This window comes from Amblyomma maculatum, chromosome 1 (genome assembly GCF_055883805.1).
Source record: "Amblyomma maculatum isolate TAMU_Amacu chromosome 1, ASM5588380v1, whole genome shotgun sequence".
Lineage (NCBI taxonomy): Eukaryota > Metazoa > Arthropoda > Arachnida > Ixodida > Ixodidae > Amblyomma > Amblyomma maculatum.
Window position 1 is genome coordinate 90,276,400 of NC_139344.1, and position 144,179 is coordinate 90,420,578.

A 144,179-nucleotide genomic window follows, 5' to 3' on the forward strand; every position below is an offset into this window, starting at 1 on the left:
CTGAGCGTCATGCTAGCGCGGTTGCCACAGAGACCACCACCGCTAGTTATTGGTAGATAGAGATCGATAATGATAGTTAGTGGTAGTTAGTGATAGTGACAGTGATAATGACAAAGATGACTTACTATGACGTCACCACGTGATTGCTTCATCACACCCGGTCATGTCTAATAACAGGAACTGAGGCCATGATGACGTCACATCCTGTTATGACGTCACCAGGAGCTTCACGCGTATACGAAGCTGGCCCCGCCGGGAGTCCGATCCAGGCGCTCGTGCGGCGCCTTTTATTTGGCGCTTCTTCAAAAGCCGCACCACACAGCATACAGAAGCAGACGCAGTACAGCGCAGGCATCAGCGGCGTTCCAAATTGGTTTACAGGAAAGAAAAGACACAACATTTGTCAAAATTCTCCTCGGACGCCCACGGCCGGTCTCGAGAGAGAGAGCGCACGCGCTCTCTCCCCCGAGACCGGCCGTGCCTAGCCGTAAAGAAAAGGAGGAAGGTGGAAGTGGAAAAAGAGAGAAAGAGGTGCCGGTAGTGGAGAGCTTTGGACCCCTCGTAATAAGTGGCTTTCGCCTCATCGCAGTTTAGTGGTCCAAAGTGCCCCCTAGAATTTTTTTTTATACTTTATATGAAACGCCATTTTCTAGAATTGTCGTCGGAACGATACAGTTTATAATGTTATTTTCACCTTCTGTTATTAGAAAAGTAGTTTTTTTTTTTTTTTTATTGTGTGAAAGACGTATCAGCTTTGCTCAGGGACTCAGACTCTTCGTCAAGCCTCTATATATAGGTTTTTTTTGCCGCACTCTTGAGTCCTGACAACTCTGCGATGTTAAATGAAGGAGCCTTATAATTTCAAGGAAGCTACGCACTTCGTTACGACGTGGCATGTAAGCAAACTGGATGTGCTAGGAGGTTGTGTTTAATTTCTGCGAACGTGCGCGACAGGTACAAAACATATGTGGCGCGTAGTGCAATACCGAAACTGAATGGACAACTCCACTGTGTAAAACATCTACTTTTTAGACTAACTCCACGCGTGAATAGCGATTATGTAGGCATTTGGTGTAGCATTTTTTTTTGTTTTTATATGAGAGCGCGGATATTCTGATTATAGGAATAAGAGCGATGTTTCATGCTGTTGCTGAAAATCTCCTGAATTGGATCCCAAATTCCCTATTTCAGGTCATTTTTCTCTGTACCGTTTGAAAACTCCGCCAACTTGGAAAAAAAAAAAAAAAAAAAAGCGGAGCAATTTCGGCTCGTAAATTTACCCGTGACTGTAAAAATAATTTTTTTTCGCCAAGTTTTACATCTCAAATTCTTTGAAAAGAAAAAATAAATACGGAACGGATCATCACTGGAAAGTATATTTTACCGATGTGGGCCCGTACTTCACTGACGCCTTTCCACATTTTTAAAAATACGATTTTTGACTTGGAAAACGAGTTTTGTGCAGCTCCGAAGACTTCCATTTAAACTCGGATGTCGTGCACGAGCCTTGCTGCGTGCACAAAAGTACTGCTGCTTTTCGCCTTCCTTGATTCTTGACTGCAGCGCGGCGAGGGTTCATGGTACCTGCGAAGCAATGGCTTGGCATAGTGGCTCGATCTTAATCCCGTCCCACAAGACAGTAGCGCGCAGCTTATGGGTGCGGCATCATTATGAGAATATGTGAATAGGCGCGTCTTCAGCGCTGCACCAAATTTCTACCCTTCAGACAGGTTTGGCCGTCGGGGTGAAGGAGCTTTTGCTGTGCCGAGGCGCTGGCTTTCAGAGCTTTGCGAAATTATTCATCATGCCATCGTCATCAGCCGGACTACACCCAATACAGGGCAAATGACTCCTCCATATCCCTTCAAATGTTCCGATTCTGTGCCAGCAACATCCAATCAACCCCCGCAAGCTCCCTAACCTCCTCCGCCTAACTTTCTGCCGCTTCTGCTACTCTTACCTTCCCCTGGAATCCAATTTGTTACTCTTTGCGACCATCGGTTGTCTTGCCTTCGCATCACATGCCCTGCCCATTTGTTATTCTCAATTTCGGCTAAAACGTCAGTTAGTCGCGTTTGTCCTCTAACCTGCTCTGCGCGCTTCCTTTCTGTTAAAGTCACACCGATTATTTTCCATTTCATTGCTCCATAGCATATTATAGTATGGTAGAAACTTAAACAGCGCCCGAACACTTATGAGTTATTGCCCTGTCCCTCAGATTTGGCTACAAAACTATCGGTGCCGATTGAACATCACGTAATGCAACGCCTCTGTTATTAAAGACTACAATGTGTTCTATGGGTAGCAAAGTAAAAACTTTTTAATTGGTGATGCCGAGAACAAGATGCGGATGCAAAGTCACATACCCCACTTCTCCTATGTCTACTATGTATGCATTGTATGCCTGCTCCTGCCTAAAGCCTGACACTCAGGCTGGCAGTATGTTTTTAAATAAAATAAATAAAATAAAATAAATAAGCAATGCGTGACAGAGTTGATACATTGTTTAATATGTACACGCACCAAATTGCCGAAAAAAAATTAAATAGACTTGGAACTGCATGCCCAACATGTACATATTGTAGAAAAAGCACATTGCTATTTCACACTGCCTATCATCATTCTTGCACAAATCTAAATTTAAATAACGTGCATTCCACGAAAGCGATTCTAGTTAGTTGAATTCTCATCGATATGGTCGTCTGATAGCCTCAGATAAAAATCACTCATCCCAATTTAACTGCATTGCATCTACACTTCTCAACTGCTTCTACTCAAGCGGTAATCGAGATGCTCTGAGATTTACCCCAGGCCAGATATGTTTCCGCTCTTAGACATTTGTATGGCTATTAACGGAAAAATAATTGATATTCGACTTGCCAGAGAGGCAATAAAACCGACCGAGGACAAATTCGCACTAATCTGTTTAATTGATATTCGACTTGCCAGAGAGGCAATAAAACCGACCGAGGACAAATTCGCACTAATCTGTTTAGTAATCAGAGGCCTCGCCTCAAATGCTAAGCACGTGAACTAACTTGTATTTAAAAGGGAGAGCAAAATTTACCCTAAACGTCACTAACTTTCGTTTTGTAGGGGCGCCTCATGGGAGGGATTTGTCCTCCGTGACGATAGAGGCCGCTGCAAAATGTTTTGGCTCGTGGACGACAGATGGCGAGAGCATCGGGCTTTTGGTTTGCTGGTTTCTGTCGGCGGGCCACGCGTCCGACGCTTCGGCTATCCGGTCAGTTGGCTCAGGAGGGCCGCAGTCTGCAGCAACCGTGCGGTGTGCCTGGAATGCGCCCGTGAACTGTAGTGGTAGTGCTTCGGAATGCAGCCTTGACTGAGCAGTGTCGACTGTCAGCGGCTTTTGTAAGGCGCTTCTGGACTATATTCCGGCTCTTTCCGTCGGGGTGTCCTTGAAAAGTGAGTGGCGTTATTTTTTCAAGCAACGTTTTGCCATGCGTGCACCAAGTTTGTCACTTAGCTTTTGTAGGGAGTGTTAGTGTGGTTGTTATGTAAGTTTAAAAGTTTCAGGCAGTTAAGGTCTACGTATGTGTCGGGAAAGATGGTGCGATCGTTTGCTACTGCAATCCTCGACGTTGCCAGAATCCTCCGATGTTATCGTACATTTCTTATGCATGGCGCTGGAAACGGGTGCCAGGATAAAATCGAGCCGGGCTACGCGCGTGGCAATCTTGGCATTCTCAAGCCATGTAGTTGCTCAGCTCACAACAGGTTTATTACGGCACATGGCTTATAACTATCGCAGTTATTCGAATGGCATTCATAGGATGCTAGCGAAAGTACGAACGTGTGATGTGTTTTGGAGTTGAATGTTTGCCGTGTCAGAGCAGAAACGCTTTCGTGGGTCAGCATTTCTTATCTGAAACGGCCACTGACACAGTGCGCCCGATTCAGAGAAATCTACCTTAACGCCCGTCAGTATTTGTCTTCCGTATTATTGTAGCTCAGTGGTTAAGTGGGTTAAGGCCCTCGACTGCTGGTCCAGAGGATGCGGATTCGACCCCGGTCGCGGCGGCCGCGATTCGATGGATGCGAAGTGCGATATCAGTGCACATCGAAGAACGTTGAATCCTATAAACCCAAACCTACTTGTTGTCATAGTCGGCCCACTTTTTAAAATGTGTTGTCTGAACGATAAGATACACTAGCAAACCCTGTCCAGATTTGCCTTGTCTTGCTTTTGTCACAGTCAAGTGCGCTTGAGTGCACGTGCAGCAGTGGACTGGGGATATGGAGAGCAACCTCGTGTTACTGAAGTCCTGTTGCGAGCACTGCGTTCATGTTGGCCGTACTGTCATTGCAGGTTCTTGTATGAGGCGCACCGCACTGCCCACTGCGAGCCAGCACTCCCGCACGTAAGTTGATTTGCGCCTTGCTGTATATTTGGTGACCCTCAGGAAGACATTTCGGGCTGTTGCCTGCACCACTTGAGACAGCATCCCGCTGCGTTGTTGTGCCTTGTGCGATCATCAGGACAAGCGCGGTAATCCTTGCTGCGATCGGAGCACAACTGCAAACCCCGTCCTTCGCGAAGGCTCCGCATGTGCCTTGGAGGGAGCTGAAAGGCTCCCACGTATAATATCGCAAGCGTGAACACCCCCGCGCTTCTGGTCCTCAAAGCTAGGGATTTTGGAAGCACCTGGGCGTGCTCACGCTTGTTTTGCACTTTGGGTCCAGCATGTGCAATTCACTAGCAATGTTAGGGGTGCGATTGCCGTCGCCTGGAGCCATGTCTTCGTTGTGGCTTCTCGTTCGCCGTGCGCGCTCGATCGAACCTAGCCGTATGCTCTGCCCACTTGCTGCTCTCTGCGCGTTTTAATAAGCTTATTTGCGCGCTGGAGGTAGATGCCTACGCCCGTGTGCTGCGGCGGCCCCTACGCAGACACATTCCCACACCGTAGGATGAGCGTCTTCCAGCGCCGCTGTGAATCACGGCCTCGTGCTGCTGCAGCAGGCGCTGTCGCGGTGACGGGTCCTACGCAGGGTCACATCCAAATACAGGCGTGCTCGCCTTGGGCGTGGGTAACGTGAATGGTGCACCGAGGCGGCGCGGGGGCCGCGTGCTCCCGGACGCGCGGGAGAGGGCCGCCGAGTAGGCACGGAGAGCGAGATGAAACAATGACGAAAGCGCACACCGGCGCCGTTTCGGCGTTGTGGCCTTGAGCGGGTTTGCTGTTCGCGTTGATGGAGGGCTGCCGCCAAAGGAGCGGCCTTCTCTGACCGTGCTCCTCCGATTTCGTGCGAAGTCGTTGACGGGCGCCCACTTTGAGGGTTTGTTTAGTAGCTCGCTGGCTCTTCGCTTACCTGTGGGGACGGTTTTCCCTGAACGACGGTGGTACGCAGAGTAGGCGACGTTTGTTATTTTTCCCTCGTTTTTGTGTGGGTATTGCGCAGCGCTGCCCGCCACTAAAGGTTCATCTTTTCCGTAGAAGTTTCAGCCGCTTAGGGACTCCTTTCCATGCTGGCACGGGGCAGTGGCTGAATGCACGATGGCATTTTCATTTCATCGGTATGCAAATGGTTCACCAAGTTATTTTTCCGGCTATCGCTATTCTTAGATGGTTTACTCTAAGGATTACTTAACTACTAAACGCCTGAGCCAAGTACCTGTACGGTTCACAAGTGCTTTTGATTAAATCGCTAACCGCATGAGGCGAATTCGCGGCGACATTCCGCGCGACGGGCTGAGGGCCGCCAAAGCATTGCCGCTCGTCGCTGTCGCTCAGTTCCTGGGTTTGTAGAAAATTTCGCTTGTCGCCCGGAAGAAGTTCGCGAGGCAGCCAATCGCAGAAGGGTTTGGGGTGCTCAACTTCCGTTCTGGCTTTTTTTTTTTGCCTGTGAAGTTTGTTTTCCTTGTTTGGTTTGGGCGAAAAACCTGGTGCCTACACGCGATCACTTCGTCTGATCCGTGTATATATGAGTGCACCGAGACAATTCAGTGCAAGCTTTTAAGGGTAGTAAAAGAAAAAAAAAAGGTTAGTGTGGCTAGATATTGATAATTTCCGAAAGGAGCAGGAGAAAGCCACTGCTTGCAATGCAAGTCGGCATCGCAGTGTAGTATAGCGCACCGCTGCGCTGTGCCCCTTTAAAATGCAATGCGCGTTACAAGAAGTATCATCAGTGTTTTATCGTACTTCATGCCGTTTAGTGTTAGAAATGTGATATAGCGTGATTGCACTCCTCTTGACAGAATGACGAGGCGGCGGTAACAGAGTAACGCAGAAAACGCGCCTCTCTGTCGCTGAGCCTCGTCGCTCCGTGCGGTATACACCAGTGACAACGACTGGCGTCGCGCGACGGATCGCTAGGGGCTGCCGCTTCAAGGCTGAATCGCATGCACGCGAAAACTCACGCGAACGCGACGGCGGCACGCGTCGCGCGAAGCCTTCGCGCGAACAGAAATGCATGTGTCGCTTGGCTCGTCGCTCGGATCTGCCGAAATAGAAAATTTCGCTCGTTCGCCCGGAAGTAAAGCGGGAAACGCATGTGAGCGAAAAAGTGAGCGAAGCGACAAGGCGGCGCGGCGTAAGCGATCATGGTTCGCTCCGTCGCCTACTGGGGAAGACGCATGCACGCGACAGCGCGAACCGAGCGAAACGACAACGTTGTGTGGCTGGCATTTGGCTGGCTTAGTGGCTTAGTACACCGCAAAACTATTGCCAAATCTAACAAGAGTCATACCGATTGCAATAATTAACGTTATTTTGCGACAACATGGCAAAGTAAAATGTATTTACAGCAAACCGTACCGAATGTGTGTGAACTTGCACTGTAATCGGCACGAATAGTCACGTGACCCCTTGTTTCTATTGTTGTTTCGGTTGCGATTAGACGTTCTTTGAATCCTTGGCTATCCACCATTGTTCGTACAAAGCGAAATGTTTACGCGGTAATGCACAATCACAATGCAACACGACAAAATAAAGAAAGCATGCGAAATGAGCGGCAGTGACGTACGGTTACTTCCGGGCGAACGAGCGAAATTTTCTATTTCGGCAGATCCGAGCGACGAGCCAAGCGACACATGCATTTCTGTTCGCGCGAAGGCTTCGCGCGACGCGTGCCGCCGTCGCGTTCGCGTGAGTTTTCGCGTGCATGCGATTCAGCCTTAACTGTACGTCACTGCCGCTCATTTCGCATGCTTTCTTTATTTTGTCGTGTTGCATTGTGATTGTGCATTACCGCGTAAACATTTCGCTTTGTACGAACAATGGTGGATAGCCAAGGATTCAAAAAACGTCTAATCGCAACCGAAACAGTAGAAACAAGGGGTCACGTGACTATTCGTGCCGATTACAGTGCAAGTTCACACACATTCGATACGGTTTGCTGTAAATACATTTTACTTTGCCATGTTGTCGCAAAATAACGTCAATTCTTGCAATCGTTATGACTCTTGTTAGATTTGGCAATAGTATTGCGGTGTACTAAGCCAACCAAATGCCAGCGTTGTCGTCGTTTCGCTCGGTTCGCGCTGTCGCGTGCATGCGTCTTCCCCAGTAGGCGACGGAGCGAACCATGATCGCGTACGCCGCGCCGCCTTGTCGCTTCGCTCACTTTTTCGCTCACATGCGTTTCCCGCTTCATGCGGTTACCGCTTTATTGTCCAGTTCAGTTTAATTTCGGGTGAAGAAGCAATGACAGCACACAATTCTTCAGTTCGGCACCTACATAGCGTCCCCCTCCCTTAATGAAATAAAAGAAAGCAGGGCTTTATTTCCGTTCTGAATCTTTTCAGGAATGGTGGATGCTTGGTGCCTGGTACTCGTGCAAATTTTTATTGTCTTCATGCAATTCGCGGAATTTTACTCCCGAGTCATACAGGACCCCAGTAGGGTGGCCGGTCATTCCATAGCCGTCGGATCGATCTTCTCGCGGAATATCGCCGTACTGTTACGGAGCTGTTTAAGTTAACCTGCTGGCTCGTGTGGCCGCCCGTACGCTGACTTGAAGCCTGTTTTGTTGCATTGTCTACCCTTTACTTCTCCTTCCTGTATGGACGACAAAGGCTGCGTGCTTTTTGATTAACGAGCCGTCTGCTGCTAGAGTTTACAGTCTGCCGCCAGCGCACTGTAAACTTTTGCAACAGTACTTGCTGTAATAATGTTTCCTCCCACGAATCTCACGCTATAAGTTTTCTTTTTTTTTTTTTCTTCGACAAGGCAATAAGAGATTTTTTGCCATTTTGATAAATTGCAGCTTTGGAGGCGGGAGCCCCCGCACGCCACAGCTGCACCGATGGCTACAAAGGCCATGTTTGCAGTTTTATTATTATTATTATTATTATTATTATTATTATTATTATTATTATTATTATTATTATTATTATTATTATTATTATTATTAGATATCTAAAAGGAAGGAAAAGATGTTTGCTAGCCCCGTATCTGATATCTGAAGCACGTGAACTGGGGCGGCGGAATTAGAGATAGTGAGGAAGCGGTAGAGGAAATCAAAGAGGTGACCGACAGGGAGAAATGACAGGGTGGGTAAGAGAAATATATATACACTATGGCACGAATCGACGGCAGGCATTTCAACATCGACGTCTTTTATTGTTGCGTTCACTAGCCGCAACTGAACTGACACAGGGTGTTGCTGAGACTGCCGTCGGATATCCTGTCTGACGTACTGAGAGGGATGCCTGTGAGGTTGCTTTATAATTTGCTCATCTCACCTTAACTGAACACAGGATGTCGTTGAAACTGTCGTATAGGATATCCTTTTGTGGCGGACGAAAAACGTTTCCAAGACTCGCGAAATCGTCAGTGGTCTAAGACCATTTTAGTCTCTCATCTTGCGGTGCGTAGTTCCTTCGACCGAGCCTTTCTTAAGTCCGGATGTGCAGACTCCCGCAGATAATGAGGCTTCTTTCTGAGTGCTATGCTCATTGCAGCAGCGAAGCATGGGGTAACACACTCGCTTCTGGGAATTTCATTACCTTACTTAGAATTTTTATCTCGTAATGACGGCGGCTTTGCTCCTTTTGTTGTGCGACTTAGGCGCGCGGCCGGGAACAGCAAGGGCCATAACTTGTTTCCAGTTTGCTCATAACTAGTTTGTGAGAAGCGGGCTCGAATTTTCTGAGCCATTAACTTGCGTACAACCGCTCTGTTCGACGAACGTTCGCTGTGAAACGTACGTGTATGTTATTGTTATTTTTGTGTGTCATGTGTGTGGTATTTCCAAATGTAGTAAAAGTGTAGCAAGGGGAACGAATTCGCGTAATTGTGCAGTGGTCCGTGACCTAGAACGTTTCTATAAAGCAGCCGCGAAGAAAGCGTGTCAAAGGAAAGTATGTGCCGATGAGGCAAGTGGCTATCTCATCTTATGTATTTCGTTCAGCTTTCTTGCAAAATTATTAGAGCACTTTGATCAGTATAGGCCAAGTTAATCGCATTGGAATGTCTTGACTCCGTGGGTTGGCACTTGCGGCTTTTCGAATACCCGTAGTGTCCCTATGCTGCGGCTACCTTCGATCTGTTTCCAGTCCGCGTCGTGAGCTCTTGTGCCGAACGTTTTTGGAAAAATTCGGCCGGTTTAACGAATGGTTGGTCATTGTCCCCGCCTGTGAGTATATTTCTAACCGTGGACCCTTGTGAGTAGTGGTCGTAATCGTATAGTATTTACTGGCACCGGCGGCTCTTACAAAGTGAGGTCTCAAGAACTTCTGACATTATTCGTAACGCGTAAAAATATTTTTGTGCGGGAGATCGGAAAGGTTGCGCGGTTTTATTTAGTTGTTAACGTGCATTTGCTGTCGTTTGCATTTGCTTGCTATGCCTTGAGTGAAAATCAGTGCATTTGTTGGCGGACATGCCGTCCTGAAATTGAAAAGTCCTGCTCGAGTGGCTGTTTCTTCGAGGGCGCAGAAAGGGTGGATATTTGAGCGAGGCGTTTTCTGCTGTTAAGACCCCACAGGTTCTGCGAGCCGAAATACATATATTAATGGCACGAAGGCATAACAGAAAATCGTTGCGATATTTGTCGCTCGAATTCATTTCGTGACGCCTTGGTTGGCTAGATCCCAACGAATTTCATTGTTCATACGTTCTCCGTGCATTTTTTTTCTTCTTTTTTGTCTGTCACTTTCAACGAACCCCATCATTAGAGAATTTGAGTTCGTTGAAGCTTATTTGAACATAGGTTTTTCTTTATTTTTTTTTTTCAAGACTGCTTCCTTGGGCACCAAATACACCTTCCAGTTTTAGTCGGCTTTTAATGATGGTGTTTATATTTTTCCGGCAGCATAATAGTTATTTATTGCCGGGGAAACTGCTTTGAATAATTTTCCCGCCATTCGATTTAGGCTCGTCGCCGTCTCTACACGCCAAAAGGAAAAACAATGTCGACACTCGCAGTTTACTTGCGAAATCGGTCGGCAATGGCGACACCTTTTTTTTTTTCGCCTTGTCTTGCCTACGAAAGCTCTGTTTTGAGTCAGAGCAACGTCTTTGTCATTACATCATGGTAGTCCACTGATGCATACCAACTACGGTTTCTTCTCAGTGTCCTTCTAGTCGAAGTTTACGGTTATCCAAGCGGTGCCGAAGCCATACTTTTTTTTTTTATTGGGACTGAGGTCCTTGAGAGTCCTTGTGGGCACGGCTAACAGGGACGTGCGTGATACAGGCCACATTTCGAAGGTTGTAGATTGAAAAGGCTCGCGTATATGTCTGCTGTCGCTGAAATATCAAAATACCTCCACGCTGCACGGTTGCCGATACTATGGCAAGGGCAAGTCACGTCTTCGTTAAGCATGCAAGAGCGGTACTTGACCGATACGTCGCTGCAAATAAGTGTTGGCTAGTATTTTCACAGGCCTGACCAAGATGGGAAAATCCGAAACAGATTTAAAATGCAAAAAAAAAAAAATCATTTCATTCCAAAAGATGCATATATTGAACTAGAGGCTTGTTTTTCACCATAAGCTCAAAACTTTACTCCCGCTGAATGTAAAAAAAAAAAAAAAAAAAAGACAATTGAGCGCTTGTACGTATATCTTCACATGGAGACGCAAGCTGGAACTTGGTCGGGTATCACTGGCAGTCTTCAGTATCCTACAAGGTTTTAATTTGACCTTCAATAAAGCGTTTCTCTATCTTCCGCCCTCTTTAGTAGCCCCGATAAAGAACCCACGTTCTATCATTCATATTACCTTGGACTGGCTGTCAACTAATGCAGAGAGTAAATGCGTTCGTGCTCAGAGCTGACACTGCCGAGTTCGTCTGCTACCCACCTCGTGCGTAAGTCGCGGGCGCACGACAGTGAAGCGCACAATTATGGCTGAAGGTACTCCCTGTGGCACTCAACTAACATAGTAGACCGGTAGTCGCGTTCCCGACGGTAAATCTGCAACACCGTCACGCTTAGCGTGATTCAAAGGCCGCAACTGTTGTGTGGCACCGCTTAGCAATTAGTTCAAAACACGAATCGCATGTTTCGCATGTTCTCCCGTGCAACTATTCTAATATTGTGGATTCAAAAATATGCATAGCAACACTGCACCAACCTCGCCTGGAGTGCGAGTGACCTAAGCGAGCGGCGCTTTCTGCTTGCATTTTTGTACTGAGTGGGCTTCATCGGTGAAGGCGACGACGGGGTGGTCTCGTGGCGTGTTCGCGCCGTGTTTATGATTTCGCACATTTTCCTCCACTGCGCGCGCACGCGACCGGCGCCTCCGGGCACGCGTCGGTGACGGATGCCGGAAGGAGAGCGCCCATCGACGAGCAGCCCCTCCTGGCGCGAGGGGAGGGGCCGGTGGACACGTTCGCTAAAACCAGTTTTGGTGCGCCGTTTCCTGCGGGGGACGGATGCGTGCCACTGGTGCGTGAGTCGAGCCACATCTGCTGCCCAGGCGATGGATGCTCCTGGCGCCGCGCTGTGCTCCGCAATCGCGCCGTCGACTTCTCCGTGCGCTTGCCCAAGCGCGCTTATCACTTGGCATCGTGTTTTTAGCTCCCGTCCCGTTCTCCTGGTCACCATATTCCATTGTGGCTATTCGCTATTTGTTTGTTTGTTTTTTTTTTTCGTTTCGAATATCGTTGTCGACATGTTCTACTACTACGGTCAGCCGTGGTCCTGCAGAACCAATAGTGGTAGCTGCCTTGTTTTCCTGCACAGTCGACCCACGGGCCCCACTCAACCTTCATTTATTTGGCTTGGCCGCAGCTTCTGAAAAAGTTCCCATTGGCATAAGCACTGGATCACTTTTTTTTTTTTTTTTTGCTTTGCTTGGCCTGACTGGCGTCTTTTGTCCCCTTATCGCATTTCTACACGTGTCGTCCGGATGGGGCCGGAACGCCGCGTGCAGTCGTGTAATGACGGCCATCTCAGGTTGCATCTCGCCGTTGTGTTGATGGGCCGGACGAATAGAGGGGGCAGTGCAGCGGCCAGGCCAGCTGTGTCTAATGAAGTCCATTAGGAGCGCCAAAGGTTCGCGGGTGGCGCACATCCTCCATTCGTGGCCCTTGGCATCTCGTTCCCTGGCCGCTCCTCGAAGCAGTGGCCCCATGCTGCCCTGTCTTGGCACACGGCTTCGCGTAGAGACGGGGTCTCCATTCACACTTCACGCGTGGCGCGTGTCGTGACGCTGGGGCTATGTCGACCCGGCCTTCACTTGGTAGCGTGCAGAGACTCGGGGTTGAAGTAGGATTGAATCTTCGAAGTTGGTGAAATATGTACAAGCAGGTTTAATGGCACTTTGAGAAACTTATTTACAAGATTATTTACACGAAAAAGAAGGGGTACATCAGCAAAGTGGCAAGCGTTAAGAGTTCATAGCGAGAAGCGACTGGATGAGCCGTTTACCCAGGGCCCAGAGCGACATTTCGTGCTCTGCAGCGTCCTTAAAACCCCCCTATGTCCAGCCCCTCTCTGAAGATGTTGACCAACCAAATCCAGGGCACGCCCCTCAGGTATCGGCATCCAATCGAACACATCACTGCACTGATGGTCTGAAGCACTGACTGGTCCGGCATTCATTCGTTGGGCGTGATCACTTGTTGGCGGGAAAAGCTTGGGAACGGCGAGGAGAGGAGGTACATTTCTATTCTTCAGCAAAGAAACCACAGGCTGGTTCTGACAAGGGGTTTTACTTCTCAGAAACCCGAGTGCACGTGGCGCCGCATAGGGCTCCCAACATTGTCCCTTTTCGACAATTGCAAATCTTTCCTGCATTCCCGGGAAATCACTTAATGGCCGTATGAGTCATGCTCCTTTCTTGTCCTGCACGTCAGCGGACATGTCACTCTGTCGTCTCCTTTGGATAGGAGGCATTCATCACTGGAGGATAGCACTTCTCGACTGGAAGGGTGAACAAAAGAAAGAAAGCACTTCCTGCTATTTCCCGCAGGGGGACGTTTCTTTGTGTTTTTCCAGACGTTCTCTTGACAGGGTCAATTTGGCATTTGCAGGTTGTCCACAAAGCAAAACAGGCTTACAAAAACAGAATTCCTGGAAACAGGCTCACTTAGAGCCATTGGACCATCACCACATATTCACAATACTTTTCCATGCCCACAGGCGAACAATAGAGCGCGCAAATGCGGATGCACGGTCGTAACAGCCTCCTCCCCCGCCAGAAGAGTCACGGAGGGCAGCAGTCGCCGCTGCTGCATGAAGAGACGACTTAATGGCCTGCACGTGAACGCTTGAAGCTCGCTGTTGCTTGTCGCGTTGTCTTGATTGTTGTAGGCCAAATTGCTCGAGCTGTCTGAAACTCAACCACATGTCTAAACAAGCACTCGGCTCCCGTCTGAAGAGACCAGGTTAAAAGAAAACTGCCATTGTTGTTCGAGAAAAGCCCACTCTCAAGACGTTCAGGACCCACGTATGCCTAGAAAACCAAACGTGCTGCTTTACATAGTCACACATATACAAGCGCACGGAAAAAAAAAAAAAAAACCTGATTATCAATTTGGATACATGGTGAGGAACATCTCGGACCGCTTAGAAAGAGCGGCTAAGCGCGTCCGCATTCCCATTTAACTTCCCCTTTTTGTATCTTATTTCAAAATTGTACTGCTGTAAAATCAAGCTCCACCTAAGAAGGCGACTGTTCTTCGATGTCGCAGTTTGCAGCCAAGCCAGGGGACAATGGTCCGTCTCTACGGTGAATTTGGCCCCTCCAAGATAGCACTGCAATTTTTGAATGGCCCATACAATGCAAGCGCACTCTTTCTCTGACGCGCAATAAGCCCTCTCTCTAGAACTCAGTTTTCTGTTCAGGTAGAGCACCGGGTGCTCATTACCGTCGTCATCTCTCTGGCAGAGAACAGCACCTAGCCCTCGATCACTGGCATCACACTGGACCGTGAATTCTCGGTCATAGTCTGGAGCTCGCAATACCGGACGGCTAATCAGCACAGCCGGTATTGCGAGATGGGATGTCATAGGGCTTAGTGAGGTTAGGAGGCCGAATGAGGCATATACTGTACTGAAGGATGGGCATGTACTGTGTTATCGAGGTTTACCAGAGAGGCGACAACTAGGGGTAGGTTTCCTTGTCAATAAGTATATAGCGGGCAATATAGATGAATTCTATAGTATTAATGAGAGGGTTGCAGGCATCGTAATTAGGCTTAACAAGCGGTATAAACTGAAGGTTGTACAGGCCTATGCACCTACATGTAGTTATGATGACCAGGCAGTTGAAAGCTTCTATGAAGATGTAGAATCGGCAATGCGAAAAGTAAAGACGCAGTATACTGTACTAATGGGCGACTTCAATGCCAAGGTAGGAAAAAAAAAACAGGCAGGAGACAAGGCAGTAGGTGACTACGGCATTGGTTCTAGGAATAGCAGGGGGGAGTTACTAGTTGAGTTTGCAGAGCGCAATAACTTACGAATCATGAATACCTTCTTCAGCAAACGGAAGAACCGGAAATGGACATGGAAAAGTCCTAAAGGAGAGACTAAAAATGAAATCGACTTCATAATGTGTTCAACCCCCGCCATTGTGCAGGATGTAGAGGTAATCGGGAAAGTTCGATGTAGTGACCACAGGATGGTGAGGTCCCGAATTAGCCTAAATCTGAAGAAGGAACGCAATAGATTAGTAAGAAAGAAACCCATCAACGAATTAGCGGTGAGGGGGAGGGCAGAAGAGTTCAGGATCTCGCTAAAGAATAGGTATTCAGCTCTAACTGAGGATGGCGACATTACCCTAGAGGCAATGAACAATAATTTCAGAGATATCATTACTGAGTGCGCGGTAGAAGTAGGCGGTAGGATAGTTAGAGAGGATACCGGTAAGCTGTCTAAGGAGACGAAAGATTTGATTAAGAAACGCCAGAGTATGAAAGCTTCCAATCCAACAGACCAGATCGAATTGGCCGAGATATCAAAGCTAATCAATAAGCGCAAGGTGGCCGATATAAGGAAGTATAACATGGAGAAAATTGAGCATGCCGTAAAGAACGGGGGAAGCCTTAAAGCGGTAAAGAAGAAATTGGGCATAGGCAAAAACCAGATGTATGCGATAAGGGACAAGGCGGGCAACGTCATCACTAATATGGACAAGATAGTCAAAGTAGCCGAGGAGTTCTATACAGATCTCTACAGTAGCCAAAGTAGTCAGGACCGTAATGAGATTGGCGATAGGGAAAAACAGTCAGACGTTCCACCAGTGACGAAGGACGAGGTCAAGAAAGCACTAGAAACTATGAAAAGGGGGAAATCAGCTGGAGAGGATCAGATAACTACAGATTTGCTGAAGGACGGGGGGGATATCGTGCTAGAAAAACTGGCCACCCTGTATACGCAGTGCCTGGTGTCATCGACGGTACCGGAAGCATGGAAGAATGCAAACATTATCCTCATTCACAAGAAAGGGGACTCTAAGGACCTTAAAAATTACAGACCAATCAGCTTACTGTCTGTTACGTATAAGGTATTTACTAAGGTAATCGCTAATAGAATCAGGACAACCTTAGACTGCAATCAAGCAAAGGATCAAGCAGGGTTTCGGAAACGGTACTCTACTATCGATCATATCCATACCATCAATCAGGTGATAGAAAAATGCTCGGAATATAACCAGCCCTTATACATAGCATTCATTGATTACGAAAAAGCATTTGACTCAGTTGAGACCTCGGCGGTGATGCAGGCATTGCGAAATCAGGGGGTAGACGAGCCGTACGTGAAAGTGCTGGAAGATATATATAGTGGCTGCACAGCAACCATAGTTCTACATAAAGAAAGCAACAAAATTCCCATAAAGAAAGGTGTTAGGCAAGGAGACACAATCTCCCCAGTGCTATTCACAGCTTGTTTAGAGGAAGTATTCAGAGACTTGGAATGGGAGCAGTTAGGGATAAGGGTAGATGGAGAATACCTCAGTAATCTGCGATTTGCTGATGACATTGCCTTGCTAAGCAACTCGGGGGATGAACTGCAAATAATGATTGATGACCTAGACAGAAAAAGTAGAAAGGTAGGCTTGAAAATCAATATGCAGAAGACTAAGGTAATGTTCAACAGCCTCGGGAAGGAACAGCAGTTTACATTAGGTAGCGAAATACTGGAAATAGTAGGCGAATATGTCTACTTAGGACAGATAGTAACCGCAGATCCGGACCATGAAAAGGAGATATCAAGAAGAATAAGATTGGGATGGAGCGCATTTGGCAAGCACTCGCAGATTATGACTAGCAGCTTACCGGTATCGCTCAAGAGGAAAGTATACAACAGTTGCATCTTGCCTGTACTCACCTATGGGGCTGAAACGTGGAGGCTAACCAAGAGAGTTCTACTTAAGTTGAGGACAACCCAGAGGGCTATGGAACGAAAAATGGTAGGGGTAACATTAAGAGATAGAAAGCGTGCAGAGTGGGTCAGAGAAATAACTCAAGTTACCGACATTCTAGTGGAAATTAAGAAGAAGAAATGGACATGGGCAGGACATGTAGTGCGAAGAGAGGATAACCGATGGTCGCTTAGGGTAACAAACTGGATTCCAAGGGAAGGAAAGCGTAGCAGGGGGAGGCAGAAAGTTAGGTGGGCGGATGAGATTAAAAAGTTCGCAGGGGTCAAGTGGATGCAGCTAGCACAGAACCGGGTTAAGTGGAGAAATATGGGAGAGGCCTTCGCCCTGCAGTGGGTATAATCAGGCTGATGATGATGATGATGATGAATCAGCACAGCCTTCAGGTTTACGAAGGAGGCTTCCTTTTGTTCGTCCCAGACTACATTTGTCGGTTCTGTCTTGCGGAGAGCGTCGGTCAGAGGGCTAGCCAAAGCTGAATAGTTAGGGATGTAGTGATTGTAGTACCCAGTCAGACCCAGGAATGCTCGAATTTCCGTCTTCGTGCTCGGCCGCGGATAGTCTGCTACCGCAAAAATCTTAATCTCGCTGGGTTTCCTGAAACCCTGACCTACATTGTGACCCAAGTAGTCCATGGTCGCCCTTGCCAGGCAACATTTCTCGGCCTTTACGGTTAGTCCAGCTTGACGCAAAAGGCTCAGTACAGCTCTTAGATGTACCATATGGTCCGCCCATGAGTCGGAAAAAAACCGCAATGTCGTCTAAATAAGGCACCGCGAATGTTTCACACCCCTTTAAAACGCTATCCATGAGTCGGGAAAAACAAAATGGAGCATTTTTGAGCCCGAAACTCATCATTGTTGGCTGGTAGCTGCCCGTCGGAGTGACGAAAGCCGCGTATCTGCTGGCGCGTTCAGTGAGCGGTACTTGCCAGTAACCTCGAGTAAGGTCCAGCGTAGTCACATATGCCGCTCTACTGACCTGTTCTACTCTCTCCTCAATATTCGAAATGGGATACACTTGATCCCTGGTGAGAGAATTTAGCTTTCGGTAGTCTACCACAGGCCTAGGGTCTTTACCTGGAGCTTCTACTAAGCTCATAGGCGAAGCATAATCGCTTTCCGAAGGTTTTATTACTCCCAATTCCAGCATGCGAGTTACTTCCCTATCCAGAATTTCTCTTTGCCTTGGAGAGAATCGGTAGCACCTTGATCGCACTGGCACGTCTGAAGTCAGCTCAATATCGTGCTCAGTCAAATCAGTCCTGCCTGGCCTGTCCACGAAACAGGCCTCAAACTCTGTTATTATTTCGCCCAGATCGGACAGCTGGGATTTCTTTAGTTCTCCTCTCTGCTCTGTCTTTCTGAGAAGCTCCTGAGCGTTGCTTCCTTTTCCGCTGAGGCAAATCAAGTTCTCCCCCATCTCCTCGGGAAGGTTTAACGTTAGATTTACCACGGCTTCCCTCTGCACATAAGGCTTCATAAGATTGCAATGATAAATGCGCACTTCTTTACGCCTACCGGGGATTTTCACTGCGTAGTTAGTGTTAGAAAGCTCTGTAACGACTTTAGCAGGTCCTTCCCACTGTACTTCGAGCTTATTCTTGGGATCATTGGCTTGCTCCATAGCTAAGTCCTCTCGGGTTCCACTTAGAAGTCTCGTGAGATTGCTAGACACCGGCGGCAAGAGGTTACTCTCAAGAACGTCCTCATTCCGCGTCTCATCAAGCTCACTTTCAAGTTGACATATCTGAGATGCCTCGCTCTCAAAGTTTTCTGACCTGCTATCTTCCGCATTTACCACTGTTTTAACTGCCGTTTCCTCCGCTGTGGATTTTTCTGGAATGAGCAGTGTAGCTAGTTCTCGCGCCTTTGAACGTGTTAAGGCTTGCACAACTCTGTCTCCGAAAAGGATGCCCCTCTTTCGCAGCAGCATGTCCGATTTGTTGGAGAACAAATACGGATAGCACTTAGGAAGCTTTCCTGAAACGGCAGCCTCGGTTGTTAATTCGCCGAAAGGGCCCTCGATGACCACGTTCACGATTGGCAAGCACACACTCTGTTCCTCCACTACCTGGCGGATCCATGCACACTGTCCTGTATAGTCGGAAGGCGACACATACGCCGGATGGACAACATCCATCGTTGCGGCCGAATCGCGCAGTACCTTGCAAGGCTTCCCGTTGACTACTAGGTCATGCAGGTAGGGTTCCAAAAGCTGCATATTTTCATCGCAGTCACTGACATACGAGAAAACAATCTTTTCTTTCCGGCAGTTGACGGCAATGTGACCCTGCTCATTACACCTAAAGCATGTGAGCGGCTTCCTAGCCTCAAACTTTTTCTTTGTGTTCTGCGCGTTGGTCACTTCCCCACTTTTCTCACTGCCGTCCTTTCTAGGGCGTTTGCCTGAAGAAGCCTTCCTTTCTTCGTTTGCAAATCTAGCAAAGTGCCTTTTCTGACGGTTATTCACACTCAACTTGGGATTGCGGGGCCTATCCACTACTGGGTTGCTGAATTGTCGGCGCGAAGCGTACTCCTCAATGAGTTCGGCAGCTTCAGTTGCCGACTTAATGTCGCCTCTGTCCTGTAACCAATTTCTTTCTTTTTCTGGGAGGCAGTTATAAAACTGCTCCAAAAGAATTCGCTCGACTACAGCGTCCCTATCACTGTAGGAATCAGTGCTCTTTAGCCACTCGCCCAAATTGACTCTTAAATTGTATAGGAATTCAGGGTAACTCTCGTCCCTGGACTTAGTAGCGTTCCGAAAACGTTGTCTGAACGCCTCGGCGCTAAGCCTATACTTTCTCAGAAGGCAAGCTTTGACCTTCTCGTAGTTGTCCGCGTCCTCCTTGCTTAGCCGCGCGACAACCTCCGCTGCCTCGCAGGGCAGAACCGTCAATAATCTCTGAGACCAAGTGTCTCGCTGGAAGGACAGTTTTTCGCAAGTTCGCTCAAAGTTAGCCAGATACAGACCGATATCCCCTGATATCACATATGGCTGCATGTACTTTGACATCTTGAAATCTGCCTCCTTGTTGAGACGAGGTACCGCTAGCTGGGGACAATCGCCCGACCTCTTGCTCAACTCTAGTTCTAATTTCCGGAGCTCAATTTCTAGCTCCAGCTTTTTTGCTTCTCTTTCAATTTCACGCTCTTTCTGCTGTCTGAGCTGTTCCTTTTTTTGACCGATCAGGTTCCATGCTTCACTGAGCTCCTCATCATCGGTTCCCCACTTGTATCAATTCCCAATTCCTCACACAATAGCAACAGGTCCGGTTTCTGCAGCTTTTGTAGGTCCATGATCGCTCCGAGTGTCGGCTACTTCCAAAACAACTGTGCAAACTACCAAACCTAAAGGCGTTTCAACACTTTTTACCAGTTCTAAAATCTAACCCTGTTCTAGAACCTGGTCCACATCAGAAGAAAAGCCAAGCACTCACCCACACATGCGATCGATGTTCCGAGCTGCTCTCTTGTTGGCCGATTGTTGCGCCTGCTTGTTGCTTGAGATGCCACCTCCGATCACCAGATGTTGTGGCTTGTAGCTTCAGATCCACCTCCAATCACCAGATGTTGTGGCTTGTAGATTCAGATCCCACCGCTGGGCACCAGTCGTTGTGCTTGTAGATTCAGATCCCACCGCTGATCACCAGTTGTCGTGACGCTGGGGCTATGTCGACCCGGCCTTCACTTGGTAGCGTGCAGAGACTCGGGGTTGAAGTAGGATTGAATCTTCGAAGTTGGTGAAATATGTACAAGCAGGTTTAATGGCACTTTGAGAAACTTATTTACAAGATTATTTACACGAAAAAGAAGGGGTACATCAGCAAAGTGGCAAGCGTTAAGAGTTCATAGCGAGAAGCGACTGGATGAGCCGTTTACCCAGGGCCCAGAGCGACATTTCGTGCTCTGCAGCGTCCTTAAAACCCCCCTATGTCCAGCCCCTCTCTGAAGATGTTGACCAACCAAATCCAGGGCACGCCCCTCAGGTATCGGCATCCAATCGAACACATCACTGCACTGATGGTCTGAAGCACTGACTGGTCCGGCATTCATTCGTTGGGCGTGATCACTTGTTGGCGGGAAAAGCTTGGGAACGGCGAGGAGAGGAGGTACATTTCTATTCTTCAGCAAAGAAACCACAGGCTGGTTCTGACAAGGGGTTTTACTTCTCAGAAACCCGAGTGCACGTGGCGCCGCATAGGGCTCCCAACATTGTCCCTTTTCGACAATTGCAAATCTTTCCTGCATTCCCGGGAAATCACTTAATGGCCGTATGAGTCATGCTCCTTTCTTGTCCTGCACGTCAGCGGACATGTCACTCTGTCGTCTCCTTTGGATAGGAGGCATTCATCACTGGAGGATAGCACTTCTCGACTGGAAGGGTGAACAAAAGAAAGAAAGCACTTCCTGCTATTTCCCGCAGGGGGACGTTTCTTTGTGTTTTTCCAGACGTTCTCTTGACAGGGTCAATTTGGCATTTGCAGGTTGTCCACAAAGCAAAACAGGCTTACAAAAACAGAATTCCTGGAAACAGGCTCACTTAGAGCCATTGGACCATCACCACATATTCACAATACTTTTCCATGCCCACAGGCGAACAATAGAGCGCGCAAATGCGGATGCACGGTCGTAACACGCGCCTCGTGGACTCACCGCCGGCCGAAGGTGTCAGCGCTGGCGGCCGCCTGTCTTGTTCGCTCGCGAGGCATGACGGCACCGTTTGAAATTGAGTTTCTCTCTTCTACCGCTTCCCTCCTTTTTCTTTGTTGCGTGAAAGCCTATCTGTGGGACATTCGGCCTGCTCTCATTTGGAGCGAAGTTTACACACACCTCATTCACGCCGGTGCGTCGACCCTGATGCTGCACGACACGCACACTGGCTCAGATTTAGTTCTCTGACCCAAAGATTTGGTCTTACTCATCACCCTGTCGTCGCCGTGCTCAGATCTTTATTTTTATGGGCAGGAGCGGCGGCACTCACTGCACCGAAGCTTCGTCATAGTCCGCCCTTTGTCATGAGCCAGCCCCGCGCTCTGCATTTGCCGAGCACGCAAGCCATAGAAGAGATATTACCAATCTCTTTCTCTATGTGCAGTGTTTGGCCTGCGTCTCGCCGCTACGGCCGTGTCATTGCACATCTGCCGGCGTTCCAGTTCAAGACTAGCATACGATTACTGTGCTCCTGCACGCGTGGTATATTAGGACAATAAGGAGGCGTCGCCTGCAGCTCGCACGCTGCTTCTGGTTGCGCCCGCCGAGAATCTCGGAAAAGCTGCAGAGGTGACGCTACTTCTGCTTAGCCTCGCCAGCTCCTCGTTTCGGAAGCCGCGTGTTCCCCGCCGCTGACTAACCAGCACAACCAGCGTCGCGTCCTTGCCGTTAATAGGCTTCCTCATAATAACCGCACAGAATGAGTCTGAGCTGAATTCATATGCGCTGAGTTGATAAAATATTTTTTCCCCTCAGTACGTGTCACCGTCTGCTGCAAAAAAGAAAAACCCAGGAGTTGGAGTAATGCACCGCTGTGTAGCTGCTCTTATCAGCTTGTTTAGTACTCCGCAATCAACGCCGCTGCTGACAACGGTTCATTTAAAAAGAAATAAAGAAAGGGGGAGTCGCGTTAGGAATTGCTGACCTCGTAGAAACGCCGGCCCCCCAAAATTCTGCGCGCTCGATCTGTCAGCTATGCCATCTATATTCGGCATATGCCATGATTAGAGTCGGCGCACTGTAGGCGAAGTGATTCATTGCCTTCAGCGGCAGATGGTTGTCAGTAATGGTCAATGCACAGCAAACACAGATGGCTCGTTTCTGTCTTCTGCGGTGTAGTAAGCATATGTTGCCACGAGCAGATGCGTGTGCTGGGCCTGTTTTTTCTTAACTGACGTCTTTGCGTCGAGCGAAACGATGAATACAGCGCTAAGGGATGCGGAAACAGCAAAAAAAAAAAAAAAAAAAAAAAAGCTTTGTCAAACTGGAAGGCTCATACCTATAACTTATAAAACATTGTAGATTAAAATGGAATACTGACACGCTAAACAAACTTGCCAAGGAGGAAGAGGTAGCACAACAGGAACTCCAAACTAATACGTACCCGCACCTTAACCTTTTACATAATGTACGTTGGTATATCACGTGATGTGGGTATGTAAAAAACAGAGCAAAAAGCAGGAATTGGAGCTTATTAAACCCCTCACAATTAACCTCTGGCGGTAATGCTTGCCAGCTCATGTCTGGTGAACCAGAAATACTGGTGAAACAAGCGGTATACCTACTGGCAGCCGTCTCCAAAGGGGTGCTAGATTGAGGACTCCAACGACAATTTCTTGCTCAACAATAAATATTCATTCATTCATTCATTCATTCATTCATTCATTCATTCATTCATTCATTCATTCATTCATTCATTCATTCATTCATTCATTCATTCATTCATTCATTCATTCATTCATTCATTCGAAAGCTGCAGAACCTTGGGCGAGCTGGAGCTACGTTAATTGCGAAGATGGGTCACTCGAACAACGTGGTGCAATAAGAAATGAACTTTTCGGGACCCGTTGTTTGCACCCTTTGTCTCGTTGCCTGACGCTGGTCGCTTGAACGGCAAAGCGATACGTTTTTGTAGCACAAGCGTAAATTCAATGCCTGTTTGTTCTTGGCTACACTGAGCGTTCCTTCTCTCACTGTTCCTTTCTGCATGCACTATGGCGCCCAGAATGGCATGCAGCCACCGGTGGTGTCCGCATCGCGGTTCGCTCTCTTCTGAAATTGAAAGTGCCGTGTTGGAACCATTTTTTAGCTCGAGTAAGCGATGCAGGGACCACTACGACCCAATTTAGCCCGCAGTGCGTGCGCACGCATGTTTCACGTGGAGTTTCGTTCCTGTGGTGGTCGCCTGGGACGAGCCACATGAAAGGTGCTCGATTGTGCTCCCCTTACGTTTGGTATGTTCTACCCCCGCCGATGGAAAGGAGGAGGAAGGGTGACAATGGCGTGCACTTTGTTCAAGGCACTCGAGGCGCCGGGGGTGGTTTGTAAAGAATCTGGGCTGTCTCGAATGAGCAGCGCTACTGACGTTGTTAGTCTTGCTGTTTGTCAGCTCTCTCTCTCTCTGTTCGAGGTCAGGGAAGGCATAGGGGAAAGGCAATCACCTTTTGCTAAGACATGGTTGCTTGCAGCGCGCGCGTGCGTGTGTGTGTATGTGGGCGCATGGTATAAGCATATCGGCACCGATCATATTCAAAACTGATGTGTAATGCAGTTTCAGGGCCTTCACCCCCCCCCCCCCCCCTTTCGATTATGAAACGTCGTGGTATAATCCATAATTCCTTAACTGAACGAACGATTAATCGCATGCTTATCTGCGGGGATTCCGTCGTGTTGTATTTATAGGTGTGCTTGTAAAAAAAAAATGACTGGGTGGATTCTTGCATTGAGTTCTTGCGACTTTTACGGGGAAAATGAGAAATGTGGCCGAGGTAACACTATCTAAAGGTAACGTTGTAATTGCGCCGTTGCATTTGGAATGCGTCCTTGTAGACCGTCCGTCTGTTCACTTTCGTTGTGTCTGATTGGAATGTACGTTCCCCTTCCGGGCCTGCCTGGAAAGTTTTTTTCCTCAGTAGTGTGTAAATAAGTAAACAATAAATAAACGTCTGCCTCATCTTGGCCAGTTTTGCCCCTCACAGCCTGAATCGCTCTAGGACTTTCCAAGTTTCGTTGCACATGTACTGAGGAGGTTTATCAAGACATCATAAGTTCGAGTAACGACCGCAACGATGTCAGTTCCGCGGACGCGAGATGCGGACGAAATTCTTCTCCTCTGCGACTAGGATGCGGGACGAAAAATTAGCTGTGGTTTAGCTTGTGGTTAAACCAGCAGTTACGCGAGAACTATCTGCATGGCTACACTTAGGTTCAGCTTGAAATTGAGGACATGGGTTTTGCACATAGTAGTTTACTCTATGGTTTCAGCGTTATTTATTCCATAGCGGACACTTTTGACCACTGAAGTGTGATGAGGCGAAAGCCACTATCGTGCGGTGGTTCGAAGCCCTACACTACGGAACCTCTTTCTCTCTTTTTTTCAGTCCCACCCTCGCTATGACTCGGATAGCGTAAGCTACCAGCTAACATATAAATCCCCGCTTTAACCGAGCCGTGTGAACGTGCCTGCGTGGCCTAGGAATAACGTGAATTCAATGGTTTTGGCAGGCTGATTTTGTGGTATCACCCTCCCATATGAAAGGAGAGGCCCGAGTTGACAGCTCCTGCCAAACGTAATGTCAGGAAGCCTACGTCCAGTTAATGATAGGCCATGTCAGCTGGCAGCTACTTCCTCCCATGGCTACTTCTTTCTTCGCTCTTCGGACAGGCACGGTAAAATGGCGAGACTGTGGCCAATGTAGCTCTCGCTACAAAAACGGTCGCCGCTCGTGTGCAATGCGCGACCCCCCACAAAGCGTCTTCTCTGTTCCAGTCGCGGTCCGATGCATTGTCATCTGCCGTGCGGCGTCTGCATGGGAAGGTCACGTACTCTGCACGCCATTAAATTGTTCCCCCGAAATGAAGCTCCGTTTTCGAGACCTCGGTTTTTCTATCATCTTTCCTCATGACAACTCTTGCGTCAGATTTGCATGGAGTTGCTGCACTGTCAGGGTGGACGTAAGAAACTGGTCGAATGGAGCTCGCAGAATGAGTTTTTCTAAGCACGGTAATGTAAGCTTTTCAAGCCAGCTAAGAGGCCTGTCCAGTGGGGCTACCTTGCACACTATGGCCACTGTAGCGCTGCTTGGATTGTAACCGTTCACGTCGGCTGCCTCTTGAGCTTTAGGTAGTAGTAGAAAACCTTCATGTTCTGGCAAGTCGATCAGGCCTAACTAAAGGACACGATTTGGCGGGCTAGTTGGTTGCGATCCATTTGTATCAGCAGCGCGCACAATCAAATCAGCGCTCTGTCCTATCTACTTTTTTCCTGGCTGTTTGCGCGCTGCCAACCGAAATGGACGCAACTAAAGGCACGGGAGTTCAACGAGGAGGCAAGTGTACAGCGAGCTGCTGGTTTGTTAGGTTTCCTATACTTCGCCTCACAAGATATTTGCAGCACTGCGACAGGCAGGGGAGCCCTGGCCCATCAGGATCAGTGCCTCTCGCCCCTGCGCACTATAATAGATAATTGTGCTCTTACTGTCGCCCCCGCCAATTTGGGGGGCGAGAGGCGCGTAAGAGCACAATTGCCTATTATAGTGCGTGTGATTCTGATGGGACCCCTCTGCCTTTCACAGTGCTCGAAACATCTTGCGAGACGAAAATTACAGAGCACTGCAGAATCTGCATTGGAGTAATGCGAAAGTACGGATGCTGCTGCTGGTTGCTTCTAATTACTTAATTCACTTCTTGTTTACCCATTTCAGTCTTTGGTACTTTCAAATTGCGAGCCAATCCCTTCCTTGTTTACCCATTTTAGTCTTTGGTACTTTCCACTCGCGCGTCAATCCCTTCCTATACCACTTTTCGGCTCTACTTCTGGTTGCGTGACGTCACATCCTAGACGTCACATTAATTGACTGATTTAATTAACTATTTAGTATTTTGATACATCTTGACGTCACCCTAATTGACTTACTTAACTATTTTAGCATTTTATACATTCAAATGTGGCGCCAAGCTATTGGCTAATGAGACCATTTTCGCCTTTACTTTTACATTTTTGCTTCTAATTAATTACCTAATTAACTTATTTGCCTAATTATTTTTTCGGTCTCTACCACTTCTCAATTACAACTGCTGCGGACACGATTTTGCCGACGTGGTCTGAGGACAGAAATCTGTGAACATAGCGAAGTAATGCTTTCGCATTGAAAAAGAGTGGTTCAATCTTTGTTGCGCGAAGCCGAAAATGCTTCACCGGGATGAATTTGTCGACATCCGGTTTGCAGCATCTTTCGGTGGGCTTTCGCTTCGTGGGGCGCACTTTTAGGTGTTGCGGCTGCGTCCGCTGCTGATGTGGGCTGCACTGTCGTGCAAAACGTGCATCGTGGGCTGCGGCCGCTTTGCTCACGCGACGCGAGTGGGAATCAGGGCGTGGTTGACAATGCGCTCAACTATATTTTCTCAAGCCACGTCACGCGGCAGCAGGTTTCAGTTTTGTCGTCGCTGCCGCGCCAGTCGTACACAGCGAAGTGAGCTTGTAAATATTCTGACATATATGAAGTCGTAACATCGTTTTGCGTTTCTTCAAGCTCTTTCTGTGCGTCCGCGTTTGGCACATTATAGCCACCTTTCCGGTGCGAAAACTACCGCTACTATTGGCGGGCGTAGTTCTTGCTCTCAGAATTCGTCGATTTTGCCAGTGAGAAGCTGCAACAAAATTCCTGTCGTTGGTCGTTAGTAGAGAATGCAGATAAAAAAAAAAAAAATAAAACTAATTTGCGAACAAATGTATTTCGCAACCTGACATGTTGCATAGTGTACGAAATCTCGGGTCGTTCCGGTAGGCTGAGGCCCTTGTCGCGTGCGACCCGAAAACTCCTAATTAATCCGAATTATACCATCAGCGCTGCTACTTTATCACCGCTGAGTAATATCTGCGGAGTAATGACTGGAGTAATAACCCTATGACATCTTTTCACTCCAGTCTTGTGTATGTCGTCGTTATGCAGTACTTTGTTCACCGGCGTGTGCCATTGTAGTTGGCCTAAGGTGTTGACTCGCACACTCAATGGCTTTTTCTTTCTTTCTTTTTTTTTTTTTTCCCCTTTTGATACGTAGCGAAATGGGCCCGAGGCGATAGCATAAAAAAAAAAAAATCTGCCGACTGGGAAAGAAAAGCGGCCGCTGGTATTTCTCGTGGTGCACTGGAGGGTGTCCGATTATTCTATGGTACTGTGGCATTTCTTTTCTCCCCTTCGTCCGGTAGCTGGCTTGCTTTTCAGAGCGTGCATGCGGGCTACCCGCCTCTGCCGTGCCCCGAGACAGCGAGTGTGTCCTGAACGCCTGCCGCTCGCCTTCTACCGCTTGTTCTCGTTCCTTCTTACGTCTGCTTCGCACCCTAAGCCGGTCTGCTTTGTTTGGGGTTCTTTGGTGTTGATGCTCATTTCGAAGAATCTTCGAACTCTGTTGCTATTATACGACTGGCCAGGCGGCCTTTTCTTCGCAGACGTTGTCGGAAAGTGGGCCGTATACTGTGGACGCACACAAAATCGGCCTCAATTTTGTGTTGTCCAACTCATTTTTAGCACTTGCCAGTCTACGCGCCACCGGTATAGGCTCTCTGCTGCCGCGTATATTTCAGCGGCAGTCTTAACCATGGCGCGCTAGAATTCTAGTATAATATGCAGTCTTAACCGTTTGCTGCGTGGCACGCGGGGTCTACAATTATGCGAGCAACTGTTCAAATTTCTTTTTAGAAGTGTCCTGAGCGGTTTTCGCGAAGTCTGTGAAGCCGTCTGCATCTAAAATCCCTGCTGGGCAGAATTAACGGTATACGGCCATTTCCTGCTTATAAAATGAAGTACCGCTTTTCGAAAACAAGAGGGAAAGTTGGACGTTCCAAGTATTACGCCGCTCCTAGTAAGTGCCGGAACTTTTGCGTTCTCTCACGACGATGAATGCTTTACTAAAGGACACTGGGGGATTTTGATGAAAACTGAAACATGGAGCTGCAATTCTGTGAGCATGCATTCCTCAAATTGAGCAAAGTAGAGTTCTGGGCTAGTTGGTAATACATGATAAGTGGGAGGCTTAGCGCGGAACAGACAAGGACAGGAGAGGCACACAGGACGAGCGCTCGTCCTGTGTGCCTCTCCTGTCCTTGTCTGTTCCGCGCTAAGCCTCCCAGTGTGCCTCTCCTGTCCTTGTCTGTTCCGCGCTAAGCCTCCCACTTATCATTCCTCAAATTGTTGAGCCATTCTACTTTTATTTGTAAAATAGTGGTTTCAAATATGCGCGCATAAATGTTCTGACTTTTCTCAGCAGTGCGCCATAATTACATGTCTGTAACAGTTAACACCTGTTTGCTTGCTACTTCTCTACCTTGTGCGCAGCACACATTTAGCGTCGTCGAAATACATGGCAACGTTTACGTTTTCTTTCTCGGCGAAATATCAATTGCTAACTCTTTTTTTGTTTTGTGTGTGTGTGCTGTAAGCGCGTAGACTCGCATAAAACGGTCAGTGCACGTCCTGACCTCATCGCTCTGCTGGGGCTTTTCCATCTTACTGCGCTCAAAATGGGGCACATTTTATATTTACACGGCCCCAGGCCCGGAACAAGCCTTCGTCCTGGGATCGCGTGCGTCGTCGTCGTCTAGGGTGGGGGAAGAGGGACGCGTGGCTGGCTTGTTATGCGTCCGTCGGCCACCATGGCGGCCTAGCTGCGTCGCTTGTCTGTCTCCTCGCCGACAGTTGTGTCTGCGGTCGTCGCTGATCCGGGTCCGCGAGCTGTTGACCTCTCCGGGGGGCGCTCGCCTTCCTCGTCGAGGTGTCGGCGCTCCCCCGCTGTCACGCTCGGCCGCCAGCACGGCCCGGGGACGCCTTGGCGGCCCGGTGCCCGTCACGCTGCCTGAGGGGGGCGCCCACAAAAGGAACCGTGCGCGCGCCAGCGATCGCCGCCGCGCCTTTCATTTTCTCCGCACAGCTTCCCCATTTAAAGCACAGTGACCGCGGGTTTCTTTTCTTTGCCCGCGAGACGCATGGCCGGCGGCTCCGTGCCGCTATCTGCTAATCCTATCTGATGCTCGAGAGAGTTGGACCCAGCGTGAAAATGCCTTGGACGGTAAAAGGAACTATGCTCTGGAGTGGATTTGCAATTTCGGGCAGAGCTACAGAGAGAGAGAGAGAGGGGGGGGGGGTGCTCTTGAGTACCGCGCATTTTCCCGAGAATGTAAGCTCTTTTGTTCATGTCGTGTTCGGAGCTATCTAGCTCCACGTGCTCTAAGCGTCGCGTTGCTGCAAGGCGGAGCTGGTACGGCCGGCTTTGCATGCGTCGGAGAGTTTAGCACGCGGGCGTTCCGTTCGTCTCAGCGCAGTGCACACTGCAAACAAAACTGTGCGCATGGCCAGCGCAGCCCTTGAAGCGCGCCCGCATGCTCGGCTTGCTCCCCCCTCCAGGCAGCGGCCTCCGCTGGATGCATCTCCGGTCGTTGGGGGAGGCGCGCTGATGTGCGCGCTGCCGCTGAGTCGGCCATGCGTGCAGCGCCGACAATGGAAATGGCGAGCTCCTTGGGCGCCTTCTCCCATCTCCTTAGCCGGGGTCACGGTCACTGTCCCACCGCTAAATGGGGACATCTGCGCACCACGAGGCGGCGCCGTCAGCTCGATGGGGCCGCGGCCCAGCTGGTCTGAGGTTTGTCCGAGGATCGCCTCTTCCGAGAAGGGCGGCCCAACGCACACGCCATTTGGTTTCTCGCTGACCTGCTGTCGCTAGTTGGGGTCGGCTGTGGTGCCTGCTCAGTGGTCCTGTTCGCGCGGCGTCGACAGTCAGAGGGTTTGCATGAACCTGACAACGTCGGGGTGAGGTAGGTTGATCTAGCCCGGCCCGCTCCTCTCTGATCGGGCTCGAGCCCTGCCGCGGTGGATTGCTGTGCCCAAGGATGTGGGATCGAATCCCGACCGCGGTGACCGCTTTTCGTTGGAGGCGAAAAGCAAGGCGCCCGTGAGCTGTCCTCTGCCAGTGCACATGAAAGCACTCCAGGTGGTCGAAATTTCCGGAGCCCTCCTCTGCGGCTTTTCTCAAAGCTTGAGTCGTTGAGACGTGAATCCCATAAACCAAACAATCTGGTCGGACTGCTCTGCTGGAACCGGGAAGCAAAAACTTTGTGTGGGCGTTCCTCCTGCCCTTCCTCGACGGTCTGCGCGTTCTTTCCTCGCCCGACGGCGTTCTGGTACCGAGTAGGGTGCCTCGATGCCGGCGGCGTTGCGTGCAGGCATCGAGGTACACGCTATCGTCGCGCTCATGTAAACGAGGCTGGTGCCTGCGTAGCGCTCGGGAACTCGCGACTCATTTTCGCGCGACTCATTTACGCCGATATGCTGATATCTGTTCCCCTCGATACGCAAAGCTGGCGCCGCCTTTCTGCTTGTGCTTCTTCCTCTCCATTCTCGAGAGCGAGGGGTGGCAACTGAGGGGAAGGAAACTCGCATTGTTGAAGAACAGGCTGGTTTCACCTGCACCTCAAGTACGTACAGCCCCCACAGCTATGCACCAGGTGCTGAACCACGGGGAGAGAACTGTGCCCCTTCCGCTCTCGAGAAGGGCTGGTGCTGGATGGTGGCAGCCGCGTACCGAATCTGTGGCTCACGACAGGCCCTCCGGTCACATGCAAATGCCGAGGTAGTTTGGGCTTTTCCACCTTGCTTGCAGTTCCTTTCTGGTTCGTTGGTTCGCGAAAGCAATCGTCGCACTGCCTTGGAAGTCTTAGTGCTTCTCACCGGCAGTTACACGCGGAGACAATTGCTGCTGCAATCGTCGTCCCCTTGTTTCTGGACAATCTTCCGCGAAGTGAGACCTGCCGCACGGCGCGACGCTGTTGAAAGCTTGCCTTTCCCGTTTTCTTCTCCCCCGCCGCAGTCTTTATGCTGGACCCTCTGCGAATCATCAATTCAAATGGTACGTTCCGCGGCCACGATCGCGGGCGGCGCTTTGAGCTTCCTTTTTTTTTATATTCTTAGTTTCCTAACGAAGTGCTCACTGCAGCGTGAAGTTCGGAGCGCTGGGGAAAGCAACGGAGCTGTGTCGGCTTGGCGACACCGCACTTCCTGAACAAACGCCTCACCTGCATTTTTTTTTTACGACATCGTGTACTGAGCTCCACTGCTTGATAGTCGCTGCTGTGCTGACTATCAGATGCTGCGAAAACATTTCGAAGTTGTATAACTAACGATCAGGGAATTCGCAGAAGCGGCAGCGTATGCCGGCATTGCGCAAATGCGGAACCGGCTGCCTTCCACATCCGCCGACTACATTCCTGAAATGCGAGGCCTTCTGCGATATGGATATTGCGCGAGGCTGTCTCGCGCTGCGTCACGACGTCGAGCGGAACGATGCCGATCAAAGCGAACGCGATTGGCCGCCGAAGACGGCGTCGAAGCCGCCTGTTGCTAATGCAGGGGTGGCGAAATGGGTGTGCGTTTAGCGCTGCTAGTTAGGAGCCAACGCCTGCAGTAAGATACCGCGAAGAGAGCTATAGGTCGGCCAGTTAATTCGATGGTGGTCATGGAACTGCGGGAATTTTTCCGAGCCATCTAAATTCCCGCTCAGTGACGAGCGTAGTTTGTTTTCACGGGGCTGGAGATTTGACGGCAGCCAGCAGAACGTTGCTGCGCTGACCCGCGGCGTGGATGGACCCCGTTCCATCTCGCAGATGGGAAGGGGGCCACAGATCAACCTACTCTTCTCGAGGGTGGAGCTTGGAGAGGTAGGGTGCGTTTTGTCTTACGGGGGTACAAAAGCAAGGAATAAAGTTGCTTTCATCCCCGTTTTCGCACGCCTAGTGTGATGTTCAGCAACTTTGACAGAGCTTTCGCGGGGCCTACTGACTCCGAATGCGGGTGATCTTGCTTGCTTCGTTTTAGGAAAAAAAGAGCGTCTTGTCAATCAGGCAGCAGGCCACAAGTGTGTTCCTACAGCTGCCTGCGGAACGTTTCCGTCGAGGTTTCTTCCCTTGTCGTTCGTAAGCTTTTTATAGCCGGGCTTGAGAAGCCGGCCATAGCCTTCACAGCGGGATCGGCAGCGTCTATCGGAGAACGACCCGGCCTTCTTACAGGCATAGCGGAAGCGTGCTGGGAAGCGCCCCAGCGCCGGTGTACGTGGGAACAGGTTTTTATGCGCCGCGTGCTGTGGGAATTTCGCATGCTTTCGCAAGATGCACCTGACCGTCTCTCCTCCGGGCCCCTCGTTACGCGGCCACTGCAAGCTTTCTTTATCGGAAGCACTTTCTTCGGTCTGACAATGACGGAGTGCGTCCTCGTGTGCAAGTTTCATCCATGACGCTCCACCCGCGCGGGATTCTTCTTCATCATCCTCTTGCTTCCGAAATTCGCGGCCTGGTCTTGAGATGAGGCGGGGGTCTCGGAGGCCATGCACTGGGGAATTCCGTGTTAAACCGCTAGACGCTACCTCGTGCGCGCTTAGACTGCATGCACGCTCGTGGCATTTGCGCGTACCGCGTTACACTGCGTTGCTTATCTTAGCTCGCTCCCGCCTTTACGCGTTATGCGCCGGGGTTAACGACTGTTGTATTTACGTTCTACTTGATTGTAACCCGAATCTCCTAGCAAGTGACGCACCAGAAAGACCGCGTTTTGGATGAAGTGCTTTGACTTGCGGCGCGTTATGATCAAGGTTTTACCGAGACATATTCTAGCAATTCTGCTGCGCGACTTGACCGAGCATGTTGCCGCTTTTTGATATAATGCTTATCATCCACAAATGTGAACAATAAAAATGAAGGGACACTTAAGCTTCGTTGTTTGAGGGTATGACGCGACAGTGTTAATGGCCCCAAGTGGCACAAATTTCCCTTGCGGATCCACGCACTGCACTATTCGCTTAATCACTGGGCTTGGTATTATATATACTCCATACAAATGTGGGTCGAGCGTCCAGTAAGTGGCGTGGTTGCAAGCAGTTTTTCATCAATGACACGCGCATCAGTGTTCACGGCAAAGGTGGCCGCGACCGTACACAGCCTCTTGCGTTTAATGAGCAGTGGCTGAAGACTGACGCACTGAACATGTTTATCTGTAAGCGATCGGGGGGCTGACTTGATGGATGTTGTTTTGTTACGCCGGGGTCGGTCACCGTGTGCTTGGCGCTCGCGAGAAAATTATAGCGTGTCGGCGCGCTAGCGGCCCTTACTCTAGGTCTGTGCATGAGGCGTCGCGGAAGACCGTACCGGGCACCGCGTGTGCCATCTCTCGCGAGCCCGCTCCGACGAGGAACACAAACGCGGCCGTGATCAGCGCGCGTGGTTAACCGGTCCTAGGTCAGCGCGAGCACGTTTTTCGAGCTCCTTGCACGTGCAACAGCAGCAGCAGTTCCCCGATGCGGTGCACCGGTTGCCGCCGCTTCCGCGTGTTGCCGTGTTTGCCCTCGCGACTGAGTGGCGGCGAGCACGTGTGTGGGGTACAGCGAAGGCGTGCTGTGCGCCGGCCGGTCGAGTCGATCACCACTGGTGACGGACAGGCCTGCTTTTTGATGCCTGCCGTCGCGATGGGGCATCGTGGCAAGGTGAAGTTCGTGCCGGACGTCGGCCTCGTCGCTGTGAGCAAGGTCACGGGCGGCGCACCATCTGAAGCGAGCCCGCGGCTTTTTCGGAAGGGAGTATTACGTACGCGAAAATCTTGCTACAGCGTTCGTACTCTTTTCCTTGTCCTTTTTTTTTTTTTTAGAACGCATCTCCCGTTTCTGCGTTTCGCATCATCGTCGCCGTCGGCGTTGTCCCTCGTAACCAGCTCCGCAGCCGGGGCAGCGCGTGCTCATGCCGCCACCGTTCGCCGCTGCGTGTATACCCACCCCTCCAGTGGCGTAGCTAGAATTGTTTTTCGAGGGGGGCTGACCCGCTCAGCCTCCTCCGTATTGAGATACCTGTCGCCTCTCAACTGCGCCATAAATTCTGCAAGCCGGGATGCAAATATTGCGCGGACGAATAGTACAGTCCGGGGCTTTCGTTCGAGCGGGTATCCTGCGCATGTATTGTTGCAGACGAAAATCGTTTGTTTAATTTAGCAAATGCAGAACTGAAAATTCGTCATACCTAGTTTTCCAGCCATACAAATAACATTAGTTTGAATACGTAATTTTCCTAACGGACCCGCAGACAAAATGGTTGCCTGCACTCTCTCCAGTGTGCTCCAGTTTGATTATAATGCAGCATCTGCACTCTAACAAACTGAATTGTTACGAACAGACGAGTACTCTCAGCAGACCACTTAGACAGACTTTCCACCGGAACATACATAGCGGCTAAAAACACCCGAGATTCAGTGCGAGCAAGAGGCCCGAGATGTAGAAGACAGTGTGGCGTCAGAAGATCCAGTTTGGCCTGCTGAGGCTGCGCATGTGATGTCACGCTCCTGCCTTGTCTTTTTCTTCTTTTTCTCCACGCATCCCATCACTGCGTGCTCAGTCAGCTTATCTGATAGTATTGCTTGTCTCCTTTGTATAGCCCGATGAACAATTTTAGAAAACTAAACTTTGTTTTTTTTTTTTATTCCCGCCGAAATCTCTTTTCGAGCGTGAAAAAAACATACTGGAGACAAAATCCAGATTCCTTTCCGGCTGTAGTGGTTGTTTTGGTCTGCGGTGTATGACAGTACGAAAAAATTTCGTGGGGGGCTGAAGCCCCATAAGCCTTCCCCCCGCCACTGCACCCCTCCCTCCGTGGCGGCGACAGCGCGTGTTCTCCGATTGCTGCGTGCGCTCCTACCGCCACTGTTCTCCGCTGCGTGTACCCCCCCCCCCTTCTCTTTTTGGGTAGCGGCGACAGTGTTCTCCGGTTGTCGAAGCACCGGCTCGGCATCAGCGGATCATGGTGCTCCCGCAGGGGGCATTTGCTAAAGCAGCTGTTTGTGTGTACTGTGCTACACCACGGACTCCAAGCACCCACGCTTAGCCGTGCGTGGCATCGCCACGTCTGGGGAAAATTGGATCTTGGTGGTTGAGCCGACGCTGAGTGTTTGTTCCTTTAAGGCCCCGCGGCAGAGGTAACAAACCACTTTGGCCCACGCTTCCCATAAGCCGTGTTTACGTGAAGGCGACAGTAGCGCATCGTATCGCATTGCATTTAGTAGCGCCTCACGGTAATGCGATGCGACAGCGTTTACATGTAGCGCATCATCTCTAAGCGTGGTGGTGGCGGAACGCGGTGTCACCTATTGAGATTGAGAGGGGTAAGTCGACTTACCCCTCTAAAATCAGCCCTGCTTGGCGCATTAATGCGATGCGCTTTCCTAGCACATTACCCCTGTTTACATGAATGCGATGCGCTAGGAACCGGTTGCGATGCGATGCGCTAGCTGTCGCATTCATGTAAACACGGCTATAGACGGCACCTCCGGGATGACCCACCCGGTGGAAATCGGTAGTCGCCTTTTCTTGTCCTCCCCCTCATCTTTTACTTTCCTATTCTTGGCACTGTTCTTGGCACTCCCCCTTTCTTGTTTTTCCTTTTTTTTTTCTTGAGTTGCCCATATTCGGTTATAGTAGAGGTGTACAGCTGGTGTCGGCAGGGTTTCTTGCAAGTTCCTGTCTCGCCCCCTTGTTGGGCTCCACGATGGGTGCTGGCACAACTACCGAAAAAACAAACCCCTTCATGGCTTCCCAATCGTCAACAAGGGATCGCCCTCCCAACAAAAGAGGGCGGACCGATGTAACAGGCCAGTATTTTCAGAAGCCGAAATAAGTATTCCCAAAGTACTACATTGTCCGTAGCGAGAAACCAGAAAAACCGGCTAGAAAAATCTCACTATTCGCAGTGTCAAAGTGTCTCACAGGTAACCTAGGCCCAGGATACAAAGTAACCAAACTTGCAAACGGCGACCTCTTTTCTCTAAGTGCAAGCAAAGCAGCAGTACCTCAGCCTCAAAATCATTCTCTCTCTCGGTGATGGGGCCCATTTCCATCACTCCCTACCGCTCTCTGAACACCGTAAAAGGTGTTATATCAGAAATTGACTTCATAGCCCTAACTGAAGAAGAAATGGCAGAAGGTCTCGCGGACAAAAATGTCGTATAGGTGTCTACAGGATCAAAATCCGAAAAGACGACAAAGAGATTCCAACCAAGCTTCTAGTCTTGACCTTTAACACCAGCACGCTCCCAGAAGCAATCGAAGTGGGATATGTTAAACTAAATGTCCGACCATACATTTCAAACCCAAGAAGATGCTTTAAGTGCCGGAGGTACGGTCACGGATCGCAGATCTGCCGCGGCCGCATAACCTGTGCCAAATGTGTATCAAATGAACATCAACTCAACGCCACACTGTGCCAACTGTGAGGGTGCTCTAGATCCTGTCAAGTATGGAAAGACGAGAAAGAGATCATTTCGCTGAAAACAAAAGAAAACATTACCTACAAAGAAGCATGGAACAGATACAACCAGAAAAAGAGCACCTTCCAGTTCACAGCTAAACCAAATCTCGCCGATGTGGTGCGAAAGGGTGAAGCACCACATCAGCCTTCGGTATCTGCCCAGGCTACGCGAAGTGGGCCTGAGCTGGTACCATCCCCGTCCTCGGTGGAAGTGGCTCAGACTACTCCACCGCTTCCAAAACAGGCTACGCTTTTCTTAGGGTCGGCACGCCTCAAGGCCTCTGCCCACGAGGCAAGGTCTAAAAAAAAAAAAAAAAAAAACTGAACATGTGCCTATGACACGTTTGTTCAGTGCCTCCGATGAGGCGATGGACACAAATCAAGGCAGCTCTCTGCCGTCGTCGTCACAGGGACGGCGGAGCTCCTTGGATCGGTCCAGAAAAGACAGTCAAGCCTCCTGAAAACACTTAGTTTCTTTTTCATAAGATGGCCTTCGTAATCTATTGGAACTGCAGGGGACTTTTAAACAACTTGGAAGACATAAAATACATTTTAGACACATTCTCCCCTTTAGCTCTCTGCTTACAGGAAACGAATTTAGGCCCTAAACATACAAATGTCTTAAAGAAGTATACAACGTCTTCCGCAAACAAATAGGCTCTCGGGAGAAGTAGCAATCGTATTAAAGAGTGGTATAGCTGCACGTGAGCTAAAATTAAAAACAAAATTCGAAGCTGTACCAGTTACACTTCTAACATACAAAGCTATTACGGTGTGCTCGGTGCAGTTAGAAACACATCTAAAGCTAACCTTGCTCGAGTTGGAAGACTTTTTAAATCAATTGCCAGAACCCTACGTAATAGCTGGAGATTTTAATTCCCAGTTTTGGGGGAGTGAGAAAACTAACAAAAGAGGGTAGATTTTATCATCTCTAACAATGTTTGTTTGCTAAATTCAGGCAAACACTGTTCACCTAACACCGGAAAAATAAGATTTTTTTTACTTCACCTTCTATGTTTACAGATTTTAAGTGGGATGTTTTGGATATCCCTTACTGTAGTGACCATTTTCCTGCCGTCATCACTTTAGCATCCTCACTTTCCATCACCTAACACAAACCACGCCGTTGGAAAATGCATTTGGCCAACTGGACGGTATTTCGTGAAACTGCAACCCTTGAAAAAATATTCGTAGACAGCTTCGATGCAAATGAACTGAATGAAATGGTTACGACATGTATCATTACTGCTGCACACTTAGCTATATACCCCACTCCTCAGGTATAGTACGGGAAGATCTTAAATTTTGGTATACAAAAGAATGCAGAAATGCCAAAAAGAAGCAAAGTAAATCATGGGGAGTTTTTTGTAGGTACGCTACTTACGAAACCTCATAAATTTCAAAAAAGCAAGAGCCCATGCACGATATATTCGCTGCAATGCTGAATAATCATCTTGGCAAAATTATCTGACATCAATAAACACCTCCATCATATATATAAAAAAAAAAAAAACAAAGTGGGATGAAATGCATAAACTAAATAGCAGATATACTCGCCCTTCACAATCCCACTTCTAGCAAACCCGGGCATACAAACAAGCATAGAAGAACAGGCGAACATACTTGGGGAGCATTTTGCTGCTGTTTCTAGTTCTTCACATTACACACGGTCATTTTTGAAGCGCATAATTACAGCCGAAAAACAGATTTCCAACAAGCGGTAATGAAAATGAACCTTACACACGATGTAATTACACTTCAGGAAATATATATGGTAATATCAGCTGGCATACAAACGGCACCAGGGCCAGATGGAATACATTACGAAATGCTTGCCCACTTATCTGAACGGTCCGTAGAAACACTCCAGCGATTCTTTAAAAGGATATATGGATATCAGGCAAAATATCAGAAGCTTGGAAGGAAGCTGTAATTATACCGTTCTTAAAACCTGGAAAACCACCATCATCTTCCAGCAGCTACATTCCCATAGCGCTGACAAGTTGTCTGGCTAAATGCTTCGAAAGCGTTGTGAATATTAGGTTAATGTTTGTTCTCGAATCTCGCAGACTTCTTGACATAAATCAGTGCTGTTTCAAAAAGTGCTGCTCAACAACTGGTCATCTCGTCCGGTTTGAAAATAGTCAGAGAAGTCCTTATAAACAGAGAAGACTGTCTTGCCGACTTTTTTGATCTCGAGGAGGCCTATGACACTACATGGAGGTTCGGAATTCTACGTGACCTTGGAGACCTTGACATTCGTGGCACAATGTTGAAATGCATAGAGGACATTCTTTCTGGCCGTTCATTTCAAGTACGTACAGGACATCACCGATGAAAAGTTTTTTTTTATGTGGAAACTAACGAACCGTCCCTTGAAGACAGAAGAACCATGTCACATGCTCGTACATCCTAAAGATCCGTTCACTTCCAACACATCTCTGTTATCCTGAAGAATATTTTTCCTAATGGTATCTTCTGTTCCTCTGCCCCACCGTGGTGGCGCAGTGGTTAGAGTGCTCAACTGCTGTGTCCAAGGATGCGGGATCGAATCCTGGCCGCGGCGCCTGCTTTTCGTTGGAGGCGAAAAGAACCCCCGGCGGTCGAAATTTCTTGAGCCCGCCACTACGGCTTTACGGTTTGCCCGAAACAAATTCAGAGATGTTCAGAGTCGCCTATGCTAACCTCCAGAATTTTTTTCTCAACGTTCACTACAATTAATTAGTTATTAAAGACTAATTAGCTATTTTTAATTATTGGCTTGAGAGAAAGTGTCAATGCAAAAGTTGTAGATCTTCTCGAATAACGGATAGCCACGTTGTTTCCATCACGCTACGACTTACGCCGCCCTACTTATAGGCCTTCAAAAAATACTGTTACGTGACCAGTTATTTTAAATTATTCGCCAAGTGCGTACAACCAACTTCATCGTAGTGAACACGGCCCAGAAAAGCGGGTTTTGTAATCTCGTACGCGTCTCGAGGAGTGACGCCGCAGTCACGAGGAAGTTTTTTTTGTTTTATTACTCCAGGCGTCGTTTTCGGCTGGTAAAAATATTACTTCACGTAAACGCTAGTTTGATGGAAACAACTTAGCTGTTTTTCGAGATCTACAACTTTTGAATTGACACTTTTTCTCTGAATCTAATAATTAAATATAAGCTAATCTTTACTAATTAATCAACTGTAGTGAACGAAAAAAAAAAACCGTACCGAAGGTTAGCATAGGCGACTATTAATATCTCTGAATTTGTTTAACTGTGTTAGGGCGAACCGTATAATTTAAAACCTTGATCCATGTTAGTTGAGACACCCCGTGTTTGTATACATACATACATACATACATACATACATACATACATACATACATACATACATACATACATACATACATACATACATACATACATACATACATACATACATATATATATATATATATATATATATATATATATATATATATATATATATATATATATATATATAAGGCTTTTGTAAGTGAAATCCGTGGAAGGCTCACAATATATATATATATATATATATATATATATATATATATATATATATATATATATATATATATATATATAAGGCTTTTGTAAGTGAAATCCGTGGAAGGCTCACAATATATATATATATATATATATATATATATATATATATATATATATATATATATATATATATATTGTGAGCCTTCCACGGATTTTCTTTCATTTGTACATACCATGATCTTCTTCTTTCTTTTGTACATACATACCATCGTCATCGTCCCGCGGCGCCGGCTCCAGCACGCGCCTGGGTTCACCATCAGATTAAAACGCTGACACGGCATACCTTGCCTGCCGTCACGACTTGGCCTTCTTATATATATATATATATAGTGCATTGCTTTTGTAAGTGAACCTCGTGCGTTTTATTCTTTATTCAAGGAAGAACCAACTTAGAGACCTAGATTCCAGCCAGAAACAGAGAGGAACCGCTACTGGTTCCTTTTAGATGAGGCGCTTGAGGATAGCGCGCCCATTTTTTATTTTTACTTTTTGTATGTACAGGTGCCCACAAAGGTGTTGGGAGCTATAGAAAATCAGACCAAAGCTTAATTCCTTGCCATTACGAGCATGCAGCTATGACCTGTCGAGTAATTAGGGAGTAATTACTCACTGACATCCACCCAAGCGCAACCAAGCGGCTACAAAGTAAAACTAAACAGCTTCCTCAGAAACTTCGTAGGTACAGAAAAACTCGCGTAGTTACAGAAATATTCGTCCTGGTCCGGGAATCGAACCCGGGACCACCGCCTTTCAGGGGCAGTCGCTTTACCAACTGAGCTAACCAGGACGGTCAGCAGAACAGATGGTAGGGCGAGAGCGAATTGGTCAATAACTCGAAGTGGGAACGATGTTGATCGAATATTTAGCGAAAGCCCCCAAGGTGGAGTAGATTTGAATTACTCATTGACATCCACCCAAGCGCAGCCAAGCGGCTACAAAGGAAAGCTGTATAGCTTTCCTTTGTAGCCGTATGGCTGTGCTTGGGTGGATGTGAGTAATTACTCCCTTATTACAAATACATTTCACCTCGCGGGTTCCCCCTGAAATATTCGATCGACCTGTCGAGTGTATAACTCTGCACGTAAACTGTGTATACCCAACTCCTCAGTGTCAGGTTTAGCCTCCAGGCAGCGAGAAAAGTTTCGTTGAGAAATCTGTGGTTCTGTATCAAGCCGTGATAGCGCAGTACCTCCTGTTTTTCTGTTTTCTTAAAATATTGGGGGCACTCACCGATTTTCTATCAGCTCATTTACGGGGTTATCTATACTTCTAGCAAGGAGGGCGGGTTGTGAAGGTAGAGGAGAACCGGTAGTCATCGTTGTTAATAATAATAATAATAATAATAATAATAATAATAATAATAATAATAATAATAATAATAATAATAATAATAATAATAATAATGACACGAATTTAAGGGAGATTTTCGGAAAAACAAGAGTTGGGGGAAGGAGGTTTACGAAAATTACTGGGGGATAATACTCTTGCCGGAGGCTGATTTCGAGTCTATTAATGCAATTTTTACTTTGTTGAGATGTGTGGGAGTGAAATAAAACTGGTTTGCAAGCAGAGAGCCCGCCGTCTAGCCAGTGAGAGCATAGGAAAACCTACACTGGCCACGCAGTGAGTGTGGAATATAGTGGTATAATTTCGTTTCCTTGGGGGCGGGGCGAGCCCGCCACCAAAGAAACGAGAAGGGTAGAGGTGACAAGGGAACAAAACAGTAATGCAAAACATTGAGCAGAAATAAAAATGCTTGACTCTGCATTGGATGTAACGTCGAGCGAGACAAAAGAAAAGCAGAAGTGAGGAGGAATAAATTGCCAGTTGCATGGAAAGGGGGGGGGGGGGAGGGGGGTCATCTTCAGTAAGTTCGAATCGGTTAAAAACAATTAAAACAAGTGTTTCTGGTCCTTTTAGATTTATATTCTGAATGTGTTGTGTCGGTGGGTTGTAATGCAGAAATGTCGGTGTCGAAGACGAGTGTCTTCTACCTCACTGTCCGGGGTAAGGAGGATGATTGGAAAACATTCCACGCGCAAATCGGGGGTATGTGATTTGGCCGCTTCAGCGCACATAGCATTGTCTCCAAATTCACCCACGTAAGCGTCAACCATTCGCATCGTGCGTAGTTCATTAGCCATAGCTTTTTTTAATCCACTTGTCGGCCGCATTGAGCCTTGCTCTCATCATCTCCGTGGTCCCATTTGCGCCGTTCACATAGGAACCCATACAGGTGCGCTGCCGCGGCTGCTGGACCATTCGCGGCGTCGCCGAGGGCCTCGTTTGCCTGCGGTCGAATAGGGCCCGGGTGGTTCAAGGCTTTCATTCCAATTAGGGCGTCTCGATGCCTGCTTGCCTCCGCTCCGCTTGACGAGCTCCCTTTAAGCCGCGCATGTGACCCATGCGTGACGTGTTCCACTTTCGATGTCGTTATAGAGGATGCGTTCTGCGCGTTCCGTTCCCCCTTGTTACTCCGGGGCGCCTTCTTTTGTCGCGACACCTGCCTTGCAAAACGCGGCTATATATGGCTTGACTCTTCCACGGGGAGGTTCTGGCTATCAAAAGGCCCACGATGTTCTCTGGTTCCTTCCTTTATCACTTCCTATCCAGCACCCTCTATAACTAGGCTGTTCAAGGCTGCAACCTGTGCGGCACGTCATCCGGAAACTGCAGTCCGTATCCTGGCGTATCCGCTCGTCCATGCTTGTTTCGCTGAAGTTTGGACGTATTGACGGAGAAGAGCAGACGTAACGCAAACCCAGCGAAAAAGTAATGAAAATAACAAGCCGACATTGCTTCGCATTTTCCGGGTGCCCAAATGAGCTGAAGCACGTTTTGATAGAACTGTTAGACAAATCTATTTGCGTGCGACCTGGCGCGTCACACCTCAAGATTCTGGGAGAATTGTTTTCCTTTAGCGCCGTGATTACATAATTTATCGCAATAGTTACAAAGACAGTAATTGTTTTCTTTAAAACAATTGATACACTATCTGCCCAAATCATTGTTGCGTTGCTTGTGCTAATTAAGTTCTTCAAAACCCCCCAGCAAAGGGGTATTGCGTAAGGTGTGGGAAGTATTGGGAAATCATTATTACAATAGCGCATATTTTTTTTTACTTTCAGTGAAATTCGATCGCATCGTGTCATGTTTGCGTGTAGGTGCGTGCAGAAAGGTTCAACGCTTTTCTTGCTCGGTGACCAGGCAAGGTTTACCGCTTCGCTTTCTATCTCCACCGCTGACGGGATGGGGATAAGCCACTGATTCGCATAGCCGCGATAGCCCGAACCTTTCCGACTTTCGCCGACTGTCGAAGCTGCCCTTTCTATCAGGTCGTTTGTTCTTGCGCGCGTAAACAGACGCAAAGTCGAGGCATGCGTGCATCGTTATCTCGACTGCGGCGTGAGTGAAGTGCGAACGCCAGCGTAGGTACGCTCAAGTTTCCTTATTTTGACACGACATGCAGTTCTTTCTCCGCATGCACGGCGCCAGTTTTTTTTTTTTTCCTTTTTTGCACTAAGCGCGTCGTTTTCCCCCTGTCGACGACCCACACCCGCTGGGCTGCGTAAAGGCCCCAGAAAGGTGCCGTCCTTCGCCGGAATAAATCGTTTCGAAAGAGCGTTTGTGTCGAGGTTATCCTTCGTCGCGACACTCCGCCGACCGCGGATGGGTGGAACGCAGAGAAGAGGACGCGCGAATGATCCTGTGGGCGTTTTCCCACCGTTCGCTTCCGCCACTTCAGCGTACTTGCTTTCACCGCCGATGTCTCAAGAGAGTTCCATTCGGCAACATTCCTACGTCTCTGTTGTTTGCTGGAAGTACCTGCCTGTAGAACTCGTCATCTCGATCCCTTCAAGACGCAGGCCTCGCGGGTTGTGACAGGATCTTCGCCACGGACCTCGTCCGTGCCATTTTCTCAGAGCTTTTCGAGCGTGATCAGCAGCTTCCTTCTGCGTAAGTGGTTCCTCGTCTTGGCGGGACTGGAAGAGGGGAGATGCGGACTTTCACCGGCGACCCAGATATGAGTTAGCGCGCTATGCGTGTTCTCTACGGAGCGTGCGCCCTGGGACGTCACGTCCTGTGTGTTCCATGGCTTTGGCTAGGCCGCGTCAGGTGTGCCTCTTTCTATGGCTCTACTTCTTCCTTTTGGAAAGGGCCGTGACGTCAGCTGGCGAGATATTGCTACTACTTGTCCTTTCCTTGTCTACCGGGCGTTTCTTGCTGAGCTCCGCCCGCCGGGCTCGAATGATGAGCGCGAGGGGGACGCTATACGCTAGCTGGCTGCCGAGTGGACACTGGTCTTTTCGCCCTTGGATCCACGCGAGCGGCGCTCTTTCGGAACCAGTTTTCATCCTAATAGAGGCATTGAACGCAACGCACGACTGCAGAAACTCAATTGCTGGATACAGCAAAGGGTTTATTTGTTTCCTTTTCTCTGCCTATGCCGCTCTTTGTTGGAACGTTTCGTATTTTTCCCAGAGCGTACTCCTTGTGCGGATAAAAATCGGGTGAAGTTTTTCTGCGCTGCAATGAATTTGCAGTCGCCTCACGACAGCGGGGATTTCCGAGGCTCATTTCTGGCAAGGCAGCTGAACTGCCTTGCCTCTTCACCTCCCAGCCCGGATTGGGAGCGAACTTTTCGTCGTCCACATTTAGCAGGTTGTAGCCGTCGGTGTCTCTTCGAGCGGTTTCGGCTACCGTCTCTGCCGTGTCGTCGCCACGTTGCGTGGGTCGTTATTTTTGCCGCCCGTGAATCACTGTGACGTCATCGCTTGACTCACTGATCGGTCGGCGATTCTGGCAGTTGTCGCCCGCGCATTCGGAAGGAGCGCGGCTTATCTGCCGCCCGGAGGCGGGAAACGCGCTGCGTTACAAACAAGCGCAGGGCGAAGGCGCGCTCCTATGACGCCCATGGCGCTGGGGCAACCCATTGGCCGACGCCGACTTGTCCGGTTCTCGGGAGGGGGATCCCCGTATTGGGACGTCGCTCTGTTACTTCTTTCTTACGCCGGCTCTCGCTCTTCTCTCCCCCTCTTCTCTCCCACCCTTCTCGTGACGTTGTTGCTTCGCGTACGCCGGGGCACGTATCGCGTGTGTTTTGACGGCGCGCCGCCAATCGCTTCGAGCTCGATTCAAGAGCGAGCGGTCTGCTCGTGTGTGTGGTGGCGCAGGGCAGCGTGGAACAACGGCCGTGAAGCCTTCAGGCGTGCCAAGACCGCCGCTCATCGCACAAGTGCGCTGCGGTAGAACGTACGCGGCCCGTGTCTCGAGACTCGTGCTTAAGTGGCGAGTCGTTACCAGCCGTCGTCGAGTGCGCTGCCACCCTCAGGAATACGCATCTTCTTTGCCCACATCGAATTTCGGACCTCCACTGACGGTGAGATTTGAAAGCTCCCTCCTTAGCCCAGCTTTTCGCCAGTGGCAGCATTTGCGGCAGCGCTGGCCAGAATTCGAAATGCGAAACTAAGGAGTCGTGACGTAAACGACAATCGCTGTTTGCTGTTGTCTCTTGCGCTGCCGCTGTTTAGTGTCGCATTTTGCAGTCTTTCGGTGCCATCACAGTGGAAACCTTCAGACTGCTTCACTGGCTTTTACATCTGGTAATGCATGGCACGTCCATGTAGCGAGGCGGTTTACATTCCAATTAGCAGTCTAGCGTCTACATCAATAACTGGTAAGCTGCGCTGTTCGTCGCTAACTGCACACGTCGGTCGAGCCTTGCGCTTCATTCGGCTGCCATAAAAATTTACCTTTAAGATGGACACGTTGAAGCCAAATGCTAGGAAGAAGTTGTCGAGTGAAGTTTATGTCTCATTTCCTGCTGGCTATAACCCCGTCGTCGTGGTGGTGCAGTGGCTAGGGTGCTCGACTGTTGTATCCAAGAGTGCGGGATCGAATCTCGGCCGCGGCGGCCGCTTTTTGATGGAGGCGACAAGCAAGACGCCAGTGCGCGTTAAAGAACCCCAGGTGGGTCGAGATTTTCGGAGCCTCCAACCACGGCGTCTTTCATATATTTAGTTGATTTGGGACGGTATACGCCGCAAACCAAATCAATCCTTCGGGCTATATATTATAGGCTGCAGTAGAAAAAAAAAATAAAGTCTAACCTTTGTTTTTTGTGCATGTGCACCAGTTACAACTTCGTCGCGTTTTTTTTATTATTTTGTGTGTGTGTGTGCGTGCATGCGTGTGCTCGCACGCGCGTGAGTGTGTTATGAGTGAAACAACAAAAAAAGAAAGCAGTACAAGTCCCTTTTTGCTGACACGGGGCTTTCTTTCGTGCATGCTGGACATTATTGACTGCGCAGCATTGCCGGTTGCTAGGATAGCCGTGCGTCACTGTGCAATCGATATCTAGTATTATTAAGCAGCAGCAATGGAAAGGTACAAGGAGATCATAACCTTCTTGGGAGGCACGCAAGACGAGAGCTGACTTGTGTAGACTAGTTTGTCCGCATTAGCACCGCTCCTCTCTTCCTTCGCAGGCTCGGTGGTCGATGCAGTCGGTTCGGACAGAATGTTAAATAACTTGTTGGCTCCACCCACAGGGGCGCTTCATGGGCTACCCTTAGAGAAGGGCGCCTTGTCACAATCGACCAGGCTGTCCATCCTTTTATGCCATCGAGTGTACGGGGTCGGTGTTCTCCTGGGAAATGATGGTCGGTTAGCATAATTACCTCGTGTGAAATCACTGGTATACAGACAGTTCATTCCCAGTTGGCCTGTTGCCTACAACCGCGGAAAGTATGGGGCACTCACTAGGCGTGCGAAGGCCGGCCGGTCTGGGCAGCCGTTGCGGAGGCCATTGCTCCCACCGGCTGGTGGGATTGCGTGCATGCTCGCAATAGTAATGCTACTGGACGCAGTCAGGGCTTCGCGAGGGAACTTAACATAACCTTACAGACGGTGTTCCTTCTTTCTTTTTGTAACAGCCGCTTTCTTTCCCGGTGTATCTCTCCATCTGAGGCCGAAAACTGTAGGAGGGCGAATTAGAGTCGCTCGTAATGAGCATTGTTCTGCGAAAGAAGCCGACCGGCACACCACGAAACGTCGCAAAAACCGCAGCGATTGTGAAAGCCCGCTTCCTTTGTACGTGGGTTTTGGCATCTTCACCCCACTTTTGCGTGAAACCTAACCTTTATTCTTCGCTCTGGAAGAAAGCCAGAGCATACGTCAAATAGAGTCGCCAGAGGGGACACAGAGAGCACAAAGTGCGAGGAAGGAAGACGCACTCGCCTTGCCTGCTACTGTATCGCGTGTCTCCACGCGCTCCGTGCCGTGTGTACGTGGGCTTAACGAATGACGAACACGTACGCCGCAGCTTGCTGAAGACGGGTGCTCGCTCGCACGCGAAGGGAGCAAGCCCCCTGGCTTGGAGGGTAACGAGGAGTCACGCTGAAGTCGCACACTTTCAGGCCCACCTTGAGTGCCGCCCGAGTGGCGTGGGGTTGGCGGAGTGGGCGCGAGTGAGGCTGCGCTGGGAATCCCTCAAACGGGGTCGACGAGTTTACGTCCTTGTCGGCAAGCGCACGTCGTGTGCCGTTAGCCGGTGCTCTTTCTTTTGCATGCCGTTTACTTGTTTCGCATTTGTTAGTTGCAATGTGTTCGGGAGCGCCCCCCCCCCCCCCCCCTTTCCTCCTCCCCAGTTCGGCCGTGGTTTTGGGAAATCCGCCCCCGCCTCTCTCATCCTCGTCTCTATTCGCATCGGTTCTGTGCGAGCGATTTCTTCTGGCGAGTCTTCACCTCCGCCTACCAAGCCTAAGTTGGAGTTGTGGCTGGCATGTAGCGGCTGTCGAGACCTGTGTGATTTTGGAGACCTGACTAATTGCGCTGTCATTTCCAGTTTGTGAAGCTGTTTGTGAAGCTGTTGTGAAGCTATGAGAGACGCTATAGTGGAGGACTCCGTAAATTTCGACCACCTGGGGGTTCTTTAACGTGACATCGCACATCACACGGACGCCTCACTTTTCGCCTCCAACTAAAAGTGGTGTATGCGTGACGCAGAAGAGAAAACGAAATTTCAACCACAGTAATCATTAAAAGCGGGGGAAGCCTTAAAGCGGTAAAGAAGAAATTGGGCATAGCCAAAAACCAGATGTATTCGATAAGGGACAAGGCGGGCAACGTCATCACTAATATGGACAAGATAGTCAAAGTAGCCGAGGAGTTCTATGCAGATCTCTACAGTAGCCAAAGTAGTCAGGACCGTAATGAGATTGGCGATAGGGAAAAACAGTCAGACGTTCCACCAGTGACGAAGGACGAGGTCAAGGAAGCACTAGAAACTATGAAAAGGGGGAAATCAGCTGGAGAGGATCAGATAACTACAGATTTGCTGAAGGACGGGGGGGATATCGTGCTAGAAAAACTGGCCACCATGTATACGCAGTGCCTGGTGTCATCGACGGTACCGGAACCATGGAATAATGCAAACATTATTCTCATTCACAAGAAAGGGGACTCTAAGGACCTTAAAAATTACAGACCAATCAGCTTACTGTCTGTTACGTATAAGGTATTTACTAAGGTAATCGCTAATAGAATCAGGACAACCTTAGACTGCAATCAAGCAAAGGATCAAGCGGGGTTTCGGAAACGGTACTCTACTATCGATCATATCCATACCATCAATCAGGTGATAGAAAAATGCTCGGAATATAACCAGCCCTTATACATAGAATTCATTGATTACGAAAAAGCATTTGACTCAGTTGAAACCTCGGCGGTGATGCAGGCATTGCGAAATCAGGGGAGACGAGCCGTACGTGAAAGTGCTGGAAGATATATATATATAGTGGCTGCACAGCAACCATAGTTCTGCATAAAGAAAGGTGTTAGGCAAGGAGACACAATCTCCCCAGTACTCTTCACAGCTTGTTTAGAGGAAGTATTCAGAGACTTGGAATGGGAGCAGTTAGGGATAAGGGTAGATAGAGAGTACGTCAGTAATCTGCGATTTGCTGATGACATTGCCTTGCTAAGCAACTCGGGGGATGAACTGCAAATAATGATTGATGACCTAGACAGAAAAAGTAGAAAGGTAGGCTTGAAAATCAATATGCAGAAGACTAAGGTAATGTTCAACAGCCTCGGGAAGGAACAACAGTTTACATTAGGTAGCGAAATACTGGAAGTAGTAGGCGAATATGTCTACTTAGGACAGGTAGTAACCGCAGATCCGGACCATGAAAAGGAAATAAGAAGAATAAGATTGGGATGGAGCGCATTTGGCAAGCACTCGCAGATTATGACTAGCAGCTTACCGGTATCGCTCAAGAGGAAAGTATACAACAGTTGCATCTTGCCTGTACTCACCTATGGGGCTGAAACGTGGAGGCTAACCAAGAGAGTTCTACTTAAGTTGAGGACAACCCAGAGAGCTATGGAACGAAAAATGGTAGGGGTAACATGAAGAGATAGAAAGCGTGCAGAGTGGGTCAGAGAAATAACTCAAGTTACCGACATTCTAGTGGAAATTAAGAAGAAATGGACATGGCCAGGACATGTAGTGCGAAGAGAGGATAACCGATGGTCGCTGAGGGTAACAAACTGGATTCCAAGGGAAGGAAAGCGTAGCAGGGGGCGGCAGAAAGTTAGGTGGGCAGATGAGATTAAGAAGTTCGCAGGGGTCAAGTGGATGCAGCTAGCACAGAACCGGGTTAAGTGGAGAAATATGGGAGAGGCCTTCGCCCTGCAGTGGGTATAACCAGGCTGATGACGATGATGATGATGATGATGATGATGATGAATCATTAAAAAGAAGTTGCCAGTAGCAAAAAGCAGAAAAAGAAATTCGGTTTTCATGATAGAATTTGTGCAATTTTTCCAGTTAACCTGGTCGTACAACAGGAATTTCTGTAGTAACACCGAAAATTTCTGTTACATTAGAAAAAGACTCCAGTACAACAGGAAAGAACTGCAGAAAATTCAAACGTTTGCGACTGAACTACAGAATATTTTGCCGTATTGGTTTAGTATTTCTTTACGACTGGGTTGCGCCCAGAAGCGCGTTCTGTGGGCATGTTCATTGCAGAATTCAGCAGACTTTCTTACACGCTTCGTTAAATAGAGGAGTAAAATTTAGCGCAGTCTGAGCCCGCGGAGAGCTACGCATGTGCAGCTGGCCTCGAGGGTACACATTTGACGACATGGGCATCAGCACTTTCTGAATCTATCGGAGTTGAACCGCATCTGGTTAGCGGATATTGCTTAGTGAGGGTGCATACAATTTTTATTTTATTTCCACGCTATAATTCGCCCCCTATATCCGCATTCTTAAGTGCCTTGCCGCACCGCATCTATAGACAAGCGTCAGCCCGCAGCGACAGCAGTGACTTTCGTTTATTTGTTTATTTATACAGAATACCTACAGCGCCCCCACTGGGGCATTGTTGCAGGGGGAAAACCGCATAAAAACAAACAGACGGACAATAAAATAAATTTGACAGATGATGCAATGAGAGAAAGGGGAAAAAAAAAGGAAGAAACGTTGCAGAAAACTAAACATGCGCACGTCACACTAGAGAAAAAAGCAATTTCAAAATGCACCACTCCTTTGACGATACAATAAATGGGGCAAATGATGCAATGTACTAAGACAAAGAATGAGAAATAAAAAAGCAGAAATGAAAAGTGCATAAAAACAAGCACGCGCACCACATATGCGGAGGAAGTAACAAATAACAGAAGAAAATACACAAGGATAATAAATAATGCTACACTAATAGTCATGTAAATAATTATGTTAGCAGTAATAGCTGGGATCGTCCGCATGGTTGCTGTATACATTGTGTGTGGCGCACTTGCTTGCTTTCGAGTGTATTGACGGTATTCCGACAAATTGTGGTGCGGTTGCTTGCCTCGAGAGGCACAGTAAGGATAACCGCATCAGTTCCTTGCTATTGGATAGAGGGGAAAGCGATGGGCAGCGGCGTGCAACCACCTCGCCGAACTTCGCCGTTAAAACTCGATCAGTTAGTTTGCGGCTCTTAATCTTCATGATCAATTCGGTCGCGAGATGAATAGGGCGAGAAAAAAACGCTTGAGGCTCGATCACACGCTCTCGTGCTCTCAGCGTGAGATCTTTATACACGCGATATTCCATGTGCGTGTAATCGAAAGTCTAATGGAGTGGAGTCGCTGTCAGATTCCATTCATCGTAGTACAGTCCGAACGTCTGTTTATGCGGAAAAGAGAGACACCGTCGTATTAATCAAGTTCGAACTGTAAAATACTCTCGCGCTGTGTTGTGAACATCGTCGTCTTCAGGAAATTTCTTCTGCGCAGCTCCTTCTTTAACCTTGGTAAATGCGCCATACACATACGTCATCTGGGCGAGTGCGGTCGAGGTCCGTGAGCGTAGTGTCGGGCGAATCCACCTAGCGGCGTCGTAAAAAGAGGTGGCGTAGCGGAAGCCACTCCCGCTAAAGACAGAAACCGCAGCCATACCAGACATGCTGCCGAAGCCGTCGAACAATGGGAAGCCAGACTAGACCGTTGCCGAGAATTACCATGCGCGGAAGCGAGCCGAGACCGAAGCGGCAGCGGCCGATGATCTCGTGAAACTTAGTTCAAGGATAGCTGAATCTCTACAATTTTTTCCCCTCTATTTTCGATTTGATATTCAAGTGACTCAACATCGGTCATAAAAAGAGAATAAACTTCGCTAGAACCTGGACAGGATCACGCGGAGTTTTTTTCTCAGAATATGATAATAATTTTTCTTTGAATGTTGTTGAGCCTACGAATACACAAAATGTACCACACTAAACGCCACCTTGAAGCAGGGTGAGACCCATCGCGGGTGTGCAATGGTATAGGGCGCTCGACCACTGTGCCTAAGAGTGCGGGATAGAATCCCGGCCGCGGCGGCCGATTTTCGATGGAGGCGAAAAGCAAGGCGCGCGTATGCTGTGCGATGTCAGTATCGTGCGAAATTTCCGGAGCCCTCCACTACAGCGTCGCATAGCCTGAGTTGCTTTGGGACGACCCCATAAACCAAACCAACCAAGCAAGCATGGTGAGCAGGATATATAGGGCTTATCGCCCCAAAGTGACTTCTGCAACAATGGAATCAAAATAAGCAGAACCAGATCAAGCAGAATAAGACGCGCACTTGAACAAAAGCTGAAAATACGATGTTGTAGAACCAGCTCAGCACCGTGAGCTTAACCTTCGTTGGAAGCTTGTGTAAAAAGTCAATCCACGTAACTCACCTAAAGCCAAGAGAGCAAAATTAGAGCATTCGTAAGAACCTCCATGTATGTGTTACATGTGGAACGAGACCTCGACTGCTGTCTCGAAAGTCGTATTTCTGTTCGTTGATTTCTCTATACCTCTCGTTTTCTCAGTTTTCCCTTAAACAGCCAGCGTAGTCGCCCGCCGCAGTCGCCCTGTTGCTGCCAATTATAGGAGCGGAGAAGGAAGCAAATACAGCGCTCCCCATTGTAATTTTATCTGGGGAACAGGCTTCAAAAGTGCTGAACTGCTTTCCAGCCGCGAACAAGAATATTAGCACAAGCGACGTGCACGCTTTCAAATATTCATACGTACGGGTGTGTTTCTAAGGAAGCGTCGCTTGTCGCAGAATAGTCGTGCTGCGTTTTAAGCCTACACCCACGCGTTGCTGCTCACAGCAGGGCCATGTTTGCTGGCGGATATACTATACGCGAACATTTCTCCAGAGTTTCCAGTTTTACACGTTATAAAGAATCAATTTTAAAATTTAGAATCAGAATTGACAAGTGGCATTAGCAACGAACCTTTCGGTAGCTTATACAGTACACGAAATTCATAACGTGCTGTCTGCTGGCAAACAGTCATTACCAGGCCTCGGCGAAATGCACTGCAGTTCTGGCCCATCTGTCTCAACCTTCTGTAGAAGCACTATTAATACTTTTAAACAAGATGCCGGTTTTGGGAAAAGTACCTCGGGTGTGGAAAAAATGCGTTGTCATGCCGTTCCTGAAACCTGGGAAGTCACCAACAAAGACCAATAACTTTGACGAGCTGTCGTGCCAAATCTTTCAAAATCATTCTATTAGATCGATGTTCTCGAATCACGCTGAACTTATTCAAGCAATATGGTTTTAAGAAGGCATGTTCGACAACTGACCATCTTTTCCCTCACGAAAGTACATTCCGGGAAGCATTTATTCTCAGGCAGCATTCCTTCGCGGTCAGTGCGACTCGTCATCGGCGGCGACAAGTCCCAGTTGTCATCTGCATCGAGCGATGTGGCGATCGGCGGCGTAGCAAAACCGAGGAATGACTGGCAACGAAGGCCCCCTCGCAAGAGAGCGGCGACCGTGTGCGGACCCTCAACTTTCGGAATGGTCTCCTCGGGCGAAGTTCGTGTTACATGAAGGATCACGCCAATTGTTTTAAGGCGTTGCCATGATTTAGGTTTCTTTTTTTTTTTTTTGAAAAGCGATTCCTTTTTGTAGCACAAATTTGCCGCACCACTGTGTCCAGTAGGGATTTAATATGTGGTCGACATCACCGACTACGTGAAGACAGCCCGAGGGGTTTCGAGAGAAAAGTTCGAAAAGTCTCGTCCTCAAATGTGGCCATAGTGACGCAAGGTGTTATGAAATCCGCGCGTGTGCGAGTGCCGCGTCCTTCGCGTGGTCAAGGAGTCGTAAATTCAAAAGTACGAGCGGTCTGCTGGCGCCCACCCCTATAGTCATCCGCCTATACTCTATGCGGCCGCCATATCATTGCGCAAGCACGAGCAGTGTCCCAAGCAGGAGCCCGTCCCCTATACTTAAAGAGACACTGCAGCACGTTTCGCAAAACTCCGGCTTTCAGCACCAATCTACACTTTTTCATGCTAAGAACTCGAATATCAGATTGAAATTGGATAGAATAAAGCAGAAATACGCAGCCGGCGCTACGGGGCTCGCCGCCTGTCGTTCCACCACCTGTGATTGGCCAAGATGAGGAAAAGCTGCTAATGTGACTGCGGCGTTGCGCTGTGTACTGATAGCAGCTTTCCGCGGCGTTGTGAAAGTGATCGGGGCATGCTATTTCCACTCGAGTGACCATTGAAAATTCCACCGGATGTATCCGTACCAGGTGCGCCCACAATCGACGCAGCATCTCCGATGTAGAGAGCGCAGGCCAGCCGTCAGCGTGTACCAGCTTTGCATGAAAGCTTGCTGCGGTACAGAGTAGGGCATTTTGAAAAGCAGTTGATGTCATCATTAGCATAAACTACATGACCCCCCAGCGAAACATTGGCGCGCATGTCCTTGGGAACGAAGGGTGGCGAACAATGTACAAGCCGACTACTACCATCGCATGCCTCCTTCCCCGTCCGCTCCCTTGCTGCGGTTCGCTGTGGTAGCTCCCCCCCCCCCCCTTTTTTTTTTTTATTTTACTAATTTCTAACCAAAAATACTTTGTCCAGATGGTTCAACTCGAAGCCCTTTGGTTCGCAAGACGGTGCGGGCAACTCTTATTTCTATTCTTATTTCTTCAAGGCTCACTCTAACGTCTGCCCCGCCCGTGTTCTGAATAAGGCGTGGTGTACCGAATTCCATGCTCCGAGCGCCCGGCGTTGTACTTTGGAGAGACAAAGAATTCTTTGGAAAGGCTGAAACAGTACCAAGCTGCTACAGTGAGCGAAGAGCGGTTGCCGAGCTCTGCGATGCATGGGAGATTTAGTATAGCGTGATCCGTCACCGTGACCCTCTACTGCGCGCGGCCGGTGGCGACGTCCAGCATATGGCGCTAAAGGCGTCAAGGGGACCTGGGCATGCGCAGTGGAACACGCGGTGGCGGGTCACGATAACAGAGGCATGTGCCGTGTATTAAAGGATCTCGCAAAGCCGTCACAACCTGCGAAACAACAGTTGGGTCTTCTTAATCACTTGCTCGTTCGCAAAGTAATAATAATAATAATAATAATAATAATAATAATAATAATAATAATAATAATAATAATAATAATAATAATAATAATAATAATAATAGCTCAACAGCCCGTGCGGCCGATGAGCTGTGCGATGTTTATCATAGAAGCCGTAATATGTACCTTTGCGCAAGAAAACGAATGTCTATACGCAAGCACAACCATGCGCCGATGTTGCCTGTTCCATCGCGAGATTGCACTCCGTGAACTAATGCTTAACGCAGTGGTTCACATACAAATGAGGCGTGAACGGTCAGAAGTGCAAGCTCTTACCTCTCTTTTCCTCCTTTTAGTAAATGAAGTTCTTGGGAACTGTGACTGCCGTGAATCTTTTGTGAGAGAAAATCGAAGGGACCGCTCTTTAAGGAACAAACCCTGCACGTACTCAATAGGTTTCCTTTGGTCGGCTTGAATTTAGCTCTCCTCAGCAGCGTCCTATTGCGCTGCAAGTTTTCGGAATTGCGAGAAACGACGGAAGACATCTTCGCGGCCACAGGTGCTCGTGCACACATGCAGAGTAGTGTTGGATCGGGTGCACAAAACTAAGTTGACATGCTTTGTACGTCCGCAAAGCAGGTACGACGAGGAACACCGCACGCCGAAAGCCTTCACTTCAAGCTTGGGGTGACTTCACATCGGACGGCATGAGCGGGGTTTCTCTCTCGGCTCTCCTCTTCTGCAGCGATCGCGCGGGCCGGCGCAGGATATTTGAATACGCGTTTTCAGTGTGCGATTGCGCCGGTGTTTTATGCATTCATAATCGAAGAAATAACTTTACAGACGTAAGCAACAAATAATATACCTCAAAAACTCTAGAGTATTAGCACATTTGGAAACCGCCTCAGTGTCCCTTCAAAGCATCGATACCTTTTCTAAAGAACCGCCCCTTTCCGAGGTTCTCGCTCTCCCGGAACTTCGAGAACTCTTCAAAACACCGGTCGCGGAGAAACAAACCTAGAGTTGTTTATTCCAGAGGTTTAACTCACGCAGCCGCGTTAGTTCCTTGATCCCACCGTAACTCGTCCCTTCGAGAAAGCGTAGCCATAAAACCCTTCTTTCGGCTGGCGAGGTGTGCGCGAGACACTCGCCGAAAGTTGTGGCGACATCGATGGGCGTGCACACATATACATGCGGTCGGCTTGTCGAAAGCTCGTGGACGCGGCTTCTTCCCGCGACGGGCGCTTGTACGAACTGGTGGCGTAAACGCAAGGGTATGTTGCACATAGGCGCTGGCCGTCTTGCTTGCAGCACGCTGTTCGGCCTTCGCGTGCAACGTAGCTGCTTTGTGTGGCTGGCTGCGCTATCTCGCAGCTTCGTTGATGAAAACAACGGTTGCGAGGTTTTGATTTTTGCGGCAGCTTTCTGTGGCGTGGTGCAACGGCAGAGCAAACATTACATGTCAGCTGGTAGCGCACCGATAAACTGGCACGGTGTGTGCGCTCTTCCATTGGGCATGGGGCGCAGCTCACTCTCCTGGCCAAATTGCTCTCGCATGCGCGCCCCGGCCGAATGGTTTCCCTAACGATTCTATTGTCTATTCCGGACGTATTGCAGCCTTACGCTACGACGATTTCCCTCGCTTCTGCGCGCCTTTCACTTTCTTCCTCAACCGCCGCGGCAACGTCGCGGTGGGAACGCGGTCTTTTTTATCGCCCTTTGTTTCGACTGCCTCATTTTGCTTCTGCTTGCGGACACTATTAGGATGATCGAAACTTCCTCCCGCAGCAGGTACACGGCTCGTTTCTCTCCCATCCCTTTGTAACACACGGATGCACTCGAGCTGCAAATGAGGCTGGGCTAATCTTAACAGGGAAAAATAATTTTACTCTTTCTCCTCAAAAAAAGAAAAAAAAAAGGGGGGGGGGGGGGGGGCATTTGCGTGTGGCACTTCTACCTGACCACAAAGCGTGTCTGACGGAAGCACCCCGTTTCAACTTTTACCACCTAGGAATCTTTAACGTGCATCGATTTTCCGGCCGCTAAACCTCCGCGAGTAGGGTTGTCTCTCGTTTTACAAAGTGGCAGTGATGATCACTAAAAGCTTGAACATCATACATATTGATGGGCAGGGTAGTAAGTTCGTTGTGAGCAGTAGGCATACCATGTGGCTGTTCAAAAAAAAAAAAAGAAAAAGAAAAGAAAACGGCTCGAGGAAGTGCGCTTTCGTAGTTCCTGCAGATCTTGTTTTGCTACGTTCGACCACTCGACCGGCCACCATTTCGGCCGCCTCATGCGCACTATAGATGTAGCGATGTGTTGTTGCCTTTGTCGCGCCCTGCGTTGTCGTAAATGTGAGTCATAGCTCGACGTGCGTGATGCTTCCGTGGCGAACAAATTTGCTCGATTTTCCGCGAGCTCTATTTGCGGTCTAGGATCAATCTTGCTGCTTGTATTTGCATTGAGGAAGGGTTGGATGCTAGTCGAAGCCCGACCTCGCGCCTTGATAAAAGTAAAGAAATATATTAAAAGTTATTGCCATGTTCCTGACGCTGGAAGCAAGTGGGGTAGCTTAGGACTGTAGGCTAATGAATGTGTGCAAGATAGCAGAGGCCCAAATTAAGCAACTATTGATTAAGCGAGCAGCGAAGTGAACCTTTAAAGGTGGAGCGTAAGTGCCCTCTCCCCCATCCTCCAGTTTTGTTTACTGTAGAGTCGGTCGGTGTCGCCGTGTTTATTTCAGTTCTCCATGCGTCGTACACACCTTCAGTCGTGGCGGGGACACTGCACCTAGGAAACGCGTTTCCGAAGGGTAGAGCGGGAAGTCTGTAGGTGTGGTCGGCTTAATTACCTGGTACATTACGAACGGCATGAACGCGATCCCTTTGTGCACAGGGGGCAGTTGCAGTGGCACATTTACTTGTCGTCCTGCTTACAAAACGAACGTGAAATCATCTGCAGTGACTTGCTTTAATAGGGGCGGGCGCAAGAAACAGCGTCACGCGACAGCGCGTCCAGTTTTCGACCCATGGGATTCGTGCTCTGTAATGAAGTGGGAACGTATTACTTTATTGTTTTGATTGCGGCTGTGTGAACGAGGGCACTAATGATATTTTCAGCGCTTAAAACAGTCGCTTTCTAAAAAGTCACCGCCTAGCAGCAGTGGTCACCATGCTGTATCTTGCTGATAATATAAACAGTCATCGTATTCAGTCAAGTATTTAGTTTACACAATTCTTAATTCTCCCTTGTCCTGGTTGCGTTACCACAGGCGCCCAGTTTTGTTCCGGTATGTTTTGGCATTTCGCAACTATGCACTTTGCATTCTCATGTGGTTTCGTTACAAATTTTCCGCAGGCGAAGTTCATGCCTCAGCAAGCGCCTCACTATTGAATTCTGCGCTCCCTCTAGTCTATAGTTGTCGCAGATTTAGCGTTAGCATATTGCTACCTGTGTACAGTGGCGGCACTAGTCTGTATGCACGCAGCCGGCATTTTCTTTTGCTGCATGCAGGGAAAGTCCGCAGGGGCTGAAGGAAAACCGCGCCATTGTATGCATCGCTAGCCCCTGTCCTGTTCCCTGTCTCGGGAAGTGCTCTGCCATCGCGCCAGCCGTCGCCCAGAGACGCCACGCGACAGGCGTTCGTCGGCGCCGCTCTCCGCTTGAGTGCTCCGGGATGCTGCGTTGTTTCCGGGGGTTGTTTTTAGTGTACGGCCCGACGGCACTTCTGTTGATCTTGGCATCTGAGTGCATGTCCGTTCTTGAGTCTGGTTAAGAGCTAGCTCCCTCCGAAAGCACCTCGCCGCTCGCCGCCGAGTATTCCTCCGATGTCTTTGTGCTTGTACACGTTCCATGTTGTGTTTAGCTCACAAGGACGGTGTGTGTTTTCGTCTTTGCCTCGCGTGCCCTGTCGAACGACGATGAATGCAGACAGACAGGCGGCCTTCCGCCAGGCCAGCAGAGCGAGCGTTTCCAGTGTTGAAGGTTGCAGTCCCGCAGTAGCGCAGACAAACTTGTCTCGAACCCGCTGAGCAGCGTGGTCTCTCCTCTGTGCAAGAGCAAGCGCTGCGGCATCGAGCGCTTGCGTTCCGCCTCCTCTCGTGACGCTCTGGGCGCCCGCATGCAACGAGAGCGTGTTCCGGGGCGCTAACGGGACGGCGTCGCGACTCTTCGCTGTCCGATCGGGGACCCGAGGGTCGTCGATCGACGGACGGACACGGGTGAGCGCGTCAATGTGTCCGTGAGGTGACCTTATTACTGCGTCGACCGAAAGCGAAAGCTGCGGTATTTTTTCCTGTGGGGAAAACCGCCTTCATTCACGCCGGGTCACAGCCGGCACGTGCACGGCGTGAGTGTGCCGTTGCGCGCAGAGCCGATCTAGTTTCGCAACATGGCTGGAACGCGCTGAACTGTGAATGTTTGATTTTGTAGTTCCGCGGGTGAAAGATGAACCCTATTTGCCCGATGTGTTCTGCCGCTATTCTGGAAAGTGTATGCTGGGGGTGGTTGAGATGCAGCGCGAGTATTGAGGAGTAGCATGAAGACAGCGCAGATGAGACACTAAATATAGCAGCAGACTTGTGCGGCCCTTGACTTCTGCGATGTAGTAGGCTTAACGCGGGAGTGTTGTTACCAGTGCAAATACATTTGTTGTCGCCACTTGTGACGGCGGCCAGCCAGCAACAGAAGTACGTGAAACGGCTCACTGGCAATCGCGAGGTTTCGTGACGAGAACTGCAAAGTTTTTTTTGAAGGCATGCTGAGTAAATGTTTTTTTTTTTTTATTATTATTATCTGCTGCTGCGACGTCGTACTTTGTTTGTCCCCCTGTAGATGCCTCCGGAACGCTTCGTACTCGTGCACGTTCATGAATGGCCCTAGCTGTTTTGAGTATCGCGCTTGTGAAAACTTCAACGTGAAACGTAAAAGGGGAGTCAATTTCCGCAGTGCCATATATTCCGGGAAAGGGTGTTCCTAAAGATTGTCAACGGACCAAGCAGCAAGGAAATTGTGAAAACTGTGCGAATTATGCAAGGGCTGTATTGTCATGTGCAGTATGAGAGGGTACAAAATGTGAGCACCTAATTGATTACTCCATAATTATATGGAACAAGCAGTTTTTTTCTTTATTGTAGCTAGGCTTTTTCTGTGCTTGTAATACTAAAAAGCAGGTGTTACCATTTGTAGGAATACCGAGAAAATTCGCACTTTTATGCACGACGTTTGCTGAATGTTATTGCACACTTGCAGGCTATGCACACCAAGGGAAAGCAGCAGTACTAGTAAGACATCCACGACTCGCATTAACCCATTAACCCGTGGTTTGTATGTACGGATTTTCACGCGGTTGAAGACTATAAGCTAAGTTTGAGGAGGGCGAAGCTTATATGTCAGTGAACCTGGAGCACTTTTGTCCGGACATATTTCTCTTGAACCACGCAACTCGCCTCAGTCGGAAAGGGCTTCTGCCACGGTACATTGGTAGTGCACAGAAAAAAAAAAAAAAAAATGTACGAGGAGACCGGTGTCAAATGACAGCAGTCTTATCGCCAAGGGAGAGCGGGAGCTACGCTTGTCACGATTCAAACGTGAACGATGTCACTGCGTATGTGCATAAACTCACTCCGTCGACAGGGCCTCTCCGAACCCCCGAAGAATCCCGGAAGGTGTGCCAACACGAACTTGGAGCGCTTCACCGGCAAACATTTCGGTCACTCAGGCAAGAAAGACCTGACTAAGCGAAGGCGAGTGCGGTTGGTAGATATACTCATTACAGCTTTATTTCCAATATTCTGCATTCTGTTCCTGTTTGGCGTCATATATCCGTTCATGTCTTAAGGAAAAACAAGTCGCCCGCGGATAAGGCGTCGTGTGACGTCCCACAATCGCCCATTGCGGCCCGCGGCTGGCTCTCGGGGATGGTGAACGTAGCAGGCCGAAATCCGCTTATCGCCGGCTGCAAAGTTGGAGGTCTGATGGAGTGGCGTGCGATTAGACAAGCGCGTGACCTTTTCCGTACGCGGGCCAAGTTCCCAGGCGTGTACCTTACGGAGCTTGAGGGGGACGTCACGTGACGCATCATCCACGGCCCAATGGTCCGCCGTGTGAGTGCATGAAAACGGCATGCTGAAGCGCTAGAAATGGCGCACGGTTCGCCGTTTCCTTTTTTTTTTTTTCTTTTTTTTTTTTTTGCGATGAGGAGGATCGATGGCTAGTTCTTCGCGGCGAGGCGGAATCGCAATGCTACATAGCGCATTGCTTTTTGCATTGTAGCGATGGATCCCCTGTTCACCATTCCGCCAGCTGATGAAGCAGCCTGCAGCTGCCGAGGCGATGTGCGCAGTGATTCGGCCTCGCCTCTGCTATTCTTCGATGAATGCGAAGAAATGTTATTTTCAAAGGGGCTTTGAAGATTTGCTGGCCGCCGGCTTTGTATACATTTGTGCTTTTACTTGCACCTAATCACCCCAAGAACTCAGTGCGGGGTTTACATTGTGTTCGCAACACAGATCACCTGCAAATAGTGGATTGCCGCTTGACGCATCCTTCTCCAAAACAACGTCCGTTCCAGCCAGGACAAAAGTGGAGGAGTTCAGTGATGGGATGAAGACGACGGTGTTTGCTTACATTTTTACAAAGAGCAGGGTGTCCCTCTCGGTTGGACATTCACCAAAATCTCTAAAAGGCTGGGCCAGTCTAGCAGGGAGAGGCTTGACGATTTCACTCTCGCACACAGCAATACGCAATCACATACACATACACCTCGCGAATGTGGACACGCCTCTCTTTCTGGTTACAGTTTGTGGATGAAAAGGATGCCGCTAAGGTAGTCAGTGGTCGAAGCCAGTTGCCCTCACCTGTCCTTTACAGACGCGCGCAAGGGGGAGGGAGACCAGCCGGAATGCGTCCACTGTTCACAGATCTGGTCGCGATGAGTAGAAAATGTAAGCCCGCCCGCCGAAACAAGGGCTTAAAAAGCATCCAAGCTCAGCCGTCAAAGAGAAGCTTTTTGCCGACGGCCTCATGGGGACGAGACCGATTGCACCCAGATGCCACGAAGCTCCTGTCCGGGTGGTCTATTCTGGCAGGCTCGACAGAGGCGAGTCTGATCCAAGTGCTTCAACACGAAGGAAAGACGGGACGGCCGCTTCCGGCCGAGACTGGCTTGTCGTCTGTGGCCAAGTGGTCACACGCTCCTTAAAAATATGTATTTTTCGTCGTTTCGCAGTTTTTATAAACCCAGAACGGGTGGTTATCAGTTCAAAAGGTTTTCATCTGACTAGTTGCTGGCTACCTGTACATCCGTCTGCAGTAACATCTGTTTAGTTGGTGTGTAATATTCGCGGTAAACAGCTGTTTACTTGAATATCAGAAATACTGACTGAACTGGCACCTGTAATGATGCGATATTTGTAAGTTTTGGATCGCCAAACGCTGCTTTACGAGCTGTCGTCTTTTTAAAGCTGTAGATTTTACTTAGCACCTGCGAGCACGATATTGCATTATAGTAGTTAGTTATGTGACGTTTGTTGAAGATTTTTGCGGTTCCGGCTGACATACCACTATCTGTAGGACGGACGCAAAGACGGCCTGAGTGGCGGAAAACCAGTAGTTTCGCGGTCCGGGGGCAACATCAGTTGCTGACCCAGTTCCTAGAACTGGCCACCGTGCAGGGGTGCGTGCTGCGCGCACGTGGAAGGAAGAGTCACTGCATGCAGTGTGCTTCTGGGTAGAGGCAAACTGGCTGCTGGTCACGTATGCTCGACTGCTGCGCATTTCCTGTTCCACCAGCACGTCAGAACCGGCGTCTGCGCGGGCGACTCCGTCCGTTTGTTCCGCATGCGACACACATGGTTTGTGCTGCCCTTCAGGCATCTTCTGGTGACCTTCAATTTTCGGCTGAGCGTCCCACGCACTTGGTGGAAGTTGTCATCGCGGGCTGGAGGAAGCCCGTGCAAAAGGCCCCTGACAAAGGACGCCCGCCGTCGCCAAGCTCGGTAGAAGGCCCGAAGTCGCGACGGCGATTGACGTCACACTTCCGGTTCCCTTGTGAACCGCGCTGCGCGCGTGGCCACTTGCTGCCCGGCTGGCTAATTCTTTCAGCCTGTGTGTGTTGTGTGGCGCCGGCGTGGAGCGCGTGGCCCAAGTGGTTTGGCCCAGTGGCGGAGCGCGGGGAATTCTCGGCCGGCCCGTGTTTGTGCGGGGCCGTCTACATCCGGATGCTTTTCACGAACGCAGGACGCGGCCGCCGGTAGCGGCAGCGGGCGGAGAGGGCGGCTCTGCTCTTCTCCACTTGTTCCTGTTTGGCGGTGCTCTTGAAATTTTGCTTCCGCCGCGAGGCACGCACACACCTGTTCCGCACGCGAGGGGGCGAGTTGCAGTCGACGGCTGGAGGATAGCGCTCAGACAGGAGGGTAGCGCGCAGGCGTCACACAGCAATTATCCGCACGCCGATCCATGCCTGGTGGCCCTTGGAGGTGGCAACAGGCGAAGCAGCGGATAAGTTCAGTGACGCTTTTCGCGTAAGCACTGGGGAGTCGCGGTGCTTCCGCGGTTCCCCTCGGCGTAGTTCTCTTTGTCACGATCACGTTTACTCCTTTTTCACAGGAAACGTAACGTAGGCGCTGTCGCGTTACCACAAGTCGTTCGCAAAAACGATGACAATGCGTTGGGCCTTGACGCGTGATTCTTTGTACTTCGAGCAACAGAAAACATGCGGCATATCTGAGTGAGGGCAAAGGGGAGGGGGGACAAACGAGGACCAGCTACGGCGACTCGGCAGTTTCCGACACAGCCCATTTGGTTATCGGAGTCTGCCAGAGCAGCGACATTTCTTTCCCATGCGAGGTTCGTGCTGCGGTGCTAGTGGGAAGACGGTGCTCTCTCTACGGATCGGCGGTAGCGTGCAGCAGGAACAGCACGTGCGACCGCAGGCCAGGAACGCGACGGGAAACGTCGGGATTTCATTTTCCCAGCGCGCCGGCATTGTCCCCTTCTGCGCCAGTACGCAAGGGCTTGTGGCTGGCCGTCCTGTTCGTTCTGCATGCTCACTCCTCGCCAGCCGGTCTAATGGTCGATGCTGCGTCCTCTGCTGGGCCTTAATGCGCACCTCAGCATCGTTCATTTTTCCGAATCGACTCGCCAGGTAGGCACTATGGGCATTTTGCAACGCGCGCATGTCATTCTTTCCCGCTCCCCTATTACTCCACCGTCACAATTTTAACGAAGACTATAAGTCCAAATGTTAGTTTTGTGGCTAAAAAGCTCAGCCTCCCGGAAAAAAACAAAACAAAACAACAACTAGCATTTGTTCACGCTAAAAAGTTACTTCCATCTGCACAATACCTACTCGAGCGACCTCAATCTACTCTTTTCTTCCGGATCGAAAATAATAAGCTACTGATCGTCTTTCATCCTTGCTTACCGAATCTTAGGTGGAGTTTGCCATCTCTTTGCCGAGTGCTCCTTGCTCTGGTGCGCCACGCCGCTGGCCTACGGCCATGATGCTTGTTGGAGCGAATACTTTGCCTGATTATCTGTTACGCTTTCGATTTTTTATCTCATGGTTGTCAATAATATTTTTTGTTCTACTTTCGAGAGCTCTGCTTCGCGGAGGATCTTTCAAAAATTGCCCATTAGACCGCCGAAAGCTATCACGTTATTTTTTTCGCACCTATTTTCTATATTTTCTTCGAACAGAAACAGCCTGGAGACAAAGGATGTAACAAGTAGGCAGGACAGCGCCTCGTCCGCACTCGCGCTGAGTCCTTTGTCGTTGCGCTGTTTCTTTTGAAAGTATGTAATGTATGAACTAGCTCATGCTTACTCCCTACTGTTTTCATTACCGCTTGCGCGCATTTCTAATACAACCCGCAAGACCACCCTTTTTACAGATGCCGCTTTTACAGACCGGCGAATACCTGGCGGATCTCCCGCCCACGAGGTGGATGTTCAAATCACTGAGTCACCGCTGCGGTCTAAAAAGGGCCTGTAATGGGATTTACTTTACAGGGCGGATTTATATCCTTCGCGGATCAGCCATCCATATTTGATATTGAATACCGCGCGAAAGGGACAAAGGAACACAAAACAACGGGACTGGCGCCAATTATTCCTTCTTTGTCCTTTTCGAGCCGCATTCAGTATCAAACTTTGCTATGAACCAAAGTACTTCTACAGTTATCCACCAAAGGCGAAGCTACTGTGGCAACTTAAGCCTGTTGGCCTTGCGAGTTGTGCTATATGCCACATCACTGGACTGACGCAGGATAAGTAATCAGGGCACATAGCGAAGTTTAGTCGCTCGTGCTGGCTGGAAGCACTGATTGCGGTCTCTTGCAGGTGTTTTTTGTTTCTTTTTTGTTCAAAATATCGGGAACTTGTTTTTTTTTTTTTTTTTTTTTTTTTTTTTCAGTTGTGATCTGCGTTCTTTAGAGGGTAAAAAGAAATGTCGCACTGTTATCACGAGTAACGCTAGCGTTATTCGGATGAGAGATTATGCTATGTTAACTGAATTACTTTTGAATGGCTTTGAACCTTATTGCACAGCTTTCTGTCTGTTGTTTGTTATGCACATCATTCGATGCTGCGCACTGGATAAAACTTATCGTTGTGTGTCCTTGTTGCAGGGCGGACATGGGGTTGATAGTGCTCTTCCTTTTGGCGTTTGTGCCGTTGGCTGCGTCTCAAAGGTGAGTGTATCATGCCGGCTTATTTATTTTGGCTTTCACTGGAAGTAAATCAAAATGCTTGGTTGTTCCCAGTGAAACCCTCCAAGTCTATTGGCGTCCTTTTGTCCATTTCTCGAGGTAGCTTATTTATCATTCACGGCGATCTGTTTCTTGATTATGCGAACAACGAAATTATTGTGAGACAAGTTAATTTGTGCGAAATCGGCACCCTCTTGTGCATGCGTTCTGATCAGAAAACACGAGTTACTGTTTGTTCTCACCGACAGCTATATGCATACTCGATGCGTTAACGGCGTTGTTTAAGCTTTCTTTTTTTCTCCTAACCTAAACGAGGTCGCAGGTTCGATCCATACCCAGTAGTGGCATGAAAGGGAAGGGCATATACTATTGCGTTATATGTTTGGGCTCCCCTTATATAACCCCAAGTCACAAATTTGTCACGATCCTTCCCCTACATGGGTCACGGGTAAATGGAGGTGTACATTTTTCAAATCGACAGGTCTGTGATGATTTTTTTTTTTTTTGTAAGACCAGCAGTTTAATTAACCATAGCGTTCAACATGCAGCACTAGGTGTGTAAATCCTAAATCCATCCCAGCGTCGAAGTTGTCGAAGCGCGGTGTCCAGTTCCGTGAACCAGTTTTTATGATTGGGAATCCATTGTCGACTTCGATGTGAGGCGATACCGCGGGGAACCCCTTTGGTCAGTTGTAGGTATTACTGCATGGAATGTGACGCCGTTTCTGGTTTTCACCGCTGCTGCTGGTTTACTTTGAAATCTGGGCGTATTGCGTAGGCGCAATCGTTACAAAGTTCGGTACTGCGCCTGATTTTGAGCAAAGGCATAGCCGCTGAACCTTTAGCACTGCGAACCTTGAGGGAATGGGAAGGGCTTCAGACAAAGCAGCTTCTTCGTTCTTCTGCCTGATGATGTGTGTGTGTGTGTGTGTGTGTGTGTGTGTGTGTGTGTGTGTGTGTGTGTGTGTGTGTGTGTGTGTGTGTGTGTGTGTGTGTGTGTGTGTGTGTGTGTGTGTGTGTGTGTGTGTGTGTGTGTGTGTGTGTGTGTGTGTGTGTGTGTGTGTGTGTGTGTGTGTGTGTGTCCTGCAATACGTTGGGGCTGTTTGAGCAGGTAGATTGTACAGCAAAGCGGTCGTGTTGTCCGTGGTAAAGCATAGTGATTAGAAGATTAATTAACTAAAATTAACTAATGGCTTTTTATGGTACATTTTAAAGAGGAATATTTTATTGCAAAATTGAAGACGGTCAGTATTGAAGGTGAATGCAGCTTGCTAAATTTTCTGAATACTGAACGCCGAAAATGCGCGCTTGAAAGCTTGTTGAGACCTGCTTCGGTGACTCAGTAGTTCAGACACTCGGCTACTGAACCGAAGTATCCGGGTTCGAACCCGACCGCGGAGGCCGCGTTTCGATGGAGGCGAAACGCAAAGACGTCCGTGTGCTGTGCAATGCTAGTGCATATGTTAAATATTCCCAGATAGAAGAAATTACTCCGGAGCCTTCCACTATGGCTCTGGCACTTCTTTCTTCTTTCAGTCTCACGTTCCTCTCTTCTTTTACGGCTTAGTTCAGATGTCCAGTGGAAAGTGTGAAAAATACTGCGCCTTTCCCTTCCTGTAAATCAATTTGCATTTTTTTTTAGCTTTTGAGTGGGCTTTCACACATTGCACGTTGAAAAAAAAAAAATATATATATATATATATATATATATATATATATATATATATATATATATATATATGATATAATAGTCAGCATTCGTGTACTGCTCCAGAAGTCAGCTTGCACCTAAACCGTTTATCCTATCATTAGGGACGCGTGATTCTGACATTTCTGAAAATTCCTCCTGCCTGTCAAGTGTGCGAGACACAGTGACGTAAGACAGAGCGCACTTTCGTAGCGTGGAAAATGCACCGTATCTAGTGTAAAACTTCCTTGTCAAGATCTTTGCAAGTGCGACGAAGAGCCACCCATTGCCGTAAATACGGCGTGGCGCGATTGCGGAAGTTTTTTTTTTTTTTTTTTTTCTTTCTCCAAAGGTCAAATTGGGAGGGTGCGAACTGTAGTAGGTGGCTTTGAAGAAGCACGAACAAAATTAAGGGACACCTCCTCGCCAGCGAAGTTACGGACCGTGACCCGCTGCAGTGCTACGTGGGTTCCTAAGAAGTGACCCCGAATTGGAGGTAACAATGTGGGAGTGCGAAGGGCTTCGGACAGTGCGTGACGAGCATCGTCTTGCTGCTCTGACGTCGTGTGAGATGTACAGGGTGATCCAGTTCTAGCTATAACACGGCCACTGCTTTCAAAGCATCATTGCGTCCGACCCGACCATTCCATAAATATAGGCGGCAGGCCTTTCGAAGCATCACCTCCGAGTCCCACTGTGCATATATCGCTTTGCTTCGATAAGCGCCTGCATCCGACGCAATGCTGCTTTGAAAGCAGTGACCGCGAAGGAAACACCTAACTCCCCTTAGGATCTTCTCATGCGAAGCTTCCATATTTAGTCGCCCCAAGCCCTGCCCTATCTTCTTTACCCCCCGTTTCTATAGCCAACCCTCTTGAATAAATTCTTCGCTATCGCTTTCCATTAGGGCAGACAAGATGTCACTCGCATTATCTGTGTCGTGCAAACACTAGGAATAGAGGGCGTATGCTTCAGCGGCTCTGCTTACAGCGTCACCTCTGCTCTTACAGGCCACCCAGGGTGATTTCTCTCTGCAAACTAACGTTCCGTACGCTTAGTGCTTCGCGTTGCCGGGGTTATATCGGTGCCGATGCGGTAGACAAATTGGCTCGAACAAATTTTCCGGTTCAGTGCTGCGCGTTCGGCGCGTCGTTGAAGGAAAGAATAATCATCGATGAAACAGGCCGCCTTCTAACACCTTAGCATGCATGCGAGTCTCTGCGCCGTAGAAGCATTAGTTGATCAACGAAGGGTTGATTGCTCTGACGGAGGCGTGCTGCGGGCGCTTGACGTTTGTACCTTGTGGACCACGCGACTCCGTGAATCGGGAGCTGAGTTCAAGGTCGTTGGATAGAATCCCTGGCGTGCGGCTGCCTCAGTTCAGTGGAGGCGCAATGCACAAAGGTCCCTGTACTGTAAGATGTCAGAGCACATTGAAGGACGCCGTAAATTAATAACCCGTAAGCCCTCGTTAAGCCCTACTTGTCAGTACCAACCTACCATTACCATAATTTATCGTAGTGCAGTGCAATTAGATGTGCTGTTGCGCTAGGAGCTAACTACCCCGTTTGAACTGTAAAAGGGAGACTGCAGGACAAACTTAAGTTGGTACACGTACATACTGCCACATGCACCAACCACCACCAGCCGCTTTCGCAAATGAACTGCGCTGCGTAAACAGTTTCGTGGGGTGCAGGGGCGCAGGTCCCAGCGGCTAGGCCACCGTGGGCTTAGGCTGCACTGTCATTCATTTCAAATCGATGGTCACGTAGTCCTTGGTGTTGATCATTGAGTTGGGTGCGCACGTGTCGAGAATCGCTTGATCTCGCGCGAGGGAGTTATTTAAAATCCCCGTGCTTCTTTCCAGCGGTGCCGTGTACACGATCGTGGCCCCGCAGAAGCTGCGGCCCAACCTCAAGTACCACGTAAGCGCGTCCCTGAGCCAGGCACGGTCGCCCGTCGACCTGCAGGTCACCGTGTCTGGTCGCGCGGACAACGGAAACTTCAACACCATCACCAAGAATGCCCTGCTTCATGACCGTGCGTTCCTCGCCTCTTTATCGAGGCGCTTTTTCTTTTTTTTTTGCCTTCCCTTCTGGTTTTTTTCCGAGTTGTAGAGGTTTACCAGATGGCTTGTCGTAGATCGTAGAGGCTGCCGTGGCACTGCCTGCGAGAGGCCGTAATGGGCGGCGGTTGTGATCGTTATGAACTGTCCTCATATTCTGTGCTGTTCGGCCTAGTCGTGCGCTTCTCTTCCTCCTCACCTCTGAGGGCGTTATGTGCATGCTATTCTATTTTTTTTTTCCTTCTATGTACAATGCATCATGCATGTTGTTATTGTACTGTCATTTTATTTTTGTTTGTGGCAATGGTAGCCTATGCGATTTGTCGCCTAATTTAATATCGGTTATTCTTATCCATGCCTAGCCACCATCTTTGTTATTGACTGTTATGTACGTTGATCTGTGCTCACTCGTTGATTCACTTTTTTTTTTCTACTTTTCAGGCGACACAACGGTGTTAAGTTTCGAGGTAAGCTTTTCTTTAAGAAGCACTTTCCTGTTGGTTTGCCCGCGTAATCACACGCTAAAAGTTTTTATTATATGAATGAACATTTATCAAGATCAAGTAAGCACGTCGTGCTGCCATCGGCGCAGCCGGGCCACTTTCGGTTGTAGCCTTTTTTTTTTTTTTTTTCGTGTTTGGTTGGGGGGGGGGGGGGGGGGGCAGAAAAATTAATCCCACCACTGTTACGAGAAAGAATAAAAAAATCAACAACGAACAAATATGGTCAAAAATCGATTTAGGACACTTTTTGAACTCGGGAGGGTCGTATCGCTTGGCGTCACCCGTTATTCTTTACCTGTTTCTCTCCAAACTGACCACGGCCGCGAGAAATCGGGAGTCTGATGTGCGGAAGAGAAACAGCGGTTATTATCCGAAGGGGTGGAGAACAGTGGTTCTTGGCTTTTATTATTTTTTATAACACACCGTTCGCTTGCTACATTCGACGAAAGAAACGGCAATATAGGGTGACCTTGTACAATCACCTTCGATGCCATGGCCAGTTTAGACACCGTACGTGCACCGCGCACGCGCACTCCCAGCCGTATCGTGTCGCACGACGCGCATCGCGCTTATCGGGTGGAAAGTCTATATGGAAGCTCTTCACAGCAACTCGAAATCGGCGATAAATATGCTCGTGAGCCTCTCACCAGCCAGTCCTGATGATCAATGGGACTCCTTTTTTCTTTCAGATTGGTGACTGGGGCCCTGGGAAGTACAAAATCACCGCGCAGGGCTCTGGCGGTCTCAACTTCCGCAATGAAACTGACCTCACCTACGAACACAAGAGCTATTCTGTTTTCACGCAGACTGACAAAGCTGTCTACAAGCCTGGGCAGAAAGGTAAGCGCCGTGGTCTTTTTTCCGAGCGTTATGCGGACAGTTTGGAAACACAACTGTTTGTTTGTGGGACTTAACGTCCCAAAGCGACTCGGGCTATGAGAGACGCCGTAGTGGAGGACTCCGGAAATTTCGATCATCTAGGGTTCTTTAACGTGCACTGACAGAGAATCTATTTAAATCGGCTTAAAATCCTTGGAAACACAACTGTCGTCACTGTTGATCGTCTGGCCATAAAACATCAATTTAAGCGCTCTAGGTCTAATCTTGATTTATGATGAAACCGTGATAAAACTCGTGTGTATTTGATCATGCGACGCAGTGCAAAGCACGTGTTTTCTTTCTTTCTTCCTTTTCTTTTTCTCTCTCTCTCTCTCTCTTTTTTGCGTGCGCATCGGTGCAACCTGTGTGCTAATTGAGTGTGATGTGACTTTTCTATTGCAGTTCAGAGAGAAGCTTTGTTGAAATTTAATTTCGTAGAGATGTCAGAATTTTGCTAATATTTTGTTAAAATTTAGTACAACTTAGGATTTTTTTTTTTTTTTTCGCGCCTTACGAAACTGGCCTCACTTTCGCTTTCGAGCAATTGCTGTTCCGGGCGAACCGACGCACACTACACTATGAAGGGTATAGTTATGGTGGCTAGTATAGTGCGGTCACTCGGTGATGTAACCAATGTAACTCGTTCGTGCTCTTTGCAAACGCGCAAGTTGCGTTCTTCCGTCAGGCGCCGATATACTACACCTCGCCTCAGCCTCGCGCACGTCTCGAGCTTCGGAAACTATACGTCTATACGAGCGTGAGTACTGGCCGTGTTCTTCGTGCCAGGCCCTTTTGGATGGCAGCCAGAGGTTAAAGGGCGCGCGTTCCTACGTTCGTCAAAGCATCCGCGGAAGGCGCTCGGCGTCTTGCGCGAACGGCGAAGGCCGAAGCGCACCGCGCCCCCCAGCTTTGGCTGAACTCCAAAGGGGCTTGGCACGCTCATAAACCTGTTCGCGCTCAAGCTAGTCCAGTTCACGCGCGTTGAAAGTAAGGGATGTTATAATACGCCGCTGGTCGAAAAAAAGAAAGTGGGCGAAAAATAGGCCTCAAGGAAGAGTGATTCCACGCTCAGAAAATTTGAGGGGTGCTCTGACGCCGACCATCCTCCTCCCTACTCGCCCCTGGTGGTGTCATTTGAGTTCGTGATCAGAGGGCCATGCATTATCTCATCTGTACTCTGGAAATCTTTCCGTATTCGACGATACATCAATGAGCATGCTTCCAATAGCGCAAATCCCACAATGGCAGTCAGCCGCAAACAAGTATCGTAAAATCTCCCGTATAATACGCACCCGCAATAGTACGAAGTGTTACTTCGGGATAGTGAAAACGAAAAAAAAAAAAAAAAAGTTTTTTATCCGCGTGTAATGAGAGCGAGGAAAGATCAGCAAAAGTATTTATTTGCGCTAAGTTTCGCGGTCGCCCCACGGGGCGTATGCGCTTTGCGCTTTCGCGTACAACGCCACCCCGCACCAGGCATCGAATAGCGCCGCGAACCTGGTGCCGGGGGCTGGCTCTCTTCCCTTCCGCTAACATGCGCACCGAACAGCTGCTCACATTCGCCTCGACAATCGCAAAAGCTGCATGGTTCTCCGGTTGTTCTAAAACCAGTAGGCCGCTTCCAACTCGGACGCACGAGCAGCGCACGAGGTGCCGGCCATCATGCGCCGTTCTCGTGCATGTTCGCGTCCATCCAGGAAGTCATCTCAGATAGGGGGGTTAAATTTATGCGGATTGTTGCCGCAGTTCCAGGAGCAGGTCGCGTAACTAAGAATGAGTAGGGCTAAGCTGGCCTCTAAAAAACGCGCACTTTATAAGCCAGCACGCCACGGTCTGCAGAGGACTAGGACGTGCGAGCCACGCTGCGATGCCGGTGCCCGTATGCATGCCGCTAGAAGGGATTCGACTCCTCCCAACAGTGCGCTGCTCAATCGTCTGACGCCTGAGACGCATTGCATTGCAGCACATCCAACAGTGCAGCCATGGCCATAGCTCTAGCTTCACCACCGATGCTGGCATACAATAGCCTCATACACGCTCTCTCCCTCTTTCTCGCGCGCGCTCTTCGTTTCCGCACTCATCTCATGTTTCTTTCGCCTTGAGGAACTAAAGTCTACTTTGAACCCCCGTGCTTTTAACGCTGTAAAACGCTTAAAAAAAAAAAAAAAAAGAAAGGATGTGCGTTTTGTGGAATATCGAAAATCTCTTTACAGTGGACCCCGCGCGGGCACCCTTTTGAGAGACACTACTTTAGGACACAGTTAAGAGCAGTGCTGACGCTGTCTAGACAGAGCAGGGTGTGAGTCATTTCTGACTCAAGGGCAACCACACTTTTTGCTTGAGGTTGGTGTGTGCAAGGAGGATATGTGATGCTTCATGTGGTACTCATGCAGCTGTTCAAACATTCCTGCCCATCTTGCACTTAAGGCAATTGGATGAACTCCCATGCATATTACTGCAGCTCTGCCACTGGCAAAGTAGCACTTCAGGAGATTTCTCTGGACTGCCTCCATTACTGATCAAAATTTTTAGGTCTCAAGAATTCTTGTCACTGTAGTAAATCTGTAACTGTTATGCCTCTAATTTTCCCTGTGACCATGTGTAGTTGTGCCTTAGTACCATGACACTGTCCATGTCTTTTTCAGTTCTGTTTCGGGTTATTGTGGTGGACCCATATCTCTTGCCTACCGTGACTGGCGCCATGGATGTGTACATTGCTGTGAGTCAGTTTGTTTTATGTATTAGAACCTCTTCCAACACTATTGCTAATAATGCATTTGCTCTATTGGCAATTCTTTTAAACAAGGAACTTTCTTTTACAGTAAGATTAAGTGCCATGAACTAATTCGGGGGTTTGCACCTCTATAGCTTCATAATTACTTTGCCTGGTGGTTTTTAACAAGTTAAAGTACAAAAAGGTGATAAAATTTGTGCTTAGTCCTTCTAGATTAAATTTTTAATTGCCTTCTTTACTTTAGCCATTGTAAAATGTTTTGACTTCGTGGAATCAAATGGCCCATGGGTTTCAGTCAATTTTACCTCTGTATGTATATACCTCTGATAATTGCTGTTATGAAGGCGTGACTGTTCATGTTCATTTGCTTGTTTATGATCCTTGTTTTTAATGGTTTTTCTTCATAGCACTGTGAAAGACAAGCTATATGTATTGCTTCTTACATCTCATTCATGCACACAAATGCGCACCAATATTATCGGAAGACCCGGACCTAGGACTTCACCGCAGGGAATTGAGGAAGGCAGATGACGGCTGGAGTTATTCAGGAAAAAAGTAAACTTGAGGTTTATTTTGCATATTTGCAGACCATAAGAAAACTTGTGAGCATGTAAAAGGAGCAAGTCAGTACTTAATCATGGCTGGAAGCACAGGCAAGTCACATCAAAGCAGCCCCTGCTTGTTGCTTTAACCCCCTTTTAATGTTCCAGATCCCTATAGCTAGGAAATCCACTGCTCCTGGAACATAGAATGGGCAGTGAGCAGCTTCTTTGGCTCCGCCTAGTTGCTTTGGCTTCGCCCAACTGTCCCAGGAACACATCATACCCAAATACACACACACTTCCTCACCCTTGAACGGAGAAGAGTGCATGCCACTGCCTAAGAGCAAAGCTTTCCCTGCCATTTTCCAAGAAGCGGCAGTGTCACCGCTGGTTCCAGCTGTAAGCCGTAAATCTTGCTGCAATGGCACCGGCTAGACGATATGGTCACACAGTTCCCGAACACGGTCCCCACCGTGAAACTGGAGCCCTGGAGAACCACACCTTGGTTCAAGCCAATATGCCTTAATGATCACCTCGAGCGGCACGTGCAGCAGCTTCTTGGAATCCACGGCCACCTCCCTGAGAACAGTTAAGGAGACGATCTCCCACAGTGCAGTCACAATACGGCGGTGTGCTCGGGGTTGACCTCGGCGGGTCCACATTATCGGAGAAACCAGGGCCTGCTCTCCAGTTGTGCACCCTCTGAATGTGCAGATTTGCTGGAATGGTTTTTTGACGGATGGCTCAGCCATAACATATATGTACATGTATGTGCGTTACACCAGTGCACACATATATTTAACATGCATGCACATGTGCAAAGCAGGGGAGAATGACTAATGTACCTTAATAACCCAGACTGTTTTTGGTACTAAACAAAGGCATTGATAAGTGCATTACATTGTGGTTTTACAAGTTTTCTTTTCATATTTTATTCATTAACAAAGTGCTGTTAACCAACGAGAGCTTCATGCAATTGCCGCAGTTAAAATTATTTAATGACTTGTGTGGATTTCAGGATGCCAAGGGGAACAGAATCCACCAGTGGGATCGAGTGTTCACGCAGAGAGGTGGGTAAACTGCAATTTGTATGCATATGTTGCACATTTTAGGTGACCTGATGCCATCTGCTTTACTGTAACTCACTCACGATTGTTGGAGTGCTATTATAGCTCACTAAAATATTTACCATCATTCCTTGCCCAGGCATCTATTCCTCTGAGCTCCAACTTTCTGATCAACCGGTTCTTGGTGACTGGACAATCAATGTGGATGTGCTGGTAAGGTGACCTTGCATAATGAAGCTGTAGCTTTGCGGAACGACTTAAATTTTTTATATATTTTTATGTATGTGTCAAATGAGGAAAGTCTTTGTACTTGGGCATTAATTGTACTGAGGAAGTCTGTGACTGTGATCATTTGTTTTGAGTTTTTTTCCTTTTGTTTCCTTATTGCAAGAACGGCTCACAGCTAAGATCCAAGTTGGTCTAAAGTGGGGACAAATATTAATGCTTACCTCTTATCTCTAATTCTGTGAATCAGCGCCGTCTTAGTTGCCTGATCACAAGTGTCTGTTTTTCTTAAATTCAGCAGATAAGTCACAGTAAACTGCCAGATGTGCATGCTCGCTATGCAAGAAATTAGTGCTTGTGAGAAGTTTGAGAACCTTTATATGTATAAGATTGACATAAATTTTTCAGCCAGCATTCTATTGCATGTCGAGGGTCGAAATATCATTCTGCAAACCCTGTTAGTGTCATCACAAAGGCATTCGTGCCAACAGCTCTGATTTAGCATTTATTTTTTGGGGAAAATTGTACATCAGTTTTCGATATTGGAATTGGATAAAAAAATATAGACAGACCTGTAGCTAGAAAAATATGGTATCTGTTTACTAGTGTGCTGCATGAACTGTACTAGACATAGGTAGTAAGGTTTAATGCATAAGTTTTGAGTGAAGTTTATCTGACTTTCCGGTAAGTGTTATGCATTGGAAAGGACAGCGCTTCAATTTGAGCCTTACAGGGAAGCAAATTATATCTTGCAGTACTTTGACTATTAGTAGATAACTGTCGAAAAAATAAAAAAAGCTTAGGTACTTTGGAGCTGTATTAATGCTTATTTTGAATGACCGTCTAGCATTGTTTGTGTTAAAAATGCATCCGCAATCGAGCAGCAAAGTTTAGTTTTGTAGTGAAATGTACGTTAGTAAATGGAGAGTAGAAATGAGATCCAGATTTGCAACAAATTTGCTCTATGAAAACATTTGAGTTATTGAACGATTCCTATCCTCTGTGGTTTTGGGGAAATGAATAGTTTTAGGTAAAACTATTCATTTTTTGCATAGATGTGTGTTCTCAGACGTGTGTTAGTTTACATCCGTGCTGGTCATATTTTCAGGGTCAGAAGTTCAAGAAAAGTTTCACAGTTGCTGAATATGGTAAGTTTGCTCGCATAGGTTTTTTAAGTCCACAGGCTGAAAATTTGAGAAAGCACAAGCAGTCTAGCAGCATCTAATTGTTCTTTCATCCATTTCTTGTTAACTTTTGCAGTGCTGCCTACATTCGAGGTTAAGGTATCACTTCCTCCGTATGCTACATACAACAAGTCTGAAGTTGTTGCCACAGTTTCAGCTGCGTAAGTTGTTTCTGGAGTGTTTTTCAACATTGAGTAATTTTTTCCATTAACAGTGTGTTTGATACATTTCAAGCAGTGTGACATATTAGCTCTTACCTTTTCATAAACGTTTCCCCCTAGCTACACATATGGCAAGCCAGTGAAAGGTACTGTTACACTGACGGTCACTCCTCGCACTCGATACCACCAGTTGCACCCAAGGCCTTATGAGCAGTACCAGACAAAGACGACGGTGAGTAGCACACTTTGTTGAACCGCAGTGAATAATGCTGCTATGTAATACATATATGGCACTTCGCATAGACTGCTTCTCTTGGCAGCAGTATGCAGTACTTCTTGTGGTTTCGTTTGTCTTAGTTGCGTATTGCAAATTTAATATTATTTGGCAATACCCTTACCTGTCACGGTGACTCAATGGCTTTGGTGTTCAGTTGCTGACCACAAGGTGTGCTGTAGCCATACCTTAATAGAGGCAAATTACAAAATGCATGTGTGTTACGCGATGTAAGTGCACACTAAAGGATAAAGAGCTCCAAATAGGCACTTTAAAGTTATCAAGGGCCCTCCACTAAGGCATCTGTCATAGTCTCTGTGGTTGCTTTGAAATGTCAGACTTATTATTTACACTTTTGTTGATGCTTTAGTTTGGTAATATTCCCTTCAGTATGAACACAATTAGACCTTGTAAATATGTTCATTTCATCAGAAGCTCACCTCTAAAGAACCGCTAAATATAGGTGAATATGTATGATCATGTTAGCAAATTAAAGAATTAGGAATGAGAGAATTGCAAAAATTGTGAGAGTTTACTCCTCTCTTTCTAGAATATGTCTAGAAGAATACCAATACAGTATTTGCATTCAGCTCTTGCAGGTTTTAGTAATTCCTTCGGTAGGTACTATTATGATACATGCGAGAGCATTAGCCTTATGTGTGCTAAAAGCTGTTCTCGGCACTCATTCTTTTGAAAACTGTCTTGAATGTCGCTTGATAGACTACCTGCAGTTTGCCATTGCCCTTGCCTTGACAGCATTGCCTTGGCAGGAATGTTATCTGAGTGATGAAACCTTGTAAGCTCTTGGGGGACTGCACAAACATGCACTATTGGAACAAAGCATGTTGATCACTTTTTTTTTTTCATTGTGTCCTTGAGAAATTAGCATTGGTTCCTGAACTGTTCAGCTCATTGTGAGTTGGCTGTATTGGACGGCAACGTTATTTGTGCCTAAAAGATTAGAATATTTGGCATTGCTCGGCATTGCCATTTTTTTCTAAATAGATTTGCACCACTTATACAGTGTTGAAATCCTTGTCAGCTCCTGTACTCATCCCCCCGCCCTCTTGTTTTCTTTTTTTCATAATCCAGATTGATGGCAGTGTGGATATACCTGTGGCAATTGTACGAGACCTGTCACTTAAGACTGACTTCTTTCTGCGGGAGATTGAGTTCTTTGCCCTGGTAACTGAAGAGCTGACTGGCCGGAAGTACAATTCCACCAGTTATATCACAGTCCATGACAAGGAAATCAAAGTAGAGCTCGTGAAGACATCTGAGACATTCAAGCCAGGACTGAAGTACACTTGCTTTGTGAGTGAATGCCACTTGGAAATGAAATCAATCATTTTACACGTGATGTGCTCGCTGCCTTGCTCTTATATGTTGTCCATTCTTACGGTATAAAACGCTGCCAGCTAAAACCAAAATGTTGGCACCGTGATGTTGAAAGGGATGCTGAAGTAATTTTTTTTAGTTGCATTTTGATGTATTAAATCTGTAGTGGAGGCAGAGCTCTGCTCATTTTCATTGAGAAAGTTAAGTTGAAGTCGAGGGAGAAAGGTGCAGCATGGAGTGGTGGTCATTTGTATTTGCATTTGTTTCCACCGATATAGCACACGGGAGCAAAATCCTTGAATGAAAACTGAGCAGTGGCTTTAGGGCGTAAATCATATGGTCTAATCCAGCAAGCCATTTCAACTGCCTTTTAAAGTACAGCGTTATGTTAAAAAGTGTGTGACTATTTAAATGTGCAGATGTCTTGTCTATATTTCTTTTCATCTTTATATTTTGTCACTACATTCCTTGACAGTTGTGCACAAGCGTTTGAGATGCTTACGGTGCAATTTATTTGCCCAGCCTTTCTTCTCAGGCTTTGCACTTTTTCTGTCAGCACTGTTTTTGTGTTGGTCAGCCTGAATGATATATCTGATGGCAAATATTGCTGAGTAGAAGTAATTAAAAACTTCATTGTGGTGAAACAAAAACACTTTTGTATGTGTGTGTGTGTGTGTGTGTGTGTGTGTGTGTGTGTGTGCGCTTGCGTGCGTGCGCGCGTGTGCACACGCGCTGAGCTCACAGTGCCTCTGAAAAAACTTGTTGTGTCAATTAGCAGTGCAGGCAGGCCACTTTTTTTACAGCCCACTCTAGCATATATGTTCATCTGAAGGTCATCGGAGTCTTTAATCTTATGCACTCAGGCTATGCTGTACAATAGCATTATACTTGCGTTACCTTTTATATTTATTTTGTGGAGTGATTGAGAGTGAGAAAGTGTGCAGCCGAAAAAAAAATAGTGCTAGCTTTGCAAGCACTCTTTTCAGTTGCTATTTACTGTATCGGGCATAAATACAAAAATACTATAACTATATAACTGTAATTATAACTATAGCTATAACTAACCTCAGTGAATCATGCTTTCTTCTTGGTAGGTGTCTTTGTGCTAATGCATAACTGTACTGCACGTGCAGAGGAGCGTGCATGTACCCTCTATGGTGGTCATGAATCGAAGGTTTTGTTGTTTATAAATTGCTTACCCTATATTTTACCAGCCTTGAGTGTTATGTACCATGTTTTCTTTGTTTCATTTAGTGTGTTTAGACTTCTCATTGCTTTGCCCTACATTGGTTGTTCTATACATGGAAATGTTATAAAAAGAAAAAACAAGTTTTGCTTTTGCCGTTGCAGCTCAAGGTGGCATATCAGGACGACAGCCCTGTGAATGACGCAGTGAACCAGCTGACGCTGCACTTTGGCTTCAATTTCAACGAAGAGTTGTGGAAGAGCAGCCAGCACTGGGTGCCCCAGAATGGAGTCATTCGGCTGGAGTTCTACCCGCCCAATGAGAACAGCACGGTGATCTTGGGTCTTCGGGCTGAGTTCAGGGGCCAGACCTACTACCTGGATGGAATCTACCCAGCCAAGTCACCGAGTCGCAACTTCCTCCAAGCTTTCATGGTCACTGAGGAGCCCAAAGTTGGCGACATCATTGAGTTTGAGGTCAATGCCACAGAACCCTTAGACCACCTTGTCTATGAGGCGAGTATGCACGTTGCTTCATTGCGCTGCTTTATCATCGTTTGCATGACTGGCACATACTGAAACGCATAAGAGTTTAGTACAATGGTATGGTACTCACGTGTGCGGGTGGCATAAGCACTATTCTGGCCTTTCAAAAATGAAGGAACAAAGGAAGCTGAGAACTGCAGCCTACAGGTTCATATTGTCTGCGAGGGGTGCACACTTGTATTTTCTGCTGGCCTTATTAAAGTTAGGATGCATGTGCTTATGTTGACGAGCTGCGAAATATGTTAACTATGGTGTATTGATTGTTTCGATGATGTGTGCACAGTTAAAAGTAGATAGGCCCATCTCGTTTTAAAACTGAGATGCTGTGAATGCTGTGAATAAGCCTAATAGTCAAGTGAATACAGTAGAGTGGGGATATCAAGCTGTTGTACACTCTTTGTAGCCATTGTATTTATAATGTTTGCAAGCTTGCCACTCGCGTGTTTTCACCCAATTTCTTTCCCCTCTTTGGGCTTTTGTGGCAGGCAGTGAGGTTACTTTCTCTTCTGCAGGTCGTGGGCCGAGGAGACATAGTGTTTGCCCAAACTCTCGCTGTGTCTGGTGTACGAAGCTACCGATTCAGTTTCTCTGCCACTTTCCGCATGGCTCCAAAGGCGCGTGTACTGGTCTATTACGTTAGGAAAGATGGTGAAGTCGTGGCTGATGCTGTTAACTACGATGTCGGAGGAATTCTTCGCACACCAGTGAGTAATTTTCACTATGTTAAGAGTGCTTAAATGTGACATCGATATAAATGTTTGTTGTTTGCTGTTTGTGCTCTGAAATTGGAGCAATATATTCATCCGATAATATAATCCTGACTGAAACGCAACGGCAGTGCAGCAGTCAGTGTTTGTTGTTCATTGTCGTCATTGTCATCTTTTGTAGGTGCATGTCCAGACAAGCATAGCTGAAACAAAACCCGGTGGACAAGTGAACGTGTTGGTATCGACGAAACCCAATGCCTACATCGGGGTACTCGGTGTTGACCAGAGTGTGCTGCTTCTTAAGAAGGGCAATGACTTGAGCCAAGAACAGGTTACTATACCTTTTGGTAGCGTTTACATAACTTGTGTGACACTCATAAGACACGTGCAGGAAAAAGTGGGCTGGGAAACTGGCTGAAGTACTCTTGTGTTTGTAGGTTATAGAGGAGCTGGAGTCATTTGACAGTGGGAAGAAGGCAAAGCTCTGGCCTCCATGGTACAGACGGCGTAGGCGCTCTCTCTGGTGGCCAGGATCAACAACAGCTCACGACCTGTTCAAGGTGAAATCAGGCTTGGCTTGGTGCTGAGCACTTGCTATTTCACTGCACCCTAAACGCTCGTTGCATAACCAAATGCGCTAGTTATGCAAGAATTTTATCAAGAGATACTTTGTACTTTTTAGACATGCAAATAACAGGAGAGGTTGCATTTGCGTTCAGGCTGTTTTCTGTCAATGCACTGAAGTTTCTCTTGCCACCTAACTTAATAAATATTGTACATGAATGGGATCCATTGTCTGCTTGTACTGCCAGTAGCATGGACCAGCTGCAGGTTGCTGATCCTAAATGTGCTACGCAGGCCATCAGGCTCATCTCCAGCTTATCTTTCACTGAGGAAAGTTGTGTGTACATTGCTGTTTCCTTCTTTAGATGTTGCGTTCTTAAAATTTAAAGGCAGCTTAAAATTGCAGAAGAGCATCAGATACATTATCTAACAAGGAAGAAATTTATATAGGTTAGTTTATATCTGAACTGGTTTTTATGAAAAATTTTGCAATTTGTGCAGGATGCTGGCATGGCTGTCCTTACCAATGGCCTTGTGTACGAGTTTGATGATGCAAGTAAGTGAAATGCCTGCTGCGTGCATGTTTGGCTGAGTTTGTGAAAGTGCTTTGAAGTGACTTCTAGTCATGTTTATTTGGCTGTGCGCGCCCGTCATAATATGCAGCTGCATGCCTGGTACTATTCTAGGTAAAGCATTTTCTTAATGTGTTAGTGGTTTAACTTGTAGTTAGATGAAAGCATGGAAATCAGAATGCAGTCTTGCTAATTGAAACTTTCCTGATTTGGGTTTCCACTTACTTTTAAATGATGCTTTCATTCCATCATAGCATCAAGTATATTAAAAAATAACAGCTTCTCTTAATTGCAACTCTACAAACTTTATATAAATTTTTGGGCCTTTTCTGGTGCGAATTATAGAGGGTAAATTGTTCTTGGTATAACATCATCAATGAGCTTCACTTCATGGCTTTCTATCAGACGAATTGAAGTGGAAGTCAGGCATGCAATAACTCAACCAAGCTAGCATAATGTGACATGTAAATACTGTTCTATATATTGGCTACAACCTGAAGCCTGGTTCCATTCAGAAAAGTGGCATAGTGCTGTGTTGTGACGAGGCTAAACACTTCAATTTCTTTGTTCAACAGCTGTTGTGTTTAAATTTTTTCTTTATTTTGTTGTAGGCTCAATTCCCACATTTAAAATCATGGTAAGAATGTTAGGTTCTGGGCATGTATCATAAGATTGCCATATTTTTAATTTATGTCACAAAGTTATGTTTTGGACATATTTTCCATTTTATTATTGTATCAATGCCTGTTTATGTGAAAGCTTTTTAACCTTCTTCTGACCGAGTTAAGGGTACTGCAGTTAAAGTACTGTCGAACATCAAAGGGTGTTTGATGAAAACAGGAGCATAATAAGGAGTGTTGGAAAAACAGTTTTGTTCCTGGCCTTTCTTACTGGCCTATATGTTAACAGTACTAGTTAATGTACAGGGGCATAGCCAGGAGTGTGTTTCCTTGTAAGTCCCCCCCTCCCCCCCCCTCCCCCTTCTTTCCTTTCGACCTTTTCTTCACCATTTTTTTTTACCAGCAGCTTATAATACCTCTTGGGAAATATTTCTAGCTACGTTGCTGTTAATATATTTTAACTATTATAACATTCTTTATTACTAAAAGGAGCATTTTGTGCAGGAGGTGACCAGCTTATGATTCACTGGCAGATTTGCTGGTAATAGTGCTTCGTTCAAGAATGCACTTACTATGCAACTTTTCTCCCTGCTTGCTAGCAGTTGAAAGATGACATGTCACCTGTGATGATTTCACCTGTGAGGCTTGGGCTTCTCTTTTGATGGCTGCATTCACTGTGCTGTGAAAACTGGCTTCAAAAGATGAATCACTTTGCCTGTGGCTTTTTTTAACAAGGGAGAAAATGGGGTCTAGTTAATGTTTGTATCATGCATGCTTACTCAGCATTTTAAAAGGCCTTATTGAACACTCGCTTTGTTTAATGCATCAGCTCAAATGTTTTGCCTCTTTTGTGTATACACTAAAACCTTGTTACAAGAGACACTGAAGGGACCCGAAAAAGATGTCTCTTGTAACCAAGGTCTCTTGCAACCAAAAATTATTACCAGCTCGTATGTGCGGCAGTTTAGGCTCCCTTAGCTAAATTCTGCTTCATACCAGTGTCCTGTTTCATTCCAATATGTCAGGAACCGAGAAGGAATGCCTCCTCTTGACTGGAAAGTCAAAATGTCCCCGTTGTTTCAGCCACTGTCATCGCATTCCTGTGTGACTAAAACAACAGGAACATTTTGACTTCCCAGTCAAAAGGAGGCACTCCTTCTTGGTTCGTGACATATTGAAACCAAAAAAAGGACACTGATGTAGAACAGAATTGAGATAAAAAAAATCTAAACTGCTGCACATACAAGTTGGTATGAGTCAGCTGCATTGTTTGAGCATACCTGGGTAAATTGTCTCTTCTAAATAGTGAAGAAGTTACTTTAGGGACCTGCAAAAATTGCCCTTAGTAACAGAGTGTGTCTTGTAACCATGTCTCTTGTAACGAGATTTTTATTGCACTGCCTTTTAACTTGGGGATTATTGTTTGTTTCACCATGAGCACTTAAGCATTATCAAGGCTTTGTTTTTTTGCTCTGTGCATGAAGCTACAGCTAGCATTTTTATGCAATGAAATCTGGCCCATCAGCATTACATGTATTGAATAGGCGGCGATTAATTTGAACTGTCGTAATTCATACTTTTGGTTGTCTTTGCATTTGAATTATAGAGAGTCAACTGTGCACACCTTGCTTGAAAGGTTTTTGAAGATTATCTTAAGGTAATTTTGGGGTTTTGCTTTTGAGGGGAGCAGTAAATAGTATATACTATAAATGTGAAACTTGTGTCGTTTTTCTTATTGCTCGGCTTCAAGCGAATTCACTTAAAACTTTAGGATGAATGTGCACATTGTTCCAGCTGGTTCTTCTTGGGGGTGTGTTCCATCTCAAAACTGGGCTGCTATTAGTCACAATGCATATTTTTGAAGAGGACAAGCTGTCGGGCTAGTTGGTTTTGCATAGTTTTTTGCAGCGCGTAGCCAAATAACCCTGTGCGTCTTACCTGTTTTTACGTTTTTGTCCGTGTCCGGCTACGCGCTGCAAAAAACTATGCATGTTTTTAGTAGGGAAAATTTTATACCGGGCTTTTATTACAGCCTGAATACTTTCAGTACTCACTTTATTTATTAATGTTGCTGACCTTTCTAAATTTTTTCCTCCTTGCCATAATTGCCAACCCTCCAAAGTCTACTATCGTTCTGGATTTGGCGGTGAATTTGAGCTTGACGACTCAGCATACTCTGGGGGAGCGGCAGGTCGTAACGAGGGGAAGCAACGACTGCGACGCTTCTTTCCCGAGACTTGGCTGTGGAATAGCACCGTAACAGGGTAGGCTTTGGCTGCCAGCATGCTTGGTCCATTGATCCATCTCAAAGCCTCTCTCCAGCCATGCAGATTTCCCAAAAAATGTAGCTCTTTCAAAGCACCAGCCTGCATTCATAAAACTATGTTTACCCCCTTCAACTGTCTAGGTTTGTACGTTGAAATCGGACTTCTACCTACGCTAGAAATAAATGACCCTGATGTCAATGTCGTTTCTAGCTTGGCACATGTGATACTGCCCAAACAATATGATCTCTTTATAGGCTAATTTTAAATAGGCTGTGGTGAAGTAGGTGTCATAAAAATAGAAGCTCGTGCTTCTTTTTTGTTTTCGAAATTCTCAGGACCACCTTTATTCTTACCATAGGAAAACTAATATTGGCGAATACTCTGCATGGCTGGGGTGCAGCACTTTGTGCAAAATGAAGATAGCAGACTTGCAGAAGCTTTTGCTTTGAATTCTGCACTCTGTTCACATGACACTGCTTCTGCATTTACTTATGCCATAGTAGGGCATATGCCGTGCAGGCATTGAATACTTCTGACACCCTTGGTTACACATTTGCATATGTACCATTTTTGCTAAAAGTAGCCAGGCAAGGAGGCTTGCTTCTGAATTATATACTGGTGCCTTTATGGCACTCTTGAAGACCAGAGATCCTAGAAGGGTGTGTACCGTGGCTTTCATTATCGCACACCAATTTACAGTTTGAGTGCGATCTATGTTAGGCTACACAGTTAAGAAGCAAACCCTGGCGCTTGATTACTTGTTGCAAAAATGGTATCTTGCAGCATTTAACTTTTTTTCAACTGTTCACCTGCGTGCACTTTTTTTTTGCCCTGTTTTCTTCTTGCTCCTTTGACACAGCAGTTTAACAACTTTCTCTTAATCGCCAAGTGTAGGTCGTGGACAAAAGTTTGCAGGATGCGTGTTTCACGAAAAATAATTATTTCTGTGTGGTAGGGCAAGGCAGGGAAACTGAAAGTATTGAATCAAGATTGGACATGCATGCTCTGTTTTTAGTTAAACAGCTGACTGCTACTAGTGAAGCAGCTCAGAAATAAACATTTCTTGCAAGAATCTACACCCTGCAAACTTGTGTTCATCACTGCGCATGTATTAGCTGTTGCATTCTTTTATATTTTGCTTATGGCATTTTACTATTTATGTTTTGGGTATCATGAGAAATGAAAACAAAAAAAATGTGGCCTCTATTACAGTTTTTTAAAGCTTCTTGAATTCCATCTGGTAAAGATGGATAAAAGCAGAACTGAGTGAAAGCACGTGAAAATTTATTTATAAAGGTCAGATATAGCGCTCTTTAGTGACAAAACTGTGATGAGTATATCTGTACTGCTCCATGGGGTGCGTTCAATTTTTGTTGAGGAGACCGTGCCGTTCATAACATCAGTATAGATAACTTCAACGAGTACTGATTTGAGATGTAGAAAGAGAAGGGTGCGATTTCCAATAATTCAAATTCAAATGTGAAAAAAAAAAGCCGTATATTTGATGACTTGAACTATTGCTGCAAAGTATTATCGCACTGTTTATGGTTTGCACAACCACTTGCCACATGTTAGCTTAACTGAAGCACACACATTACTGTGTGGGCTTCAGTTAAGCCTGTAAATTAAAATTAAGTTAAGCCTGTAAATTAAAATTTGAGGTTGACATCAAGTCTGAATCACTGCTTCACAGCTTAGCTTTGCTACTACTTTCATCTTATGCTACTCGCTCACTTTCTCTGCTGTTTTACTTCCTCTCACTACAGCCTCCTGAATCTTTGCTTTTTTCTGAAGTTGCAGCTTTTGCAAACTCATCATGCTGCTTCCCTTGTAGGTACATTAGTGCACAATAATTGTGCCTGTAAAATACAAATGATAAACTGTATTTGAAGCCGCAATATAATTTGATCTGGCAGCTCTTGTAGCTTGTGGAATATGAAAACAATGATCATTCTTCACTTTTATTTACTGCCTGGCAGATGTAGATGAACAGTTCTTGTCGAAATAGTACCAGTTATGGCGTGGAGGATGGAAACGATGTCAAAGGAGAGACAGAGACAATTTTTTTTTTTTTTTTTAAACAGCACAAACCAAGCTGGAAAAACTGCACTGAATCAGGGATAAGCTAATAAATGCTTTAAGTAAGTGCTAGCTGTACACTTAAGGACACTACGAATAGTTGAGTATGCAGCATCTGGGGCTTAAAAAAAGGAGAGGGAAACGGTTATGGAAATGCACTGGGGCACGTGGTTTTTCTTTTATTTTTTTCTCTGGTGCTTACTGGGTTCCTGTTTTTTTCTTTCTTGTTCTCTTGCCTTTCCTCCCTGTTTCTATTTCTTTGTGCCTGCCATTGTCCGTCCTTTCATCTGCTACCTCTGGATGCTGCCGGCAGTCTATGCGAGGAAGCAAGTGATTCGTCTAGACACAGATGTCTTGACCAATCCGGTCCTTCCACCGGGCGGGCTCCCTGAAGCACCACCTCAGGTGCCTGGCCGCATTAGGCTGCGTCAGCAGTACCCCGAAACTTGGCTTTGGAGCAATGCCACTGCCAGGTATTCACAAACCTGGCTCTGCGCACCCGCAGTGGTGCCACGAGCTTTGTTTACACTGCTTACAACAGTTGCAGTGTTGGTGCCTGGCTTGGGCTAACTAGCACCTCTGTATATGTTTAGGAAGGAGATCTAAATTGACAGTGTGCCGAGGTCGATAATGTATCAGTTGGCAACCTTCAAGGCAGTGAATTAAAAGTAAAAAATAAAAAGAGGAGGTTCCAGTAGTATTTTTAAGTACCAATGTATGTGCTGAGGTAGATCTAAATTAAGTGGGCTGAGAAGGTAAGATGTCAGTTAGTGACCTTCCGGGTAGTGAATTAAAAGAAAAAAAAAGTTCCAGTAGTGTTACTAAACTCTCGGTTCTTATTGGTCAGGCAAACTAATTTCCTACGTGAGATATCATATGCACTTGGCACTCAGATTTGTAAAGCTGCTGTCTTCTGGTTTTGTAAAGTATTAACCTCTTGCGACAGCAGTCTCTATGGCTTGTAAGGCTAGGTCAAGTTTGGGTCCTAAATTTTTTTTTTTAACTTGATGCAGGACATGCTCTAGTTCGCTACTTCTGTTGTGGACAAGCTGAGGAAAGAAAGTGTGCCATACCTAATCTCATGCGCAAAGAGGTAGCGACCGCTCGAACTGACAAAACTGCGTGCCAGCATTTTCTGATGGGGTCGCAGCCATGTGCGGGATATTCATAGAGTGCCTCCTCTGATGTGCTTCCCTGCTTCTTTGAGCACTTCAGTTGGATGCGCCGTTTCATAGAAGAAAACAGTCATCGTACTGGTTCGCATGGTCTCTCCACTTTTGCGCACGAGTGTACATAGGTTTATTTACAGAATGGTATTGGCAGGAATGAAATGCGGTTTATGCCACTGTTTTTAATTTCCTTCTCACAGGATTGTACTTAAAAAGGCTGCCGTAATCTGTTTCATATTTTGCCTTGCATAATTTAAAGTCTCGCGGTGCAAGCAAACATTTAATTTGGAGAAATATTGTACTATTCCTGGTACTAGTATCTTGTTTACACAATCATTTGTTGCATGTTGTAACCAAGCTTTTAAAATTTGCAAGTGGTAACGGCCTGATCTTTATTTTCACTTCAGTCCTGATGGTAGGGCTGTTATTGCAAGCACAGTTCCAGACACCATTACATCTTGGGTGATCAGTGCGTTCGCGCTGGATTCTCTCACCGGTCTTGGAATTGCTCCCTCACAAGCAAAAGTAAGGCATTTTGCTGAACTTTCTTACTGTGGCATGTTGCCGAATTTGTTGTGCACACTTTATCAAGAGCATGTGAAACATTATGTAGCTATTTGGGATTGAGATGTTGCTTGCTAAACATACTTGAATACCATCCTGTTTCAGTCTTAATTTTTTTTTTGTCCACAATGCAGTCATCGGCAAACTAATGCAAATGAAGAAATTTCTTCGGAAATTCAGAAATGCAAACATAAACTAAAAATAGCATTGGCCCGATGGCAGTGCCCAATGGAATAGATACTTTCTTTGACAAAGGCTCTTTCTGTGACATAAATCAATTATTTGTAGTGTCACTCAGCTCTGCATTATGAATGTATTATGATTTGTAGTGTGATTGTATGATGATTGTCTTGTGATTGTTTTGTGCTGTGCGGTGACTGGTTTTTTCTGCCAGGTGACAGTCTTCCGGCCATTTTTTGTGACAGCTAGTCTGCCATATTCTGTTCTTCGCGGAGAGTCTGTGGCAATTCAATGTGTTGTTTTCAACTACAACAACAAACCAGTTGAGGTGAGCTTTCATGCATCGACTTCTACTGTGCATTATTATACCAGTAATTACATACAGTAATGTGTGTATCCAGCAAGGCGTACATTTACTTGTTACCTGTGCGTAGTATGTATTGCACTGCTTTCCTTAGGCTCCGACACCAATATATTTTTTTTCTTTTCATTCTCTAATGCACTTAGGCGGAAGTGACACTGGAGAATCGCCGTGGGGAGTTCATCTTTAGCTCTCTGTCAAATGATGTCACAGGAGAAGAAAACAAGGAGACACGCACGAAGAAAGTGACGGTAAGTCCCGTCGGTGTGCTGTTTTCTTTTTTTTTTTTTAATTATTTCGAACGCAACTGCAAGCACTGTGTAAAAAAAAAAAAGAACATTTTGCTGGCTCGGTCTGTCTTCATGCCAGTTTGAAAGCTTTTGTTATGCTTTTTCTCCAGGTGCATACACCGCAGTGCGTGCTGTTACTTATTGTAACCAGGTTTAAGTAACATTAAACCTCCACAATTTTTTTTTGTATTATGGTTCCTATTCTTCATAGTATAGTGTGGTTTGTTGATTTGTATACCATTGTACTGAGTATTGATGCGTTTCACATTTTTTCGTTGGCAGGTGCCAGCTCAAGATGGCATTCCTGTGTCGTTCCTTATCACACCTCTCAAGTTGGGTTACATCGACATACGTGTGTCGGCTACATCAAGTCTGGCTGGTGATGCCATACTCAAGAAGCTCCTTGTCAAGGTTTGTGGTGTGGTGTCACTCATAGTATTAATTTTGCAGGTAGAGGAAAGTTGTGTAATGAGGTAATTATAACCAAAATTATAAAAAGGGTTGGGGTGCCAGCTGCTTAGGTCTTTTAATGCACATGCTGAAGTAGATATTGTGTACCTTAGCATGCTTGAAGTCTTATTTATGATTACCTGCCTCTGTGTTGCGGAAAATTAACATTAGCTGTATAGGAAGCATACACAAGTAACTAAAATAACTGAAGTTGAAGACAGGATGACTCCTGCCTCATATCCAGAGTGTAGTTTTTAGTATTCTTCTTGTCTTAAAAGTATTGTTCTAAAACTGCCCTCTGGAGTAACTAATTCTTAATAAGCTACGCAAGTAACATTTTGGAGTTGGAATGGCAAAGAAAACACAAGGGAATAAAAAAAAATTTTAAAATCATGTACATTTATTTCAAAATTATTTTGGGAGTTTATTGGAAGGCATTTGGAAGGTACTCAAACATTTATGACTAGCAGCTTGCCGGCATCACTGAAGAGGAAAGTATACGAGAGTTACATCCTACCGGTACTGACCTATGGGGTTGAAACATGGAGGCTAACAAAAAGGGTTCTATTTATGTTGAGGACAACGCAGAGGGCCATGGAATGGAAAATGGTAGGTGTAACGTTGAGAGATAAGAAGCGCGCAGAGTGGGTCAGAGAAATAACTCAAGTTACTGACATTCTAGTCGAAATTAAGAAGAGGAAATGGGCATGGCCAGGTCATGTAGTTTGGAGAGAGGATAACTTATGGCCTTGTGAGAGTAACCAATTGGATTCCAAGGGAAGGTAAGCGTAGCAGGGGGTGGCAGAAAATTATGTGGGCAGATGAGATTAAGAAATTCGCGGGGGTCAAGTGGATGCAGCTAACATAGGACCGGATTAATTGGAGGAAAATGTGAGATGCCTTCGCCCTGCAGTGGGTAGTCAGGTTGATGATGAGGATTATACTGGTAAAAAATGTGCTGTTTAAAGAGATGGTTATGCTGGGTGGGCTAGTTTGTTAAACATATTTGTGGATCATGCTGCGGGGTTTCAGACTAAACAAGAAGAAATGTTGTACTGACTTACTGACTGGTACTGATCTACTAGACTGTTGGACCGTTGTACATCATTTCTTGCATTTCAAATGCATTTTAATGAAACTTCAGTACAACATTATGTGAGAACAGTTATTCACATAAGTTAGATGTACAGTCTTTGCCAGAATTAACCAAGCAACAGTGTGTTTATTACCTACGCAACAGAGCATTTGTGGCACACCTTAATAAATCTCTGCAAGGTAAGCATATGTGACCATTTTCCACAGGTCTCAGCTCCTTTTGGTGCCACAAGGGCTCCCATTATGTGCTTGAGAAGCAAACCCTCTTGCCTGCGTGTTACTACAAAAATTTAAATTGGGGGGACACTTCTGCCTTTAAGGGTAGACAGAATCTGCAGCTCCACTTGCAGATTCTTATTCGTATTCATTCTCTTTGCTGCACACATACTGATTAGTATAATACTTATATTCGTAACCTTCAACATTATATGCAAGACCGCCTGATAAAATATAAGACCCTGCTTTAACCAAGCTGCACAAATGTGCTTTCATGGCCTAGGCTTATATCCCATAACCCACCAAGCACCAATCAGTGTTCAGCCGTATGCGATTTTTCGCTCGCAGCTCTGACAAACCCAGACCTTCTGCAGAATGGGGCCTTCAATGCTATCACATTAATGCTGTACTTAAAAAGATCGTTTCACTGATATGTATCATTTATTTCCCACTTGATTGTTTGTTTTTCAAATGCAGCCCGAAGGCTCGAAGCAGTACTTCAACAAGGCCATCCTAATTGATAGAAGGAATCCATCAGCTCCTCCCACATTGGCCAACATCAGCATTCCTATTCCAAAGAATGCGGTTCCTGGATCGGAAAGGATCAGCATTTCTGCAATTGGCAAGTGCTTTTATTCATTAAGAGGTTCTTTTTTCATCTACTGAGAAGGAAGGGCTTGCCAGTGTGCTTCCTTGCTCAATACACACATATATCGGCAAGTGTGCATGCATGCGGTCATGCATGCACGCACACACACATGTGCACACTCACTGTCTCACTCACTCACTGTTTCAGTCACTGTTTCACTGACTCACTCACTGTCTCACTCACTTACTGCTTCATTCACTCACTGTTTCACTCACTGACTCATTGTTTCACTCACTGACTCACTCACTGTCTCACTCACTGTCTCACTCACTGTCTCACTCACTGACTCACTCACTGACTCACTCACTGACTCACTCACTGTCTCACTTACTGTCTCTCTCACTCACTGCTTCATTCACTCACTGTCTCACTCACTGACTCACTCACTGTCTCACTCACTGACTCACTTACTGTCTCACCTACTGTCTCACTCACTGACTCACTTACTGACTCACTTACTGACTCACTTACTGACTCACTTACTGTCTCACTTACTGACTCACTTACTGTCTCACTTACTGACTCACTTACTGACTCACTTACTGACTCACTGTTTCACTTACTGACTCACTGACTCACTCACTGTCTCACTCACTGTCTCACTCACTCACTGTCTCACTCACTCACTGTCTCACTCACTCACTGTTTCATTCACTCACTGTTTCATTCACTCACTGTTTCACTCTCTGACTCACTTACTGTCTCACTTACTGTCTCACTTACTGTCTCACTCACTGACTCACTTACTGACTCACTGTTTCACTCACTGTCTCACTGTCTCACTCACTGTCTCACTCACTGTCTCACTCACAGTCTCACTCACAGTCTCACTCACTGTATCACTGACTCACTGTCTCACTCACTGTTTCACTGACTCACTCACTGTCTCACTCATTCACTGTTTCACTCACTCACTGTTTCACTCACTCACTGTTTCACTCACTCACTGTTTCACTCACTGTCTCACTTACGGTCTCACTCACTGCCTCACTTACTCACTGTCTCACTCACGGTCTCACTCTCACAAAAAGACCAGACAAATTAGGCCTTGGTGCCATTTCTTGATAAATTATTTCTTAATGATGTTTTTTAACACGAACAAAAGTGGTGCATATCTTTTTTTTTTTTTTTTCATATCTTGACATCTAAGTTGAGTATGTTAAATTGGGTTTTTGTGCAGGTGACCTTCTTGGCCCCAGTGTGAACAATTTGGACCAACTACTAGTAATGCCACATGGCTGTGGAGAGCAAAATATGCTGGACTTTGTGCCTAATGTCGTTGTTCTGGACTACCTGAAACGAGCCAACCGGCTCACGCCATCTGTTCAGAACAAAGCTATACGGAACCTTGAAGATGGTGAGGATGCTGTATATAGACCTTATTCGCTAAATAGATCATATAAAGCAATGCATAGTTGTATTGCTTTTCCAGAAACATTTTTTGTGAATGCATGGGACACTCTTTGATAACTGTTAAAGTAAAACTGCTTTAGTAGGGCAGTCAGATGACTGTTATCTACCTGCATTCCGAGTCTGGCTGTTAATATACATACTGTGGAGCTCCACCGACCAAGCGCAGTTAATTGGACGGCTTTCAGTACACACAGTGAAGCCTAGTAACCCTTTTTTGCTCAAATTGTTCTAAAAAAAAAAAAAAAAAATCCAGGTTGTCAATTTATTTTACTGCTGCTTTTAAATGCACATAAAGGTGTACAGATGATAAAAAAGGCGGAAAAATTTTGGACTGTATGTTGGTTGCGGCGTCTTCTTTGCGGCGTGTATTTGTAAGTCCTGGACTGTGGCAGCACCTCCCTGTGAGCCATTATCTTCAGTAGGACACAAAGTTTCAAACGGAACAGTGACACCCGTTCTTATACGGCAGAAATCGTGGAAACCAGCAAAGGGCTTATAAGTGATGGGAATGAGGATATGTGGCCAAATCTTGTGCACCAGGATCGTCCCTCTGTAAGTGGTGCTTCCACTGGATGGAGTAGAAATGCTGACATCCCACAGTTTTATTATGAACTTGGGAATGATCTACATTCTGTCACTTGTTACTCTACTGGAAAAATTTTTTAGGCTGACTTATTAACAGCAAAGATATTGATGATCAAAAAGGATGCTCCTTCTCTGCCCCTCAAATCGGCACTTGCTGACATGCAAGGAGAAGCAAATAAAACACGTAGCGGCTGCACTTTCTCACCCGTTCATACCCTGTCCTGCCAGCGTCATTTGGACGTGCCCAATAAAAAGGATTGCCCAGATTGCCTGCTTTAAATCAGCAGGGCAGGTACTGCTTATGCCCATGCACAGCTTTTAAATTTGACTCTGATACTTGCAAAGATCATCTCGACAGATTTCTTGCATTAGCATATGACGATCAAAATTTTTTCAGAGTTCCTTTAATTATGTTGAACTGAGGGAGACCTTTCATTTTTGTTAAATAGAATGGCATAGATCATGTGTGCTGTGTTCCAAAACATATTACCATAGCCAGTGTGTAGCAAAGAACATTAATAAAATCAATTTTTACTAGAGTGAAAACTAAGGCTGCTGGTCTTTTATGGGAATATGAGAAGTGATTGCTCCCACATAGTGGCAATAATTTGTCCTCTCTCTCAATTTGTATCTTCATTGTAATTTTATCTACATACTTTCGTTGCTTGTATGCCTTTGTGTAGTAAATGGTTGCCCTACGTTTTGAGCTTGGCATTCAGGTGTACTCAGGCAGGCTGTGTGTGTTGAATAATTTTGTATAAAACAGGAAGGAACTTCAATTTCTGCAGTATTGATACATACTAGTACGTTCTATCTCGTTGATTCAACTCCCTGTCAATTCAGAAATTTGGATAATTCGAACTACGGGCACGCGCATATAAGTTTATGGCGTCAGACACTAGTTAATTCAGTCATGGGCAAGTTTGCAGTGGCTAATTTGGATGGGGGTCATGTCGAGGTGCAACCCGTGAAGCCAGCGATTGTCAAAACTGACCACCCCGAACATGAATTGCATGGAACAGTGATCCTCAGTGTGGAGCATCCTCAAAACGCAACGGGGTGGTTTGTGAAGAGATGCCCTTGTCAATGTGTCGCGCTGTGAAAAGGGCTGCAGAGGCATTTGCGATTTTGGAGCAATTTTTTGATGTTGCTGACAGTGTGCACAAAGCAAAACACTTCATGAAACTGCACAATGTCATTACAGCTTCATTTTCATCTCAAATGTTATGTTCCAGGTGTTCGTTAGATTGGGATGCAAATGGTTTTCAGCGGTCTTTTAGGGGCGTTCAGCTAGTCAAACTTTTGGGTAATTCGAACATTTCTCTCTTGCTTTGAAGGCCAAATTAACATGATTTCACTTAACATTTTGTTTAGTGGTAATTGTGGATTCTTTGCATTCAAATTTTAATTTATAATATTTGATATGATTTGTTTGTGTTGGCATGATGCTAGACATCTTTTTTATGTAAATTAAAGTATCTTTTTGGGTGCTTGGCTTTGATTGGTGACTGACGTATCTTTTTACGTCTCGCAGGGTATCAGCGAGAACTGACGTACAAGCGTGATGATAATTCATTCAGTGCTTTTGGCAACACTGACAAGAGTGGCAGCACATGGTTGACAGCATTTGTGCTCAAGAGCTTTGCCCAGGCTTCTCCGTACACTGTCATTGACCCCAAAGTACTCGAGAATGCTACTGCGTGGCTGGTGGCACGTCAGCAAAGTGACGGCTCGTTCAGCGAACCTGGAGAGATAATTTACAAGCCAATGCAGGTATATTCTTAAGGTTGCTTGGATTGGGTGTGTGGTTGGAGTTGGGAGAGTTACATGTGCAGTTTGATGTGTACGTATATTAGTTAAATGCTATATTGCTCGAACAATTCTGAACGGTGTTCACCATTCACTCCTTCCATTGCAGAGTGGTGCTGGAAGTGGGCCTGCTCTGACAGCTTATGTTTTGATTGCGCTTCTAGAAAACAAGGCAAGTTCTTTTTCACAACATATGCGTTGTTTCTCAGGACTGAGAAGCCCTTCCCATAAGATTTTTAACTTTGCTTTAAATTAAAGTTTATCATCTCTTCCTAGCCATATGTGCACTTTTAAGAGTTTGTAATAACCAGGAAGGTGTTGAACTAGAAATTGGTGGTAATGTGAAAAAGAAAAAAGGCATTATGCCTTCATGTAATATTAGTCCTGGCACATCGGTTGCAAATGTGATCTGCGTGACAAGACTTAAGGCATTCATATCATCTTTGCGATCTCAAATGCAGCAGCTCCATTGCAAGAACACTTTAGTCCGGTTACACCCCGATATCAGCAAGCGTTTTTCCTTTAATGGTCTTGTGACTTTTGTCTGTATATAGTCAGTTAAGAAAAAATACTTTCGCTTTGTGCAGGCGAGTTACTAATGTCATGCATTGTGCAGAAGTGTATCATTATGTATTGTCGAGGTTGGCAAATAGTTGATGAGATTATTGGTTGTACGAGCTTGCATGGTTGGGGAAAATTCATTTTTCAGACTTTTTTTTGCTTTTCCTGTGTAATGGGTGTAAATTCTAGAGGCAGTGCTCTTAAGCAGCAATAGTCTTATCTATTCTTTGAAATTTTTTTCATAATGCTATGAAAAAAATGTGGAAGCCATCAAGCTTTCCGAATTGTTTCCGTAAAACTCGAGAAAAATTTTAAGTGCCCTGTTCTAATGCATTGTCCATGTTTTTCTGTCGCCTTTCCAGGCCAAGCAGACTCATCCAGATGTAGTTCAAGCAGCAGAGGCTTACCTTCTCAAAGAGCTTCGAACAACCAATGATCCTTACGTGGTGTCCTTGGTGACATATGCTTTACATTTGTCTGGTCACAGTGCTCAGGATGGTGCCTTCCAGAAGCTTCTCTCACTTGCGACCCGAGAAGGTGAATTCACTGCGTGGGCTTTGGTACTAAGTATATTCACGATAATTCAAACTCTGATTATTTATACTTTCAATTAATTCAAGCAAATTTCAAAATTCCAGTTAGCCCGACAGTATTCCCAACAATGGGCATGCAGTACAGCATGATGGAATTGCAAAAATTATCGTGCCTACTAAGTTTTCACTGAACAGGAAACTACTATTGCTCATTTTTTTTTCATTGGTTGAATTTGCTGCTGTACGGAATGATTTATTGAACGTTTTTTGTAGCCATTCGATGGTTTGACGTTTGGAAGATTTGAATGGGGTTTCAAGTACCTTGAAGTCTCGGTTAGCATTGTTTTACTCTTTTCAGAAAGCAATGCATTATTGATAACTTTTCTCTGCCACATAACCAGTTGTAGATTGCTGGTGGAGTATACATTTCAACGCCTTTCACTCGTATATTTTATGATTCTGCTAATGCTTTTAGCTACATGCATACAGAGAAATAGTTTCGAAATATAGTTTATATGCATATATATCCATGAAGTAAGTCACATTTAGTGCTGGATTGTAAATAAGGTGCATTCTGGTCATTCAAGCTCTCATAACTGAAACAAAAATCTGTGTCCTTGAATTTTGAATTAATGAACGTCTTCTGTAATTTTTTTAAACTAAGGTTTGTATAATCAGATCTTGAAGCCTGAATGCTATAACCATTCTATTTATATAAGGTTTTTAAATTTATACAAACCTCTGCATATTTTCCCATCTCTGTGTACCGCTATGTTTACCTGTGCAGAATTGTGTTAATGCTTTCACCTTTCAACATATGTGCTGGCCTAATTTGCACAGATGACACTATCTATTGGAAGGATCCTGCCCTCGCTGTCAACACTAGTGATAAGCAGTCCGACTATTTCTTCAAGCCCAGCTTCAAAGATGTGGAGATGACTGCCTATGCCCTGCTTACCCTCACTGAAAGGGGTGACATTGGAAATGCTGTTCCTGTCATGCGGTGGCTCGTCTCCAAGCAGAATGAGAATGGTGGCTACAGTTCTACTCAGGTGAGTGCACTGGGCTCTTTTGATAACTTACTGTGTTTCCGAGACAAAGACATTAAAATCAGCATTTGAAGTTGCTGCCCCGCCAGTGTATGCATCCTCATTGTTGTCACTATGCAGCCACAAGGGTTGTAGCTATGCTATTTGCTTCTTATTGCTATCAGTGTAAAAATTATATAATGTGAATGAAGTAATGTAGTTAAATATATGATTTGTAGGTTTTAACGTCTCAAAGTGACTCGGGCTATGAGGGACACCGTAGTGGAGGGCTCCCGAAATTTCGATCACCTGGGGTTCTTTAACGTGCACTGCCATAGTGCAGTACACGGGTGCCTTGCTTTTTGCGTCTTTCGAAAAGTGGCCGCCTTGCCCAGGATCGAACCTGCTCCCTTAGGTTCAGCATTCGACCACCCTAACCAATGAGGCATCGTGACGTGGTACAATATTAAAGAAAATGTTTGACTTGTGCATTATACAGGGTGTTTCATCTAAGATTTTACCTATTTTTTAAAAATAGGAAAATTGAGTTTTATTGTCGATTCTTCTTTTAGCTGTTGTATTAAGAGTAGAGAAAAATCTGGAGCCTTAAAGGGCTCTAATTAGCTTATTAATTAACTAAGAATAACTAATTAACTTTTCATTATACAAGCTAGAAGCTACTTTCAAATTGCAACAGCGAGCTACCGGTGTGAGAATGCCAAATGGTATTTTAAACGACAAGAAACGTGCATTTCTTAAGGACTGCAGCACTGGCAATTCTGGCCACTTTCGACGCACGAAAACGGAACCTAGCAGACGAAGCGCGGATTTGTACGCGCCCACGAGTGACGCAGTCATGACGTCGCCGGGCGAATCAAGCCGTCTGAAGGCGGCTGCTGCCGCTCTTGAAATACTTGTCTGGCGCTGCGTCATCACAGCCAGTGGTGCGATATCTGTGCATGTACTGCTTTTCTTTTTATTTCACCCTCTGGGAGCCAAAGCTTGTAGTCAAGAGGGAGGGCTATTTGCCCCTACCATCAGCACTACGCCCGCACCATGACAAGCTTCGCCCGCAATGCGTTGGTGATATCTCAAGATCCTACCAGATCATGACGCAGCTCCAGGCGCGTGTTTCGCGGGCGGCAGTGGCCGCCTCCAGACGGCTGCTTTCTCTCGGTGACGTCACGGCTGCGTCACTCATGGGCGAGCATAAGTGCGCGCCTCGACTGCTAGGTTTCGTTTTCGTGCGTCGAAAGCGGCCAGAATTGCCAGCGCTGCAGTCCTTAAGAAATGCGCGTTTGTTGTCGTTTAAAATACTATTTGGCATTCTCACACCGGTAGCTCACTGTTGCAATTTGAAAGCAGCTCCTAGCTGGTACAAATAAAAAGTTAATTAGGTAATCTTAGTTAATTATTAAGCTAATTAGTACCATTTAAGGCTCCTGATTTTTCTCTACTCTTAATACAACAGCTAAAAGAAGAATCGACAATAAAACTTAATTTTCCTATTTTTAAAAAATAGGTAAAATCTTAGATGAAACACCCTGTATAACTGACAGCAGTTTGGTAAGCTTTGTGATGCCACTGCACGATGCTTCTATGGTTCTGACACAGTACAGCTTGGCCATAGTTGGTTAGCACTCAAGTAATAATTGCTTGTGCAGTCACAGATGTTGCATGGTAGATGCAACCACCAACTGATTTTACTGCTACTGATGCCCAACCTCCTTCATTGTGCACTGATGATGGTGACTGGGATCACTGCTGTAATGTCACGCTGTGCTAAATTGCTCATGGTAAAATGCATTTTATGGCATCCTGAAGTTGCTGAAAGTTCTGATCCTCGCATGTACCAGACCAGAGTTTAACTTTTAATTACACCAAACTTTTGTTTGTGTTTGTTCATGCATTATCAGACAGAAAGGCCTGTGTCGGAAGTTACGAAACATAGCAGAGCGTTTTCATTTGTGCTTGCTATGAAAGCAACGGGGTTACATTATTTCTTACTCCTCCTGTAAAACAACCTTAAGCATGGAGGTTTTTTTTGCAGGATACTGTCATAGGCATTCAGGCCTTAGCACGAGTAGCAGCCAGTGTTGTCTCTCGGACTATTGCCATTGAAGCCAGTGTGAAGTATGGAGATGGAAGAAGCCGCATCCTAAAGATACACAGTGGCAACGCCCTTGTTTTGCAGCGTCTTGAGGTAGGCAAAAAACCTGGCCAGACCTCTGGCCACTAACTACGTACATTGTGTTGTTTCTCTACTGAATTATTCTGCATGCTCCTTTTTGTTGAACTTTTGCAGACAAAAGTGTTCAATTGTGGGGAACAGCTGTTTAAAATGTTCTCATTTGAAAAGTTCTTATAATATTTTTGATCTGAATTCTAGATAGAAAGCGTTGATTTCAGTTCCAATACTGATTGCATGATGATGTAATAACATTTGTCTGATGGCTGTCTTGTTGATACGAAATTGTCAGCATTTGGGAGAAAAATACCTAGACCCTTGGTTCAAAGGTTTTGCTTGCTAGTGGCACCAGAATACTTTGAATTAGAAATTTAGTTGTGTGCATTGCTGTTTATGCATGTAAATCTGCTGGTAGATGTAAATAATGACAAAGGTGTCTTTTGTGGCCTTAATAAAAGGTGTGCTCTGTATCAGCTCCGTGGCTGCGTATTCTGCATATAAGTCGAGTCAAATGTGAGCTTTACCTCCTAACTTGCAGGCCTTGCCGTTTGGGGGGGGAAAAAAAGGAGGGGAGGGGGGGGGGGGGGAGAATTGTGCTATTCAGTAATGAGCACTGTTCTGGATTCATTTTGTTAACTTTTTAATTGTTTTATTATTTGTTTTTCAGTTGCCTTCTGACCTCAAGTATGTTGAGATTGAAGCCACTGGATTTGGAGTAGCAGTGATGCAGGTAAATACCTTGATGTGGGGTTTACATGTGACAAGTAGCAGAGCACTGTCATCTGAATTTAGAAAATTAGATAGTCTGAAATTAAAATGGCTGTATTTCCCCAGACCTATTTGGTTTACATTCTTATGCTTTAGGTTTATTATGAATGCAGTTAAATCCAACTGCGAGACTTTAATTATGTAAATTGATCGTTATATATATGGTTTATTTTTACATAGGGGCATTGGAAAACTGGTATATCCCAAGGTTTTGATCTTTACAAGGTATATATTGTTACATATGGTATCATTATAAGTGGATTACTCTGTAACATAGCATTAATTAGATGGTGAGTTTTATACTGGCATCAAGGCTCTGTGCAAACAACATTTACTCTCTAGCTCTGCAAAGCTAATAAAAGCAACATATTCATACTTTGTTTAAGAAATTTTAATTATGTTGGCTACTACTTCTCATTATGAGCACCTTGTTACACTCTGAACACTAGAAGTGGCTTACGCATGAAAGAAAACCAAGACAGCAAAAGGCCTCACAGCTTTTAAGATTGCTGAAGTCCTATCTCCTATTTTTTGCTTTTGTGTATTACAGGTCTCCTGGTCATTCAACTTGGCTGTGTCTTCAGAATCACCTTCATTTTTCTTGAATCCTCTTCTGGACAAGACATCCACAGAAAACTATCTCCAGCTCAGTGTCTGCACCCAGTGAGCACTCTTTTATAACAACTTTTTGTAGACTTTTTTTTTTTTTTTGGACGGGGTGGGGGATTTATTAGGGTTGGCTGTTGGTTGTAAATTGAAACTTTTTCTCACTTCTGCTGGCCAAAGAATGTTATCCTGTTATATGCCATGTAGGTAGAGCGACTTATGGTCATAGCACAAAGGTAGGCTACCTGACTCTCATGAGCATGGCAGTGCAGCTATTGCTGTCACTTTTTGGCCCTGTGGCTGGGTGAAAAGATGGGAAAACCTTTTGTCTTTCTGTCTAACAAGATATATCAAGGGTTGTACTGAAAGAGAACATTAGTGTTCCTAAGGCATGAGCTGTGACATGGGTGGGGCAAGTGACGTGAAAAAAAGAGCATCATCAAAGGTTTTGATTTACAGCTGCAATGCTTTCATGCACTGCATGCTCTTTTGAGATCACAGTTTAGAAAGGAACACTTTGCATGACAAGAAAAATGTTACAGAGGGCCATAGCTACTGGAAGCTTGCCAAGTAGTGGTAGTTATATGCTCTCATATGCTTGCTATTTGCTAATACATATATGTATCATTAGTATACCATTACTACTGTTGCATAAAAGGACCTAACGTTAAAACTAAGGGAAGCATAGCAGATGGCAGCAATTTCTTTTTGCGTTGCCACTTATGAGGATGGGAGATTATGATGCATGGTGCATGATGTCTCTTCTCAAGAAGCACCTGGAAACTTCAGGATGGGACCAAAAGTACCGTATAAGCACTTGTAAGGGCCGCACTTTTTTTTTCCAGATTCGAAGAGCAATTTTTGGGGAGCGGCACGTACGAAAAAAATTTTTTCCGAGTAAACACAGACCAATCAGTGAATGGCGGCATTTATTTACCATTCGATTGTCACTCGCGGAGTCTTCAGACTCCGAGCTGTTGCTGTGTTCTAGTGCACGATGTTCACCCCACAAGTAGTCTTCAATCCAGCCTAAATGAGGCAAAACTCCACTATCTTCAGTTTAAAGCCTGCCATGTAGCTACTGATATGCTTGCCCATCGTGCTCGAATGGCAACACTCAACGGCAATTTACAAAAATAAAGCAGAGAGCAAACAAGAGCCGCAATTACAGTCTGTGACCTTGTCAACCACGCCACCACTACTCATGTGCCTTTGACAGTCGCAAAGCAAAGCCGGGTGGTGATGGTGATGGTGGCATACACTTTTTATCGGGTGGGCCTTGACGCATACCGCATGACCAAGCCAGAAAACAAGGTGGCCAGGGTTAGCTATACCGATGCCAATATCGATTGTGGAAGCTCGTGGCTGAGGGAAAATATGATAATGATGATGGCCCGCGACTTTGGGCGCCATCCATGGGTAGCATCTGGACGCTCTTGTATGCGTGCGTTTTGAAGGATTTTCCCTTAAGGGTTGTGGAAAGTTCGGGTGCGGCCTTTACACGGATGTTTTGCAAATGTTTGCTTCGGAAAATAGGGAGTGTGGCCCTTACACGCATTTATACGATAGTACGAGATTCTGCTAAGGACTCCTTTACAACCTTAGTTTAGAGACTGCAGTGAAAATGTCATGGGAAGAGTTCCAATTAGTGTTTATTTCTCCTGCAATGCCAGAAGAAGGTGCGCACATGTAAATTTGTTATTATATCCTTGGCTTCCTTTTGTTGTATGATTTGTTGCCTGCTAGTCAGCATCACACTGCAAGGGTTTCACACTAACAAGCTCAAATTTTTAGTTTGTGTGCAGCATGTTTCTATTTACTTTGGCATTTTATTTCTCTGAAGCTAAACACAGGGACCTGAACTCATTGCTTTGTAGTGAATTTCGCTTAGGAGCTGATCCGAAAAGGAGCCCTCTGCAGCGATTTTGCCAAATTAGCCTGTTAAAGAAACTTACTGTCTGGAATGTCTGAAACTAAATTTGATTTTTACTTAATTTTATGCTCATAAATCACTGCACATTTTTCATTCCAGAAATTTAAGCTGTTAAGAAGCCTAAAATGGAGAGCTTTTGAGTGTTTTTTGTTCTAACATGTCAGAGCAGGGCTAATAGAAACCTACCTTATGTTCATTACTGGAAAAGCATCCTGCCTGTTTTGTATTGCCTGAAAAATATTTTAGCTGTTACACAATACAAATTATCACTTTGACTAACTTGTTTTTTTGGCAAGACACTGTTAGGAGCCTGAATAATAGCCTTCCTGCTTGGACCTTTTTCACAAAAGGCACCCATGATGCCACACACGCCATTCTGAATGAGTTAACATTTCTTGCCATTTTAGTGGATGGTGCAACGCTGTTAGTGCTGTGGCTGTTTAATGTTGTTGCATTTGCTTTGGATACAGCTACCGAGGAGAAGGAGAGGCCAGCAACATGGCTGTCATGGAAGTAGCCCTGCCTTCGGGCTACCTGTTTGACTTTGACACCCTGAGCAGCATCCATCGGACCAAGGAAGTGCGCAGAGTGGAGAGCCAGGATGCGGACACAAATGTCGTCATTTACTTTGACAGGGTCAGTATTGCTTAACATTTAATGTGAGAACATTAGTGGTCTTTATCACCTGCCAGGTGGCAAGAGCCTATTGCCACCTGCCATGATTGGGACACGGTCATCTTCAAGCTGCCACGAATAATTTACAGGTGTCAAAATGAAAAGAGGGAATTCTACCTTCTCCTTGTAGGAATGAGGTGGGAGGGGCGAAACGCTTGGACGTAACAAATTGATGAGCTCTTCGTTTCTACATAAGCGGAGTAGAAAATGCATACACTTTTGTGTTTCCTCCACATCGATCAGATTAATTGTAATAATTTTTTTTTCTTTTTGCAAATAAACCGAGTGTTTCAGAGAAGTTTGCTACTAATTTTAAAGAATAGGCTTTTTGAGGTGTACATGCATATTTAGGGGCACAGTATTGCCAGTGTTGGCTGACATCAGAAAAGAGGTAAGATTAGCACTATTCACCTCTTTTCTGATGTCTGCCAACACTGGTATTATGGTGCTGCAGAAGCCATTTTCATACCTCAAGAATCTGTTTTTAAAAATGAGTAGCTGACTTCTCTGCAGCACCTGGTATTTCATTCCACATGCATTTGAGAAGCCATAGCTGAAGCTGCAGTGTACCAATGGCAATTATAAGGTGGTGTGAAGTTCAGCACAGAGAGAATTTTGTTTGAGTTATCAACCAAATGCCATAGTTTAAAAAATTTGCTAGAAGTACTTGCGTGCAACTGCAAACTGCTTTGAAAGAATTGCTTTGAAAGGAAAATCAGATTGACAGATTCTTTTTAACAACTGCGTTACTAGTGACTGTAAAATGACTTATTGATGACATATGACAATACAGGAGTCATTACATCTCTCAGATTTGTTCAGAATTTTATTTTTTAGTTGGATATGATACTGGCATGATTGAACTTGTTTGTTTTTGCTTAGCATTCACTGCTTTACATGTGTTCACAAAAGCATAGTTTAATAGGAACTGTTCAGGCTGCCTTGGGGCTTATGTTCACAATGCTATAGCTTGAGAGCAACGGCTTATACCCCAGTCACACGGTCATTTTCAAAGGCGATTGAGTTGATAGCCTTCTAGATTTTCAATCGCGATTGAACTCAAAGGAGTTGTGCCGCTGCTACACGGCAAAACTCGAAGGCTATTGAAATAGTTCTGGTGTTTGGCGCCAAACTTTTATGGCGCCACTATCGTTGCTTTTGGTTTTGCTTAAAGAACTAAAATATATTTATAAATGCAAAATAAAATATAACTTATCTTTTTTTAGTAACTGCAGGTGTTTAGTTGTTATTCAAGGACAACTTTTTTTTTTTTTTAACGCGTTGGCGTTCATACCTTGTTCATACGACTGCGCTTTTCATTGTGTTTGTTTTTCTCGGCGGCGCATGCTACAATAGTCGAGATTACATAAATAATACGCCTAAAAAAAGAGCGATGCTATTTTAAAATTATTATGGGTATTAATATTTTACCGCGTAAATTAAAGATATAAAATAATGTTTGTTAACGTTTTTGTACCGTAAAAGGCGCTGTACAAGTGTGTGCGTGACCCTCCTCAGGTCAACGCTAGCAACCTTGCGCGATGTTCGAAGGCCTTCGAGATCTCGATAGAGTTCTGAGCTGTTCCGTTGACTCGATAGACTATCGACTCAATGGCCATTGAAAACGCCCGTGTGGCAGCTTTCGAAGGCCTTCGAGTCGATAGGAAGTCGGTTCGAGGGCCTTCGAAATGCCCGTGTGACAGCGATATTTGACTGTCTTGAAGTCACAAGTAGAGTGGTATTATCTTCGTTCCTTTTTCTGGAAAGATGGGCCAGAGTGAATGATGCATGGTTCACATTTTCTGCAGATTGGAAGAGAAGAATTGTGTGTCACTGTGCCAGCACACAGGGAGCACAAGGTTGCCAATCAGAAGCCGGTCCCAGTCAAGGTTTATGACTACTACAATTTGGGTGAGTAAAATTCTAGCTCATTCTTCCGCTGAGCATCCACTTTTTGTGAGACTTTTTTTTTTTTATAGTTGTTATACTTCATTACATTCAGTTACATTCTGAATTATTGCTAGCTAGCATTGAAAGCTGGAATCTGCAGTGTATGGCTACATTTAATTAAATGTTAGCAGATGATGATGGTGCACGGGATGAAATGTAGTGTATTGTCATTATCAGTGGTGAGTGCTTAGTCAAAAATGTCATTTTCTTGTGTTCTTTTTCTTTTTTAGCTCGCAGTGCTAGAATGTTCTACAGCCCTCACAAGGCAACATTGTGCGACATCTGTGAGGGTGTTGAGTGTGGCAACGACTGCAATGCTGTGAAACAAACAAAGTCCGATGCTACGCAGCTGGAAAGAGAATCTGAGCCGGACGGCGCCGCTGGTGTCTATGCGTCCCACCTTTCTATAGCAGTGCTTGCAATTTCTGTGGCACTGTTTCGGAGATAGTGGCAAAGTGAGGCTGAGTACCGGGCAGAACTGCTTGGTATATGTGGTGCTGTATTTCATTTTAATGCAGTTTTGCGACTTGTTCTCATTACAGAGGCATGCTCATACCTGTTTAGCTTTATTCTGGCATTCATACTGTGACATCTGTGGGTTTGCTTGTCTACTACTTCATGTCAACTAGTGCATTGTTGCACAGTGTGAAGCTTGTCACTGTTTCAGTGTCTCTTGTGACCTTGGCAATTATTGTGAGTTGCTGCTGTGTGTTTGTTGCTATCATATTCCTGTTTCCATGTCTTTACAAGCACCCTGGTCATTTGAGGTACAAGCAATATGAGAGGAAACACATTATACTTGGATGCAATCGTAAAGGTGGATAATCTTAGCGTTTAATTGTGCACAGAGTGTTTCCTTTCATATTACTTATACCTATCTATATTGTAAAATTTCTGTGTTTAGAATTTCAAGGCGGTCACAGTTTTCTTTTTTTACTTTTTAGAGCCTCCTGTCGGGGTTATTGGTAACTGGTCATTTGAGATACCTTGACAACGCTAGGTGCTGCTACTGCTTGTGCGGTGAATTGCGAAAATGCTAGCGTACCCAACGGAGCTCTCCATTAGCGTCCATCCACACTGTTTGCATCACATCGTGGCTCATGTTCAACATCGGTGTGCTAACAAGTCATGCTGGCAGAATGGAGGATGCGGGGCTTTTTAAAAATATTTTTTTACATGTTTGTCTTTATGGTTGGTCTTTAAGCAGCGCCTATCAAATTCATTCCACTACTTGGATCGAAACTCATTCTTTAACAACCTCACGTGTACTATTTCAAACATACATGCAATCAGTGACTTCGGTAACATTTGCTGTAAGGCCGAGACAGTTATAATCGAATATTGTCATGCAGCACATGTGATATGTTTCAGGTATTGCATCACTGTAGTGTTAAATAGAAGCGTTAGATATACGCTGACCTGTTGATTCGTATCAACATTTTTCAAAAACTTTCCTTCTCCTCTCGTTACACGGCTGACTTTTTTCCCGTTTTTTTCACGTTGATGGCATGTTAAGGTGTACTTCATATACATAGTAAGACATTTGGCGTCAGCACTAGCTTGGTCGGTATAGTAGAAACAAGAAGCTGCAATCATTTGCAAACTTTCCTCTCGAACGGGTAAGCTCAACAACCAAACGGATCAATGTCATGACATTGCAGAGGGGAAAATCTGTCACTGGTGTTCACTGGGTCAAGTCTTTCTCCTACAGAAGGGTACTCGTTCACTTGGTTCATAATTCAGCATCAGTGCTCAAGTGTTGCACCGATGGAAAATAATTTGTTACATACGTAAGATAATCTTTATATTAAGTGAAGAGCGAACAGAACCAGGATTCAGAACATTCTGCTTGTGGAGCACCAAAGAAAGGTAAAAGAGAAAAAACGAAATCTTGGATGGAGATGTAGTAGTAAAGGAATGTGCAGTGAGTTTATGTCCAAGTTAGCTTGCTGAGAAATGATGCATACATTGTGGAATGTCGTGTTTCTCATAGGGCAAGTGTAGTTGCTTTTCAAGGCTTTAAACTTGTCTTTCATGTTCCTTTTGTCCATCTGTTCAACCATCATCATCTTTCATGTAATTTGCATGCCATTTGGTTCATGATACAATCACAAATATGCAGCCATTTGTCCAAGAAGCAAGGAGAACTTGTTTATCCATATATTCACTGGAATAAAATATAGAGTAACGGTGCAAGGTAGTATGATTAGCCCCTGAATTGTGCACATCACATGTGCTGCATCGTGCGTGCTATGTGCTGCTATCATGTAGTAATGTTGAGAGGAGTGATGAAGCCAGAAAAATATAGGGCAGCTTTCTTAAGAGGTAGTTTAGGAACATTGTGGCGATGCTTTATGAACATTTCATGCGTTGCCATGCGACAATAAAACTACACCATGCAGCTATTGCATTGGAGCTCTTGTAATTTTTTGTATACACCACTTCTCTAGTGTCTGAAATTTTTGCAAGAGGCCTTTGAAAGCCAGGAATAGCTCGGCAGACCCTCTTAGGTCCAGTTGTGAGCCGGAGCTGTTGGTGTGCTAAAAGCATGTGGATTATACTATGTAGTTTGGGCATTGTATGTGGTTCTTGCTATGTTTTTATGGAGCTGTACTAATTGCTTTTTAGTCATTGACCATATATATTTTATTAATGACTTGTAAATATAGGGCAGCTTTCATCTGTGCTCCAGATTTTCATGGGCACATCAGTTTTTGTGGAGAAGGCACTCTTGCTGCACAGAAGGTTTTTATCTCAATTTTAACTCTGGCACACCTGGTTTAGCCTATGAAGGAGGAGGTTTGTCATTTCCTTATATTTCAAAAAGCGGTACCTTGATATGACTTGTAGTAGGTCTAGTGAGAAAATGTTGGTCAGGGAAGGAAACCTCAGCTGCATCTGTTGCCTGCTGTTGTGAAGAAACACTGTGTGCGTTGTCATTGGTGTGCTGTCACAAATGGGAGCACTGCATAGTTGTACCAAGGAGGTAGCAGTGACAAGGCAAACATGCACATGCAAGTACTTCTGGCAACTTGTTTAACATTTATATTTTCCTTTTTTGTTAGTGTGTATCCACTCTTTTTGGACGTTTTTTTTTTTTTTTTTAATAAGGCAGTAGAAAGACTGGCTAGTATATATGTTTGTCCTGCTGCTGTTGCATTCCTGGTAAAAACTGCAGTGCTGCCATTTGTCTACACAAATTAGAGCTATGAAACACTCATTTTAATCTTGGTGCTTAGGCTGCTGTATTTTTTTTTTTTTGCAAGGGCCCACATTAGCATGGGACATTTAAGCTGCCTTTTGTTATGTTTATTGGCACGTGTAAAATAATTAGGATCAAACCTTCTTTCTTTTTTTTTTGTTGCAATTTTTTTTTTAAGTGTGCCGTATGGGCATGGTAAGGTATAAAGGAAAACAATGTGGGTCCTTTTTTTGTTATTATACCTGACCTACTTTTTACAGTTCTGCTTCTTGTTTGACAGCACAGCTCACTGTCTGCAACTTCGTGCAACACTTTATCCTATATATGCTGGTACATATTTTATATGTTGCACCCAGTTGTATGTCAGTTGTACATACATTTTTATGCCTGGTCTTCTAAATACTGCTGCGGTGCAGTTTTATCACACGTAATGAAGTGTTATAGTTTGATTGCTACTGGCAGATTGTACATAACAGATATGTTTATTTGGATGTTCTACGTCCACATAAATTGCTGCATTTATAGTCTGTGCTGTAATAATGCTGTGATGATGCTATACTCTTGAAGTGTGTCGACTTGTGTGTAGTGATTGTATTTCTGCATGTCGAATATGCAGCACAGGAAAATAGATATGTAGAAAAACCATAAGCAGCTATTTGTGCCACACAGATTGTGATTTTGCACGTGTTTGCTTTTTTTTTTTTTTTTGCTGCTACTTAAACTTTTCTTCAAAATTAACAAACATGAGTTAATATTCATGTATCTTGTTCTCTTCATCATATTTATTTCCCAGTCAACAAGCCTAAGGTTCTCGTAGATCTGTTGTAAAATGCACATAGAAATGTATGCAAACATTGCAGTAAAACCTCCCATGCTTTACCACCTCTGAAGATGTACATTTCCAATAGATGACAACTTGCTCTATGCATTTGCTTTACTTTTCATGGGACGATGTGAGCATTTATATTTCCGTGGACTGTTGCTTGCTCAAGTAAATTCTTTTGCTACCGTGTTAACTCGGGTATTAACCACTGTCGACCATGAACTGAGTGCCATTTGTGGTTAACTCTGTAATGCCTAGCGTATCACCTGAGATATGGAGGATTGCTTTCATCTACATGCTATCACAACTACATAAATTAACATTTGTTGTAGAAACTGCCTTTCTAATATATTGGTCAAAGCTCGGTCAAAGTGTCAGCTGCCAAAGATGCAGGAGGCCTGCTAAAAATAAATAAATGTAAAAACCTGCCTTAATGACCAAACAGCCTGATGTTTCCAAGATTGTAACGTTGCAGTGGCAGCTGAGGTGGCTATTCTTTGCTCTGCTAGGCTTATTGCATGCACCTTCATATTTTCACGCAGTTTTACCATCCTTGGACATTAAAAAATCATCCGAATCAGCTTGCATTAATTATGCATTAATCATGTTTTTCCTAATAAGCCTCCCAAGTTTATTGCATTTCTGCACTGGCCATTAGTGATGAAATACTGGAGGTTGTTTATCCAGCACTTTGAATGCATAGGCATTACAGGGTTAAACTGTGAAGTTTGAACAATATAGGCCAGCTAGCATAACAAACAACGGATGCTGTTCAGTTCAGCTTTTGCTACTCTGTTTTGGTTTCAAGCCAACCACAGTGGTTTATGCTTGTGGGACTTAAGTAGACAAAAACACTGTGCAAATAGCATTTCTTGGATCCTGTAAATGGGGTCAGTGAACAAAGCAACCATGAAGGTCATGCACTTACCTATTGAGAATGATCAATTCCTTGAAATTCAGCATAACCTTTACCCACTCTTAGACTGGGGTAGTGTGCTACAACTGGTAGACACATGCTCAAAATACGCCTCCCACTGAACCACCAGCCTTCAAGAAAGTTGGGATGTCAGCTGTGTTGTCTGTCTGTGTTTCAGAACTGGCCTTTAATCGGGAAGGGTTCAGTAGCAAATAGCTAGCAAATGCTATTTAATAGAAAAGGCAGAAAATGCTTACTGGAGCATTCACAGAGGCTCTGATACGAGAGTTTGCATGACAGATAAAATATTTTTGTTATTGTGCCCAAGCATACTGACTGGCTGCATGAGCTGGCAGTACAGCTCTGGATGCTCCAAGCTGAGGCAAACAGCACACCAGCCTTCCAAAACCTTTGCGATGGAAGAATGCCAAAAAAAGAAATTATTATTCAACCCCTGTTAATTAGGAACTTCAGATAATCAGAATTAGGAGCGCGGTCCCGAGCTCCCGAACTCTGCCCCTATACACGTCTACGGCGTCGGACGCCTGTTACTTCGGACGGGGACGAGTTCGCACCGTTTTATTTGGATAGGAAGTAGTAGGGGAGCGAGGGGGGCTGTCTCTTCAAGATTCGACCCGTGAAGCGAACGAGCGTCCAAATGGACTTCTTTAAAACCGAATTGCGTGGACCGGTGGTGCGTGCGCACCTCAGGCGAGCGCTTTTTCACGCCACCTCACCGCTGCCATCGAGCGTGCACATCCCCCAGTCGCGCCGTTACGAGCGCTGCTAGCGCGTATGTTAATCTTTTATAGTTTCATTCCGGGATCGTGTAGCGTATTTCTCTTGCATCCACGCGCTTCCTCCGCTCTTCGAGTACCTTGAACCGTAGCGTTTTGAGGTTACTTCACCGCTAGGGGCTGGGACAGCTGCGGCAATTTCGCCAATTTATACAAAAATAATTTTCTGCGTCGTGCAGCGCTAAAAGCATTAAATTGGCCGAAATTACGCCAAAAAGGTCTGTTAGGCTCGACACTTCTTTTTTCTTTTATTTATTTATTTTTTTTTTTTTTGCGCCGCATGTCACGGCTTCCAAGGATGTCTGAACATTCCAAATGGTTTGCGATAGCAATTGCCATTCCATCTATTCCATTTGCACTGTACTTATTGTATTTTTGTTCGATTAGTCTGATTATTCAGAAATTACGATTCTTTGTGCGTCTTAACTCGCGGCCAGTCATCGCAGATTCCATACGGCGTTCACTGGTTCCAGCATTTCAACTGTCGCATCAGTTGCCTCATCAACATGTGCGGTAATGGTAGGTAAGAAAGCGATGCTTCGACGGCATCAAAAGCTAGTGCGGCTGCGCCAATGGTTATGATGTGGGCAGCATGGCATGTCTGGACGTTAGACCACGGTGCAATCAACGAGTGGCGATAAACGGCGAAGAAGGGCAAAAGGCGCCAGTGCTGCGATCATTTTCGTTCACCACCATGAGAGTTACGGCACCTGCCGAATACTACTTGCGAACGTCGCTGAACGGACAGAGCACGTATGGATGCGCTTCTGCGGTCGCAAAGGACCGCTTAATCCTACGCTAGTGTTGTAAAACCTTGTCAATTCGACCCTCATTAATTCTGACTTGAAGCACTGTCCAGACCCACGTAAGAGCCATCGGACGCTCGTTATTCTGAATATGGGTGGGCTGGCACCGCTTAATTCAGACTGGGTGATGTGGGGAAGCGTCGCATTGTGGTACGACCCGCGCAGCCAGGGCAGCGATCACCGGTATAAACTCCTCGAACTTGAATACAATCAATCGTGCGTGTTATGGCAGGCACAACGATTTATTCCCCCAGTTCCAGAGTACATTGGCATAGTTTCGGTTTGGCTAACTTCACGGCATGCCGCGCCTGCGATCAGACGCGCGCATCGGCTAGTCGCGTAAAGTGACCTGACTAGTACAGAAGGATATTTTTGCAGATCCTGGGCGCTCAATCACGTGATACAAAGGTGACGTAGGTCTACGGCACTTCTGTGTATCCTGTTGGTTTTTTTTATTTGTTTTGTTTTCATCCTACTGGAGACAGAGAGAGAGGGTGGCTGCAAGGTGTCTCTGAAGTTCAATGCTCGTGAAGGATGATAGGAGGCGCCTGGTCGTCGGTGCGCGGCTTCGAGCTGGAGGGGGAGAAGCGTATAGCCGTCCTGCGAGCAAAGCACACAGCAGCACGCACGTTTTCTTTTTATTTTTCTTAGCAGTGCAGAAAGGACGAAAAGAGGGGCGGGCAGGCTAGCCAACGTAGACAGCGCGGTTTCAATCCAGTGACTGCTTTGAGCTGCACTCGGCAAAACACAGAACAGTATGCATGCTTGCTTCCTTTTTTTTTCTCTTAGCAGTGAAGTGATGGGGGCTATTCTCGCAAGAGTTCGCCACGGGGGGGGGGGGGGGGGGGGGGCGGCTAGACGCTACAATCGCCTCTAGCCCCGACGTGCCAGCCCTAGCAGACAGAGCTGTGACCCCCAACCCGCGGTGCGAGAAGTCGCCACTGCGGCGGGTTCGGGCCAGAGGGGACAAACACGAGATGCGCATTCGAACAAGCTTTAATCTGTCCGAGTAATTATACACGGCAAATACAAATACAACCGCCGTGTAGCGAGCGAACGCCGCGTACGGGGGTGAAATCAAAACCACCTAATGGGGAAGCGTGCCAAGGAGGTGAGAGGAAGTCTTCTTACCTGACACGACTTCGCGCTCACATCCCGTTGCGGTAAGTGCCTACGGTCAATGGGCGATTCTCGGTGACGGCGGTGGACTTCTCGGCGGAAATCATGAACCGCGCGCGTGCGCGCCCATTCGCCGAAGAACCCAGGGGAGTTGCGGCAGACGCGCTCGTCCCTCGGAACGGGAGACGAGGTCTCCCGTTTACGCCGGCAGGAAAGAGGGAAACCCGCGGCAACGTCGCCGCAGGAGACCGGGAGGCGGCGGGGGGTGGCCAGCGTGCCCTCTCCTCCGCCAACCTCTCTACCAGCGCACGTAATCACGCGTGTTAATTACGTGTGGGCGTTATAATGGAAGAAGGGGATTGTGAATCCCCACAAGGTATGCGCTGCTTTGGCCTGAGCGGCAGTGGAGGGAGCGCTAAAGATCTGACTGCTTCTGTGCGCAGCACGCTTTATTACCTTAAGTTACGCCCGTTATGTGGAACAATTAAAATGCCGGAAAATCATCTGTCCATAAGCTAAGCAACATCTTGTTCACAGCTTAATTCCAAACGTCAACGTTTACGCGTCCTTAGAAGATATTGTCAGTCTAGACAATTATTTCTTCTCCGCCACTATAAAACTGCCATGTGCGTTGGCGCGCGTGCGTGCAAAAAACTCATGCGCAGTGTACTCCATATATTTGTGGCCGTGTATACGGCAAGTATATACACGTTTTCCGAGGAACGCAAACGCGTAATTCCTACAGCGCGCTGCGAAGAAGCAGACTCACGATCACCGGAAAAGAACGAAAGTAAAAGATCGCGGACTCACATAATCGCGCTCACTCTGGTCACTCTACATTTACCCGCATCGCGCCTTTTGACTGAGCTGCGCGCCTCTCTCAGGAAAAAAAGAAAAGAAAAAAAAAAAAAAAAAAAACCACGAGATACGTGAACGGCCAGGGGGCGCTGCGTCGCTCTGTGTGTCAGCGCCCTCCACGGAGACCCCGTCAAAACCTCCGCGCAACGCGGCCGCGTCGTCTGCTCTCCGCCGCATCGAAAAGCATGCTGTCGTCTGCTCCGCACTGCTTTCCAGCACTTGTTTGCGCGCGCGCGCTCGGTTGTTTCTCTCCTCCTCCGGCCGCATTCTGGCCGCCGTCGCGCTCCAACAAAGGAAAAAAAAAAAAAAAAAAGAACTGGAATGAAAAAGTGACGGCGCGCTTTTTCGCAAAACTTGTGTGGAAACGGTAACGGAATGGTTGTCAGCCTTTTTTTTTTAGGTATCTCGTACCGCTCGTATCTCGCACCTCTATTTGTAACTGGCGGTGCCGCAGCAGCCATCGCGGAACCAAGTCGGCCTCAAGAAACAGATATAGGTACGTCATAATGCCATCACTTGGCGCTTATTAAGGAAAAACACATACGTCAATCGTTCGATCTATCCTTATACGCGATCCTGCTTCGGGAGCTCAAAACTGCGCATTCGCTAAAGGAGATAACTGAACTAGGAATTGCACAGCGTAGCTGTGGAATTAAGAATACAAAGGTTTCCGTGGAGAGATGTCCCCGCCTTCATGGAAAGTCGTCAGGCATTTCCTCGCTCTTCGTCTCGTGGAGAGAGGAAACTGCCGCAAAAATGGCATGCCTCGGCTTCTCGTCAGTGGCCTAGGTCGTTAAGAAATCCGTTATCGTTAAAGGTAGATAGGTCATTGATTTCGGATGTTAGTGCCGCAGCAGCGAACTCCCCCTGACCGCTGTCAGCAGGAACCAAAGGGTAAGGCGGCATGCTTTGTGTTTTTGTAGAGAACGCGTCCTAAACGCGCCGAAAGCAGGCACCACGGCGCCGGTAGCATCGCCTAAACCGTGTCCCCAAAGAGTTGAATAGGCCCTTTTCAAGTGAGCAGTCAAATGGGAAGGAAGCTCCCCAACCAGCGCCCGGAGCACTCGTCACTGTGTACACGCGTATCAATTCTCAATGAGATGGCTGGACCCTTCATTCTGTGAACAGCATGGACAGTCAATGAGATGGCTGGACCCTTCATTCTGTGAACAGCATGGACAGAGACATCAAGAGGTGCCGCCTCAAGTCCTTCAAAATACCTCTCGCTTGCCTCTGCCTTCGAGCAGCGAATTCGCGTTCATGTTTTTATTTTTTTTTAATGTCTGAAACTGTCAACAAGCGCTCTTTGAAAACAATGTCCGCGACGATCAAATAATCCTAATTTCTCTCTTTCGAAGGCACCGATAAAAACATGCTTCCAGCCAGCCTCTATGTCAGCCGGGACACAGAAAAAAGCAAAAATAAGAACCCCACTAGCAAGCGCCAGCTTTGCGCGCGCAGACGCGCGTCCATTCCCCCTCGTCCTCACTCTCCTCTCGCTCCGCGTGCACGTGCGGCTGCCTGTAGCACGCGATCCCGAGCGAGCGGGCTGCGCAGACTCCGCAGACAGCCGCGCGCAGTTTTGTAGTTCCTCTCCGCTCCGCTGGAAACCGAGCGCTGGCGTCGCGGAGCAAACTCCAGCTTTGGTTCCCTATAGGCTACGTCACCCATGTGTCACGTAATTGCGCACCGAGGTTCTGCAAAAGTATTCTCCTGACGTCACAACTGAAGGTCACCGACAACGGGAGCAAAAACATATGCTTAAATTCTTCCTCCATGCATGCTTAAATTGAAAGCCGTTTTCATGGGCAAGGAGGAAAACAGCGGCGTGCCCTTTCCTCCTCGCTGGCTGGTGCGACAACTGAAGGGGAAAATGGCGGCGCCCACGTCATTTAACGGCTTTTAATCTAAGTATGAAATTTTTTTAGCTCCCTTTGTCGGCGACCTTCAGTTGGGACGTCGGGCCAAAAAGGAGAGCCAACATCCGGGCACCGATTTCCCGTCGTCCAGGAACCGAAACGAGATCGTCCGCACTGGACCTTAACGAGAGCACCGGACCTTAACGAGAGGAATTCTCCGCTCTTTATAGCCATGTACGGGATTGGCATATAAACTTTTAAGTGCTGCTCAAATAAGTTGCACAAGTCATTGTTTGCAATTTCTTTGCAATGTTCTTTGATATTATACCTCTAGCTGTGCTTTCAAAATACATCGAATTTCATTTTTTTTTTTCATTTGTAATAGGTCCGTGCCTTTTTTACGGCGTTATTTAGCACCATCCACTCCATTACCATCCCTTGCTTGCCATGGGCCTTTGAGAGAGTCATTCCAGAGTAACAGGGGTACTGCGGGCGGCAACGGATTCCGCGCCATCCCCATTGATGGTGCCAACATCCCACGCACACACGTAGAAGACCGCCCGGCGCCGGCGATCGAGGCGGAAGCAGTTTGAAGCGGTAATTTGGAATAAAGTCTCTTACTGTGCTGCGGCTTGGTTCTCAGCGCGCTACGACACACTAACAATTGAACTAACGAAACCAACATGCAGAACCAACTGGCCTCTATCCTAGCCCTGTGTGCTGTAGCGTCAGCTCGTGGCGTTTCTCACTTGGCTAGCGTATGTATGCACGCTCGGGAAGCACTCAAACACGCTGCTTCTGCAGCCTTGTCAGGCCTGCGTCGCTTCGTGCCTATCTCTTGTGCAACGTTCTGCATTTCAATGCCGTCACCGTCACAGCTGCTTAAGCCGAGCAATGGAGCCTGATTGATGGAAAGGTAGGAAGCTTCTTTGAGAAAACGATCGTGTTGCGCGTTATACGCCACAGCAGAAGACTGCTCGCCCCTGCCGACAATGCCATGATTATGGGGTCAGGGTCTAGCTCACGGAGATGGCAAGGCTATCATGGAGCCAGTAACTATTTCACTCTACTCTACTCTAGGTTACAAGACAGGCCGATATATTTGGCAAAAATGACATTACATTATGCTACGCGCGCCATAGTCCTCAAGGGTCGGTGTAAAATATGCGAAGTTTCACTATTTCATCACGGCGTAATGTTCATATTTTTTCTCAATTAATTCTTGAAACCGTACGACGACCTCGGAAGTGATTGGTGAAGACGCAATAGTGGTTGAAAAGCCGCTTAGTCGCCAATAGTGCCCAAGACGTGATCGCACAGAACACGTACAGTTTGCTTTACTAAGAAAAATTGGATAGCTTACACTACAGCGCATGTGGTTTCAGACCTGGACCAATTAAATTTTGGGAGTGCCATGATTTTCAAAAGAGGCACAAGCTAACCCGCCGCAAGATCCTATATAAAGAAAAAAAATATGAGGGAGGCGCTCAAGCTTCACCTTAGGAGTAGATGCATGCGAAGCCGCCGGCTTTTCTTTTCGAGAATATATATAAATATATATATATATATATATATATATATATATATATATATATATATATATATATATATATATATATATTTGTTAATAATAATAAAAATAATAATAATAATAATAATAATAATCGATTCAAAGGAAAGGAAAGACACAGTATCTGCCACACTTGTTTCTGTGGACACCTGAACCGCACCTCAAGGGAAAGGAGGAAGGTGGGAGTGAAAGTGGATAGAGAGAGAAAGAGGTTCCGTAATGGAGGGCTACGGAGTAATTTTGACCTCCTGGAGGAAGAGGCGCGGTGACGTTCGCCAGGCCACTAATTACAGCTAGGTTCTTTACACCTTCCTGATACCATAAATCCCAATCATAACGGCGAAATCGTAGCGTCTAATATTTTAATCCGCTTAAATAATCGGTGTATATTAGCACCGATGTGAGTAACACACGACGGCGAAGTTTGCTAACGGATATGACGTTCCCTTCTCGCTTGGGCGCTGCTTCACTGATTGGTTCAGCACGCACTTTAGATTTTACAATCGAATCTCCTTAACTTACTACGCAGTCGGAACTAAAAGTTCCGAGCGTGTTCTTGAAGGCCTTAGGGACTGTAAACTCAGGTAAGTGCGGTATTGTCAACAAGCTTGGTGTGGAGCGTCTGCTTGCTGTTCGCCCTTTGTAGGGGGTCACGCTGACTTATGACGTGGAGGAGCCAAAAAGAAAAAAGTCAGACAATTCGCTGTCCAGGCTACACGGTCACAAGCACAAAAGTCACACAGCCGTCGCCAACCACCGCCGAGGTCACAGGGCTTCCCGTTGCCACCAGAATTCGAAACGCCACTTTGTGGTCTCCCCTCTCGCAGGATCCTCAAATCCCAAGGCAGCTGACAACGTTCGGATCTCGAAGGTCGGCAAAATTGCTGGGTCATGGTGCGCTGCACAGTCCAAAATCACGTGGCTGATCGTTTCTGCCGACGCTCCACAGCTGGCACAAGTTGTGTCTACATCGCTCGTGGAGCGCGCTCCGCAGCGGGCTTCCGCCAGCAAGCCACTGCCCAGAGAGTTGTCATATAGTCGCTCCCGCAGATGATCTTCTTGCTGGCCCTGTACAGGTCTAGGGTAGGCTTCGCCTTAGCTCCTGCAGCTCATTCCTCCGTCTCTGCCTTTCGCACAAGTAGCGCTCGAGTAATCCGCGGCAACAGCAGAGATGTACGCAGGTGGAACACCAAAACGGCGACGCAGATTTGCTAATCGTCGAGTCCACCTCGTTGACACCCCCGCAAAGAGGGTGTGGAGCAGTGTCTGATGAGCTAGGCTAGCTTTGGGCAGACGGAGAAGCCGGTCCTCGTAGCACAGTTTTGCAGCGTCGTAACCATGGTAACAACGCTGCCAAAAAGCGCGGCAACAGGTTGAGTTGGACAGGCAACCATGGGGGGCAGCTTCCCATACGTCAGCAGAAAGCTGCGTTTCTTATTGGTTCCGCCCGATTCGAGCGCTGGGCGAGCGAAATGGGAAAGGGGCTCACTCACACACCGGCTCAAAGGCGCCGTTATTGTTTTTTTCTTGTATTTAGAATTTTATAAACGAAATAACTCTCGCTTCCGCGCGCCGATTTTTGCAATTCTTTTTGAACTGTCGTCGGCATGGTGCAAAGAACCTAGAGGTTGGCTGGAATTAGCGGTCTGACGAACGTCACTGGGCGCCTTGTGCGCTGACATCGCACAGCACACGGACGCCTCTTCGTTTCGCCTCCATCGAAACGCAGCCGCCGGCGGTAGGGTCGAACCAGGGTACTCCAGCACAGTAGTCGGGCATCATATTCACGGCACCAACGCGGCGGCACAATTATAATTTTGTTTAAGTTGGTGTTTTGGTGAAAGGAAGGGGCAGTACCTCACTTTTCAGTGGATACCTACGCTTTTCAGAGTTGCATATGTCGTTCGTTCGAATCCCTATCTCAAACTATATCCTACAGCTTAACTAGAAGACGAGTGCTAAATGGGAAGCGAAATCGTATGACACCACCCTGAACGCTGCACAAAGTGCGGTTGCGTCACACTTTCGATACGAAATCACTTGCGTATTTTCTCCGGCACCATTTTCCTCATTGTGGGCTACGGCAACGGCGATGGATTTTCGGCCGAACGAGCTGTACACACTTGTGTAGCTGGCTTTGTCTAGCACATTCTTAAGCGTAATTAAGTCATTATTATCGATCTACTGAAGGGAGAATACTAGTTGAAAAGGTGAGAAAGGAAGCCCGGCCGTATTCTCGAGGCAGCTCCTTTTCTTCGCGATTCTTCAGCCTTGTCGCTACTGCGCAGCATTCGCGGTTGCTTAGGTTGACTGCGATAGCTATATCTAACCTAACGACACACGTGGTATCGGCGTAAGGAACGGCTGGTCACACAAAACAATGAGCCGAACAAAGCGATCAAAAGTGGCCTAAAATGTCGGATAGAATGAATTACGTCTTCGAAATTGGCACAATTTTTACGGACGACAACTTAGAAGCAAAAAAAAAAAAAAAAAAAAACAAACCAACTGTACTTTTTTTTAGCTTTTTATTGTCTTCCAAGTGATGATGATGATAATTCTTTCTTGTAGTGATCGAACTGTCATTTCAGTTCAGTTATAGTTCAGTGACGATAAAAACTATATTATCATACGGCGAGGTCAATTTAATGATATTTTGCGAAGAATTTAAAATCATTCGGCGTTAAAATGGGCACTTGTATTTGAAAGGAAGGAGAGGAAAAACGGCGGTAACCGTCTGGGATTTTCTTTATTTAGGGATGGCGTCACGTGTTCTAACAGGTGCGCATATTTGCCCAGCTTGCGTCCATGTGCTTCCTCCAGTACGTTGATACTGCGCCTTGGCCACTCTCTGCTAAGTCCGTGCAGTGAAGCATCCTCAAAACGCGACAGGGCCGTTTGTAAGCAGGCTCCACTTTTACTGCGTTGCATTGCGAAGAGGGTATAGTGGAGGCGTTAATAAAGATTTGACCGTTTGCCCTGAAGTTGATATAAAATGCTGATATTGCTGCTACAGACTGATTACATTTCCGTTCCATAGCTGCTTCAGAAGGCACATTTTCTGCTCCATAGCGGCTCCAAACCGCATATTTTCATACTTCACGAGCTGTTCCAAAACCTGCTTTCGTTGTCCCAACCTGTCGACTGCAGTCACCGCATACTCCGTGCAGGCGCAGTATACTAAAAGCGCGACAAGACCGTTGTAAAAACGCGGCGCTACTACTTCGTTGCACTGAGAAAGGGGCTGCGGAGGCACCTACGTCTTTGGAGCAATTGTTTTACATTACCGACAATGCGCAAAGCAAAGCAGCTGACGAAACCACGAAAAGTCCTCGCTATCACTTACTTTTCGTCTGAGGTGTACAGTGAATTATATTATTAGTGTTGATCAGCTAAAACTGCTGTGACGAAAATGGTTTTCAGCAGTCTTTAGGGTGATTTGATAATTCGAAGTTTAATTTTGCTTTATCATCAAATGACCGCGGCCAGACACGTCTTTGCGCTTTTAGTGCAGTGATGGACACGTTACCTGGCCCCTCCTACTATTACCGATGCTATGTTCTACCACGTGGTTGGCGCTATAGTGTTCCTTTGTCGAAGGTGGTGTTGCAACTGCGAGCTAATCGGAAATCGCGCATGGTCACGCGAAGACGACGAAGGTCGGAATATGAGTCGCCCCACAACAGCAATGAAATGTATTGTCCAGCTCTTTGATTTGGAATCTGTAAAAACCACTACTCGCCGAAATTCTCTTAAGAATTTGATGCTCTAACTTGCCCCTTCTGCTGCGCAGTTCCTCGAAAACAGTTTCCATACAAGAAAGGTGCAAAGCTGTGATCGCACAGGAAAGCGCACACTGCAACATAAACTAGAATTATTTTGCAGCCGAAGTACAGGTGAACCTTGTTAAAGGCCGATTCACACGACGGATGGAATCGCTGGAGTCCGCGCGCGGACGAGCACCACGTGACTTAACGTCCCTGGCTCCGCCTCGTCCGCGGATGGCGCAGCCTTCGCAAGCCAAAAACTGGCGCGCATGTTTCCCCCGTCAAAATATGGGGGTCGTCTGCTATTTCATTGCGAAAGCAATACTACTTTCACTTTTCAGCCCTTCGCGTAGCGAGGCGGTAGCTACCATTGACCTTTAGCGTGACCTTTGGCGCGCCGCCAAGCACAGCTGCGCAAAAACAGGGGCCCCAACTCGCGCCGTCAACTCGCGAGGCGGTAGCTACTAAACGCGGCCTAATTCTCGCTCCCTCCGTGAGGGAGCGCTACAGCCGGAGTGACGTCATCCCATCTGCCGCAAAAGCAGGGCCCCCAACTCGCGCCGTCAAATCGCGAGGCGGTAGCTACCAACCGCGGCCTAACTCCCGCTCCTACCGCAGCTACCGCCGGGGGTGCAACGTTAGCGGCAGGTGGAACCAACGCAGTCTCCAGGGATGCTTTCATTTCTGCTGGTGTAAAGAATGCCGTTGCAGCCGGTGCCGGAGCGGCAGTTGTACATTCTGCCTTAACCTCACCTACAACCAAATATATCGTTGCAGCCACGGCACTCCTTGCCTCGTTACTAGTTATACATAGAATAACCAGGTAGCACCCCGCTATAAACAATAGTTGAACCATATGCCGTGGCCAGAGTGAATCACTGCATAACCATATAAGCATAACCACAAGCACCACAACCAGCTACACCACCAGCTGAACCTAGGCATAGACATAGCTATATTGCTTTCAAGCCACTGCCAATTTTTTCTAGCAGAACTACATCTTCTAAGTGAGGCAGCAATGGTATTTTCATTTCTTCGTCTGACAAGATGTTTGCAGCACTGCGAAAGGCGAGGCACCCCGGTCCAATCAGGATCACGGAGCACAATAGGCAATTGTGCTCGTACGCGCCTCTCGCCCCTCCAAAATTGGCGGGGGTGACAGTAGGAGCACAATTCTCTAATATAGTGCGCAGGGGCGAGAGGCACTAGGAGCATAATTGCAAGTGCTCCTCTGCCTTTCACAGTGCTGCAGGTATCTTGTAAGACGAAGGATATTGAGGGCGCTTTTGTTGTGTCAACAGCTGTGCCTTGATGCCCTCGCCTCCCTGGTCATTGAGGCACCCTAGTAAACAATGCTGTGTAGTTAGCTTGGAATGTCGTCGCCTGCCACTTCCCTCTTCGGTGGCGGAGCTGCAAGGAGCGGTGCGGCTCTGGCCTCGGCGGTTTTCGTCCGCGACGTCGTTCGGCGCCTCGTCCACCGTCCGAGGATGAGGCGGAGCCAGGGACGTCGGATGGCGTGGTGCTCTGTCCGCGGACGGTTCGTCCGTCGCGTGAATCGGCCTTAAACGAAGTCGAAAGGGACCGCAATTTATTCGCTATAGCGGCGCATGACCTTTGTCGTAGCTGTCGCATGCCAACGAGCTTACCCGGCATTTATAGAGAGCGACAGGTGTGCTTTGCACAGCCTTCAGAACTTGTACCAAGCAAGCGTCCATTACGTTACTTAACGGAGCATTTCATCTAAGATTCCGCAATTTTTAAAAGTAGGCGTTTTGATTTAGAGGACTGTTTTGGTATAGCATACGTGCCAACTTGTAGGTGGTTAATTATTATCAAATCGCATTAAGTTTGTATGTCCGCTTCGTGTATGGGTGTTCACCAAGAAGTGAGATACCGCGCTTTTCTTTCCGCCAAAACAAACTAAATACCTTTAGTTTAGGTAATTTGACTGATAGGGTTTAACATTCCAAAGCGGCTCAGGCTGTGAGGGACGCCGTAGTAGAGGGCCCCGGAAATTTCGACCAACCAGCTTCTTAAATATGCACTGACATCGCATAGTACACGGGCACCTGGCAAATGCTGCATAAATTTCAAATTGGTGTTATAGGAAAGGAAAGGCGCCGTATCTTTTACACTTCTCGCTGGACACCTGAGCCGCGCCGTGTGGGAAGGGAAGAAAGTGGGAAAGAAAAAGGTACTATAGTGGAGGGCTGCGGAATAGTTTCCACCACCGAAGGACTTTTACGTGCAATGACATCGCTGTGTCAGTCTCTCAAGGCTAAACCGCCAAGCAAAACCTTGCCAAACAGTGTCTTCGCACGTCTTAACGGTTTAAGCGGAGTTATACCCGGCTAATTAAACAAAAAAAGCTATTACCGATAAGTTCTTTATTGAGAGCCTTGAAGGCCACCGTAAATAATACCTACATCAGTTTTCTTTTAATTTTTTTTTTTAAATGCTTTACTCGTTCCTGCTGCGGCGCGACGAATTTCGATGCTGCACTCTGGCGAAAGGCTAGCGCCACTGTGCGACGCTCTCGTAAGCGTGGTTAGCGTGGTTAGCCTTGGCTTCTGCTTGTGTACGACCCCCAAAACAGTCGCGCTGCAGCGGCGACGAGAACGACATTTTCGAGAACCTGAAAACTTTCGTTCACCCGTCACGGCGAGTACAAACCTCTCAGTAAAAGAAGAGCATAATAGTAATACTAATTAAAATGTTAATTATGCAGTATTAGCTAATCAGGCTGTCAGCTAACACGTTTTAGTTGTGTTCTGACACGCACTATAGCGGCTAGTGCTGTGTCAAGACGTGCGTTCTTCGAACTCAAAAATAAAATATTTAAATGCCGCTGACAGCCTAGGTGAAACACCCTGTATATATAAGCCCTCTGTCAGAAGTTTGAAACCCAGTGGGTTTGCTTCTGCGCAACACCGTGTGGCTCGCAATGCATTGCCAGTGGTCTAAATCGCGTGAAGGTAAAAATAGTTTTGGTCCTGCCCTCAACGACCGGTAGGACTGCAATAAACACTGCAGGGGCCCAATTACTTATTAAGATCTAATTTCCGGCTTATGTGACGTGCCCCTAGTGCGCTTGCGCATGAACCCCACGCAGCCATTGTATACCGGCCTTCTTTGAGGAAAGAACGAGAAACTTTCATTCGCCGAGGCGTACTCCGTTATACTTTAGCCGTATGGGCGCGCGCCCCTCGCGGTGGGAAGATTTTTGTTGTGGCCCGTGCGCCCGGCCGTGCAGCGGAGATGCGGCGGATATGCTGTGCATGGGCGCATTCGCCGTTCGTTCTTTTGATTCGCGGCATTCTATCGTCACAAATAGGTTGCAGGCCCTGGGTTGCTGCTGTTGCACACATTTTCACTGCCCTGATAAAATATTTTTCACGTCCCCGAATAAGCTTTACGAAGCGAACTGACGCTAAGTTTGGATCGCTGCCGTCCAACGAGCAGTGAGCTGTCAATCATGCCCGGGTTTGCCGCTTCCATATTTTCCTCGAAGCATTTTTCCCGAAAGAGGACACACTCCCTTCACCTGCATTAGCATCCTTTCTCAACCCGCAAAAAATATTAAAAGAAATTGGGCAACTCATAGGCATCAGCGCGATCTGCATGGTGCCAGTTGGCATGCCCGACAAATGGAATGCACGTCTACTGGCACCGCCGTGCGCGCCCAGTGGGCCGCGCTCGTGGATGCAGTTGATCATTGCATAATTTTTATTTAGGCTGTCCTGTGGTCTATATTTCTTTCTCTACGATAGCTTGCATAAGCACCAGTACAATGCAGAGAGTAATCAACGGGAATGGAGCTTTTTAATTGCGCATTTACTATGTCTTGCGCTGAGTTTCGCGAATATGGCTTAATTTTTTTTTTTGCTTGCTTGCTTACTTTCATTATTTTTACCTCCCTCTCAGCTCGTTTCTTTTTTTCCCTCCACACCTTTCCTTCCATGTTTATGCCGCCATTTGCCTTCTCGTTTTGGGCGGTTTCCTTTTTCTGTCCCCCAGCCTGACGCTTTTTTTTTTTTACCTCGTCATCATCCCCCCCCATTCACTTTACTTAAGTCCGCACTTTTAACTGTACACTTTTAAGTAGATGAGTACCTTGTCTTCCAGGATTGTAATGCAAACCAAACTAAAATATGTTAAAAAAAGAATCCCTATCTGACGTCGAAGTACCAGCTGACAGAAGCCGCCCTCCTCTGTAGATGTGATTCATTAAGGCCCTGTCTGCCATTTCATACACTTTATTCATTTAGTTGCGTTGATAACATTTCGATGTCTACTGAGCTGTTGAACATCGAATGATGAGCTGTTTCTCATGCCATACTGCTCAATCGAGACTGAGTAAAAGATACGTAAAAATAAATAAATGTTATTTTTTTGTACTTATTCGTGAATGCTCTGAAGGGTCGCCGGAGAAGGGGTAGGCAGCGAACGCGATGGTTAGATGGCATCCTCGAGGCACTGCAGATGAAGTTATGTGATGTTAGGAAGATAGTGAGAGACCGGAAAGCGTGGCGTGACATGGTCCATAGGGTCACGAAGAGCCGGACACGACTGAACGACTGAACTGAACTGGATGATCTGAATAGATCTTGCATTCATTACATGCCATTCTGCTCCAAACGTGTGGTTGAGATGCTTGCGACCACCTGTTACCTTCCCCTGTCAAAACTTAATTTTGTGGCAGAGGACTTGAAAGTACCGTTAAAGAGGCAATAAGGATCGTTAAAAAAATAAAACAAAAAAACAAAAACAAAAGAGAATTATTCAAGTCGGGATTTGAGGCAGGACGATCTTTCAACGAAAGAGAAAATTAGGCATGCTATAATTGTGACATGTGACAGAAAGGAAGACATCCATGTGTATTTAGAAACCGTAGATAGCTTGTGCCGTGCTGTAAGGGAGTTTCCATTCTCATAGCTGTGTCGCTGTATCAGCGACCACGCGCCATCTGCCATTCTTTCCTTTATCGTCGAAAAAAGTGGCAACAGCCTCATCGGAAAAACAGCATTTTCAAGCCCGGTAATCGCGTTCTCGAGTTTTTAGGCTTTTACTCGGCCTTTTCCAACTGCGCGCGCTTCTGCTGTCGTCTTTCGTTTCTCGTGTTTCCAGCCTAGAAACAAACGCCCAGCGGGCGGCCAGGGCTCGTCCCTGTCTCTCCGTCTTGTGTTGTGTAGCTCCCGCATTTTTTGTGCTTTGCTACGTCACTCCAGCTCGCCGAAACTGCCACCAGTTCGCTGCGCAGGCCGCCTTTCTTAAGCGTGCGCCCTGCCCATGTGGCCGCGCGGGCCACTACAAAAATCCTCCGGCGCTCACTCGTGGCGCTGCCTGTTCCCTGCGAGTGCTGCCCCCTGGGTTTCTGCACGGTGCCCATAGTCGAATTTCCAAAATGTTGTAAGCGCACTTTATTCGTATGTGCGTAGGTGTTATGGAGCCTAGAAAACGGGCCTCGGGGAGGCGTCGTAAATGACAGCGGGATACCTATTTGACGAGCAGCTATGAAAAAGAGAGCGCGGCAGTGACTACATCGCTTATTTTGGCTGGCTTCGCCGCGCAGCTCATAGGCACGCGGTTCACAACACTACTCTGCACGGTACGGGTGCCGTGTGGAGATACGTAAGCCATCTCGAAGGCTTTGATGGTGGCCACCTGCTGGCTTACGGAAACTCTTGCAACCTCGTTTTCCGCCGCTTGGCTCGGTCCGATATCACAGATAAAGGCAGTGCCGTAAAAAAAAAAAAAAAAAGAGGACTAAACTGCACATGCAGTCAGAGAAGCCGAGCGCGCTTGCAGTGGATCCGGGTGCAGTGAGGAAGGCTTGAAAACTGTGGAACTGCAGTGACTTTGGCAATTCTTCGGCACAGCGTATCGTCGCTGAGACGCACTGTCGCGATCACAATATTGTGGGACGTCGGAGAGCGTGATGTATGGATGGATGGATGGAATATAGGAGCGTCCGCTTTGAAACGGGGTGGTAGCAGTTGTTAGCATGCTCATTTTTCCCTATCTATCTTAATTATTATTTTAGTTTGGTTAACTATACCATTATTCTATTTATTGAATTTTTCTTTCTACATTACTAACATTATGTCACTTCTCTACTTTTAAGCCACCAACATTCCAGTTGTTTTTTGCTAGCTTCCACCGCAGGTTCATTCACCCAGCCACTGGTATCTCTAAATCCCACAGCTTCAGGAAGAGTGCCTGCGCCTGCATCGACTTCCGGATGGATACCATTACATTCGAGTATAATATAGTCAATTGTTTCACTGGAGTTAACACATACAGCACATACGTCATCTCCATTGTTAAATTTCTTTTTGTAGCTGCGTGTTCTAAGACACCCTGATCTAGCTTCAAAACGTAGGGCACTGCAAAGAAAGCTTCCTTTCTGATCTGCCTTTTCCACTTTCGGTATAGTTCTACACTCTGTTTCTTTTCCATCGAATTTATCCAATTTTTACCTTCTGTGTTTTTCACCTATTGCTTAACGCTCTTTATTTCTTCGACCTTGTGACCAGCATACTTACTGGTTAGTTTCCTAGTTCTTTCCCTCCATTGTGAGTCAACGCCTTTTAGGTATAGGTTTTTAAATACTTTAGCTGCCCATCTGTTACTGTCCAATTTCCTCAGGCGTTCCTCATATAATATTTTACTCTGAGCTTCCGTACTTCGAAAAATACCCAGTCCCTATCTTCCTGTACCGCCTCATTTGTAGTTTTGCCGTGGGCACCTAGTGCTAATCGTCCAACGGATCTCTCATTTGTTTCTAATGTCAACTGTACCTCTGATTTTTGGCACAAAACCGCATTTCCGAAAGTAAGCCCTGGCACCATAATTCCTTTCCGAATACCCCTCAAAACCTCATACCTATTGTACCCCCACAATATGCTTCATTATCCCGGCATTTCTTCGCCCTTTTGCCTTAAGTGATTGCTCATGCTTTTCAATGTATGCCAATCCTTCGTTTACCCATACTCCGAGATATTTATATTCTGCTACTCTGGGTATTTCGTGGCGTTGTATTTTAAGACCCTGATCAGTGAGTCGTTTAAAATCATCAGACCCGACTTAACTGCGTTAAAGCTGAAGCCTAGAGCGTCCCCTTCGTCTCCGCAATACTTAACTAGAGTTTGCCATTATTCCTGACTATCTGCTAGCAGCACAATATCGTCTGCATACACTAAACCGGGGAGGCGCTACTCTACCGCCGTTCCGCCTATTCTATATGACAAGTTAAAACCTAGGTTACTTTCTTGTATCCTCCGTTCCGTATTTATCATATAAAGCATGAACAGCAGCGGTGATAGAGGACAACCTTGTCGTAATCCTTTGCATACCTTGACGGCTTCCGTACTTCTTATCCCTTCCCATGTAATTTCTACTTTGTTATCCCGGCATATTTCCTGTAGGAACTCTGTTATCTCATGACCGATACCTTCTTCTTTTAGTATGTTCCATAGGAGTTCCCTGTTTACGTTGTCGTACGCTCCTTATGTCCAGGAAGGTCAAATCCAAAGGTCTATTTTCCACTCTAGATATTTCGATGCATTGGGTAAGCACAAACAGGCTATCATCTAAGCGCCTACCATTTCTAAAGCCGTTCTGAAGTTCTCCGAGTATCTTGTTACTTTCTACCCATGCTTGCATCTTTAATTTCACCGCCTGCATGGCCGACCTGTATATAACAGATGTTATGGTAATCGGCCTATAGGATTTTATGTGCATTCTTTCTCCTTTCCCTTTAAAAATCAAATTCATTTTACTCTGCCGCCAGCTGTCCGGAATTTGCTTATTCGTTATAACTGTTTCCAAAGCTTTTAACAACGTTTCCTCACTTAACTAAAAACTCACTTCTTGGACCAAGTTTATTAATCAGCTTGATCGGAATTCCATCTATTCCTGTAGATGTGTTTTTAATAATATTTTTTTTCTGCCTTTTTCTAGTTTAGAGTGGTCAGTTCTAAGCTGCTTTGCATTCTGCTATCTAGTGTTGCTTTCTGATTTGCGGACATTACTCTATCGTTGCTCTTAAATGACTCGGCTACAACTGATGCAATGTAGTTCACTGCGTCGTCTCCCTTTAAACAATTTCCCTCGTTATCTTGAATTTGCTCCTGCTTTCTTTGATTATATTTAACTAGCCAGCTTATATGGTTCTAGAATTTTCTTGGTCCGCCTCTAGTGGCATCGTGTATGTCCGCCTCCAGCGATCGGTGGATTTCATTTTACTTTGGACGAGGGCCTTTACATCAAGTTTCTTTTGTCGATATAATTCCCATTTTGGTCTGTTTCCTCCTGAGATACCTGTGCTTTCTTTGCCTCTCGGTGTTTCCTTGAAGCTGCCCGTCGTTGTTCAATGGCTTCCATGATTTCCTTATTCCACCAGCTCCGTGGCTTCCTCTTTCTATTCCAGCGTGACAAAACAGCGTTTGGCGCCCTCTAAAGGCGCCAAACGCTGAAAGCTTGCTTAGAGGAAGTGTTCAGAGACTTGGAATGGGAGCTGTTAGGGATAAGGGTAGATGGAGAATACCTCAGTAATCTGCGATTTGCTGATGACATTGCCTTGCTAAGCAACTCGGGGGTTGAACTGCAGATAATGTTTGATGACCTAGACAGGAAAAGTAGGAAGGTAGGCTTGAAAATCAATATGCAGAAGACTAAGGTAAGGTTCAACAGCCTCGGGAAGGAACAGCAGTTTACATTAGGTAGCGAAGTACTGGAAGTAGAAGGCGAATATGTCTACTTAGGACACTTAGGTAACCGCAGATCCAGACCATAAAAAGGAAATAACAAGAAGAATAAGATTGGGATGGAGCACATTTGGCAAGCACTCGCCGATTATGACTAGCAGCTTACCGGTATCGCTCAAGAGGAAAGTATACAACAGTTGCATCTTACCTGTACTCACCTAAGGGGCTGAAACGTGGAGGCTAACCAAGAGGGTTCTGCTTAAGTTGAGGACAACCCAGAGGGCTATGGAACGAAACATGGTAGGGGTAACATTAAGAGATAGGAAGCGTGCAGAGTGGGTCAGAGAAATAACTCAAGTTACCGACATTCTAGTGGAAATTAAGAAGAAGAAATGGGCATGGGCAGGACATGTAGGGCGAAGAGAGGATAACCGATGGTCGCTTAGGGTAACAAACTGGATTCCAAGGGAAGGAAAGCGTAGCAGGGGGAGGCAGAAAGTTTGGTGGGCGAATGAGGTTAAGAAATTCGCAGGGGTCAAGTGGATGCAGCTAGCACAGAACCGGGTAAATTGGAGATATATGGGAGAGGCCTTCGCCCTGCAGTGGGTATAATCAGGCTGATGACGATGATGATGATGATGATGAAAGGCGCCCGCCTGCTTTGCAGGCTATCGCAAAAAGTTCTGTATCGTCACTTATACTTTAGGCGCGTCGTGCCAGATCTGAAATGGCGCCAGGTGTTGCTTCGTTATATTAGGCTAGCGTGTGATCCAGCCCCTGTGATGGGTGGAGAAGATTGTGCACGCCTTTCGCGGTACCGCAGCTCTGCGTGACCGCCATGGTGTGTGCAATTACGTTTTCTTTGCTATTCTTATTGGCTTCGCACCTCTAGTCGCGGATTCGCAATGCGCGCACGCCGATTGAACGTTTCCACATTATCCCGAATGTCAGGATGGCTAAAATGCTCCTGATCGGAAAGAAGCTCGGAGTACAATTTCCTTTTCAGAACATTCAGTGACGCTAAACATAGCTGCAAAATACATGCAATTTCATGTATTCATACATGCAATTCATACATTTCATACATGCAATTTTGACTGAATTTATTAAGCAAGGCATTGACAATGGCGAATTTGTTGGTTCTGTGTTTTTAGATTTCACAAAAGCTTTTGATACGAGTAACCATTTGATTTTGCTACAGAAACTAGAATGTTATGGCATAGTAGGCCCTGTATCTCTCCTTCTGAAAAGCTACTTACAAGATCGGAAACAAATAATTAATATTAATGGAACTACCTCTCTAGATAAAACTATTAACCAAGGTGTTCCTCAGGGATCTATTTTAGGACCTTTACTGTTCATATTATATATTAACGACCTTCCTACTTCTATTAGTCCAACTCATTGTGTTTTATACGCGGACGATACTACCGTGTCATTATCTAACAGGTTCATTGATGATCTTACTGTTGATTTGAATACCGTTCTGAGTAACATAACAAAATGGTGTCTTAATAACCACCCGGTTATTAACCCCACTAAAACAAAGTTTTTAATCTTCAAAAGTAGCCAGAAAATCCTTCCTTGCACTCCTACGTTAACCCTCTTTTCTTACACTATACCAGCTTCTGATAACACTAGCTTTCTGGGCGTTATCCTTGATTCTGCACTTAAATTCTCAGCCCATATCACTCATCTGAAAAAAATATCTATTTTTGGCATCCGAGCTCTCATTAAAGCACGCCCATATTTTCCTTGTTACATTCTCTTATCTCTGTATTATGCTTTCATTCACAGTCGCCTCACTTACGGGATTGTCGTTTGGGGAATACAACTGCCATTTATCGTCTGCACAGCATATACATAATCAGGCCATCCGCATTATCACCTGCAGCACTTTTTCCACTAGCGCTCGTCCCTTATCATATGAACATCATATCTTATCAGTCCACCACCTCTTTCAGTATCACCTTGTAATCGCGTTCTTTAAGCTATTGAATGGCAACTTGCATTTCCAGTTTGTTAATCCGTTACTACTTTCGAACTGTAACTCTACAAGATTTGCAGCGAATAACAATTTACTACTCCCGAAAGTTCGTACCAATTTTGGAAAAATGACATCTTTTGCAGCCATTTCATTTTGGAACTCATTGCCTTTAACACTGAAAAGTTATATGTCCTTGCCCACATTTAAGAATAACTTGAAGGAATATTTGTTGAATTGCTGATGTTTTATATTTTTTTACTTCTGATACCTGTGTTAGTGCCTCTGTTTTTGTGTAAAACTACTGATTCGCCTAATTCCTGTGTTAGTGCCTTTGTTTTTGTGTAAAAATACCGATTTGCCATGTTTTGTATATTATAACCTTTCGCTAACTTTGCTGTTGTTATTAATTTTGTTGTAGAGATCTATCGACGGTTCCGGTGCAGTCTTATGGCTATGGGACCCTCGTCTGTATTTTTATGCACTTTGTAAATACGTTCAATCTAATAAACTTTCACTTTCACTTTCACTTTCAAAATTTATTGCCTCATGCAAGACAAATTAATAACATAAGAGTCCTTCGCGTCATTTCTATCAGATGCCTTTGCGTGCATACCAATTTGAAAGAACAATGCCCTACTTGGAGTTGACGGCAATCTTCGGACAGATCTGGCATGAACCGGAGCGCTCTGCACATATCGGAAATTTGAGTAGGCAGCAGTAATAAGTTACCCATTCAGCGCAACGTTCATTGCTCTCGCATGATATCTACCAATTTCAATTAGCAGTCAATTTTCTTGTACTGGGCGTTTGTAGGGTGAGGTCCGTACACTGTAGTGCTTAGTGTAATGCATGTGGGTCTTCTGGAGGTGAACATGGGAGGAAGGGGGTTACCCTCTTGGAGGATTACGGTGAAAAAAGAGGTGTCCAGAAAGAGCCAGCATCAGAGCGGGGACAGACGTAGCTCTTCTTGAAGGTGACGGTGGGTGACGAGGGAATACACGGAGGACTAGGGGTAATTCTTGTGGAAGTGAACGGGTTAGGACGGGCGTATTAGGGGACAGTACCCTATCTAGACAAGGGGGAGTTGGGGGTGACCTTTTTGTGACGGCGAGTGGAACAGTAGGTAGAAGGGGATGCACCCTATATGGCGAGGATGGTGGAATTGTTGGAAGCTAGCACTTCTGGAGGGTGCCGATTACTGGGCATGTGGGTAGAAGGAAACTGCACTATATATTTTAGGAAGCTGAGAGGGGGGCAGAGTGGCGCTGTTGGAAGGTGAAGGTTTAATTCTTTGGGACTCATATGTAGGGCGGCGGAGCCTTCAAGTGCCTTTGGTTTCGGAGAATGCCACTCATACCGCAAACGCAGTGAAACACAGAAAGCAATATTGCCGGCCTCTCCACTTCATCTATAGTCTCTGCGCCGCCGGTACACGATGTGCTTCAATCGTTTTGAAGCCTTCATCTATCGCAACAGCTGGGGCACAGATATGGGCGGCACCTGGCGCCGGTTTCGATCTCATACGATGAGCGTAAAATAGGAGTGGCGATACAGAGATGCTTGCGATAGTCGATAGAGCTGGCCGTTGGCGTAAGGTGGCACAGAAAGCAGTTTTGCCACGCTCTCTGACGTCCCGCAATATTGTTATCTCGACAGTACCTAATTTTCGGTAGCGAAGGGGGCGTCAGCGCCAGATTACGCTGACAAATTGTTGAGACAAACGCTCCATATCTCGCCTGAGGTGGGGCGAGTTTTCCGCATCTTTTGTGCGGCGTTCGACAGAGCATGGTGATGCGCGGCGATTGCACTCGGTCGCGTGGAATCAGTAGAACATCGTCATCATCATCATCAGCCTGACTATACCCACTGCAGGGCGAAGGCCTCTCCAATATTTCTCCACTTAACCCGGTTCTGTGCTAGCTGCATCCACTTGACTCCTGCGAACTTCTTAATCTCATCCGCCCACCTAACTTTTTGCGGCCCCCTGCTACGCTTTCCTTCCCTTGGAATCCAGTTTGTTACCCTAAGCGACCATCGGTTATCCTCTCTTCGCACTACATGTCCTGCCCATGCCCATTTCTTCTGAATTTCCACTAGAATTTCAGTAGCTTGAGTTATTTCTCTGACCCACTCTGCACGCTTCCTATCTCTTAATGTTGCCCCTACCATCAGTAGAACAGTGTTCGAAAAATTCGCAAAACCATATATACTTTGGTTTCTTTGGGAGCTTCAAGGGGCTGGCCATGTCTTCGTAATATAAATTTTTCGTTGAAACCAGTTTCAATATAGCGATGCTTATACATAAAGCGATGTTATATAGGGCGGCTAAAATGGGAAATTTGTGAAAGCTGGCCGTGGAATCCAGTGGAGCGATGCCACGTGGCTGCGCTGTCAGCTGATGCATATAAGTACTCTCAGTGTATTAACGTGATCACGGGGTGCCACGGAAGGCCGTCGTTTCCGAAAGGGCTCCCGGGAGACCAGCTGCCGCGGTTAATGTGTCGCTGCTGGGACAGCCGTCATTCGCGGTTGAGTTTCTCTTCTTTTTTTTCTGTTTCCGCCTCCTACCGATCATTTTCTCCTGCAGCAGAAAAGGTATCCCTTGTGCATAAGTGGGAGCGTTGGTGGCGCTGCAGCCGTTTGAGAAAAACTAATGCTTATAAGCGCTAGGTGCCTCCTGAAAATGAGCCCTAAAGAGCCAGTTGCGAAACGCAGCCCAGAGTTACTGGGGTTGTTTCGTCGACTGACAAGTGTATACCTTAAGACAGGAATTCGCTGTTCTTTTGGTTCATATTTATATTTGTGAGTGCCTATGCGCAGCAAGTACATTCACGTGCGCATGTTGCGGTGCCTCGACCGATGCAGCCACAGTGCCGTCATAATTCATTAGATGTTCTTTTCTGAAAGCGCACCTCTACCACATAAAGGCCGCGACCTTTGGTGTTTTGGCATGCAAGGAGCACTCGTGCTGGTGACGAAACTCACAACGTGTGCAGTTATAGTGAATAGTTTGTTGGTTGCGCATGCACGAAGATAATTTATCTCTGTGTTGCCTTGGTAGCTAGAGAGCTAGTATTCGATCCAGGACATGGAGCACGCTTCTAGGAATTCGATGACCTACACACTGAAAGACCGGAAAAGAAATGACGTTTTGTTTTTTTTACCAGGAATCCGCATCCCCGCAATTTTTCTCCATTACGGCGCGGTCGTAAACAGAACAACGCAATAAAGTGAGCTCTTCGACTTCGATAAACAGCGAGCTTTGGTACACGCCGAGAAATATTTAGTGAAAATACTGTTACGGACGACATCAAGGAAAAAAAACCGGGCAGTGGCGCGGACAGCAGCGCTCGCGCTAGGCCCGGAAACATTTTCATTAAACATCATCTGTCATCGGCCATCTCTCTGTCCTCTGTTCTCCTGTTTTCATCGGCTGGCCGTATCGTAACATTTGGTGGAGGTGCTGGGTGCTTCATCATCACCCCCCCATCCTGGTCCGGAGCATCAGCGCCCTGCGACTTCTTGCGCCGTCGGCGAAAGGTTAGGAGGCACTGCATGGCTGTTCCCCAGCCTGCCGGACCCAGCAAGACCTTGCCGTTCCTCCGCCCCGTCCCCCCCCCCGCCCCGACCACAAGACACGACGAAGGAGAGACTGACCCGAGACGCCACACATGACCACAAGACACAAGGAGAGACCCGAATGACCTAATGTGACCCCACTGACCTGATGTGCCGACCAAGGACCCTACGACCCAAGACACCGCTACACTTCAAGACATTCTCCCCTGCCTATGCCATGCGGTGCGTGCCTTGGCCTCCACCATCGAGTCGTGGCAACGTGTGGCCCGAGAGTGTCCTGCCAAGGTTCATCGCGAATCATCGTGCCGGCAAGCCATTCTATTCTTCTCTTCTTTTTCAAGCATCAAGACACGCCCATCATCATGCCATGGAATCATCAACATCGTGAATTTCCTCGTCCACGATCGGGCGATCGCTCGGTGGCCCCGGGTCATGTTACGGACGACATCAAGGAAGAAAAACCGGGCAGTGGCGCGGACAGCAGCGCTCGCGCTAGGCCCGGAAACATTTTCATTAAACATCATCTGTCATCGGCCATCTCTCTGTCCTCTGTTCTCCTGTTTTCATCGGCTGGCCGTATCGTAACATTTGGTGGAGGTGCTGGGTGCTTCATCATCACCCCCCCATCCTGGTCCGGAGCATCAGCGCCCTGCGACTTCTTGCGCCGTCGGCGAAAGGTTAGGAGGCACTGCATGGCTGTTCCCCAGCCTGCCGGACCCAGCAAGACCTTGCCGTTCCTCCGCCCCGTCCCCCCCCCCCCCCCGCCCCGACCACAAGACACGACGAAGGAGAGACTGACCCGAGACGCCACACATGACCACAAGACACAAGGAGAGACCCGAATGACCTAATGTGACCCCACTGACCTGATGTGCCGACCAAGGACCCTACGACCCAAGACACCGCTGCACTTCAAGACACTCTCCCCTGCCTATGCCATGCGGTGCGTGCCTTGGCCTCCACCATCGAGTCGTGGCAACGTGTGGCCCGAGAGTGTCCTGCCAAGGTTCATCGCGAATCATCGTGCCGGCAAGCCATTCTATTCTTCCTCTTCTCTTTCAAGCATCAAGACACGCCCATCATCATGCCATGGAATCATTAACATCGTGAATTTCCTCGTCCACGATCGGGCGATCGCTCGGTGGCCCCGGGTCATGTTACGGACGACATCAAGGAAGAAAAACCGGGCAGTGGCGCGGACAGCAGCGCTCGCGCTAGGCCCGGAAACATTTTCATTAAACATCATCTGTCATCGGCCATCTCTCTGTCCTCTGTTCTCCTGTTTTCATCGGCTTGCCGTATCGTAACAATACTTTCAACGTGTCGCGTACACGGCGTTATAGACCAACACCGTGTTTACAAACAAAGGGGGCGCTCGCGGCGCAGCAGCCGACTGGGGGTGAAAAATAGGGTTAGCGTCTATAGGAATACATGGAATCGAAATATTCCAAAGCAGTTTTCTCATTTCGCGGGGCACCTGTGATGTCGTTATTCAGTACAAAGTAACTATGAACATCCTAGAACAGATTGTAAAAATATGAAACCTCATTGCCGAGGCGAAGTATTTTTAAAATACCGCGAAACATGTAGGGGTGCGAGTTGGGAGGGCGACCCGTAGAAATGCATGTAAACACAACTTACCGGAACATTTTTCTCATTTCGCAGAGCACCAGAAGTGATGACCGGTAGTTAAACATTGACTAGCGCTTTGAAGAAGTGTGTGACAAAGTATGGTGCGTCATTTTTTAAAACTCCCCGAATAACCTGTGTTATGAATCCAGACACCGCCAAAAGGCAAGCTGGGTGTAGCGAAGCGCGCAGTTTTGCTTACAGTCTGATATGCTGCCGCATAGGGTAAATAAGCTTGATACTGTTGCTCCAGTGATACGTCCTAGACAGAATTACATTTAAAAAGCAGTTATAAAACGCTATACGACAATACGGACCGAACGAGATTCGCGCACTGCAGCAGACGACAGCGCAGCTGGCGACCCACCGCGGCTGCCTCCAGCTCCGGAGCGTCTGCTAACGACAGCGCCGATGGTGCATGGTCGTCTGTGCACGGTCAGTTTATCGTGCTGTGAACGGTCCCGCAAGTCGTCAGACTTGCATTACTTGCAAGAGAATGCAGTGTCTCATGCAACATGACGTCGGGGCGTCGTACAAGACGTTCACCAAAAAATAAGAAGGGTTCAACGCTGCTGAACCGAGCAAAATGTTGCGGTAAGTTGTGTTTACATGTATTTCTATGGGTCGCCCTCTCAATTCGCACCCCCATACGTCTCGAGGTGTTTTAAAGATACTTCGCCTCGGTGATGAGATTTCATACTTTCACGATCTGTTCTAGGATGTTCATGGTTGCTCTGTGCTAAATAACGACATCATATGTGTCCTGTAAAATGAGAGAACTGCTTTGAAATCTTTCGGTTTCATGTATTCCTATGGGCACTAACACTACTTTTCACCTCCATTCGGCTCAGCCTGGCGACAGAAGCGCCACCGCATCGTGATTACATCACAGATCGGTGTTGGTCTATAGGCCATAACGCGCATCTAGAGCACCGCGGTTTCATTCATTTAGTCCTGCACCTCACTCCCATCGTCCTCGTATTTACTTTATACTTGATATCTATGAAAATGGCGAATTTAGCACCACGAGAATTCGCAGCGCTGTACTCTAAAAGTGTACTAATAACAGCATTATGCAGTTAAGCTAAGTAAATTTGAAGTGATGGTGACGAAGACTAGAAGGCTTTTTTTTTTCTTGCACCAAGGTGGACCCTTCAGATACAGCCTGGTGACGATTTTCACGATAAAAGCAATGAGGGATTCAACTTGACCTCATTAGCACAAAATTTACGCAATTACAAGTTAAGCACTTTCAGAGACATATTTACAGCAAGCAAGATGAAGAAAACCGAAACTTGGAACTGGCTAGCTACAGGGGAGACCCCTTATTCGGCCTAGCCAACAATGCATTGCTCCTGACCGTAGCCTAGAACACTTGAATGGGCCCTCGGGCTCCGTTTTAATGCCTCAGGACCCAGCCCACGCTCGAATCATAGCAGCAAACATCAGCATGACTGGTCACTTGTTGTCTATAACACCCATTTTGACTTTACTATTAGTAGTACATCTCTCCCGAGACAACTGTGAAAGCCAAAGAGGGCTCTGCCGCACACTTGCACGTGTAGCAAACAAACGCAAGATCGCAAGGTTTTGTCGCCTACGAGTCGAAACCGCGCGCTTGGTCACTTCAACGCCGCGGTTGTCAATGCTAATTTGGCGTTTCGACGAATCCTTCCCGTACTACTTGACTCCCTGCACCGCGATAAGGGACCGTTAGTGACCTTCGCCCTTGCGAGCGCGTTGTTAAGGCGAAAGCCTTGAATGGCTCATACTGTCGGCGTTCGTTCATCTGGTCACACTATAGCTGTCAATCAAATAACGCTATCAGAGAAAATAAAACTTGTATCCACCCGGAACCGAACCACCATCCTCTGCAACCTCAGCCGAGCGCTTTAACTAACTGCGCCATGCCCGGGATCGTGAAACGCACATCATAATTCTCCTTGTCTACCGTGAGGATGATAGTAGCGATGACAATAATGCTGCATTTAATGATAATGACAATGATGGCATTATCAATGATAATGACGGTACATTTAGTTGGTAATGGCAATGAGGGCAAGCGTGGTGCCCCGTGGGCACCAGCAGCGCTTAGGCTTTCGCATTTCTGCAGTGTTGATTCCACAGTGTTCGTAACTTTTTATTGCTGAAACGGCACGCCACGGAATCCTCCCAGGCCGGTGAATTTCCCTTCCTTTGTCATACACGGGTCTGCTCGATCCAGCCTCGACGGACCAGTCCATTCCAACGTCCGTATATTCTGTTCGCATAGCACTGTGCAAATACTTCGATGTACAAGCCCCCTTGTATTATGTATACACACAAGGAAGCACTGTTACGGGAGGCTGACGCTTGACAGTGTCGACCACGTTGCCGTGTGCTTATACCGACCCTTACAAGCCATTTATTTGCCTATACTTGAATGCGAATGGTAGTGAACGTCTGAAAATTCATTGCAACGCGTCTATTTGCTTCAAATATTTTATATAAAATGTAATATGAATAAAATAGCTTGTTGGCATGAAGTGCGATGAAACAGTGCGCTTTTGATCACGCTGCATGCCGAGCCGGGGACAAGTAAATCCAGCTTGCGGCACGCATTTTGAGCGTAGATGCCGTGAAGCTTGTATTACTAGGCGTCTGCAGCGGATGCTTCTCCTATCATGATGTAAACGTCGCAAAAATGAAATTCGTGACGCGATGGCTGCGCAGAAATTAAACTTCTAGCCGCCGACGTGGTCGGCTCCTCTCTCGGTGTACTTATCGAACTCGCCACCAGTCGCGCGGGACAATTTTGGCCAGTGACTCTAAGGCAGGGGCGATTTACGGGCAACTCTTGGAGCGAGTGGTCCCGTTGGAACTGTCCAATCTTCGGGCTTTTTTGGTGAAGTATGGGGGTTTCAGCTTGTTTTTTTCACGTAAAAATTTTCGTTTAAAGTGATGCCCCCCCCCCCCCCCCCATCCTTTAAAATCCGCTTCTTCCCGTAGGCACACCAACTGCGCGGGCCGAATAAGCTTATCACATACATTTTCCTCACCGAGATCAAAATGTGTCCATGTGTAGCATACCGCAGTGGTTTTTTTTTTCTTTTTTCTTTTCTTTTCTTTTTTTTTTTTTTGCGGCAACTGGCGACACCTATGTGCCGAGAAGAAACGCTGCGTGACTCAGCAAAGCGAGAACTACCTCTCGAGACTCAGAATATTTTAAGAGTGCAAAAAAAAAAAAAAAAGAAAATTGCTTAAAATCGTCATAAATTGACCTTTTGTTTTCGAAATAAGCCACATACGAGAACCTGACTTATAGTTAAAATTTGGTGCCATGGAAAGGGCATCCATAGATAAAACATTGAAATCGTGCTTAAAAATTCTATTCGCAATTATAAAAAAAAAAAGAAAAAAGAAAAGGGTCGAATCGAACCTGATAGTGAGGCACCTGCGCCAGGCTGTGAGACGCGCCGGCCAAAACTGTGTTGACCCTTGTACTGTCGTTCGCGGATTCTGTGCTAGACCTCGTCAAGGGAAACCTAGAAAATGTAGCATCAGAGCACAAGGTGGCCGGTACAGAACAAGTGATGCGTCACAAGAAAATGGAGTGCGTCGTTGAGCATGGTTCAGGAAGGCCAGAGAGCGAGAGGGAAAGACTGCATACCGGAAAGCTCGAATGGCAGCAGTGAGGCCGTGGTTGAGAGAGAGAGGAGGCAATGATCAGCGGGCTAGAAGACCACACTGACCGTTTTGTTTCGACTGTTCAAAATTTTCGGAAATTTGTATCTATAGCGCGGGACGCTGCAGGCCGCACCAAGTGCGCTTCCTGTTGGTGCGGTCTCGTTGTCGTAACGCGTATGTCATCACAGTGCGCCACGACAGCTGGACAAAATGGAGTGACATTAGCGTGACCCCATGACAATGCGCCGCGCTGATTGGTCCTATAAGTAGTGCCATCAGGAGTGGTGGTGGTGGCAGTGGTTCCCCAAATAATCAAAAAGGAAGGAAAACAGTGTCGCCGGCCGCTGCGACTGCTATCTAAATCAGAAGCACCCGAGCTGCGGCGGAACGCGCTATCAGCGTGACTCTCAGCAAATGACGACCTCAACTAAGAATTTCTAAATTCTCAGGCTGGCAATGGTATTTCGCGGCAGCCCAGCTGTCACCGAGTCCTGCAGTGCCACAAGCGTAAACACTGTTTTGAAGCACTCGCCAAAAGCAAAAGAGCGGGTCAAAATTTCTCGTTTTTTTCGTGATTCATTCTTCTAATTCCTTTGCCTTGTGTTGGTTTTAAAATCATGCCTCTTCGCCAGACGAATTTTTCGTGGAATTTTGACTGAGGGCAAACGCCCTGAAATTTTTTCCTCACCCTTGTAAACGAAGGGAAAATTCACGAAAAGTAGGAAAGTATAAACGGGACTTCTTGTATCACCGACTGATTCAATTATGTCCCCCCCTCCCCCTTTATTTTTCAATTAAAGGGCAGCTCGCGTGCAGCCAAGTTCGCACCTCCATTCGCGATATTGATGTTTTTACTTTTCTCAGTACAAGCGTGCGCATGCCGTGCAAACCACATGTAGGAATAATATTGTTGTGTAGAAGAAGATCGGTATTGTCGCGAGAGGAGTCCTCGCGCTAGGCCAGCCATTAAATAATCATTCACCCTGCCGCCATGTGGTGCCGTCTTCTTGCCTGTCACCGCGTAACATTTTGGTTGGAGGTGCGGTGTACGTCATCCCCATCCCCACCTTGGAGCGTTAACGCCATCCGTACGCCGGTACAATCGGCGGAGATCAGAGCAAAGACCCAACGGACCCGAAGAACCGAAAGACAAGAACACGCAACTCCTGCCTCGCCCAGCCGCCCGACGTCACCTCGAGCCGTCGGCCCCATGAATGCTTTGGTGGTGGATGGCTGAAGAGCTCCAGGGGAGGCGGATCACCCAAGTATCATCGTGGTAATCGTCATCGGGGTGGCAAGCACATCATTCTCTTCTATGTATTTTTTTAACATCCTCACTGTCATGTCACCACCGACTTCAATGAACCGATCGGGACGATCGCTCGGTGGCCCCGGGAAGTGTTGCGTAGAAGAAGATCGGCAGTGGCGCTAGAGGAGCCCTCGCGATAGGCCAGACATTAAATCATCGTTCATCCTGTCACCATGGTGTGTCGTCTTCTTGTTTGTCGCCACGTAATAATCTTTGCACACGAGCCACCGGCCAGTGCGGCCACTGTGGGTCCTTTGTGCGGTTTAGATTTCATTAACTCCGCTAACTGCGCAGGAAACGATGCATGCCGCACTTGTTTGCACGGGACCGTTTCTATTATCTCTCCTTGTTTCGTGCTGTGCACGCTGGCTGATTCAGTAGTGCAGGAACGTGGGAGCGTGATCAGGTTTGTGAGAAATTAAAACCTGCTGCGCTGACCTACTCAGTGCATCTTCTTCACATGTAAGGCTGTCCTAAACATCACTGCATAACAAGTAATGTCCGTTTCACTGCGGCACACTAGAGTATGAAGTCATGCTATATTTGAAAAGAAGGGGAAGGAGTTCCTGGCGGTATGCAAAAAGATGAATGTGTGCCCTCGGCTCTTATTTACACTTTTATCTGCCGAGAGGAAAGCAGACCTCCGTATTATGTAAAGCTTATCAATGGTTTTGTGGAGTGAACGTTCGGTCTTTTTTTTTTTTTTTTTCACGTGCTTGGGGGGAGTCGGTGATAATTGAAACAACAACAAGAGAGCAGGCTGTTTACAAAGCTTGTGATATAATAGTTCCACTTAGCATATTTGTCCTTACAGTGGCCAAGCCGAATGCAAACATTCAAATCTACGAACGACTCAACAGCGATAACAGTGAATGCGCCGCTTTGGGAGGCAACAACGGCACAACTAATTTTCCTACTCAATGCAAGCAAGGGGTTAAAAAAATACTGGTATATATTTCTTGGGAATTAAGCTTAACTGTCAGTGTTCGCGAGTGGTGCAAAACATTTTACCTCGTGCCGACTGTCGTCAAGGGTCAGTAAATGACGCTTTTAATCTTTGGATATACAAGGAAGAAGAAGAAACAAGGAAGCCATCGCTGAAAAAGTCAAAGTAGGACAGAATTTAAAGTTTATGTTTCAGTTTTCATGATTATTTTTCGGATTTTCTGAGGTTGTATGAAATATACATTTCTTCCTAAAATCAAAGCCACCGATTGCTTACGAATTGATTGGCAGCGGATTCTCTGGACTAAATTTCGACACGTGCGATTTTTAATCCACCAGGGCTCGTTGCCACCGGCGGTCATTGATAGGCGACCTTTCCTAAGAAAGTTTTGTGCTTATTTTTTTATTATTATTATTTTTTTTACAGATGCACCTGTACTGAGCAGTTGTTGAACGCCAGACATCA

The 144,179-nt window shown here is 46.6% G+C and overlaps 1 protein-coding gene and 1 non-coding gene across 4 annotated transcripts; one reads left to right on the forward strand and one right to left on the reverse strand.

Moving 5' to 3' along the window:
- Positions 1-3,204: 3,204 nt before the first annotated feature.
- LOC146203154 (CD109 antigen-like) lies at positions 3,205-110,785 on the forward strand. 3 transcript variants are annotated; one of them, XM_084588542.1, is made up of 35 exons: positions 3,205-3,426; positions 4,331-4,382; positions 65,871-65,933; positions 69,506-69,678; positions 70,145-70,170; positions 70,896-71,046; positions 73,731-73,804; positions 75,380-75,431; positions 75,568-75,641; positions 76,762-76,801; positions 76,914-76,998; positions 77,119-77,230; positions 78,365-78,586; positions 79,961-80,311; positions 80,854-81,045; positions 81,230-81,379; positions 81,486-81,608; positions 82,114-82,168; positions 87,464-87,623; positions 88,727-88,844; positions 89,278-89,391; positions 89,571-89,675; positions 89,997-90,125; positions 91,953-92,097; positions 93,305-93,481; positions 95,657-95,895; positions 96,041-96,103; positions 96,855-97,029; positions 97,866-98,077; positions 100,104-100,256; positions 100,909-100,971; positions 101,560-101,672; positions 104,019-104,184; positions 106,032-106,134; positions 106,404-110,785. In XM_084588542.1, exons 2-35 carry the CDS (start codon positions 4,339-4,341, stop codon positions 106,619-106,621), a joined length of 4,440 nt encoding a protein of 1,479 aa, XP_084444668.1. In that variant the 5' UTR covers positions 3,205-3,426; positions 4,331-4,338; the 3' UTR covers positions 106,622-110,785. The 3 variants fall into 3 exon arrangements, with proteins under 3 accessions (XP_084444668.1, XP_084444669.1, XP_084444667.1); XM_084588543.1 differs by lacking the exons at positions 3,205-3,426; positions 4,331-4,382 and adding an exon at positions 45,482-45,768; XM_084588541.1 differs by lacking the exons at positions 3,205-3,426; positions 4,331-4,382; positions 87,464-87,623 and adding an exon at positions 84,927-85,068.
- Positions 41,102-41,175, reverse strand: TRNAS-UGA (transfer RNA serine (anticodon UGA)). The gene has a single exon. It is a non-coding gene; the product is annotated as a tRNA-Ser (tRNA).
- Positions 110,786-144,179: the final 33,394 nt, after the last annotated feature.

Excerpts from the sequence above, each read along its gene's own strand:
- LOC146203154 (XM_084588542.1), top strand. The coding sequence starts at position 4,339 with ATGAGGCGCACCGCACTGCCCACTGCGAGCCAGCACTCCCGCAC. Across the intron at positions 73,805-75,379 it reads CCATGGATGTGTACATTGCT|GATGCCAAGGGGAACAGAAT; the intron begins GTGAGTCAGTTT and ends TGTGGATTTCAG. Across the intron at positions 96,104-96,854 it reads TTGCGCTTCTAGAAAACAAG|GCCAAGCAGACTCATCCAGA; the intron begins GCAAGTTCTTTT and ends TCGCCTTTCCAG.